Consider the following 122483-nt stretch of genomic DNA (forward strand, 5'->3'; position numbering starts at 1 on the left):
TGTAATGCTTTCATAATCACAGAAGACATCATTATATATAAAATACATAACCTTGCTGTCACTGCTTAGAAAGCAATTTCTTCCCTTTGGGATTGCTATTACTACATTCAGAGCATGTGACTCACTTAAAACGTGGATAAGTGGAATCTTTCATCTTTTTCCCTCTCTCAAAGCTAAAAGGAGCAGTTAGTTTTTATTTATGTGGCCCAAGATCTGGAAATATATATATATATATTTCCTAACTCTTAATAGAAAAATTTCCCAATCTCTTACTTTGTCAGTTACTGCCATAGCCATCACCCTAATATTTTTGCCAACATTATTGTAACAGCCATTGGCTTCTCTCTCTCTCTGTCTCTCTCTCTCTCTCTCTCTCTGTTTCCATTCTCCCCTAAGTCCAGTCCATACTGTAACTAGAACAGATTAGGGATATCTACATGCATGTTGCCGAAAGATTAATCATCTTACAATATGATTTTCCTTTTCATTTTGCTCAAAAGTCTTTAATGGCAGGTGGCACAAGAATATTTACAGCATGATCCCATTTCTGTAATAATTATATAAGCAAGATTACCATATGTACAGAAAAAAAATCTGGAAGAATATATGTCAAGTTGATAGCAAAGCTTTTCTCCAGGAGTAGTGGAATTATAGGGATATGTTTACATTCTAATTTTTATATCTCTGAAATGTTTTAAGAAAAGCCTAGATTACTTTCATACTGCAAAAAGAAATAACAGTGAGGATGCAATTCTTGATGAATTACCACTGCCCAGAGGATGAAATCTAAACTCCTCTCCTTTTGTCCAAATGTCGGCCTTCAAAATCCACCTATTCAATAAAACCCACCCAATTTACTCCATACCCCTCACAGGTTACTCACTTTTCTGAATTTCTACAGCACTTCCTGTCTTTGGTATTTATCTTTGCACTTTAGTGCACATTGGGTAGTAACATTATGTAAACTGTTTCTTAATTAATTTACAGATACTTGAGGGTGGAGTTTATGTTTATTCTTTATGTCCCCCCAAAGTCTCTAAACAATGTTAGAGGCACAGTGGATGGTCCCTAAATGTTTATTGAATTGTTTTGAAACCCAACATCTAAGTAATTGAAAAGGGTATGAAAAGTTGTTTTCTTAGGGACACCCACAGGAACAAATCTATCAGGAAGAAAAGAAAACAAAATGGGATATATACATACATATAGGCTAAAGAAGGGGAGCAGTAAAAAGAAAATATAGAAACATTTGAGATATAGGATACTGTATTAGTTTCCTGTAACTACTGTAACAAATTACCACACAGCCTGATGGCTTAAAACAACAGAAATTTATTCTTTCACATTCCTGGAGGCCAGAAGTTCATCAGTTTCACTGGGTTGAATAAAGATGCCAGCAGGGCTGTGCTCCCTCCAGAGACAGTAGGACAACCTGTTTCTTGACTCTTGCAGCTTCTAGTGGCTGCTGGCACCTCTTGGCTTGTGGCCACATCACTCCAGTCTCTGCCTCCATAGTCATATTGCCTTCTCTCCTATGTGTCACATCTCCTGTCATCCTATTCTAAGGATGCATGGAATTGCATTTAGGTCCCACTCAGATAATCCAGAATAATCTCCCCATTTTAAAATCCTCAATCACACCTGCAAAGTCTTGGAATTTTTTGGTTGTTTGTTTGTTTGCCATACAAGGTAATATCCACAGAGTCCGGGGATTAGGACATGGACATTTTTGGGGAGCCATAACTCAGCCTACCACAGATACCTGTCAGAAGGAGTTCTCTTACTAAGCAGGAAAGATCTTCATGGTCCCCAACCCTTCTTTCTCTACTCAGTTCTTCCAATTTCAAGGCATGACATAGAAAGAGAAGCTTAAAATTCATTAAACTTCCAATTCTAAAAACTTGGTGCAATAGCTAGCAGGCCACTAGGGATAAATAGAGGTCTAAAAGCAGTAAGAACTTGCAGGAGAAGAACACTAAAAGTCCGTATTTTTGGCTTCTGAACACAACAAGCTTAGTAGTGACGGCCCAGTGAAGTGAAGCACTCTAAGACTAATTTGGTGAAATCATTCATTGCACATCTACAGTATGCTATCATCACCTACAAAAGAAGGATACAAAAGACTTGGAAGACACCTCCAAGTCAAAGAGTTTACAATCTAATGATTGCCCTTGCAATAAACAGTTAAATGGAGAAAAAAATATGACAAAGCAGCCTAGATTTTTGATACTGCCCTACTTTGGAACAGATTATGAGAATCCAGGCTAAGACCAACACAAAAGAAGCAGGTCGGTCTCCTACTGTAGTTACATAATTCCTGTGAGGAGTGAGGAATTGGGGCCATCTCCCTGCAGGTGAAAATATGATTTTATTCACTATGCAAAGTAATGCATATGTTCTAGGCCAATGTCAATATTTAATAATTTCAAAAGTCAAAATGGTGTACCATTTGGGCAGGATAAAAACATAGGCTTGCATAGGCAGATATGAGTTTGCTTTGAGATTAGATTGTACCTCCTGGTATACTAATACAACCTATTGCATCATGTTGGAAAAAAGATAAACACATTAACTTTCTTGTCCTTTGATGGTAAAACTAAACATCATTCTCTTCTATGAGGGAAAAAATTTAGGTCTCATGCCAGAAAATACTACTAAGGGAGTTTAATTGTTTTGAAGAGTATGCTATGTAAAAAGAAAAATTAATATAAAGTATAGAAACCTTGATTATGTTTCAATTCAACAAACATGTGTAGTCTCTACTATGTGCAAGGCCTCCAGGGAGAAAATAAATGAAAAAGAATGGTACCTGTACCTAAGGAACTAGTTTCCTGTCTCCCAGCAATGATAATATGTCAGAACAGGATCTATGTCATAAATACATACAAAGTTCTATTGGGGTCCAGAGTTGGGGATATTTACAAAGACTTTGGTAGGAGGTAGCATATGAAGTGTACTTTGCAGGATGTACGGCTTTGATCTTTGGAGAAGCAATGAGAAGACAGACCAGGCAGAAGCACCAGCATGAATAAAGGCTCACACGTCGAACAGCTTGGGGCATATTTGAAGAATAGAGAATAATCCATTCTTATTGGGATCTGGAGATCCCTTTGAAGTATCTTCCTATGGGAAAAAGTCTAGCAGGAATTTAGAGGCAACTGAGGTTCTATTTAAACTGACCTAGCAAGATTAACAGTTTTGATAGGAAGAGAAAAAAAAGGAAACAGGGAAAAGAAATTGGAAGTATTAAAGCAAGATACCCTTTTTCTAAATATGCACACCCATATGTATATTATCCCGAAAACCCCACTGAAAAGAATGGTGAGCAACCTGTTGTGTATTGACCTGTGTGAGCCATCTTGTTCTGGTAGAGGAGATGGTGGCCATCACAGATAAGGAATGGGCTGAGCGGGCAGCTTTGGCTCTTTTGGCAAACATGAATTTAACAGACATGATGTCAGAAATAAATCTAGTCAAAAAAAAGAAAAAGAAAAAAAGAAATAAATCTAGCCCCAAACCAAAATGGAAGTGAATATCAGAAAAATGATTCTATTAAAATGAACTTTAGGGAATTCCCTGGTGGTCCAGTGGTTAGGACTCCATGTGTTCACTGCTGAGGGCGCGGTTCAATCTCCGGTCGGGGAACTAAGATCCCACAAGCCACGCGACATGGCCAAAAAATAAATAAATAAAATAAAAATAAAACTTAAAAAAAAATGAATTTCAGAGAATGAATTAATGGTCTGCCACTTCTTCCTCTACCTTCCCATTCTCTTCCCTCCCCTTTCTGTACAAATCAGCCCAAAAGCCAGTTCATGGAGCCAAGCAAGGTTGGTGTCCTTGGTGGGGGTGTGGAATTGTGGTGGCTGAAAGGCATGAGGAGGGCATCTGGGTGAGAGGTCAGCCAGGTGCAGGTGTCAAAGCCCAAGACAGGTGAGAAGGGCGTCTGTGTGGACGGCGGCCTGACTGGAATGAGGGGCGTGTTCCCCCCAAGGAGAGGGACCCCGGTGTGGTATCCCGAGCACAGTGGCAATGGAGTCCCTGCAGAGGGTTAGCCTGTGGCTGCCAGGTGCTGGAACCCAGTGAGGGTAAGATAGCTATCCACATGGGGAAGGGGGAAGGGAGAGGAAGAAAGGAGGCCTAGTGTGGGTGCAGAGATCAAGCTGGGTAAGGAGGCCATCCACTGAAGGAAGGCCATCTGGCACAGGGTGTCAGAGTCAGACCAGGGTGAGGAAGGTGACTGTGCAGGGGATGGTCCAGCTTGGAGCACTGGAGCCCAAGCAAGATACAGAAGGTATCCGGGCAGAGCAGCAGCCCAGTGCAGGGTGAGGAGGTGTCCACACAGGGGGAAGGGGTAATCACAGGAGATTATTTATGCACGGAAGGATTGATGAAATACAATAGTCATACTAAGGATAATGGGAGTTACATTTGTCACTGGTAGAGATGGTAGTTACATATATGAATAATGAAAAAACTAGAATGAACTAGTTGGTGTTGGATTGAAATTGGAGGTATCAGTGTGAACTCATGATTTTGAATATATATAGATATAGAAATATAGATGTAAAATGTGTTTGTGTAAACATAAATGTAAATTTACATACATAAATACATATATACATATACATACATATATTTCATATATTCCCTAGATCTGTCTGCTGAAAGGGCCTAAGAACAGTGATACCTCAATAGCAATGAGCACATCTAACGCCAAGATCTTAGTTTCTGAATGCCATTCTCTGCCAAAAGAAACCAGAGCTCCTTGGAGAAATGGCTGATTCCAGGGCTGGGGCAGGAAAAGTACAAAATAAGCTTGGACTATCTCATGCAGCAAGCAAGGAAGTGCAAAAGAATGATGGAGTGATGTTAAAAGGATAAAGAAGCCAACTTGAAGGGGCTTCCACTGACCAAATGTGGAACAGTCTCAGTGTCAAAATAACGACAGTAATGGGCTATTGTCCACTGAATAAAATAGGAATTCCTTGGCTAACACAGATATAAATTTTAAAAAGAATAACTAGGAAGTATGATGAAGAATGGGATATTTACATAGCCTCAAAGTACTTCCCCACAAAATACTTAATTACAAGGCAGATGCCACCTTAATCAAGTTAGCATCACCAGTGACACGACAGATTGAAGTCATGTGCCACCTAATAGGATACAGTGAGAACATGGCATCACTTCTCTGATCGTTCCACCAAAGATAACCTGTATTTAATCATCACAAACCCTCAGACAAACCCAGACTGAGGGACATTCTACAAAAATAAGTGGCCGTAATCTTAAAGAATATCAAGGTCATGAAAGTAAAGCAAAGACTAGGGAACCGTTCAAGATTGAAGACTGAAGAGACAGCTAAATACAACGCATAATTTCTGGGCGGAAGGACATTATTGGGACCACTGACAAAATTTGAATGGGGTATGAGGATTATACAGTAACATATCAATGTTAAATTCCTGATTTTGATATTGTACTGGGGTTATCTAGATGAATATTCACTAGTAAAAAAATACATACTAAAGTATTTGTGATGACAGGGCATTTTCACAGTTCAGGCTCTGCAGGAAGAAGACTCTGAGTCAGAGTTTAGTGTCCAGGATGTTTACCAGGGAGTGCCTTTGGGATCGACACCTGTGGAATAGAAGAGAAGGAAGCAGGCTTAGACGGAAGGAAAAGCAGGCTGCATATAAGGAAAGCTCAGTAGCCTGAACTGACCCCATGAGGAGTTTTGGAGCTGAAACGGTCCTTCAGCGTTGCCCCAAACCAGGCTGAAATGGCTGGGCTTAAAAACCACGCCTTGATCAGTTAATGGATGTAAGCTGTCTCCAAAGGGGTGTGAGCTCTGATAAGGCAGCTCTCTGCTGCCTAAAGCCTAAAGGCTGTCTAATGACAGGGCCCCAAGTAGCTGGGACAATAAGTCCCTCTGCAAAGGGAAATCTCAGTGGGTCATCTCCACGTTCATTCCCTGTGCTGCTCCCGGATCTACTTCGTCATATACATTGAGGAGTAGCTTCTTCAGGTTTCTGATGAGCCTCTCCTCCTGGGGAAACTTAGAAGAGGAAGGCTTGTAGAACAAACAAACGATAGCCCTCTCTGCTGCAGCTGGTCTTGGGGCTGCAATTGAAACTTACAGCCTCCTTTCTCAACCATCCTTTCTAAATTCCTCTCATTCTCAGCTACCACTTCTCTTGGCCTTAGTGACTTACCTGGGGTCACGATCTAGATTCACATCCCAGAGAGGTCTGGGTTCCTGGTCACCATGTCCTTGCTGCATTATCCATTTACTATTGCAACTGGGCAAGAGAATAACAAGAAGCACACAAGTAGATCATCCAAGTGCTAAAACAGTCTTCCCTACCCTTATTGTATAACAACAGACCTAAGTCCTTCTGATAATCAGGGTTAATACCCCTGTTAAGATGATTCCTCTACTTCCAGCCCACTCATCCCTGGATACTAGGAGCCCAAAGTGCCCAGCGGAAGTTTAAGCTAGTAGTTCAAAGGGACTTTTGCTGTATCCTTGGGTGGAAATATTCCCCTTTTAGAAACAAGGTCCTCTGACCCTGCAGAGTTCTGAATCGCAGGAACAGGAAGCATAAATTTCCCATTGGGTCATTGGGAATAATGATAAGCAGGTCTATTTGTACTTCCATAGTTTGCTTCTCAGACCCATGTATTCTTCCTGTTGGGGACATAGCACCAAATAAAGATCTTTGATTCAATGTGTTTAATGTATCCAGGGGGATGGCACTTACAGAGCATTGCATCTCAGCTGACATGTCAGCCATACCTTCAGCATGGCACCCCAATACTCTGTCAGGCCAGGCGCTTCAGGGTGTTGCAGTAAGTGATACAACCAGCAGATACCATTGTCATGGGTCCACTCTCACATCTTTTTTACTGTAAATTGGGTCCCCTGGTCTGATGCAATGTTATGAGAAGTCCCCTGCTGGTGGATCAAATATTGTTTAAGCCCAGAGTGAGGCCTGAAGACAAGACTTTTAAATCCTTACCCAGAATATGTGTCCATTCCTGTCAGAATGAAACATTCTACCTTTCAGTCAACTTGCCACCAACTTGTTGGTTGGGCTCCTTGAGGAACGGTGCCATACCAGGAGCTCAGCATTGATCTCTTTTGCTGTCAAGATGGACATTTGGCAGAGGCAATAACTAGATCAGCTCTGATAAGTGGGAACCCATGCTAATGGGCCCAGGATAACCTCAATCTCTGCCACATGGCCACTTTATTCAAGTATCCATTGTGCCAGAAAGGGTGTGGTCAGTGACCAAGGGGGAGTCAACTGGCTGAGTCATTTTATATTGAAGGATTTACAACTGCCATTTTGCCTTCTTTTCCATATGCCATGGCTTTTTTGTTCCTCTACTCCTATATTTTGCCATCTTTTGTGTTAAAAAGATATTTTCCAATGTAACATTTTAATTCCCCTATCATATATATATTTGAGTTATTAGTGGTTGCTGGGATTATGATTAACATCTTAATTTATAACAATGTTGTTCAGATTAATACCAACTTAATTTCAACAGTATTCAAAAACTTTGCTCCCAAATAGTTCCATTCCCTACACCCTCTTTGTTTTCTTTTGCTTGTACAAACCAAGTAGTACCCTTATTGGCTGTCCATCTATTTTTCAGCAAGTGACACCATGTTTTATTAATTATCTCCCTAACTCTCTGCAGGTCAGGGGCCCCTGGTTGCCACTTTGATCTTGCTGCTTATTATCATAATTGCGTCCACATGGTTTCTGACACGTGTGTGATGCCATCTGGTTCAATTATTTCTGGGTTGTATTAACTCCATTGCTAATAAGGAAGTCAGTTTTATAACAGCGTCGCCTACCATCATCAGTCCAGCCTGCAAAAGAGAGCCGCTACTGAACTTCATAGTGATTCTGGTGCCCTTTCACCAGCACATTCTATATTGCTTTGGTAGATGGTGTATCCTCCAGGTCCTCCTATGGAAGAGTCATCTGGTGGGTTTTCTGGACTGACATAGCATAGCTATACCAGCATGCCCACTTCCCTGTGTCCTTTTTCAAAAATTGAGATAGCATTACATACATAAAATTCACCATTTTGAAGTGCACAACTTATTGGTTTTTAGTATGTTCACAAGGTTGGGCAACCATCATCACAATCAATTTTATAGTAGTTTCATTACCCCAAAATGTAACCCTGTGCCAGTTAGCAGTCATTCCTTATTCTCCCTACTGACAGCCCCTGGAAACCACCAATTTACTTTATGTCTCTATGAATTTGCCTACTCTGGACATGTCATTAAATGGAAGCACACAATATGTGTGGCACTGTATGTCTGCCTTCTTTCACTTAGCATAATGTTTTCAAGGTTCACCCATGTTGTAGCATATATCAGTCTCATTACTTTTTATGACTGAACAGTATTCCATTGTATGGATATAGCAAATTTCATTTACCCATTCATCAGTTGATGAACATTTGGGTTGTTTCCCCCTTTTGGTTATTATGAATAATGCTGCCTTAAACGTTTGTGTACAAATTTTTGTGTAGACATTATGTTTTCATTTCTTTGGGGAATATACTTAGGAGTGGAATTGCTGGGTCAAATGGTAACTTTATGTTTAACTTTTTCAGCAGTTGTCACACCATTTTCCAAATTGGCTGCACCATTTTACCTTCCCAGCAGCAATGTATGAGGGTTCCAGTTTCCCCACAACCTCACCAACACTTCTTTTTCTTTCTTTTAAAAAATTTTTTATTATAGTCATTCTATTGGTGTGAAGTGGTATCATTGTGGTTTTGATTTACATTTCTGTAATGACTACTGATATTGAACATATTTTCATATGCTTGTTACCCATTTGTGTATCTTTTTTAAAGAAATTACTATTCAAATCTTTTGTCTATTTAAAAATTGGGTTATTTGTCATTACTGTTGAGTAAAGTTTACATATATATATATATATAAATTCTGGATACTAGATTGTTATCGGAATATGATTTGCAAATACTTTCTCCTATTCTGTAGGTTGTCTTTGACTTTCTTGGTGGTGTCCTTTGAAGCACAAAAGCTTTTAATTTTGATGAAGTGCAACTTTGGTTGACTATGTTTTGTGTCATGTCTAAGAAACCATTGCCTGATACAAGGTCACAAAAATTCACACTTACTTTTTTCTTAGAGTTTTATAGTGTTAGCTCTTACATTTAAGACTATGATTCATTTTAAGTTAATTTTTGTGTATTTTGGGAGATAAGGGTCCAAACTTTTTCTTTTGCTTGTGGATAGCACCATTTGCTGGAAAAAACTATTCTTTCTTCATAGTATTTTTTTGGCATTCTTGTTGAAAATCCACTGCCCATAAATGTGTAGGTTTACTTCTGGACCCTCAATTCTATTCCCTTGATCTACATGTCTATCCTTATACCAGTACCACACTGTTTTTGTAGCTTTGTAGTCAGTTTTGAAAATGGGAATTGAACCCTCCACCTTTGTTCTTTCTCAAAATTGTTTTGGCTATTCGAGGTCCCTTACATTTCCATATGAATTTTAGGATCAGTTTGTTAATTTCTGCAAAAGAGCCAGCTGGGATTTTGATAGGGACTACCTTGAATCTGCACATCAATTTGGAGATTAATGCCATCTTAACAACATTAATTTTCCAATAAATGAACATGGAATATCTTTCCATTAATTTAGGTCTTCTTTCATTTCCTTCAACAAAGTTTTGTAGTCTTCAGTGTATACGTCTTATTAAATTTACTCCTAGGTATTTTATTATTTTTGATTTCCCTTAGTGTTTTAATCCTTTCCTCTACCATCTGCCAAGACATTTATGGCATTTTCATATCTCTTAGCATGGGCCATCACTTTTTCCATGCTTCATAGGAGCCATCTTACCAGTAAGTTTGCACCAATTCCTGGGGTCTTTTGACAGAGTATAATCTTATATTTTGGGAGAATGTACTCAAATTGTTTTTGAATCTTATGTTCTATCCCCCTTGATCAAGTACCCTCAGAATCTAGTCCCATGTGTATTCCCCCACCTCCTGCAATCCACGCTGGTTAAATCTTTTTACTCCTTTGGGATATGGTTTCTTTCCTCCCTTCTCAGGCCTAGCATGTCCCCAGCTGGATTATGCTGCCACTTAACCCTAGTTATAGATTTAGTGGACAGGAGGGTTGGTGGGGGAAGATCCTGACGAGACACATGTTGTATTGCAGGAAGAGGCCCTGGCATTGTCTCAAGCTAGGGGAGTGTATGGCTCTTAGTAGAAAAGGGTGGCTCACTTCTGCAGGCTCAGAGGATCAAAAGGAACCTGGGAATATAAGATATTGGGGGGCATCAATTCAAAGGTCCCCATCCCATGTGTCAGGGTCTCATTCTTTCCCAACAACAGCCCTGTCCTTGGATTAGGAGACCTAGTTTATTAGTAGTTTAACCTTCTTTGGAGCTTGGCCACATTGATGATTGAGTGTGGTCCGGTCCTCAGCCTTCTCTACGCTTCCTCTGCAGGTTATGAAAGCCTCTTTACCAAAGAGACCCTCTGGCTTTCATACTTGGCTTTCAGTTGCCTGCTAGCCACTCTCTTAGCTTTTTGTTTTCTTCTCCTAGAGCTTTAATAGAGCTAAGCAATAACCATCCAATCCCACTGTCCTTATAGTTACTATTTCCTCCATATATTGTACCAACTAATACATTCTCTTTCACTAGTATGCTATCCCAATTCACCACTGGTGAAAGTGTTAGTAACTGTACTGTTACCTTATGCCAGGGGCTATCTGTGCTCCATCCATCACCAGTGATGAGGACCTCATACCAGCCGGGTAGTGATCCAGCTTCAAAACCCCATCTTATCATCTGCTTTCTCCATCTCTCCTGGCTCCAACTTGGCAGTTTGGGTTTTCCAGGAAGCAGACTCTGAGACAGACTTTAGTGTTCAGGATAATTATGAAGGCGAGCTCTTGAGATCCATGTCTGTGGGTTGGAGGAAAGAAAACAGGATTGGGCAGAGGGAGATGTTGATCTGAGATACAGGCTGATAAACTCAACTAACCCCATTGGGAGCGCTTGAGCAGAAATGGCCCATTGAAGTTGCCCTGCACAGGGCCAAAACAGCCAGGCCGCTCTATCCTTCCCTTGATCAGTCCTTGGATTTGGGCCACCTGGGAAAGGGGCATCTTCTTGGGCAAGGTAGCTCTCTGCAGATGAGGCCAACCCTGAAGGGAATGACAGTAGACAGATGCTTGTTGACCCCACAGCTGAGCAACAAGTCCTTCCTTGAAGGGTATCTGGTCAATGCATCTCAATGTCCACCACAGGTGTCATGCCAGCAACTTACTCTCAAATTAGTCAGTTAAAAAAAAGTTCATTATGCTATGTGTGCAACTTTTCTGTAAGTTTTAATACTTTCAAAATTAAAAAAAAACTTTAAAAGAATGAACATGCTTACATAAATTGTGACTTAGGAAACACCTAGAAGAAAGCCTTCTGTTGCTGATACAAAGAAAGAGGAATGGTGTTGAAAGATGAAAATTCATTTGAATGAGTAAAATATGGATCACCAGAAGAGTTAGTGGGAGGTAAGAATGAAAAGGCAAGTTGAGGCTTCATCCTTGCTGATACAACACACTTCAGAATAGGGCGATAACAGAAAATGCCTATTTCATCACAGCTAGACCTGCCTTTAATTTCATCTCACCTCTTCTGAGTAGGTAAAGTCTTTTCCAGATTATCTTTAATAGTTACTGTTTCCTAGCTCCCTCTTCCTTTTGTTCCTTTCCTCTCCAAGGCCATCATGGAACTTGGAATGTGAAGATGTTGAGTCTTTGCTCAGCTTCCCATACTGGGATGAAGATTATTTTTAAAATTAATCTCTGAGTCACAGAGGGAGGAGGGAAAGAATCATTTTAATCTCTTCCTTTTCCCTCCTTCATAACCTGCTGTACAGCTAAATCATTTTTAAAAATCTTTTTTCCTCTTCCCCAAGAATCACTTGCCTTTTATTTTTCCTTTGGAAACAGTATTTATAAACCTTCAGAAGCTTCTAAAACTGGAAGAAATTTTTCTTTGCTGAATGGGCCACCAGCTAAAGGAGATTTCCGTAAGCTGCTTTCATGTAAGTAAATCTATTTCTTATAATACTGATTGTTGGGATCTGAGAAGTTATATACAGTTCCTCCTCCTCCCCTTCTCACTGTGCCATCAGCTGTACCCTGTCTGAACTTTCCCTTCGTCTCTCCTGGGCTGCACAGAAGACACTCCTGTTTTCTGTGGGAGATGCAGGCAGAGACTCTTCTGGCCTTCTACCTTTGCAGCATGCTATGGCATGTCTCATGTTTCACTATTTGACCTCAATTCTTTGAGGGATAAATAAGCATACAAACAGTGAAAGCTGCATTTTTTAAAAAGTGTTTACCAATTTACATACTAAACGTTGAAGAAAAGCCCTACCTAACTAAGTTACTCAGAAAATGGGGACAAAGTTCTATGTTGGGTAAAGTAGGCACTTAAAGAATATCTGTGGAATGAACTGAATGAAAGAGAGAGCTGCCTTAACTTCAGGAAACCGTGGTTTAAACAGGCAAGCTTCTGGGTGGAGATATTAATAGCACCACTTATTTATACAGTCGTTTAACATTTTCAGAGTGCTTTCACACACATTATCTCATGAAATCCTTGGAACAAACCTGCAAGGGAGGAGAGGCATTTTTATGATAAGATTAAATGACTTGCCTGTGGCAGAACTGGTGCCAGTACGCAGGTCTGCTGACTACTGTTGGTGCCCGGATACCAGATGGATTTTTCTGATTTCAGAGTGGAGTCCTCAAGGATTACTGCTAGGGGACTTACTTAAAACTTTCATAGACTGTTTGAAAGTGGGCTCATATAAGAACAGTCACTAGGCTGAGGTGTCCTTAAGCTCTCCAGAGTAGTAAACACCAAGCAGATCAATCTAAATTGAAGTAAAGATAAATAAACAAGGCTATGTGAGTGGACAGAAGTATGGCAAATGAGTTTCACTCTGTACTGATTTTGAATAATGCATTTAGGTTGTTAGTCTGAAGGACACTTGAAAGAAGATGAGCTTGGAGCTATGTTTTATTTCAAGAAAGAGAACCGTGAGTTATTGTTGACTGTTTCCTAAAGTCATGTAGCAATAATTTCCAAGTTCTTAGCCTCCTTGCTAAAAACATGGAAAACAAAACTGAAAGCACTGTTTTGTCCTATATTCGACAAAATGGTAATGAAGCTATACCTCTGGTCAAGCATCTAATTCTGCCCCAAAACCTTAAAAAAGAGCCTAGTCAGTATACCAGGTCAGACAAAAGAGCAACTAAAATAATCAGATTCCCTAAGAAGAAAGTTGCTTTAAAAATAGGAGTAAATAAGTGGATATTTGGAGGAAATTCTTATTTACCTTTCTGAAGTTTATGTCATAGAGGGCAATTATAATATTCAAAAACACTTCATTTTCAACAAACATTTTATTGGGAGGACACTATATTCAGATACTATGCCCCACACTAGAGTTTACAGTGAGTAACACATAGCATTCACAGTCATTGTCAGAGAATACCACACCAGATGAATCTTTTGTCCAACTCAGCACAGCTTTTCTTGTGTTCTTTATGAATTGGCATCTGGTTTATAGTGCAGTCTCTTGGGTTTGGTTGGTATGTGTTGGTTGCTAGAGACCAATCAACCATGGTGAACCTGCAATCAAGTTCTTCAAGCTGCAAATCTTTAGGACTGGACTCTTCATACCACCCAGAGGATAAAGTGAAGTTATTACTATTAATAACCTTCTCATTCATGTTGAGTTGTTTATCTGGGTCTTACAGACACCATCCTTCTCTGTGTTCTCAGCATTTCTTCTGAGCTAGGAAAATAAAGATAGTCCCTGTATGACTGAGTTATGTCCCCAAAAGTTGACTTCTAACTTAGTTGTTTGAAACTGAAAATGCATTTTCCCCAGAGAAACAATGTGACAAATACTGGCTGGGTCCTCAGGCCAACTGTTAGAAGCCCATTTAGCCCACAAGCAGCTCGACTATGAGAGGATGAGAACTGTGACCTACAGCATTGTTTCCATGGGAAAATGTGCCCCAGCAGCAGAATAAGGACTTCCTTCCTCCCCCACTTCCTACCTCCATGAGCAGAAGCCAGTGTGTTTACTACAGGAAATGCAGCTCCTGCCTGCGGGCAGCTGGGCACTGCAGCAGCCTTGGATGCCTGATCCACGGGGCAGAGATACTCTCTCACCTCTCCTGCCCTAACCCTGTCAGTGAAGAGAGTGGGGGCAGGTGTGGAGTCTTTCCCTGATCCACCGTCTCCGGAGCAGGGCTGTTGGGATTCTTTTGGGGGGGGGGTGGGGGGTTCAAAGCTGGCTACATAATTTCTGGGGCCTCGTATTCAAAAAGTAGAAAAAAAATGGATGGAGCTAAAGGTACCAAAATATAAAGCCTTTTCCCTTTCTTCTGGTCTCTCTCTCTTGACTTACGGTGTTTAATTTAGACAGTCAATAATCATAACTAATATTCTAAGTAAGGAAAAATTAAAAATTTAAGTTGTCAGCATGACTTTTATAATTAATTTTTATATTGTAAGATGCAAATATAGTTTGAAATACAAATATGAGTATTTAACTCCTATGTGAAATCACCAAAATGACACAATTTCTATGTTGCAGCTCCTACATGCATATATATTTTGTTCTCACCAGAGCAGTGGAAAACACTGCAGAAAACGAACTTAACCATTATTATTTCATTTCTTGATACACACATTGGAGCAACACTCTCTACCTTTGACTTATTGAGGAGTAAGTAAGGGCTGAAAGGACAAAAGAAATGTTTTGGCCTAGGCTGTTGGCTAATATGGGGAAGTAACGCAAGAAAGGATACGACAGGGTTCCTTGATCTTTTCTGCTTCCTAGAACGCCATTGCCTTCTTTCTGCGTTTGAAGCAAGTTCTGGTTCCAATGGAAAGCATGGCCTCTCAGAGCTATCAGCACCCCCAGTTACTCAGTTGTAGATGTAACACACCTTATACTCACTTGCTTTGTTTCACTGAACTCCAATGCCTTGTGGGTCCACCAGAATTCTGTGCTTATCGGGCCCTAAGAAAGCTATATGTGAATGGGGTGGCAAGGAACAGTGATCACCCATTGCGCCTCTCTTCTGTTCACATGCAAACTCTATTGTCCCATCCAAATGCACTACAAAACATGAGTTCAAAGATAAACTTATTAGGAATTTCAAGATGGCAATAGGAGAGTATAAAACCAAGCATGGGGTCTTTCTGAGCGTGTGATCCTGCATAATGCCCTGGATATGGGGTGGGGTGGAGGCCAAAGGTGGGGGAAGTCTGTGGTAGCCTGGGGTAGGAATTCACAGGGATAGAGCTACCCAGGATGGGCAGATGGATCTTAAGCCTCCAGAGGGCCTGGCCATTTTCCTTTGAGAACACCACTCCTAGGGTATTGCTAGAAACAGTGAAGGCTTCAGTCAAGACTCCAGAGGTGGGACTTCCCTGGTGGCGCAGTGGTTAAGAATCCGCCTGCCAATGCAGGGGGCACGGGTTCGATCCCTGGTCTGGGAAGATCCCATATGCCGTGGAGCAACTAAGCCCGTGCACTACAACTACGGAGCCTGCTCTCTAGAGCCCACGAGCCACAACTACTGAGCCCATGTGCTGAAACTACTGAAGCCCGTGTGCCTAGAGCCTGTGCCCTGCAACAAGAGAAGTCACCGCAATGAGAAGCCCGTGCACCACAATGAATAGCCTGCTCGCAGCAACTAAGACCCAGTGCAGCCATAAATAAACAAACAAACAAACAAACAAAAGACTCGAGGTGGGTACTGGTCTCTAGGGATGACATCTTCAGGGAAGGTTCTTCCAGTGGTGGTAACTGCCAGCTGGCAAAATATGTCACACAGAAGGAGATCATATTGTGGAAGGTAGACCTACTGCACCATATTATATACTGGTTGATAACCTGAGCACTCAGAATAACCAATGTAAACACACCTTCAGCATGTTTACTTAGAGTTACAGATAGTGATTACCTTCTTCCCCAAATGACAGATAGCTTGACTATTTTGGAGTACAAAAAGGAGAAAAATGACCTTGTGTACTGAAAGCTGCTTTGCCCCCACAACTCAAAATATTTATCACTCTGTGGATGGGCTGAGGAACACCTTGTCTGATCTTTTATTTGCATTGGTCATGTGCTGGAGGCCCAGGTTGTTCTCAAAAACCTAGGATGTTTATAGAAGACTGTGGTCTCAAGAGTTCAAGTTTCAAAATTATGGACTATCTCCAGGACTCAGGAGCATCTGTTCTCACGCTAATGGGGCTCTCAAGATAGGAGGAGGATGGACAAAGTGTAAATAAGAAAGCCTTTGGACCATATTTCCCTAAAGCCAAGAGTGTCACCATCTCTCTGCTCCTCTTAAAAAGTGTGCGTGTGGGGGTGTGTGTGTGGCAGGCGGGAGCTACAACTATTGTATTAGTCGTTTAATTCTACCATTTCTACAAATTTATCCGACTTCCACAAAATACTGACTTTCAAGGCAGATAAATTACAGGGAGGATCCTTTGATTACTTGCTGTTTTTGTAAAATTACCCCAATAGGTATTTCCCAGTACATTTATGTATTTAGTTATATAACCATTATTCAAAAAGTAAGTGTAGGGACTTCCCTGGTGGCGAGGTGGTTAAGAATCCGCCTGCCAATGCAGGAGACACGGGAAGATCCTGTCCGGGAAGACCCCACATGCCTCGGAGCAACTAAGCCTGTGCGCCACAACTACTGAGCCTGCGCTCTAGAGCCCACGCGCCTAGAGCCCGTGCTCCGCAACAATAGAAGCCACGGCAATGAGAAGCACATGTGCCGCAATGAACAGTTGCCCCTGCTCGCCGCAACTAGAGAAAGCTCGTGCGCAGCAACGAAGACCCACGCAGCCAAAAATAAATTAAATAAATAAATAAAAAGTACGTGTACAGATTGTTTCAGAGATTTTGTTACAAGGAAAGCCAGGTTTTGTCTAAAAAATTTGAGTAGTTGATTGCAGCTTTCCTACGAAATCCTATTTACCATAGCCTAAGAGAATGAAATAATGTTTACAAAGTGTTTACCTGAAACAGGTTACTTGATAAATGCTATTACCATTCTCCCAAGGAGTAAGCTCTTTGCTGCCCCATCACGTTAAATGTAGGACCCTTGATCTTCATTTACAGGTGTCTCTCGCTTCAAAAAACCTTCATGTGATCTGCCTCTCATTGAACTTTACATACAGCTTCAATGGATCTTGGCTGAAAACATTCTCTTCATAATCTTTAACTACAGTCAATCCTCATTATTCGCAGATTGCTTGCGAATTTGCCTACTTGCTAAAATTTATTTGTAACCCCTAAATCAATACTCACAGCATTTCTGACATGCAGAGTGGTGAAAAAATTGTTACCCTGTGTGTATATTCCCATTGAGGTTGAACGAGGCAACACTCTGCCTTCTTGTTTCAACTCTCACATTATAAACAAAAGTCCTTTCTGTGGTCTAGTTAGCACCATGTTTTTTGCATTTTTTGCTTTTTTGTTGGTGATTTAGCTGTTTAAAATGGTCCCCAAGCATAGTACTGATGTGCTGGCTATAAATGTAAGAAAGCTGTGATATGCCTTTTGGAGAAAATATGTGTTAGATAAGCTTCATTCAGCATGAGTTACAGTGCTATTGGTCAGAGTTCAATGTTAATGAATCAACAACATATATTAAATGTCTTTAAATAGAAACACACATAAAACAAGGTTATGTATTGACTGGTTGGTGAAAACATGACCAGAGATTTGCAGGAAACTAATCCTGTATTTCCCTTAGAAGCAATGGTTCAGCAGTTACTAATTCAGTGTTCAAAGTGACCTTACAGAACATAACTACCACAAACAACAAGAATTAACTGTACTTGGCAACCAATTTCTTCAGTGGAAAGTTCTTTTGTTTACAAATCAAATTACAATGTGTTCTTTTAGAAACCATGTCTAGGAAAGCAATCATTTTAAATTAAGAGTATAAACATCGACACATAGAAGCTTCTATCAATAGTTAGAGAAGACCTTGGATGGTATCACCTCTTTGCAGGTTCCTCCTCCCCCCAGCAATTTCTCTTATAGCATCCCTGACAGGTGGCCATTGTTTTCTGACTGAATGCTTCCAGTGATGTAGCGCTCACTTCACCAGGAGGTCCTGTCCACTGTAGCTCAGTTCCAATATCCAAAACTGTCCTTTCTTACACTGAGTCAAAATCTTTCTCTCTGTAATAGCCCTCCTGGTGGTCTTAGATTTGAACTCCAGTACAACATGGAATAAATCTACTCTCTTCTCTGCATAACAACCCTTTAGCAAATTGCTTTTCTGCAGGTTAAGCAGACCCAATTCCCTCATCTTTTCTTCAGAGAAAAAATGGTTTCCACACTCTTCCTAGATGTCTCTTCCTAATGAATTCTGATTTGTTATGCAAGGTAGCTCTTTTTATGTGGTATCTATATTTGAACACATGAGTTCAGAAATCCTGAGCTGAATAGCATAGGTCTGGTGTCCCTGTGACTTGAACACTGTTTTGCATTAACACAGTCTACATTTTGTTAGTTGTTTGGTGACAGCTCACACTGCATGAATATCTGTAACTTATAGTTACATCATCAGGTCAAGCTGTTCCCCAAATCCTGGCCCCTTTCAAATGATTTTTCTGAACAAAGATACTATACTTTATATTTATTGCAGCCAAATGTCATCTTCTTTAAAAGAAAAATCATGATATTGAATAACTATTCTGTCATCATATTCTGATCTGAGTTCTATATCTTCCTCAAATTTGATATCTTAACTCAAAACATTGATAAAAATATTGCTCAGGTCTGGACAAAGGAGGACAAATCTGCATTGCTCTTCTTGAGAACTTGAGGCCTCAAGATTAATGTCACTCCAATAATTAGCACTCTTTGAATCAATTCTCTGCAATTATCTAAACCCATATTTCTCAATCTTATCCACAAAAGTGTCTTGACTTTTTGAAATGACCAACATCTTTGTTTAGTAATGTAATAATCCTATCAAGAAAGGAAGTGGTATTTCTTTGTCATGATTTACTTGACAAGAATCCATGACGACTCCTATTAACTGTTACATTTTCCCTAACACATCGTGTTCAATGATTTACATTAGAAAATTTCCAGGAATTGGCATCAAGCTTAGTGGTCTTATTTCTAAAATCCGCTTTTCCCTTCATCTTGAAAATCAAGATATTGACAGTTTATTTTCATGGGAAGATGGTCATCAGAATGGTAAAAGATAAAACAAGTTGTCTAATGAGGGAATTTAAACTCAAATAGGCAAAATGGGAGCAACTGGGTAACCCAAGACTTTCCCCTCATGGAGTCCAGTTGATCTGGCTCCAAGAATATCACTTGCATTGTCATCCCCTTTCTGTGCCCAATAGAGACACATTCTCTCTCTTTCTCTCATGCTTAAACCAGAGATTGGATTGGGTTTTCTGTCACCGTAACAAAAAGAATTCTGACTTATACAGGAAAGGGCTCCTTAAAGGACATTAGAGTATTGTTACCAGTGTAAAGCAGACTGGATACAGAGCAGAAAACAACAATGATCCTCCTGCCCTCTTCCTGTTGCCAACCTCTTGCTCATCTAATCTACCCTTCCCATTCATAGAAGAATTATCATTCTAAAATACTAGTTGAATCATCTAAATTCCTCTCCTTCTGCCTTTAGCATAAATCCAAAAGTTCTGGCATCCAAATAAGGCCTTCTCAACTGGTGCTAACTTGCCTTCATTCCCCCAGGCCTGTCAGACTTTTTACCAAAGTGTGCCCAGCACATTCATATCTTTGTACACTCTGCCCTCTCATCCTGAAATTTCTTTTTTCCTCATACTTCCTGATGGAATCAAGCCCGGCTCAAATACTCTGTCTTCTTGTTGGAACTTTCCTGATGTTTCCAGTCCTTCATCAATTGTTCCTTCCAACAAGAGCAGGTAATTTGCATCTCTGCTCAGGACGCACTAATCTCAAGCTGCCTTATGGTGTACTTTACCTGTTCCTTTCCTTCATTCTTCCACTACAACGGTGGCTTTCAAACTCTTTTTAACAATAACATAGCTCATAGCAATAATGAGCAATAAATAGTGCCATTGTAATCCAACTGGCACATTTATAGATACCTTATAGTTCAACAATTTTAAGAAGTACTTCCTCCACTTTAATATCTCTGAGATCAGGATGTAGCAATAGGGTACCATTATTTTGATAGTTTTTGCTTTCTTCATAGTACATAAAATAATGGTCTGTCATAATTGATGACATTTTAGATTTGTTTGAATATGATACATAACCAAAACAAAAGTTTCACAAAACAGTGTTTACCCTTTGTTATAGGCTATGGTCTCTAGTTTGGGTTTTTTTTTCTCTATTTCATTAAGAAAAAAATGCAGACCATAATCCACCAAAATGATTTCACTGTGTATGGCAGTTTGAAAAACTACTGAGAACTTAGACTATTTACAGCCGCACAATAGGATTAAGAACGAAAACCGACTACCTCAACATGACTTTACAATCCTAACACCTGCATAAACATGACTTCAATTCCAAGAAATTCTTGCCCGAAAAAATGAAGTTGCAAGTAACTTTATTGCAGTTTCAAGAACTTCCTCAAAGTCCATTTAACTCAACAACAGACTACAACCGACCTAGCCTTCATCAGGGTAAACAGTCCCTCCTCAACGAAATTACTCTTGGGTTTATCAAACCATTGTTGACTTTTCTAGGTTTGCTTCAAAACTCTCCCCCTCCCTGTGTCTACTAATCCTAAAAGATTACATAACAAATTTAGTCCCATCTCAATCATGCTTTCATTGAAAGACCTGTCTTAAATTAATCCTGACCCTCTGAAACCATCCCACTCTTGACCTCCCTCTTTGAGATGCTATTAAGACTGTCAACACAGTGGTTTCGCTTACCTCCTGTAAGGAATACATTTGGCTTTGCTCGATCAACAGGTTATTTTGGTGGTCTCTGACGGAAGTTAGGAGCTGACACATTATAACCTCCTTGAGGGAAGGCACAGTTCTTATCCTCTACCCCCTCCTCCTAGTGATCAAACATTGATGGATGGGGGAGGAAAGGTGTCTTAGGAATCTCAGGGGAGCCTAGAGCAGGGGCAGCAGGGATGTACAATGGTCACAGGGAAGGAGCTCTTGTTGCAGAAAGGCTGCAGCCAGAAATAAGAAATCCTGTGGTTAGGTCAACCTTCCCCTTTCTCTTGGTTTTATCTACTCACTGTGCCCTCCACACCTGGTATTCAGATGGTATTGTTTTAAATATAAAAAATATAAAACATTCAAACTCCATCCCAACCACTTAATTTCAAGCCACTCTGTTACCTTTGAAGTGGTCTTTGCCTCGTGCTTGAAGCTTGAGGATGCACATAATAATGGATAAAGGGCTGCCAAACGTTTGGTTCTCATCAGGAATGGTGAATAAGTCATTGAAAAAATATGTTGACCTGCGTCTCTAATTTCATAAATACCTACATACAATTCACATAAACACTAGAAGGCTTCTTGGATTCAGTAAGCCATGATGGATAAAATAAGCTTGCTTTTCGTCCAAGTGGGCCCAAGAAGGCACCAATCTAGGTTTCCCACTTATCTCACAGTACATTCCTGCTCAAATTCTACACTTCCCTCAAACTGGCCTAGTCCCAGTTCCTGCAACAAGCCAGGTGCTCTCCTCTTCCCTGTCTTTGCTCATTCTGTTCCCTCCGCAGGCACAGCCATCCCCTCACCTCCTCTGGTTTCAGGGGCTCCTTCTCATTTAGCTGAAAGGTCACCAGTGGCAACCTCATTTAGAAGCCTTCCTTAGCACTTGACCTTTAACGCGTTTGTCTTGTTCGATGGCTGCTGCTTTCTAGCCCATGTATCTTCAGGTCCAGCCTCCTAGTTCCTCGGAGGCGGGGACAAAGGCCTATTCCTCTAGGTTGTCCAGTACCTTGCACGTAGTAGGTGCGCAGTAAACACTCACAAAGAGTTTGGTCACTTCGCCCTCTAATGCTGGGGCACGTAGAGCGAAGACGGCCCGTCTGTTTACCTCCGCGCCAGCAGCCCGGCCTGGCCCAGTCCAGCCCACCCCACCCCACCCCACGCGAGACGCCTGACGAGCCCGCGTGCCTCGCCTGCAGCCCCTGCGCCGCGCAGAGCCCAGGCACGGATGTTGGAAATTCCGGCGCCTGCCGGCGCGCGGGGCTGGACTGGGGCAGGGGCGGGGGAACCCGTGGAGTGAGCCTGTGACGTGAGGGGGCGTGGCTCCGGGAAAACCCGCCCCCTCTTCCTCGCCCTCTCTCGCGGGTCGGGGTTACATGGCGGCGACTGCGGCAAAGCGAGAGCCTCGGAGACGCTGCTGCCGCCAGCACAGCCGGAGACCTGAGCCGACACTGGGGGCTGTCCGTGGGCCCCGCACTCCCTCGATGAGTCGGAGAAGTCCCGTGAGTATGTGTGTGTACGTGTGCAGGGCGCGCCGGCGGGGCTGCTCGGGAGGGCGCCGCGGCGGGCCCGGCGGCGGCGGCGGAGCCGGCTCCCTCCATTGTGTGTGACCCTCCGGCTGCAGCCGCTCAACAAAGGCGCTTTTGTTCCGTCTCCCGCCCGCCCCCGGCCCGCCCGCCGGCTCCCTAGCTCGGGCCTGGCCGGCGCGGCCCCTCGCGGGCCGGCGGGCGGCGGGCCGGGGTCCCCGCGTGGGGCCGGCAGAGCGACCGGCGCGCCCCTCCCACCCGGCACGCCCCTCGCCGGCCGCGGTTCCGGGCCCGGCCGCGGCTGCCCGCCTCAGGGCCCCGCTTTCCGGCTGCCGCACCGCCGCCCGCGCCCGGGTCCGCGGGTTCGAAGCCCGGCCCAGCTCCGCCGGCGGGCCCGGGGCGGCGGCCGGGAGGGGCGGCCCGCCCCGGGAGCGTGAGGTGGCGCGGAGTCTCGCCTTCCTGGCACGCTGCCTTTCGAAACGCTCCCGCGTCTCCTCCCCCATCCCACTCGGGTGACTCGGCCTCAGCTGACTCCGGCCGGGCAAAGTCTCCAGTACACTCGGCAAATTGCGTAGCGCGCCGCTCACCCGGCTCGGCTCAGAGCCCTGTAGTCCTCTGCCCGAGTTGAGTGTGGCCGTAAAGGAGGTACAGGAAAAGTCGTCTGAATCGGAATTCCTAATTTCCTCCTCCTCTACTACAGCCTTGCCTGAGCTGCGTTCGGGACGTGGAGCGGTGGTAGTCCATGAAGGTCCCCAAATGAAAACTTGTTTTGTCAGTTCACTGAAAAGGGGCCTCCTCGCTCCGCTGTGCATTTTTCCCTGACTTGGTGAGGTGCGTTGAAAAGTAAGGGCGTTTTGGCCACCTTTTGTTCCTTGGCTTAGTAAGACGGGTTCAGGTGTTATGTGGAAGCGCCCCGAAGCAGGATATTTTTGATTCCTTTCCTGTTTTATTTTTTCCTTTGCTCGCTCATTGGAAAAGGTCCAGTAAAGGGAAACTGGTGAGGTGGAATTAGAAGTCTACTGCATTTGCAGCAAAATTCATGTTCTTTCTTTCCTTCAATGCTAAAAATGCTCCCCAAAGTCAGTCTGAGTGTTAACTTTTTTACAGGTACAAGATGGTTTGTCAAGGGAAACAAAAATTAACAGGGGACAAAATGGAGCGAAAACAGCTTCAGAGTAGTTTTCTGATTGTTTGATTTGTCTAGCCGTGTCATTTTTTAAAGTTCTGATTGGACACATTCTCTCTAACGTTGGGAAACTGAGATGGTCTGACTAGAAGAATGAGTAGTCTGAGCTAGAAGAATGAAGGGACCAAACAGGACTGGGCCCTGAAAAGGAACTGCCTCTAGAGTTTCTTCTTAGCAGTGTCAGATATTTATGTTTGAAATATAATTTCTAATTGGGTGGCGGAGACTTTACACTTCTTTAACGGGTAGTTGTTCAAACATGTTTACAAAGGGCTTGCTATGTGCCAAGGAACGTGGAGTCCTTTTATATATATGTGTTACTTAATAAGAATTGCCTTGTGAAACTTGGTAAAATTGCTTATTGGTGTCCTAATTTCAGTAATTGCAGTCATCTAGGAAATATGCCAGATTTGAGGAGGATACGTTTTAATCACCTAGGTATTACTGTTCAGAAAAAAAACTCTGGGAAATGAAGAATTATTTAGAAAAACCATTATATATCACCATATTTTGCAGTTCAGTTATTTGCAAAAGAGGATTAAAAGTGTTTGCTACTTTCTGTGATTAAGAAAGAATCCAGAAAAGATTGAAGATCAGTTAATTTTGCAATAGGAAAAGCACATGTTCTAATGACAAATGTTAGTACTAAAAGTGTTGCAGCATTTTGCATAAGTTCATTTAAGCATCGTGAGAATTCATAACTGACAAAATAGTAAGGTTTGCTGACTCAGGGTACATTGCTGAAGGGGATGGGGTCGAGTAGGAGGAAGCTTAGAAGTGCTGCAAGTTTTGAGTTGGGTGATGACTCATCCTGCCCACGGACTGCTACGTGGCCTTTTTTTTACACACTGTATTTTTTTAAATGATAGGCTAAAATGCTCCTGTACACATTATAATTGTCTCTCTCATAGAGGAGCCACAGTTTCTGTAAAAATGTAATGGCTTCTTAAATTGCGTTTTAAAAGGATTATCATATATCCTGCAGGTGGAATTTTGTAATATTTGTTGAGAGGAAAGGTAAAATTAATTGCTGGTCAGTTGCTGCAATTAAATATTTGATACTAACAGTTCTTTGGTTATTATTGAGAGAGATTTCTTATGGATTATTTACAAAGGACAGATAATACTTTTATGGTGTGGATAGAAATTAACCTTTTGTTTTCATTGGTAATGTAAAAGTTATGTTTATAATATCTAGAAATTATTATAGTTTAAATAAATGTTGTAAAAGCACAGCAGTAAAGCTCTTAATATGAACATTTCACTCTGATGGAATTATATTTAGTGCTTTCTTCTGATCTACGTGAATTTGCTGTTTTAATAAAGACAACTTAGAATAGGTATTGTTATAAGCACTATTTTTTCATCAGTCTTTTTCTAAGATAAGCTGAATGTACAGCTCCAAATTTAGGACTTACATTGAAATTTGGTGATAAAATATTTTGACTATTGTAGAAAGCCATTGTTTAGCAGGTTGGCTTAAAGTAAGATTGAGGGGAAAAAAAAGATTGAGATAGCAGTTTGTTTTAAAAGTGAGAAAAAACTCCCCACTCCCAAGTTTTTCTTTGTATATATGATTTATCTTCTCAGTGATTTATTTGAAGGGTTTTGTGGGCAGTAAAGTGTATTAATGAGAATCAAATCTTTGGAGAGATTTTGGAAGAACGTTGTATGATTTATATAGGGGAACTTTAGTAAAGTTTAATTCAAACTTTAAACTGTATTTCCTACTAAAGGAAATCTAAAAATACAAATTTTAAAGTATTATAGATTTTCAAAGCAGCCTGTCATTTAGAGGTTGAACATGTATTTCCAGTGTGTGTGTGTTTTGAGAATATAGGTAATTACCTGTCATGCTTCATTCAGAATTTATAAACAAACTGGGTGTGTTAGCCTATCTCCTTTCTATGAGGTATTGCCTTATGAAACTATGAGCCTCACCACTGCTATCCAGTTCCTTGTTTGCATTGCCTACTCTATGGCCCGTGTTAAAAAAGAAGATGCCTCGAAAGTAAATTCTTTGTAGCATTGTTGGCTTCCCACTGTCAGCTCCTTCAGCCTGTTTTGTGGGCTGTTACATTACTCCACTGCCTTCTAGGGGTATGGGGATTTTGGTCGGTTTTATTGCTCAGAACCCTGACTGAGACTTGATAAAAACAGTAATGTAATTGCAGTTACTTTTTTTTCTTCGGAGTTGCTTGTTATGTGGAGGTGATGCATTTAGAAAGGTTTGTCTTATATACATGTCAGCCTTTTAAATCCATTTCTGAAAAGTGGTACCGAGATTGTCTGTAGCAAATCACATTTTCCCATTGATATTCATTTAAATTTGATAATTTTTTATGGGGGAAAGATGGTGTCACAAAAATTGTTTGTTAGAAACCTAGCGTTTACTTCAGGGAAGAGACTGCCTCTTCAAGAGTATGAGAAATCTGTGTGCATTTAATTCTATACCACCATAAAACTATAAAATGTTAGTTTTTACGGAGGGGTCATGGGTATTATCTTCCCCCAGGTACATCATTTGACAGCTAAAGAAACTGAGGCCCAGAGAAATCTAAGACCTTGTTACTCACAGGGTGATTTCTGGACAAGCAGTATTAGCAGCACCTGGGAATTTGTTGGAAGTGCAGAATCTCGACCCCATCTCAAGACTTACTGTGTTAGAACCTGCAGTTTAACTAGATTCTCAGGTGATTCAAATGCACATTCATTTCTGGAAGCACTGCTAAGTGACCATACATAAGTTGCTCAGCTGGTTAGTGACTGATGTGGAAAACTCAGGTCTTCTGAGTTGTTCTTTCCATTGGCCCACCTGAAAAAAAGTCAAAAGGAAGATTGAGGATCTAATGACTGTCCAATAGAACTTTCTGTGATGATAGAAATGTTTTATTCTGTGCTGTCCAATGAGATAACCACTAGCCACATGTGACTGTTGAGCATTTGACAGGTGGCTAGTGCACCTGAGGAACTGAATATTTAATTATATGTAATTTTAATTAATTTATACTTAAATAGCTGCATGAAGTTAGTGGCTACCATATTGGACAGCACAGATTTAGATGATCTTTGCCCACACTAAATTTAAAATAGTCTAAGCTGTAATTTAATAACTGATTAGGCTTTTAACGTATAATTTTTTTCTAACAAGTTTTTTTGAAGGAAAAAAATTTAATCTTTCTCCTTGATTCTTGAGAAAAGTATTAGGTACTTATTAAATAGATATGTTATAAAAGCAATTGATAACTTATGAAAAATATGCAATTTATTTTAAAACTATGATATGTATGAATTTATGGCATGGTGAGTGTGATCCTAAGATGTACAGTTTGATAAGTTTTGACAAATGTGTCGAGTTGAGAGTTCATATAACATTAAAATGTAAAATATTTTTATCACCCCTAAAAAAAAAATAACCGATTAGGCTTAATTTAATAATTTCCCTCTTCATTTTCAAATTGGAGAGATGGTAGGTTTCTAACTACCTGCTTCTCTAATATGCCCAGATATTATTTTAGTAGTTATTATAAAACAATGCCAATTTTCTGATTGATACTCCTGTGTTCAGTAATGTAGACACTCAAAGTTGCAAGTATATGCATTTTCCCATTTGTCTCAATAAAGATATTTTCACTTGGATTTAAAAATATTAAAAATAACCTGTTAAGTAAATGTTCCTTAATTATCTTGCAGATAACATTGAGGGGGCAGTTTTGCCTCTGGCCTAGTACCTCCAGTCTTTTTTCCACTTGTTGATAAGCTGCCAGATTGATCTGCCATTTGTTATGTTATTTCCAGGCATAGAAACATTGAGTGGTTCTTTACCTCCCACCTTATGCAGTGGTAAGATTCTAACCCTAGAGTAAGTCAGAGTGGCCTGTGTCCAGATCTTGACATTTACTATATGTGCGATTTCAGTGAACTTGATTTACCTCTCGGAGCAAAAGTGTTCTTATTTGTAAAATGAGACTTAACAAGGTGTTGGTTCTGAGTAACAGAAGTAGTTCGTTTTAGAAAGTGCCTGTCACTTAATAGATAGTAAATTTGAATTACCTTCCCTTCCCCTTGTGCTTAGCTTTTTATAGCCTTCTGTATTTAGTCTTATGTTTAAGATTCCAACCAAACTTAAGGGATATTCTGATTTTAAGTCGTGTTGGTTCCCACCGATTACATGGCTTCATGCCTTGCTTCATTCATGTTATATCCCTTGTACATTCCTCTACTTGTGCTCTAGATTCCTTCTCTTGACTTCTTAAGGGCTCATTTCTTGCCTGCATCATGAATTTTGCCCTTTCTGTTGGGCCATCTTTATTGGTATACAAATGTGCTCTAGAGCTATGCTGTCCGATATAGCCACTAGCCACATGTGGCTATTTAAACAAAAATTAATTTAAAAAAATTCAGTTCCTTAGTCATGCTAGCTACATTTCAGTCGCTTGGTAGCCATGTGTAGCTATTGACTTCTGTATTGGACAGTGCAGATATAGAATAGAAGTCTGTTATAAACCCTCTCCTGATTCCACATTCTTCTCATTACTACTGCCTCATTTCTCTGATCCTCTTTCAAGCAGATTTTCAAGAACTGTCTTTGTGTGCTCTCTCCACTTTCATTTGCTCTTCAACTCCAGGCTGGTTTCTATCACCATCTCACCACTGAAAGTACTCTAGTCAAGGTTACCAGTGATATCCGTTTACCAATTTTATCTTAAAGGATCTTGCAGCAGCATTCAGTATTATTGACCACAGTTTTCTGCCCGCTTCTCTTAGTTTATGGGACGCATATTCCTGTTTTCCTCCTACCTCACACTTTGTAATACTTTTTTTTTGTACAGGTTTCTCTCTCCTCTCCTGCCTCTAAGTATTGGCATATCCCAGAGGTTAGTCCTGGACTTTTTTCCCCCCTTCTCTTGATTCTTTCCATAGGAGGTCTCATTCAATTTAGTTTTTTAAATACTATCTATATGTGAATAATTCTCAAGTGTATGTTTCTGGTTTAGACTTCTCACCTAAATAGACTTAATATGTCCAAAATAGACCTCTTTCTCCCATATTGTTCTCCAAGTCTTCCCCATCTCAGTAATTGTCACCTAGGAGTTATCCTTAAAACCTGTTTTTCCCTTTATCCACCATATCTAATCCATCGTCAAGTTTTCTTGGTCTCCAAAATATCATTTGGATTTGTCTCCTGTTTTACATCTTCATTTCTACCAGCCTATCTCAGTCGCCATCATCTTATGTGGCCTACTGAAATAGCTTTTAACTGGTCTCTGCTTTCACTTGACCATCTTCTTCAGTGCATTCTCCTCCCGGTAACCAGAATCATCTTTTAAAAATGGAGATGAAACCATGCCAGTTGTCTGCTTAAAATCCTTCAGTAGCTTTCTTAGTTATAAAATTCAGAATCCTGCCTCATGTGTTTGCCATCAGTCCCTGCTCCCTTTGCTCAGGACGCTGTCACATCTTTTCTTTTCCTCCAAAATACCAAGTTATGTCCTGCTCTAGGTTGTATTTGCTTTTTCCTCTGTTTGGAACAGTCTTTTCCCATCTCTTAGCAACACTGGTTCTGTCTTACTATTCAGGCTTCAGTTCCTTAGATGGCCATTTCCAAGCCACCCAGTCATAGCACTTGGCCAAATCTGAAGTTAGGTTTACTTGTTAGTCTTTCCTCATTAGAATGTAAAGTGTTTGGAAGCAGAAGAACCTTAACTGTCTTATTCTCCACTGTACCAGGAAACAGTGCTTGACACGTGCCAAGTGCTCAGTAAATTTTTGTGCACTGTATAAAATGTTTGTTTGACTCCCTTAAACTTCTAAAGGGAAAAAGTACATTAAAGATTGCATTGTAGTCATTGTAACATGTGATTCTGAACTGGGTTTATTTAGCTCTCAAGTACATTATTGGTACAATTGTAAAAACTTAAATGGGATCTGAGTACTAGATAGTAGTGCTATGCCAGTGTTAATTTCCTGACTTTGATGACTATATTTTGGTTATGCAGAAGAATGTTCTGTCTATAAGAAATATACTCTACTATTAAAGGGTTGGGAGGGAATGTGTAGTGTACTTGTCAGTAAATTACATTATTATTTGAGAGACGGTCATGGGCTTTGCTTTTGAAACCTGAGGTTCAAATTCTGACTCTCACTGATATGTGATTTTTAATGCATTATTTAAATTCTCTAAAGATCTTAGGACCCATTTTGCAGTGTTGTTAGGAGGATTTAGTGTAAGAGTAGTATGCTTCACACATACTATGTTCTTAAGCTTGCTATTGTTTATTCTATTCTTTTAAAATTCAACTATTAAAAAATTCTCATGTTCAGTGCTATGACTTCCTTTATAATACAAATGTTTTTCATTAATTGCTTTTATAAAAGCTGATAATGTAGGATAAATATGTACCAGATAATGTTATTTATATTGTCAACTTAGAACTTTTGAGCTGTACTCCATAATGTAGTTTTTAAAATTCTCTCCCTCTCTTTTTTTTTTTTTTTAATTTTTGGCCACACCACGTGGCATGTGGAATCTTAGTCCCTGACCAGGGATCGAACCGGTTCCCCCTGCGTTGGGAGTGCGGAGTCTTAACCACTGGACTGCCAGGGAAGTCCTTAAATTCTTAAAAACTATATATTTTTTAAGTAGAAAGTAGAGCCCCTCAAAATTATTTCAATTAAAATATTTGGGAAAAAATAATAAAATATGTGTATTTATCTTGAGTAACATGGTTAATTTCTATCTTCTTTGGAAGTGTCAGTGAATCTGTGGTATGTATATATGTATGTATGTACGTATGTGTGTATGTATTTATGGCCATGCCGTGTGGCACCTGGGATCTTAGTTCCCAGGCCAGGGATTGAACCCATGCCCCCTGCAGTGGAAGCTCCGAGTGTTAACCACCCAACCGCCAGGGAAGTCCCGAATCTGTGGTATTTAAATGTTAATGTATTAGTTTGTATTATTATTGATGTAAAAGTACACAACTGCTTGGCAAAATAAATCATTACTTATAATTGTTGATTTACTTAGTTTTCTTTTTCCTTCCCTTTACTCCCCATTGATGGGCATGTTAGTAAGTATACATAATGACCAAAAAGGGAGAAGGTGTTTAAAGATGACCCATGAGCCTTTTATTATTTATCGCAGTCTGTTTTGAATAATATAAACTACTTCACTAACACTGCAAACCTTACGATTGCATGATTCAGTTTACCCCCTTCTAGCCCATTGTAGTCATTGTAACATGTGATTCTGAACTGGGTTTATTTAGCTCTCAAGTACATTATTGGTACAATTGTAAAAACTTAAATGGGATCTGGGTACTAGATAGTAGTACTCTTATGTTTTACTTCTACATGTGCTATAACCGCCACAGTACATTATTATTTTTGCTCTAAACAATCAATAGTCTCTTAAAGACATTTAAACATGTGTTCTGTTTTGTTTTTAAGGCTTTTTGTGTTTTCCAATTATTTACCCTTTCTGGGGATTTTGTTCCTTTCTGCAGATCTGGGGTTCCATTTGGTGTCATTTTCCTTCACCGTAACCAACTTCTTTTAGCATTTCTTGTAGTGAAAGTCTGTTGGAGACAAGTTCTTTTCCCTTTTGTCTCTTTGAAATGTTTTTATTTCATCATTTTTGAAGTATGTTTTCCTAGATGTAGAATTCTGGGTTGATAGTTTCTTTTGGAACTTGAAAGGTGGTGTTCTGTTGTCTTCTGACTTTCATTGTTTCTAATGATAAATCAGCCATTGTTTCTATTGTTTTTCCCTAGTATATACTTTTTCTCTTTTCCATAGTTGCTCTTAAGAGTTGCTCTTCCACCCTTCCCACCCCCCAGTTTTCAATAGTTTATGATGTGCTTAAGTATGGGTTTCTTTGTATTTATCCTGCTTGCTGTTCATTGAGCTTCCAGGTTTGTGAGTTGATGTCTTTTATCAGTTTTGGAAAGTTTTTGTCCATTTTCTCATCACATACTTCTGCCCTGTCAGCTTTCTGAACCTTGGGGCTCTCTACTTTTCAGCCTAGCTGCCAGCTCTTTGGATTGCTTGGACATTTTCTTCTCTTTTCAGTAGCACCTCAGGTTTTCTTTAACTCATGTTTTTGCCCATTTTCTTATGAAGAATATCTGCCTTACATTCAGAGTGACTTGGAGCGGTTTATCTCATATTCCTGTCTTGGCCTCCACCTTAAAAGGGCATCTGTCTTGTACACAGTGGAGACCTATATGCTTCATGAGATTTTCTCTCAGCTTTCCGGCCTTGGCTTCAGACTTGTGCACTTAGCGAGGACCCGTGGGGAAGAATTGGCAGGTGGGGCTTGTAACTGGGCTTCCTCTGAATTCTAATCTGTTACCTGAATCCACATTCAGCCAGTAAAATTTGTTTATAAATTTGGCTGGTTTCTTCTTAGTCCTGTTAGTGGAAAATTTCTTGTTTTCTTGCCACTTTGCCAGGAATGAGAATAGCCATGGTCTCTTGTCTTATGAAGAGCTTGACATTTTCTGGAACTTAATTTATTTAGAGTTCTTTACATCCTTAACTTTCTGGTGTTTTTTAAAAATTTATTTGTTTATTTTTGGCTGCATTGGGTCTTTGTTGCTGTGCCCGAGCTTTCTCTAATTGTGGTGAGCGGGGGCTTCTCATTGTGGTGGCTCCTCTTGTTGAGGAGCATGGGCTCTAGGTGCACAGGCTCCAGTAGTTGTGGCACGTGGGCTCAGTAGTTGTGGCTCAAGGACTTGAGAGCACAGGCTCAGTAGTTGTGGCGCACAGGCTTAGTTGCTCCGCAGCATGTGGGATCTTCCCGGACCAGGGCTCGAACCTGTGTCCCCTGCATTGGCAGGTGGATTCTTAACCACTGCGCCACCAGGGAAGTCCCCTTATGTTTAAAAACAAAACAAAACAAAAAAACTACAATTTTGTAGCTTATTCAGCTTATCATTGTTTATAGGGTGAGAGTAATGGTGTCTTGCAACTTTCTGCATTCTAATCAGGAGTGGAAATCCTAACCCTTTCACTAAACTTAAAACATTTTGGAGCTGGAAGAGACCATAGAAATCACGTAGTTTAGCTCCATCATTTTCCTGATGAGGAACTAAGATGTAGAAATCTGAGATGCTTTGATTACAAAGCTAATTTAGCCACAGATCCTGGACTAGACTTCAGATCTCTTCATGTTTCTTTGGTTTTTTTTTTTTTTTTTTTAGTATGGGGTTAGTGAAATCAGACAGGAATTTTTCAGCAGTGCCAAACCATAGTGTGAATCTGAAAGGAAACTTAACACTATTTTTTATTTTGCAAGCTTTGTTCAGGTCCGGAGAAAATGAGAAACAAAGGAAGAGAGATATTCCAGAAAAGTTGTATGCCATTCTGAATCATTTTTTAAAAATTGGGGAGGGCTTTCCTGGTGGCACAGTGGTTAAGAATCCTCCTGCCAATTCAGGGGACATGGGTTCAAGCCCTGGTCTGGGAAGATCCCACGTGCCACGGAGCAACTAAGCCTGTGTGCCACAACTACTGAGCCCACGTGCTATAACTACTGAAGCCCGCGTGCCTAGAGTCCATGCTCTGCAACAAGAGAAGCCACTGCAATAAGCCTGCGCACCGCAACCAAGAGTAGCCCCTGCTTGCCACAACTAGAGAAAGTCCACGCACAGCAACAAAGACCCAACACAGCCAAAAATAAATAAATAAAATAAATAAAATTTAAAAAAAAGGATATCCCTTAAAAAAAAAAAAATGTTGGGGACTCTCTAACCAAGCACATGGTTGTCTCCATTTGATGAGGGTCCAGAAATGTTTTGTGTGGACTTGCACAATGTGGCCTTCTTCAGACCCTCACCAGGGTTAGCTCAAAAGTGACAGCTGTTGTATTTGATGTATAGTTTGGAAAGCTGTGGTGCTAGATGCCATAGACCCTACTAGGATGGAGTAAAGAACAGTAAAATCAGAGTAATGTCAGGGTCTTGCATATCTTCATGATACCTACGTGCTATCATATAGGCTAGTAGGACTTTTTACAGAATCCTACTCATCTGGTTACATAGGATACTATTTCAGTGGCACAGTCCGTCTCCACTACCTCAGCAGAACAAACCAGGAGCTGTAACAAAGCTGAAGTGTTTTTGTTTCTTCAGTCTGAGTGGGTTGAAATCAGTTGCTTTCTTCAGATGTTGGCAGACCTATGTGTTCACCATAGGGTGAGGCTCTTGCGGGAATGCACAGAAAGGAAAGTACCATATTTAGGAGTCATCACTGATGTCCCCACTTGGTAGGTCAGAATGTAATCAGATTTTGAAAAATCAAGGGTAGAGCTTGTCTTCTCCAAAACTTTCTACTACCAAGCAGAATATGTTATTTACATTAATTCATTCAGTAGTTTTTAAGGTGCTTACTAACTACCAGGAACTATGATCAGAAAATGTCAGTAAAGCTACTTAGTCCCAAACCTTTTATTTTAAAATAGAGCTACAACAAAGGGGGAGGGAGTGGTGCCCTAGAAAATGAAGATTATAGGATTTGAAGATTAGAGATTAGATGAGATTGGGGGTGGATGGCCAAAGACAAAGGAAGGAAAATGCTATTAGAAAAGAGAAGAGAAAAGCAGGCCTAGTGGGACAGGGAGGAATGTACTACAATGGAGTCTGTTGATACTGTGATGCTCTAGGAGTGAATATGTGCTCCCTGAGGTTTTTTTTGTTTTGTTTTTTTTACTATTTTGACCCCTTCTGTACCTTAATGCCTAAAAGAATGCCTGGCATTTGGTAAGCACTCAAGGTTTTGTTGAATAAAAATGTAGTGGATGGATGGAAGAATTGAAGCTGTTTTAGTGAAAGCTGTTCAAAACAATCTAGGTTCTCTCTGCTTCTGGGCCATGTTGGGATTGCATTTCCCTACTGCCTTGAAGTAGGTGGGACAATGTGACCTGCTTTGGTCAGTAAAATGTGAGTAGAAGTGAAGTGTATCATTTTTGGACGAAGGTTTAGGCACCAGTGAGATATTCCTTCTTCTTTCCCTCTGGCACATTGAGTGGCAATGATAGAGATGGTAGGTAATTCAAGAGTTTAGATAACAGCTATGTTGGTCTTGTTGCATGAGCTGGACTTAAAAAGTTTAAGTCACTGAGATTTTAGGGTTATAGGTTACTGTAACACTGCATAACCTATCTTGACTACTAAAGAAATTTATATTCATTTTTGTTTGGTTGGAATCCTCAGATTTCCAAAGGTACTTGAAGAAGGAGGCTGCCTACTTGTCTCCTGCTTATATATTTGCCTCAAGTGTTTCCTTACCATTAGTTAGGAGAGGAGTCTTAGAAATGAGGGCGTAGGCAGGAAGAGGATAGGAGTGGGATGAAGGGTTATTACAGTAATTTTAAATTTTCCAGCCATAAATTTGTAGAAGGGATCATGTTTGTTTAATGTTAGGTTTATAGTAATTTCAATCACATTTCCACCATTCTGGGCATCCCACCATAATAAGTGGAAGCAAAAACTACTGAAGTGAAAGACTTATATGGTGCTTTCATAAATCGTAGACTTTTAGAATTGGAAGGGTCTTTAGAGATTCTTTGACTTGTTTATCTGGTCTGTGAAGTTCAAATATTCCAATATAGGTACTTAGAGTAAATTAAATAGCAACTAGAATTGAGCATCAAAGTAAACATAATGATATTTATTTTAAATGGTTGAAGTGTCCCTAATGTTAAAGTGTTATTTAGGCAAAGTTTCAGACAATTTAAGAACAGAAGTTAGGAGTAGAAGAGGAGTTTTTAAAAAACTGGATATTTTATTAGAAGCTATGTAATCATGTTTGAGAGGTTTTTTGTGTAGCTTACAGTAGTTACTGATAGCAGGCAAAGCCTGTTAGTCTTCAGGGCTCAAGTGTTAAGGTCCTCCCTCCCACACCAGCCAGGTTCCTAAGAAGATTCACTGACACTGGTTTGCACTTTGGACCTCCTTTAGGTCTAAATCCTGAGAGGGGTCCCTGGTAACTCTGAGGGCTACCCTACATTAGGAGTGAGGGCTTTGTCAAGAATGCATATAAGCAAGCAGTTAAGCTGTAGCCTTTGGCCTTCTCTGCCCTAGAAACTTAGTATCTTTGATGAGAGCTTGAGAACATGATCTTAGGGAAGGGTGAATTTGCTATAACAACACCTCTCTGTGCCAGGGTTAGGAGACAGTCCTAGGTGAATGTAAGTAGAGCTCAACCTTTCCCTTCTCTCCAAAAGCAGCTGGGTTTTGGCTGAGGAGATGTGAGGCTGGCTGAATGCCAGTTAACTCAAATTACTCACTTGACCCTGGAAAAGAGCTAAATAGGCAAGAGCTGGGGGGGTAGGGGGGTGGGTGGTGGTGGTGGTGGTGGTGTTTAAGTGAGTGAGTATGATCAGGCCAGATGACCCAAGTCAGCATTTAACCTGAGAAGCAGCAGAATAGAAGATGGAAGAGAAAACCAGACAAATAACCTTTATGTTTAAGGCCCTCACCTCAAACTTTGTACTTTCTGAAACTGACCAAGTTGTTCCCGGATAAGAAAGGAAAGAAAATCCAGTTTCTGTAGAATGTGGAGATGGGGCAGAGTGAAGTTATTCTACTGTCTTTTCTTTCTTTTGCATTTTATAACTTTACTTCATACACTTAAGGCTTGACTCAGAGTACCTGCTTTTCTCTTGGTGTGGGGTTAGGCTAACTGACAGAAAGCTGGAGGCAGTTTAGGGAAGAAAGGAGAGCTTGAGGCAACATTTGTGGCTAATGCAGCTTCAGGAAGTTACATGTAAGTGTTGGAAGCTGGTACCCAGCCTGGGCTACATAGAGAGCTTTTACTTCCATGTTATGGTGAATCACTGAAAGAAAACCAAAGAGCCAACTTCATCCTTATAAATCATTCTCTGTACTTCATTTTATTTACCAAATTGTTAAAAACAAAACAACATTGATTCAGCTAATTAAGACTTAACCAGTGACCTCCCTCCAAGCAACACAGTGTCAGCCCTGATGGTAGGAACGGGTAACATTTGGAGGCAGAAATTGCAAAGGTGGTGGGAAGGGTCATTTTTAAGTTACTGTCCTGTCATAGTTTTCCCTTTCCTCCCTTGAAGTGTGTGGAAAGTGCAGAAGGAATATAGAACCGCAGATCTTTCCAGAGTCTAAGCCTTGAACTTTGCTTTTATGAGGTTAAACGTGATAGATGGTGGAGAAAATGGTATAAATGAGACATTTCTAGAGGTTGGTGATGAGGATGGAGAAAGCACTGACAAGTAATCTGCTGATCCAGTTGAGCTGCATGTGCATGCCCATGGAGCTCCCTGATGGATATGAAAAATGGAGGTGATTGGAGAGATCAGGATTTGGAATATAACTGCCATAAGGGTCAAGGCGATAAGGAAGAAGCTGTCTTCATGGTCACTAAGGAGGAGCATGGGAGACCTCTGGCTTTTTAGGGCTTCCAGAGGCATATATCCTGACCTCTCTAATTAGGTCAGATCCCCCAGTGTCTAGGCTCTCATACCATCCTGTACCATCCGGTACCATTTTTCCCTTCTGCATTCTCCTTTTTCATATTGTTAGTTTATTGTTTGTCTCCAACCATACCATAAACTCCATGAGGGCAGGGCCCAAGCCTATGTTTACTTACCATTTTATCCCCAGTGCTTAGTATATTGACAAGTACATAACATATAATTAGCAAATACTTGCTGAATGGAGTGGGACTGAATTGGAAACATTTACTGGATCCACTTTATCATGCAGAGGTATAACATTACCTTCAACTTACTGTTTAAGGTGAGCTTATTCTTCAAGCTCCTGGATAAAAAAGTGCTAAATAAGTAGCTTTTGGTCTAATAGATACTGAAGGACTTCAAAGAGTACTACTCACAGACAGTGACACAACTCACTGGGCAAGCACTATGTAAATAATGGGATATTCTCCTTCACCCCCCCCCCCCAATTTTTTATTGGTACAGTCCTCACTGTCTAGTGGAATTACAGTTTTGTTGATAAATATTACCTTCTTTCTTTACATTGGTCTCATTTCTGTAAAGTCTGCTTAAGGCTTTCAATATAGTCATCATGTGAATCTATAATGAGAACTCTGCAGTTCTCAGCGTAGGTAAAACTCCTACCTTCCCCAAGATGAATCTTTACCCACTCTTTACCCCTGTAAATGCTGACCAGTCATTGAGATTTCTGAAGAGGCATTCTCATCCTTCCACTTGTTTCTGCTCTGTAATGCTTCTTGGTCTCACTGAAATTGAAAGGGGGCAGTTGTGGTTGGAGGTCTTGAGCAGAGATCTCTCTCATAATCTGAGTAAAGATGTCTCTCTCGTAATCTGGCTGCAATTCCTACTGTCGTGCTCTTGGATGATAGTGGTGTTTTTTCTGGGGGGGGGGAGTCCGCGTCGGGTCTTCGTTGCGGCACATGGGATCTTTGTTGAGGCATGCGGGATCTCTTCGTTCCGGCGCTTGGGTTTCTCTCTAGTTGTGGTGCTCAGACTTCTCTCTAATTGTGGTGTGCGGGTTTTCTCTCTCTAGTTGTGGTGCACGGGCTCCAGAGTGCGGGGGCTCTGTAGGTTGCAGCGCGTGGGCTGTCTTGTTGAGGCTCGCACGCTCAATAGTTGTGGCACCACGGGCTTAGTTGCCCCACAGCACGCAGGATCTTAGTTCCCCAACCAGAGATCGAACCCGCGCCCCCTGCATTGGAAGGTGGATTCTTTACCATTGGACTACCAGGGAAGTCCCAGTGGTGTTGTTTTTAGCAAAGCCTTATTTCTGCTTGCCCATGATTGCTGTTATTAGTAAACTAGAAGCTTAAGAGAGTACCTAGAGGTTTTACTGTTCTTATGTCAAGTCTGTTAAACTGACATAAAAATGTACATTTATCAAAAACTTAAAACTTGACTGAGCTTTAAGGAATTGTCTGCGTTGGGCAAGAAGGTAGGTGTGAACAAACATTCTGTTTCACGTGCAGACTAGAAATGTAAATTTCAGAAACACTGGACAGCCTTTGAAAAATACTGATTTTTTTTTTAAATGAACAATTATTTCTTTTATTTTTTTTAAGAATCATTGTTATTTTGTTTATTTATTTATTTATTTAGGCTGCACTGGGTCTTAGTTGTGGCACGCAGGATCTTTCAGTTGCCGCATGCAGACTCTTAGTAGCGGCATGCATGCAGGATCTAGTTCCCTGACCAGGGATTGAATCCCGGCCCCCGGCATTGGGATCGTGGAGTCTTACCCACTGGACCACCGGGGAAGTCCCGACAAATACTGATTTTTTTTCTAAGATATTTGGTAGGGAACGGGAAGAATCAAGATGTATACAAATAGAAAAAATTGGAGTGGGGGGAGGCACACAGTATTAATTAAAGCCCTTTAAAAATCTGAAGTATTTTTTTTATTTAAAAGTTTATTTGTAAACCTTAATTTAACTTTTAAATGTTTTACTACAAATAGACTGATAAGTTACAGAATTTTTAGGAGTCTGCAGAGTCTGTTTGTTTGTGTTTATTTTTTTTTGATTTCTGAGAAGCAGACAAAATACTTGCATACAGAAGAAACCATCTCTGTCATAGTGAAACAAAGAAAGCTATTATGCTATTAACGTCTTTCACAATATTAAGTAGATGTAAGAAACACTCATATTTATTAAAATAACTCAGGGATAGTAAATAATCAGTTTTCATTAAATAAGCTATTGCCATTAGGATCATTTATCTACTTTAGTCCCTGAGTTATTAGTATCATCAGTTTCTCTTTCACCCATTATTTTTGATGTTTGTGGATTTCTCAAAATTGAAGATTTGCTCAGATTGAGGCAAATGCTGTTACCTTATTTTATTTTTCAGAATCTTGTGTTTCCACATGTGAAGTATATAGGAATGTGAACGAAGCAGGCAGAAAATAAAGGCTTCCTCTGTTGTATGAAAGCTTCACCACTGTGAAATAGCTGATGTGTTTGGGTCCTAGCAGTTCTTAGGCCACACCTGAAGGTGATTGTAAGTTGTTACATGTTCAGGTTCAGAATGGACTGCTTTATTTCATACAATGATAAATTTTCTCCTTGCCTTTAAATGATTAGCTCTTTGAACAAAGGACTATTACAGCTGTCCTATTTCCAATCTCTTCAGACCCATTCAGAAAATAGCACTGTATATGCCCCTATACCAGCTTTAAGATCAGAAGTCAGCAACAGGAAACCTGGGCTTCCCTGGTGGCGCAGTGGTTAAGAATCTGCCTGCCAATGCAGGGGGACATGGGTTCGAGCCCTGGTCTGGGAAGATCCCACATGCCGTGGAGCACCTAAGCCAGTGTGCCACAACTACTAAGCCTGCTCTCTAGAGCCCGCGAGCCACAACTACTGAGCCCGTGCACCTAGAGCCCGTGCTCCGCAACAAGAGAAGCCACCGCAATGAGAAGCCCGTGCACCGCCGCAACTAGAGGAATCCTGCACGCAGCAACGAAGACCCAACACAGCCAAAAATAAAAAAATTTTTAAAAAAACAACAGGAAGCCTTTCCATTTAAGGGTTAGTTAGGCTGTATTACATGCTCATAGGCATGTACATGTAAATGAGCTACGACATTGGCCTCCTAGTTGCTTCTGGGACTTGAGACACTCACCTTAGTGGCTTTCTGGTCCTAGCCCCTCTGTCTACAACAGTTTCTCCCACATAGCATCCCTAAGGCATACCCACTTCCCTTACTTCCTCCTTTAGAGCTTTGCTCCAATAACACTTTATCAGAGGCATTTCCTAACTACCCTCCCTGTCCTCTTTCTCTGTTTTATTTTTCCACAACACTTATTGCCATCTAATATCAGTGTTTTACTTTTTTGTCTGCCTGTATTCCCCCACTATAATGTGAGCTCTTCATTTACATACCACCTAACTCTGTAACAGTCTAATAATTTGTCACACTTCAGTTTTCTTTTTAAAGAACTAACACATTAAAGATACAGTTGAAGCGTGCTGTGTAATCCTACCCTGATTCTTATCCCTTCCTTCATTCCTCAAGGTAATCATTATCATGAATTTGTTATTTATCAGTCTTACGTCTTTTATACTTTGCTACATCTGTATGCACCCTAAAAGCATCACTTTGCACTCGATATAACTGGTTTCAGCATGCACATTTCTCTCTGCAGTTTGCTTTTTAAATTTAGTGTGTATTTGGTGATTTCAACCATCTCTATTCATTTTTTTTTTTTAAATTTTATTTACTTATTTATGGCTGTGTTGGGTCTTCGTTTCTGTGCGAGGGCTTTCTCTAATTGCGGCAAGCGGGGGCCACTCCTCATCGCGGTGCGCGGGCCTCTCACTATCGCGGCCTCTCTTGTTGCGGAGCACAGGCTCCAGACGCGCAGGCTCAGTAATTGTGGCTCACGGGCCCAGCTGCTCCGCGGCATGTGGGATCTTCCCAGACCAGGGCTCGAACCCGTGTCCCCTGCATTGGCAGGCGGACTCTCAACCACTGCACCACTAGGGAAGCCCTCTATTCATTTTTTACTATTATATAGTAGTTAACTATATGAGTATAACTCATTTAATCTCTTACTGTTGAAAGTTTAGGCTTTTTTTTGATATTTTGCCATTTCAAAAGAAATGAACATTTGCATGTTCATTTGCAAGCATTTCTCTAGGGACCTGTCCGTGAAGAAAAACTGCCAAGTCATAAGTATGATCCTTATTTTTTGCTTATGCCAAATTGCTCTTTGATGTTTTTACTGATTTAAACTCTCACCAATATTGTATGAAAGTTCCTGTTTTTCCACATTCCTCTCCAGACTTGATATTAACAACTGACTCTTAAAAATGTTTTTCAATCTGAAATGTTATGTTCATGAAGTAATTTGATTTTTCTGATTACCAGTGAAGTTAAACATCATTTCATGGGTTTTATTCATAGGTTTATTCACTGTTTAAGTTCACTCCCATGTTTAAGAACATGCTCGGCAAATTTCTTATTTGTACTGCTACACTTTTGTTCATTAGATATTGTTAGGCAGAGTTAATAAGTAAACATGTTCTTTAATGAACTAACACATTGTAGGCTATTATATATATATTTTTAGAAAAATGTTACTAATGCTTTACCCCTCAGAAATTCTAAAGAATTCTTTAAAAATATTATGAGCCTTCCTTTGCTCATTGACATTTAAGAAATTATACAAGCTAATGACCTAAATAATATAAAGAATCTAGTATGGTGGGATCTGGCGTCTGAGCCAACACATGTGAATTGCTTACAACATGGATAGCTGTTTTTGATTGAGGGTAATCTTTCCATTTAGTGACTAAATACGTATGTTTAATGTACCAGTAGTAGCCTATAGCTAAATGCCCAATTTGTGTCATTTTACAGAGTTGAATAAAAGAGCATTTCCTGGGCTTCCCTGGTGGTCCAGTGGTTAAGACTCCTCGCTTACACTGCAGGCGGTATGGGTTTGATCCCTGGTCGGGAAAGTTCCGCCTGTCACAAGGTGCAGCCAAAAAAAAAAGAGCATTTCCTACAGTGGTGACTCTTTTCCTTCTTTTTTCTCATCCTCCAGGTTGTATCAGAGTAAGATGGACGGTAGCTTTGATTGTGATTGTGGTGAGCTGGAGCCACCTGATCACTAACAAAAGACATCTTCTGTTAACCAACAGCCACCAGGGCTTCCTGTTGAAATATACAGCAACAAAGGAAGAAAAGAAGCAAAACGGAAATAGTGCTTACCAGCACCTTAGAATGATGCTGCTCAGGACCAGTCCAACACTGAATGTATCTGCACTGTGAGGAGAATGTTCATAGAAGCCTGTTGTGTGCATATTTATTCACATTTCTGTTAAATGTTAAACCCTTCAGCACAGTAAATTTGAGTGCATAGTATGTCATTTCATTCCGTTTGAGTTTCTTGAGTGTTTTCTTTAAATGTCTGCAGAGTTGCTGCCCCTTTCTTGAACTATGAGTACTGCAATCTTTTTAATTCTCAGTATGAGTAGAGCTTTTTGAGCTTTAAATCTAAGGGGAACTCAACGGGCCTGGTTGGCATATGCAATGAAACCATCTTGCTGTGGAAGCAAAATTATTTTTTTTCTACCTTTTTGAAAGATCTTTCCTTTTGATGCCAGCTTTCTTCCTTATTTACACAAGTTCAACAATTCGAAAGGAAAAGGCAATAGTAAGGGTTTCAGAATGGCAGAGAAATTTGAAAGTCTCATGAACATTCATGGTTTTGATCTGGGCTCTAGGTATATGGACTTAAAACCATTGGGTTGTGGAGGCAATGGCTTGGTTTTTTCTGCTGTAGACAATGACTGTGACAAAAGAGTAGCCATCAAGAAAATTGTCCTTACTGATCCCCAGAGTGTCAAACATGCTCTACGTGAAATCAAAATTATTAGAAGACTTGACCATGATAACATTGTGAAGGTGTTTGAAATTCTTGGTCCTAGTGGAAGCCAGTTAACAGATGATGTGGGCTCTCTTACTGAACTGAACAGTGTTTACATTGTTCAGGAGTACATGGAGACAGACTTGGCTAATGTCCTGGAGCAGGGCCCGTTACTGGAAGAGCATGCCAGGCTTTTCATGTATCAGCTGCTACGTGGGCTCAAATATATTCACTCAGCAAATGTACTGCACAGAGATCTCAAACCAGCTAATCTTTTCATTAATACTGAAGACTTGGTGCTGAAGATAGGCGACTTTGGTCTTGCACGGATCATGGATCCTCATTATTCCCATAAGGTATGTGGAAAGTCAGCTGAGACAGACCTTTAAACTGATATACATCATCAGATGTAAGTGCTTATGTTTCCTTTGTGTGTTGTGGCAGAATTTTTAGTTAATTGTATTAAACTTTACATAGTACCTTTTTTCCATTCACAGTCTCCCTGTGTTTGAAATGAAGGTTGGAGTAGAATCCTGATTAAATACAAATTCTTAAAAGTGTATCGTTATTTATTTTATTGATTTATATATCTATATTTATTATATAACTGAAATTCTCCCTTATTTGAAAGTAGGATATATCCTTATGTGTTTAAGGCAGAAGGTGGTCCTGTCTGAAGGTAATAGGGGTTGCTATTTCAACTTTTATGCCTTTTTTGGTCCATTCGAGCATACTATTCTGTTTTGCCTTGTTTAGTAAACTTAGTTTAGTTTGAAATCTAAATTCGCATAAAGATAAAGTAGGCAATAAGAATAGCCAAAAGGATTCATAGTAACTTTGCCTTAAATAAAAGCTTGCTTTAATTTTCTGAGCCGAACTCTGGTCTTTTAGTTTTCAAATGAAATCATATGTGGGATCCTGATGTTCAAAATATAAAAACGGAGCTGCTTTGGTTATAAAGCATCCCTGGGAGGCCTGCTTGCTTGGCTTCCCATAGCACATGTCTAAGACAGATCTTTTCATTTTCATGTATCATCTCACACTGAGTATAACTTAATTAAAAAAAAAAAACTTTAACATAGAAATTGAGTACCAAAATGAAATGGATGACCACATCCTCTTTATGGATAACAGTGCAGTATTGTAGATAGAACACTGAACTAGAAGTTACACTATCTAAAATCGAGTTAATTTCTACATCCAACTAAGCTATATGACCTTAAGCAGATTCTTTAATCTGAGTGTTAATATCTACCTTCACATTTTCTCAGGGTTGTTTTGAAGATGAAATAAGGCAATATATGTGTAACTGTTTTTGTCAAACAATTCATAAATGTAAAAGTAGTAAAAATTGATTAGGAATGGGGTATGCAGTAAAGCCAGGCCTGCTGGATTGTCAGTAAGGAGGTTGGCAATGCATTTTTATTTTATTTATTTTTAAAGTTAATTAATTTATTTTTGGCTGCGTTGGGTCTTCGTTGCTGTGCACGGGCTTTCTCTAGTTGCAGCAAGCGGAAGCTACTCGTTGTGGTGCGTGGGCTTCTCATTGTGGTGGCTTCTTTTGTTGCGGAGCATGGGTTCTAGGTGCACAGGCTTCAGTAGTTGCGGCACAAGGGCTCAGTAGTTGTGGTGCATGGGCTTAGTTGCTCTGCAGCATGTGGGATCTTCCCGGACCAGGGCTCGAACCTGTGTCCCCTGCATTGGCAGGCGGATTCCGCGCCACCAGGGAAGCCTCAGCAGTGCATTTTTAAATAGCACCTCTGGTCCTCTTTCCTGCCTTTCTCTCATTGATTTAAAGCATACCTGCTCCTTCATTAACTTGAGACTTGAAGTGAAAAATAGCTCCTCCTCTGAAACCTGTTTTGAATATGTGGCCTAGAGTTAACACTAAATTCTTCTAGCATACTTCGGTTAGCAGACTTCACGTGAACATAATTTTATAGATGGTATATTACAGGGGGAGTTTAACCTCCATTCAGGCTCACAAGTGCAAGAGACTTGAAAATAGGCATAGAGATCAACAGTATTGTTTTAGGATTTTACAATTACAGTTTGTTTTTAGATTAAGGATTCTTCAGTGAATCGTGTTTTTTATGTACTGTTATTCAGCTAAAGTAAAAAGTATATTTTTGTTTCTTTTTCAGGGTCATCTTTCTGAAGGATTGGTTACTAAATGGTACAGATCTCCACGTCTTTTACTTTCTCCTAATAATTATACTAAAGCCATTGACATGTGGGCTGCAGGCTGCATCTTTGCTGAAATGCTGACTGGTAAAACCCTCTTTGCAGGTTAGAAATTTTAAAATACAGTGGAAAAAATTATCCCAAAGAGAAATAATTTTGCATATATCTATGAAGCAAGATTTATGTAAGATTTAAAACAATTTATTGTAGTTTAGAATATTAAAATGAAAAGATAAATGGTTTTAATATCTAAAAAATTAAGAAAACTTACATATTCACTGAATTGTTCACTCAGTAAATTTAGTCAGAATTCTAGTGTTCTTTAGCATATATCTTCTTAAACATAATTTCATATTTTGTAGATCCATAGTATTTATTGGTTATCTGTTAAATGATACCTGAGTTGCCTGAGTTGTCTGTCAGTGTTTGTCACTTCCTGGTAAAATTTTTTAGCAGTTGTTGAAAATTCAGTAATTCTTTCTGTGTCCCCTATCAACCCTGTTGCTTGATTTGCCATATCGTGTTGCCTGACTGCTGTGATATTTCAGAAACAACCAATTTTTGCAGAGTTTGGTGCTATGAAGGAGTCTAAAAAAGTGCGTGAGAGAGTTTTTAGTTAAGGTGGATTAAAAAAAAAAATCTCTAAATAACATAATTTTCGATCTTACACTCTTTTAAACTTTAAACATTTAATTAAAGAGAATTGTTTGTGAAATGATTTGAAAGATTCAGTGATAGTTCCCTTCTAAAGCCTCTTCGGTAGGTTTGTGAACCATCCAGTAAAAGCGACATGAGGGAGATCTAAGTGTTGATTAGTATAGACCTCAATATATTAACAGAGCAATAAAGGCAAGGACTAAGCATTCATTGGAAATCTGTGTATTTTTAACCTATGGTAAGTGTCCTAGCCTTATTTTTCGGTCTTACTCAATATCTCCGCTTGGATGGCTAATGGCATCTCAAATTTAACCTACCCAAAACTGACCTCCTGATATTTCTCCCTCATACTTTCTCTTTCTGCTCTCTTCCTCATCTTAGTAAACCAGACCCACTTCTTAGTTGCTCAGGCCAAAATCTTGGCATCATCCTTCACTTCTCTCAGCACAGATCTTGCAGGCTCTTCCTTCAAAATATGTCTTGAATCTAACTGCTTGTTAGTATCTCTATCACTACCCACCTCCTGCCAGTTCAGTAAACCATTATGCCTCTCCTGGTCTAATGCATGACCTCCTGACTGGCTTTCCTGCTTTGACCTTTGCTGTCTGTGGTCTAGTTATCACAGAGCAATGTAGTAGTTCTCTGAAAACATAGCTCATGTCATTTCTCTGTTCAAAACTCTATAATGGCTTCTTATCAAATTCAGGATAAAGTAAACTCTTTGTGTTCTGGTACCACTGACCTCATCTCCTATCACTTCCCCCCGAGCCACTCTACTTCAGCTACACTTGCCTAATTGTTGTTTCTTGGACATCCCAAGGCCACTGTCTCCTGTAGGCCTTTGGGCCTTTTCTCATCTTCCTGGAACTCCTTTCCTCCATATGAATGTATGGTGTGTTCCCTAACTTCCTTAATTTTCAGCTTCTCAGTGAGACCTTCCTTGGTCATCCTTGGTTGTTAATATAAATTAACCCTACCTCCAACAGTGCTCCTGTCCCCCTTAGCTTACTCTATTTTTCTTCATAGCATTTGTCACCGTTTGATGTGAATGTTTACAGAGTTATTATGTCTTCCTCCATTAGATTGTGAGCTCCATGAAAGCAGGAACTTGCTCAGTTTTGTTTCACAGATGTATTCTAAAGTGCCTTGCTCATTGTAGGCACTCAAGAAAAATTTTGGATGTTGAATGAATTTCTAGAAATAAGTGGAAAAGCAAATGAATGGTTTTTTAAAAAATTTTAGTTGCCCATTTAGCCTGAAGTGTTTCCCCTTTTATTTCTTTAATAGTGGCCCTGAAATGTTAACTGAGCCTAATATATAACTATAAAACTTTTTGTTTCACAAATCTAGTGCAGGCCTCTGTTTTATTGATAGTGAAATTAAGTCATTACAGTTTTAAGTATTCTCAGAGTTACAGTGAGTTAATTAGTGGTACAGTTAAGACTAGAATCTAGGTCTTTAAATCTCAATTCATTGCTTTTTTCGCTACTTTATGATACCTTAATATGAGGCCAGACTTCAAGTCAGTTTCTTATGGAAACAAAGCAGCTAAAACTAAATGTATCAGTGAGCAGTAATTGAAATAGATAGGCTTTTTGAGCAGGTTGATGATGATATTCAGTGCAGTGAAATCTGCTGATTAATGATTCAGTTAAAACCATTCCCCCCCCCAGTGTTCATTACAATATTTAAGTTACTTGCCTATAGCTTTAGAACGTTTATTGCCAATAAGTAAACAGTGTGTTTATTCCTGTTGTATTTGGTGTTTTTTTGATCTCAGGTGCACATGAACTTGAACAGATGCAGCTGATTTTAGAATCTATTCCTGTCGTACATGAGGAAGATCGTCAGGAGCTTCTCAGCGTAATTCCAGTTTACATTAGAAATGACATGACTGAGCCACACAGACCTTTAACTCAGCTGCTTCCGGGAATTAGTCGAGAAGGTATTGTGACTGAAGAGTAGGCATCATGTAATGGTGTGTTTGTGTGTAAGCAGGATTTGTGTAGGGAAGCTTTATTTAGCTTTTTATCCTTAGATATGTAGCATTCTCTCAAATAGTCTTTAGACACTTTAAGGTATACCTAAAACTTCAGCTCTGGTTTTCCCTTTTTTTGGCCTGGCACTTAGGCTGGGATCTGTTTCTTTGCTCTGAATAATTTTCTAGATTCCAGAAAGTAACCCCTCTCTCCTGGTTCTAACTCCATCTACTTTTCCAGCTTATACCTCTCATTGTCTACGCTAGGTGAACCTATTAATTACTGACTCTCACTAAGCTGGAATGGGGTTCTGTGAGGGTTATATGATACATAAGTGTGGGTATGAATATAAATGTGATTTAGGTATGAAAGAGGGAATTGAGTCAGGGAAAGCAAAGGTTTCAGAGCAAGGAAGAGAAGGAGGAAAGATCAAAACTCCATATGAGCAAACTTCCTACATAAAAGTTGGCGGATCACTGTTAGTAATATTAGGTGCTAAATGTGAGAGTTTGTGCAAACTTGAAAGTAGTGGGAACTGGGGGAGAATCAAAACTGTTGACCACTAAAGTAATTAATTTCATATCTCAAAATAAGACATATCTTTAGGGTTTGTTGATATAAATAAGATACAAAAGTCTAACTCCTGTAATAGTTATCTGTAATAAGATAACATTCTTTAAAAGAAGAGCATTAGACATGAAAAACATCTTTCTTAAAAGTGGATTGTGTCTTACATCTTTAAGAATTATCATACTGTATTTAGCTACATCAATGCCAGGATTGTAATAGTTCTTTCATGAATCATAAAGATAGGGATATATAGTTTCCTAAACATCTTAAGCTTTTCTCGTGTTCTGTTCATGATCATCAGAAGGAAAAAGCAAATAAGATTAAGTACATGTGAATTAACACATTAAGACTACTAGGAACCCTGTTCCCATTAGTGTCTTTAGATGAATACCCAATCTTTTAAATTTCCCTCCATTCTTACCTTTCATCCTCCCTTTCTCTATAGTTTACCACTTATTTCTTTTTTTTTTAATAGATCTTTATTGGAGTATAATTGCTTCATAATACTGTGTTAGTTTCTGTTGCACAACAAAGCGAATCAACCATATGCATAACACATGTCCCCATATCCCCTCCCTCTTGAACCTCCCTCCCATCCTCTCTATCCCACCCCTCTAGGTCATCGCAAAGCACCGAGCTGATCTCCCATGCTATGCTGCTGCTTCCCACCAGCCAACCATTTTATATTTGGTAGTGTATATATTGTCAGTGCTACTCTCACTTTAACCAGCTTTGCCCTCCCACCCCATGTCCTCAAGTCCATTCTCTATATCTACCTCTTTATTCCTGCCCTGCAACTAGGTTTATCAGTACCATTTTTTTTTTCTTTTTTAGATTCCACATATATGCGTTAGCATACGGTATTTGTTTTTCTCTTTCTGACTTACTTCACTCTGTATGACAGACTCTGGGTCCATCCACCTCACTACAAATAACTCAATTTCATTTCCTTTGATGGCTGAGTAATATTCCACTGGATATATGTGCCACATCTTCTTTATCCATTCATCTGTCTATGGACATTTAGGTTGTTTCCATGTCCTGGCTATTGTAAATAGTGCTGCAGTGAACATTGTGGTACATGTCTCTTTTTGAATTATGGTTTTCTTGGTATATGCCCAGTAGTCGGATTGTTGGGTCATATGGTAGTTCTATTTTTAGTTTTTTAAGGAACCTCCATACTGTTTTCCATAGTGGTTGTATCAATTTATATTCCCACCAACAGTGCAGGAGGGTTCCCTTTTCACCACACCCTTTCCAGCATTTATTGTTTCTAGCTTTTTTGATAATGGCCGTTCTGACCAGCGTGAGGTGATACCTCATTGTAGTTTTGATTTGCATTTTTCTAATAATTAGTGATGTTGAGCATCTTTTCATGTGTCTCTTGGCCATTTGTATGTCTTCCTTGGTGAAATGTCTATTTAGGCCTTCCATCCATTTTTTAACTGGATTGTTTGTTTTTTTGATATTGAGCTCCATGAGCTGTTTTTATATTTTGGAGATTAATCCTTTGTCTGTTGTTTCATTTGCAAATATTTTCTCCCATTCTGAGGGTTGTCTTTTTGTCTTCTTTATGGTTTCCTTTGCTGTGCAAAAGCATTTAAGTTTAATTAGGTCCCATTTGTTTTTTTATGTTTTTATTTCCGTTACTCTAGGAGGTGGGTCTAAAAAGATCTTGCTGTGGTTTATGTCAAAGAGTGTTTTTCCTATGTTTTCCTCTAAGAGTTTTATAGTGTCTGGTCTTACATTTAAGTCTTTAATCCATTTGGAGTTTATTTTTGTGTATGGTGTTAGGTAGTGGTCAAATTTCATTCTTTTACATGTAGCTGTCCAGTTTTCCCAGCACCACTTATTGAAGAGGCTGTCTTTTCTCCATTGTATGTTCTTGCCTCCTTTGTCGTAAATTAGGTGCCCATATGTGCATGGGTTTATCTCTGGGCATTCTATCCTGTACCATTGATCTGTATTTCTGTTTTTGTGCCAGTACCATACTGTCTTGATTACTGTAGCTTTGTGGTATAGTTTGAAGTTGGGGAGCCTGATTCCTCCAACTCCATTTTTCTTTCTCAAGATTGCTTTCGCTGTTTGGGGTCTTTTGTGTTTCCATATGAATTGTAAAATTTTTTGTTCTAATTCTGTGAAGAATGCCACTGCATTGAATCTGTAGATTGCTTTGAGTAGTATAGTCATTTTCACATTATTGATTCTTCCAATCCAAGAACATGGTATATTTCTCCATCTGTTTATGTCATCTTTGATTTCTTTCATCAGTGTTTTATAGTTTTCTGAGTACAAGTCTTTCTCCTCCTTAGACAGGTTTATTCCTAGGTATTTTATTCTTTTTGTTACAATGGTAAATGGGAGTGTTTCTTTAGTTTCTCTTTCTGATTTTTCCTTGTTGGTGTATAGGAATGCCAGAGATTTCTGTGCATTAATTTTGTATCTGCAACCTTACCAAATTCATTGATTAGTTCTAGTAGTTTTCTGGTGGCATCTTTAGGATTTTCTACATATAGTATCATGTTATTGGCAAACAGTGACAGTTTTACTTCTTTTCCATTTTGTATTCCTTTTATTTCTTTTTCTTCTCTGATTGCTATGGCTAGGACTTCCAAAACTATGTTGAATAAGAGTGGGAAAGATTTACCACTTATTTCTATATCTTAGCCTATACTTCAACACCATTATAGTAAATAGACCGATTTCCTCTAGAGCAGTGCTATCCAATAGCATTTCCAACGATGATGGAAATGTTTTTTATTTGCATACATTTGGGAGCTCAGCCTGACTACTTTCTTTTTTTTTTTCCTGCGTTGAGTCTTTGTTGCTGCGCCCAGGCTTTCTCTAGTTGCGGTGAGCAGGGGCTACTCTTCCTTGCGGTGTGTGGGCTTCTCATTGCGATGGCTTCTCTTGTTGCATGTGGGCTCTAGGCACGTGGGCTTCAGTAGTCGTGGCATGCGGGCTCAGTAGTTGTGGCTTGTGGGCTCTAGAGCACAGGCTCAGTAGTTGTGGCGCACGGGCTTAGTTGCTCCGCGGCATGTGGGATCTTCCCGGACCAGGGATCAAACCCATCCCCTGTATTGGTAGGCGGATTATTAACCACTGCGCCACCAGGGAAGTCCATCAGCCTGACTACTTTCTTTGTTACCTCTGCCTCTTTCTACCTGCTATCTACTGTTCCCAAATGCTAGGGATTTTAGAGTATATTCCTCTTGTGTAGCTGGGTATGTTTCCTTCTGAGGATGGTAATTATGCTGAGTCAACCATCCATAACTCGATGCCTCAGATTGTCTCTTGCCTTGAGACACATGGGCCCTGGCCTAAGACTGACTCTTGCAGGAGAACAAAGAACAACAGCTTGTTGTATCATGAAATGACTTCCTAGATTAGGGTAATATAATAGAGAGGAGTGGAGAAAAGGTGAAAATATAAATGGCTATATAAATGTCAGCTATTTTTCATGTTAATGAGAGATTGGAAATTGAGAATAGCATCCTTTCTAGAGTGCAGCTTAGTTTTAGAGAGAAGGTCTAGCTAGCTTTTCCTTTGAGACAGAAGGTATGGTTAAGTAGATGTGTGATAGACCATAGTGAAGAAGTAGGGATTGAGATAAATGTGAAGTTTATCTGTTGAGAATAATGGGAAGATAGATAGCATAAAGAGATAGTGAGGAACATTGCTAAGCAATAGCAAAGGCCAAATTGAAATTCCACAGTATGTATGAATTTGTAGAAAGCTAGATATATATGTGATTTTGCATCTAGTTTTTATCAGCACTGTATGGCTAGGAAATGGAGAAAGTGGAAGGTAGGAATGATTCAGAATCGAAGATTGGTGTCAGTCCTAAGGCGTACAAGTGTGTGGTGGTGGAGGGCTGGTGACAGAGTGGTTCAGGCTGGGTAAGGAGCTTAGTTAGGAAGGCCTAAAAGACTGAGTGGGAAGAATTGGGTTTGTGGTAGCTCCACCATAGCCCTAAAATGATCAAGTGCATTGTGTGATATGCTGTAGTGTGATTGATGTGAAACAGAAATCAACAAATTAGTACAACAGCTAGTCAGTGAGATAAGGGGAGGAAAGGGCTTTATATTAAGTACTAGACACTATACATTTAATTTTTACACCTTGTAAGACATCTGTCTATATATCCATTCTACACATGAAGAAACTGAAGTTCAGCAAGTTTAAATAACCTGTCCAGTCCCACATAGCTAGTAATTCAGCTTAGCTAGTAATTCAGCTAAGCTTGTGAGTTGCAGAGCTGAAATTAGGACCTATGTATTAGGTTGAGCCGTATGAAATTGCTGTTATTTGACAGTTTTTGACTGACAAAAATGAAAGTTTCACATGGTTCAACTTAATATATTCCTTTTTCTTTATAACTGGCCATAATATGAGATTGGGGTATATTTCAAATATTTACTTTGTTTCTTGGGCACGTGTCTTTTCAATCAGTGAATCAGGAAAGTTAGTTTTATTTCTCTGACAAAACTTAAATTAACTTACCTTTTAATTTTATAATCCCTTTTTGTCCTTTATGGGTTGGCGGACCTCCAGTATAGTTAAGGTGTTTTATTCCTTTCTTTTGCAGCACTGGATTTCCTGGAACAAATTTTGACATTTAGCCCCATGGATCGGTTGACAGCAGAAGAAGCGCTTTCCCATCCTTACATGAGCATTTATTCTTTTCCAATGGATGAGCCAATTTCAAGTCATCCTTTTCATATTGAAGATGAAGTTGATGATATTTTGCTTATGGATGAAACTCATAGTCACATTTATAACTGGGAAAGGTAAATTGACTCTAAATTAGAAAAAGATTTTTTTTTTTAAAAGATTTTATTTTCAATGAACCATAATATAGTGAGTTTTAATTTTAAATTATATATGATAAGACAATGTAAAAGTCTTAAAAATTTAGAATTGGTCTTGGGTTTCTGCTGAACTTACTGCTGTCTTTGAATAGCCTTTATGTGATTTAAATATTTAATAATTACTGCTTAGAATATACATAATGAGAAAAATTAAATGCTACTTTGGAACAAGAAGTAGTTAATGTTGAAATTAGTTCACTTGTTGCATTTTTTTTACTCCTAAAATGTTGAGGTGTTTGAGAGTATGTTTACACACATCTGCCAACCATTTTCTTTCTCCACATGAACATTTCTACCATCTGTGTAGTTTTTTCCTCACATACCCAAATGTTTTCCAGTCTCCACGTTTTCTATCATACTTATTAGTTATCTAATCTCTTTTCTATTCCCTCCTCCTCAAACCCCCATGTTTTCATGTGTGTCTCAGTTTGCCTCTACTTGAGCATGGTGTGGTCACCTTACTGTAATGTGTTAGTAAGAGGATACCACATTCAGTAAAACATATACATGGATACTTGTTGGGTTTTTTTGTTTTTTGTTTTTTCTGTTCATGGTGATGATTTCCATCAAGTCCTCTTCTTATCTGCCTTATTACCAGTAGAGTGAAAATCTGTATGACACCTGATTGAGATTAGAGATCTACATTTTGTGGCCATAAAGTATTTTTTTCTGTGTGTGAAACAGTGTTAGAATTGAACTGTAGATCAGCCACTCAGATGTTTGTATACATTTTATATAATTATATACTTTATTGGTAATTACCAAATATTGCCTCATATTGCTTTATATAGTAACAGAGCTTACCTATCCGTTAAGATTATAAATTATAAATTCCTGGAGGAAGACTCATGACTTAACACTCCTATTATCCCCTCATAGACCTAGCAAGCACAGTGTTTTGATCTAAAAGGCACGCAGTGCATTTGAAAATGAAATCATACACCTGGACTAAGACTAATGTATTAATTTTTTTCAGGTACCATGATTGTCAGTTTTCAGAGCATGATTGGCCTATACATAACAACTTTGATATTGATGAAGTTCAGCTTGACCCAAGAGCTCTGTCCGACGTCACTGATGAAGAAGAAGTACAAGTCGATCCTCGAAAATATTTGGATGGAGATCGTGAAAAGTATTTGGAGGATCCTGCTTTTGACACCAGTTACTCTACTGAGCCTTGTTGGCAATACTCAGATCATCATGAAAACAAATATTGTGATCTGGAGTGTAGCCATACTTGTAACTACAAAACGAGGTCATCATCATACTTAGATAACTTAGTTTGGAGAGAGAGTGAAGTTAATCATTACTATGAACCCAAGCTTATTATAGATCTTTCCAATTGGAAAGAACAAAGCAAAGAAAAATCTGATAAGAAAGGCAAGTCAAAATGTGAAAGGAATGGATTGGTTAAAGCCCAGATAGCTCTAGAGGAAGCATCACAGCAACTGGCTGAAAAAGAAAGGGAAAAGAATCAGGGATTTGACTTTGATTCCTTTATTGCAGGAACTATTCAACTTAGTTCACAACATGAGCCTACTGATGTAGTTGACAAATTAAATGACTTGAATAGCTCAGTGTCCCAACTAGAATTGAAAAGTTTGATATCCAAGTCAGTAAGCCGAGAAAAACAGGAGAAAGGAATGGCCAATTTGGCTCAATTAGAAGCCTTGTACCAGTCTTCTTGGGATAGCCAGTTTGTGGGAGGTGGGGAGGACTGTTTTCTCATAAATCAGTTTTGTTGTGAGGTAAGGAAGGATGAGCAAATTGAAAAGGAAAACACTTACACCAGTTACCTGGACAAGTTCTTTAGCAGGAAAGAGGATGCTGAAATGGTAGAAACTGAGCCGGTAGAGGATGGGAAGCTTGGGGAGAGAGGAAATGAGGAAGGATTTCTGAACAACAGTGGAGAGTTCCTCTTTAACAAGCAGCTTGAATCCATAGGCATCCCACAGTTTCACAGTCCAGTTGGGTCACCACTTAAGTCAATACAGGCCACATTAACACCTTCTGCTATGAAATCTTCCCCTCAGATTCCTCATAAAACATACAGCAGCATTCTGAAACATCTGAACTAAAACACTCAGCAGACATTTCTTTTTGTATTCTTCATGAAATGTGTTTTGTCTTCTTTATTACTAGTGTTTAAGTCATTTTTTTACTTGAATCAGATGGTGTCATTTAGAAAGGATATTTTCTTGGTTTTTAAAATCCAGACTTTTTTTCTACATGTGAGATGGTTTTCGTTTTAACTGGCATGTCGTTTGCACACAAAAATAAAGAATAGAGCAAAATAATGCAATGCAGGAGGAGACAAAAGAAATGCACTAAGACAAGTAAAAAACATTCTCTCATAGAACAATGATCTGTTTTACAGGAAACAAAAATCTTGCCTTGAAATTTACACAGTGAGACTGTACATAATTGCATGAAAATATCTATTTTTTTCCTAAAACATTTTTCATTCATGAGTATTTTCAAGTTTTACATACTGTACACATTTCTTAAAAACACATGATACCAGCAGCAACTGAAAATGAATGCCGAATTTGGTACACATGTGTTATCTACCTCAAGGTAACAAAAGTATGTGGCAAAACATATACCACCCATAGTGCTTCACAATATGCACTTCTATTTAGCCAGCGTTTATTGTAGTAAACTATTCTTAATAAGATTCACTCACTGTTTATAAATGTTCTGGTATGCATTCTTTATAGTGAAGTGTTGCTACATCACATCTTATTTATTTTAGCAAATCAGTATATTTTCTGTATTTAATTATAAAAAGTTAACTTAGTTTTTGAAATTTATTTGCAAATACACTTTTTCCATTTGGCACTATGGTTTGTTGCCTATTTAGCTGAATATATAATGTCAGCTTATCCTAAGGCTGTCCATGTACTTAATTTACTTAAGTATTCATTTTAAGTAAAGCGCTCACTGTGTATAGGAATTTGTATTTTGGAGGTGCTTGATCTATCTACAAAGAAAAATTAGGAATTACTTTATTATAAAATGCTCCTAGAAGTCTTAATTGTGTTTATTTTAAAAAAAAAAGAACTGTAATGTTAGACTTGTGTGCATGGAAGTAATTAAGGTACATCATTATTGTAGTTTAAAAGTTGTACATGATAAGACATATTTTGTTTTTACTGTATGTTTTTACTGAATGATCTATTCCCCATCCCAAGGCAAGCATGAATAAAATTAGGTTAAATGTAGCATGTGGCATCACAGTCTCTTAGAATTTGTTTCATCTATTTTATTTTATTGAATACTGTCTGTATCTTTGGTTATCCTGTTTGAAGGAAAAGGACAAATAAATCATGGCCGGCAAATATGGCTCTTGTTTAACTCTAGGTAATGAAAATAATTACCTGCTAGAATGAAAACCACTAGCAGAATCTTATCTAGTTCCACTTTTCAGCATCTTTGAATCTTGGCTACAGTTTAAACTATGTTAGGCTAAAAGACTTAAAAGAAAACAATTCTTCGTCTCCACACAAAAATCTCTTGTTGACTTAACCTCACACATTAAAATGGAATAAGGCCTTCATAGATTTCAAAACTTATTATGTAAGATGTGTGTGGAAGCTTTGAACTATGCAGTTGGAGGAACCTCCTTTAAATGTATTTGCTCTACAATACACCATCTTTCCTTTGCTCAAGAACTTACCCATTTACCTATCCAAATATAACCGTTCTTCCTTTAACCTCACTTTTCTGTTTTGTCTTCCATTCCTGTTTTGTACAAAGCCAGTTCTCTTAATATCTGGACTTCTACCTTTCCACTGACCTATTTATTAATTTCATCTGGATTCACAAAGGTTTTAAAAATGCATATATTTTCAGTGAATTCAGTGATTTCAGTGTATATCATTGTGAATTTAAATGTATATTCAAGTTACCTTAAAAAGGCAAGCTCTTAGAGGAAAAGCTTTCAGTTTTTCACCCTTAGATATGTTAGCTGTGGATTTTCATATGTAGCCTTTATTATGTTGAAGTAATTTCCCTCTGTTCCTATTTTGTTGAGTGTTTTTTTTAATCATGAAAAGGTGTTGAATTTTTGTCAAATGCTTTTTCCATATTAATTGAGATAGTCATGTGGGTTTTGTCATTCATCCTAAAAATGTGCTATATTACATTGATTTCCATATGTTGGTTGATTCTTATATTCCAGGAATCCCACCTGTTTATAATGTTAATTCTTTGTGCTGTTGAATTCAGTTTGCTAGTATTTTTTTTTTTTGAGCATTTTTATATCAGTATTCATCAGGTATATTGGTCTGTAGTTCTATTTTCTTAGATCTTTGTCTGATTTTGGCATCAGGATAATGCTGGCCTCATAGAATGAGTTTGGAAGTATTCCCGCTTCAGTTGTTTGGAAGAGTTTGAGAAGGATTGATATGCTTCTTTAAATGTTAGGTAGACTTCTCTAGTCAAGCCATGTGGTCCTGGGCTTTTCTTTGTTGGGAGGTTTTTGATGATTGAGTCAATCTCCATTTCTTCACAGTTCACTCTTACAGGTTGCATGTTTCTAGAGATTTATCCATTTCTTCTAGGTTATCCAATTTGTTGGCATACAGTTGTTCATTATAGTCTCATATGATCCCTTTTTAATTTCTGTCTCTTTCATTTCTGATTTATGTTGACTCCTTTCTCTTTCTCTTACTCTAGCTAAGCATTTGTTAAATTTATCTTTTCTCTATTTCATTTATTTCTGTTCTAATTTTCCTTCTGATAACTTTGGGTTTAGTTTTGTTTTTTTTTCCTAGCTCCTTGAGGTGTAAAGTTAGACTGTTGATTTGAAGCCTTTTTTTGTTTGTTTGTTTTTAATGGACTTTATTTTTTAGGGAAATTTTTTTTTTAAGCTTTTTTTTTTAAATTTTTATTTATATTTATTTTTTTTGGCTGTGTTGGGTCTTCGTTTCTGTGCGAGGGCTTTCTCTAGTTGCGGCAAGCGGGGGCCACTCTTCATCGCGGTGCGCGGGCCTCTCACCGTCGCGGCCTCTCTCGTTGCGGAGCACAAGCTCCAAACGCGCAGGCTCAGTAACTGTGGCTCACGGACCTAGTTGCTCTAGCGGCATGTGGGATCTTCCCAGACCAGGGCTCGAACCCGTGTCCCCTGCATTGGCAGGCAGACTCTCAACCGCTGCGCCACCAGGGAAGCCCTAGGGAAATTTTAGGTTCACAGCAAAATTACGCATAAGGTACAGAGATTTCTGGTATACCTACTGTCCCCACACATGCACAGCTCCCCCATTGTCAATATCCCCCACCAGAGTGGTACATTTGTTATAACTGATGAACATAACGTTGACACAACAGTATCAGCCTAAGTCCATAGTTCATATTAATTAGGGTTTACTCTTGATACTGTACATACTGTAGGTTTGGACAAATGTATAATGATGTGTCCACCATTGTATCATACAGAGTAGTTTCACTGTCCTAAAACTCCTCTGTGTTTTGCCTACTCATTCTTCCCTCTGCTCCCACCCCACCCCAAAACCGATGCAACCACTGATCTTTTTACTCTCCATACATAGTCTTGCCTTTTCCAGGATGTTATATATTGAAATCATATAGTATGTAGCCTTTTCAGACTGGCTTCTTTTACTAAGTAATATGCATTTGTCCACTTGATCTTGTCTCATAAGTCCTTTAGGCTTTCTTCTTTTGTTCTTTTTGTTTGTTTCTCTGACTTGATAATGTCAAATGAACTGTCTTCGAGTTCACTGATTCTTCTGCTTGATCAAGTCTGTTGTTGAGCCCCCCTTGTGAATTTATAGTTTCTAAATCTTTGTTGTATCCTTACTTTGTTCATGCATTGTTTTCCTGATTTTGTGTGTTGTTTATCTATGTTCTCTTGTAGCACATTGAGCTTCTTTAAGATGATTATTTTGAACTATTTGTCAGGTAACTCATAGATCTCCGTTTCATTTTCTTTCAGTATATGGAGATTTATTTCTTTGGGCCATGTTTCCGTGTTCCTTCATGTGTCTTGTTATTTTTTGTTCTGATATTTGCATCTGAAAAAACAGGTGCTTCTACCTATCTTTACAGACTGGCTTGTACTGGGGAGTAATCTCACCAATAGTCCCAGCTAGAGATTCTCAAACCTTTTGTGGGATTGTGTAATCTCGGTACTTGTGTGTGTTGCCACCACCACCCCAATCCCCCCAACCCCTCATCCCCCAACCAAGTTTCTTTTCCAGGAGGTTGTCGTCTCTTGCTTTGTCCAATGTCTGTCCCAGGTACTGCAGGTTCTCTGGTGCTGCAACAATTCCCTGAGCTCTCTTTTGTTCTCAGTGGCCCCCAGGCAGCCAAAGTGGTGCTTTGAGTCAGGCCAGACTGCAATCAATCTCTGGGGCAGCCCCCGAAAACCTGGAACATTGGTTGATTGTTCTATTCCTCCCTGTCCCTCCCAAAGGAGAAGCTTCAAGGTGGGCTTTCCCTCCCAAGCATGAGCCATGCTGGCTTGAGGAAGGGGCTGACATGGTTGAAACAAAACTGCTTTTCAAATTGCTCATTTCAGTGCTTCTGTTCTTGGCTTTGAGATTGTCTGGGGGTTCTGTGACTTCTTAACTGGGATCTGGCGTATTCATAAAGGCTTTTTGGACCATGTATTGTTAAAGTCGGCTTTTCTGTGGGGCAGTGAGGTCTAGAGGTTTCTATTCTGCCATTTTGTGTATGTCCAAAAATAATTTACTTTTTAAACGACTAATTCTAACTTAGAGGAATGTTCCAGCTGTTGGTTTGGCATCACAATTTTTAGAGCTATTTCTGAATCTTAGATATTAGGTTTAATTTGGAAACAACAACACCCCCCCCACACACACACATACACACTTTTTTGGTTATTATTTAAATAAGATTTCAAGCACGTGGGAAAACTGGTGTAGAATTTTTTTTAAAAACGTATAGAGGGCTTCCCTGGTGGCACAGTGGTTGAGATTCTGCCTGCCAATGCAGGGGACACGGGTTCCAGCCCTGGTCTGGGAAGATCCCACATGCCGCGGAGCAACTAGGCCCGTGAGCCACAATTACTGAGCCTGCACGTCTGGAGGCTGTGCTCTGCAACAAGAGAGGCCGCGACAATGAGAGGCCCGCACACCACGATGAAGAGTGGCCCCCACTCGCCTCAACTAGAGAAAGCCCTCGCGCAGAAACGAGACCCAGCACAGCCAAAAATAAAATAAATAAATAAATAAATGAATAAAAATTTAAAAAAAAAATGTATAGATACTGAAGCTGTGCACCTCAGATTGGGACTTGAACCCATGCTGCCGGGACTTGAACCCAGCCAAAACCCTGATTGGGACTTGAACCCGGCCAAAACCCACAGTCTTCCAACTGACATCACACACCTGGTTTTAGGACTTAAGGAAACTCAGGTTCTTGATGTCTCATTGCAGAAAGAATTCAGTGAGAGACAAAGTGATAGGTAAGAAGTGGATTTATTTAGAGAGAAACACTCCACAGACACAGTGTGGGCCATCTCAGAAGGTGAGAAAGGCACCAGGGTATGGGGTTGTCAGTTTTTATAGGAGTGGGCAATTTCATAGGCTAATGAATGGGAGGAGTATTCCAGCTATTTCAGGAAAGGGTGGGGATTTCCAGGAATTGGGCCACCACCCACTTTTTGATCCTTATGGTCAGTCTTGGAACTGTCATGGAGCCTGTGGGTGTGTCATTTAGCTTGCTGATGTGTTACAGTTAGTGTATACCGAGGCTCAAGGTCTAGTGGAAGTTGACTTGCCATCTTGGACCCATTTGGTTCTAATCAGTTTATGTCATGTCCTTGGGCTATGTCATTCTTTCAAAGGTTGTGCCTTGCCTCCTTCCCTCCTGTTTCAATACCACTTGCTTTATCAGTTCATCTAATGTGCATTTGCATCAGATAAACACCTACAGATACAATTGAATCCCTCTCTTTAACCCTCCCACATCTCATTTCCCTACCTCCCTCCTCAGAGGTAGACAACTTTTCTGAATTTTGTTTATCATTCTCATGCACAGTTTTATACTTTTGACACAGGAGGGAAGGGGGCAGGGCACAACCTTTGAAAGAATGACATAGCCCAAGGACATGACATAAACTGATTAGAACCAAATGGGTCCAAGATGGCAAGTCAACTTCCACTAGACCTTGAGCCTCGGTATACACTAACTGTAACACATCAGCAAGCTAAATGATACACCCACAGGCACCATGACAGTTCCAAGACTGACCATAAGGATCAAAAAGTGGGTGGTGGCCCAATTCCTAGAAATCCCCACCCCTTCCTGAAATAGCTGGAATACTCCTCCCACTCATTAGCCTATGAAATTACCCACTCCTATAAAAACTGACAACCCCATACCCCGGTGCCTTTCTCACCTTCTGAGATGGCCCACACTGTGTCTGTGGAGTGTTTCTCTCTAAATAAATCCACTTCTTACCTATCACTTTGTCTCTCACTGAATTCTTTCTGCAATGAGACATCAAGAACCTGAGTTTCCTTAAGTCCTAAAACCAGGTGTGTGATGTCAGTTGGAAGACTGTGGGTTTTGGCCAGGTTCAAGTCCCAGCTGCGTGGGTTCAAGTCCCAGTCAGAGTTTTGGCTGGGCTCCAGTCCCAGCACGTGGGTTCAAGTCCCAATCTGAGGTGCATGGTTTCACTTTTACTAATGATTTTGTAAGCATGTAATATTGCATGTTTTAAAATCTCATGGCATATTCCTATTTTTTCAACTTATGTTTTTCACTCAACATGTCTCTGAAATTTATGTTGATATATGTAGCTCTAATTCCATTTTAATTGCTGTGTTGCAGTGTATCCATTTTTTTTCTTCTTTTGGGGTCGGGGGCTCAGTAGTTGCAGCATGCGGGCTCTAGAGCATGTGGGCTTAGTTGCCCCGCAGCATGTGGGAATCTTAGTTCCCCAACCAAGGATCAAACCCACGTCCCCTGCATTGGAAGGTGGATTCTTAACCACTGGACCATCAGGGAAGTCCTATCCACTTTTTAAATGACACTTGTTTTTAAAATTTTGCTGCTACAAACACATTTGCAGTGAGAATTCTTGTAAACACGTATAACAGTGTCTTTAGGGTATATATCTAGAAGTAAAATTGCTGGGTCACAGAGAATGCATATCTTCAAGTCTATGAGATGCTATATTGCTGTCCAAAAGTGAGCATATTGATTTACATTCCTGCAAGCATATGAGAGTTCCTATTCATCCACATCTTCCCAAATAAGAAACCAGGTATTTTCTATTCAATTAACCTTACCAGGCTTGCTGTGTTTAGTTTACTTTAACTACAGTAGGAATTGGAATTTCTAATGCCAAACAACTTCATGACAGTCATGACTACACCTTAGGGATCCTTATGCAGCCACTTCAGTGATGATGATGATGAGATAGTCTTGTTTCTTATTTCCTGCTGCAGTTGCTGCAGCTTGGGAACAGGTGGTTTGTATCATAAAGACTGAGCCAGTTATATAAATTTATACTGGGGTCTACATCTAAGGAGTAAAAAGAGCATTATGAATCAAACTATTTTTAAAATAAAATTCAATATGGTATCACCTTTGCTTCTAGGTTAAAATAGTGTAGGTTCTGCATAGTATTCCTTACAAAATTATTTTAAAGTACTGTTTTCCATCATATGCTATGGTGTGTAGCACATTTAGTTAGTGGGCTGGTTGTCATGTTCTCTGACTGAATTGCTCACCTAATCTTGGCCTTTTCAGTTCCCATTTACTGTTGAATTCAGAACAAGTAGATGCTCTACCCTAAAAGGATTTATCATGTATCTAGTATTAGTAATTGTAGTTTTACCATATGCCTGTTCATATTAGGATTGCTTACTATTCAAATCTAATATCTCATTAAAATCTAGATAGAGAAGAAAGAGGACAAATTGGGAATTGGGAGATCAGAGTTCTGGATCCACTTTTACCACTAACTCACTCTCTGTCACTGGGTGGCACTTATCTCTATGGACCTAAGGTCCTTGTTAACTTAGAAGATGCAAATTACTTGAGCCTAACAATACAGCCTACCTGGGACAACTCTGAACGGGACAGCACCTTGTTGAATTCTAACCCACTATAATAGCCACGATGAATAGCCTTTACCAGTATATACTGCTTATAGCTCTTATTTCTATAATAGCTGCATTGGATTGAGTGCATTAATGTGCCTTTTAAGCAGATTAAGAATGGAATTTGTGTTCAGTGTGTTCAGTTCCTGCATTTGGTGGAGGAAAAGAAACAGAAGTATTGGAAGCCCAAAGTTGTTTACCTTTGAAAGAGCATTGTGAACTCACCAAGCTCTTTCCTTGTAGTGCCTCAGCCAGGCTCCTTAAATAAACCAGGTAAAGAAAAGGATATTTATGAGCTCTTCCAATGCTTAGTATGTAACAAGTATCTTACACAAAAGACGTTTGATTACCCATGTTGGAACACTCTCAGTTCCAGTGCAGAGGTCTAACAATCAAATTCCATTGGATTTGCATGTTACCCTTGATGCCTTGGTATAATAAGGTGGCAGTGTTACAAATCTAACAAATCTAGCTAAGCAGAATACTTACCTTGCATTACAACCGTCTGCATCTGCAATGCCTTGCTTAGCTCTTGGTGCTGCTGCAGTAGGGTGTGTTGCTCTGCCAGATCCTGGGTTCCTGATTTCAAACTCCAACTTGGATCCAAATTTGTCTGTATACTTGGACTCTGCTTCCACTTGTGCTTACTACTCCCACACCCACCTAACTTGAACCTCTGAGATGACTTCAGCTGCCTACTGAGACATTGAAACTTGCAGTATTGCTCAGTCTTTAAGCTTAAACTCATGCTGCAGAGTCAGATCCAAACTAAGCTTAAAACCGTGTTCTACTGCTTACCAGCCACGTGTAGGTTATTCACCCTTTTGATTTTCCTCATTTGTAAAATAGGGCTAATGACACCTAATTCTTGGGGTTGTTGTAAAGATTAAATGAGATGTACTCAAAGCCTTCTCATATTTCATAAATTATCCTTGCTCTTTTCCCATTTGAATTACTGCCTTTGCCTCCCAAACTGGACTGAAACTCTGAACTCTGACCTTGACTTTGCTTTCAGTATTGCATCCCCTTATCTAAGTATCTTAACATCCGGCCTTGACCTACAGATGGCATTCTGTTCTAGTCATACTGCTCGTCAGCTCTGCCCAACTCTTGGCTCCATTTTTTGATCCTTCCTCATCAGCCCAGACCTTGGCCTGAAGTACTTCAGCACAGGCAGCTCTCAGATCCGTAACGACTAGACTGAGTTCATGTCCACTTTCTGTGTTTGACGTAAATAGTCTGCATTGCCTCCCCGCTCCGCATCCCCCCGGAGGACAAGCATCTTCATTTGGAAGCCAAAAGCCTAGGAGTCATTTTGTACTCCTTTCTCTGAAAACCCACATCCAATCCCTCAGTGAGCCTCATGGCGATATCCAAAATCTGACCACTTCTCACCATCGTCATTGTTGCTACATGATCTAATGCACCATCTGTCTGCTGGACTACAGCCATAGTCTCTTTACTGGTCTCCCTGGATCCCCTACAGTTTATTCTCCATACAGCAGCCAGAGTGATCCTTTTAAACCAAGAGTCAGACCATGTCACTCCTCTAGTTACTCAAAATCTCAATGACTCCCCTCCTCAGAGTAAATGTGAGTTTTTACCAAGGCCTACGAGGCACCCCTCCACCACTCCTTCTCAAGTTCACGTGGCTCCAGCCACATGGGCTCCCACTGGCTCCCACCTTAGGCTGTTTACTAGCTCTTCCTTCTGCCTGGAAAGCTCTTGGCCCAGAGAGCTGCATCCCTTTCTCCTTCCCTTCTCAGAAATTTCTGTTCGAATGTCACCTTATCACAGAGGCTGTGCCTGACCACTGTACGCAAAATAACACACATCCATTACTCCTATATGCCTGCCATGCTTAATTTTTCTTTCCAGCGCATACAACAACATGTTACATCCCGATTTTGTATGGTCTCTCTCCCTCCACTTAGACCATAAGCTCCTTGAGGCAAGGACTTCATCGTTTTTTTTCACAGCTGTATCCCCAGCCCCTAACACAGTACTTGGCATGTAATAAGCTTTCAATATTTGTTGAATGAATGAAGGCATGAAGGAAATGAATGATGACTGCTGTTTTCTAAATTCTTCTGTATTGATAGGACTCAGGGGCAGTGAGGCTCTATTGATATTTCTGGGGTTCACTTAATAGTTCTGAGGTTAAGTTATAGTGTTCATGGTTCTCCAACTTTTCTGTGATTTGCAGCGGGGAGTGTGTAACTTTGGGGTTCCTTCAGTATGACTCTCCAGAACCAGCAAGCTCTAAGCCGCAGTCCCAAGAGCAGTTAGAAATTCTCAAAAAATGTTGTCAGGTCCAGCATGTTCATTTTCCTGAACTGCATTTTCAAATGTGGGTGCAGTTTAGGTTAATGACTGTATTACTCCTGAGTCAGCTGCTTTCCTATTATCCTGTTCTCTTTGTTGGAATGACTATACCTGTCAGGGTTGCACAATATGTTCATGACCCAGTTAAGCCAGTGCAAGGTGGTTTATTTTTTAACTGCCTCTGTGCTATTCCTGTTAATCGTAACCCTGCCAAGTGAGCCAGATGTAGATTATATGTTTAGTTAAGGATCTTTGGCAACAGAAAACATGCTAACCTTTGAAAAATTTTCAGGATTCAAGGGTGACTCATGGAGCCCAAGAAGTGGGCCTCAGGAAGAACTGGAACCAGGCCGGGGCACCAGCAGCCCGAGGAGGGTTAGGCTGTTTCTCAACTCTGCCTCATTCTAGGCCAACCGGGCTTCCTGGCCCAAAGATAGCTGCTCATAGCTCCAACTTCAAATGTAACTGTTCCGGCTGTACAGAATTCTTCTGTCTGGCTGTCCATCCCTCTATCTATTTCCCTCTCCTAAGTCAAAGTTTCTCTGGAAAAAAATCATATTGCCCCACCTCTACATAACTATGACCAGCTGGCAGTGTCATGTTGAGGAAACAGTGCTGCCGGAAGTCAATCCTAGTTAATGGAGAGTGGCAGGCAGGTGGGGGATTGTTTTTAGCTGGCTGTCCCCAGTGTGCCTGCAACACATGGTAATAAACTACCTCTTTCCTCTTATATTTTAGTCACCTTTCTATCATTCTGAAGGACAATGCTTTTCCAACTGGACCCACTGGGGTCCTCCAGGCATTGATTCCACTGGCTTGTCTCTTGTTGGGTTCATCAGAACAATCTATAGCTTTATCAGTCTCAATTCTTTGACTTGTGTAAAGTGTTTGATGATTTTTAGAGTGTACTTCTGTACTTATGTGAGTTTCACAATAACCCAATGAAGTCAAGCAGACCAGGTATTATTATCCCCAGTTGCAAGTTAAGGATACAGAAAGAGAAATTAAGTAACTAGCCGAGCTTTGGACAGTGGTGGAATCAGGACTAGATTCAGGCCACCTAATTCTTAGGTGTTTTTTCAGTTTTTTTTTTATTAGAATAAAAATTTCCTTAAATCCTCTGCTAACTGTCACACCATTCAATATATTTCTTTTTTGTTGGTGGTATTAATTACTAAATTACTGATAAAGCAATTTCTTATTTTTAATTTTAAAATATGTGTATATGTTCTTTTAATTTTCATACATCTATCACTTAATTATCATTAATTATAATTCTTAAAATTATATTTATTCATTGTGAGATAATAGAAATATATATGTTGGTCTCTGCTCCTGGTTCCTGGCACAGAGTTTTAAAAATCCTTGTAATTTCCTAAGTGATAGACCATTAGGAGCATCTTTTGTTCTAATATTTGGTCTTTGACCCCAGTTCTGCCACAGAGTTCCTAAATCCCTTGGAATTTCCTGGGTGATAGCAGTGTCTTTTGTTCTAATGAAGTGACCCTTGGTGGGCTCCTAGATGGGGGCTGGTCACCAGAAAGACCAAGCCATGATTAGAAGCTTAAAGTTTTCAGCCCCACTCTCCATTCTTCAGAGATGGGGGAAGGGCTGGAAATGCAGTTAATGATAGATCGTATTTATGTGATGAAGCCTCCATAAAAATCCTAAAAGTATGGGATTCAGAGAACTTCCAGGTTGATGAACATCTCTACATACTGGGAAGGTGACTCACCCAGCTTCACGGGGAAGAAACTCCTGTGCTCAGGATCCTCTCAGACTTCACCTTATGTATCTCTTCATTTGGCTGTTTATCTGCATCCTTCATCACATCCTTTATTATATAATAAACTTGTAAGCATAAGTAGGTGTTTCCATGAGTTCCATGAGCTGTTCCAGCAAATAATTAAATCCAAAGGGGAGAAAGTCATGGGAACCCCCAATTTGTAGCCAAGTCAGACAGAAGTTGCAGGTAACCTGGGGCTGACTGCTTGTGAGTGGCATCTGAAGAGGAGGGCAGTCTCAGATCCCCTTAACCTATGGGATCTGATGCTATCTCTGGGAAGACAGTGTCAGAATTGAGTTAAATTATGCGATACCCGGCTGGCGTTGCAGAATTGGAAATCCCCCCAACATGTGGTGTCAGACTGTTGTGAGTGTGGTAGTAGTGTGAGGGTAAGGAAAGGCATACATGAGAAGTGTAGGTTTTCTACTCATTCATTTAATATTTTAATTTATCTTATTTCCTTATATATCACCACAGTTGTGTAAGTTATGATTTACCAACACATTATGTCTATGGCTTATTATCTTCTGGAATATACGCTTCATGAGGGTAGGGATCTTTGTCAGAGTTGTTCACTGATGTACCTCAACACCCAAAACAGGGCCTGCTTATAGTAAATCCTCAAATATTTGTTGAATCTATTTTTGTTTTAACACAAATACATAAATGTAATTTCACACATTTTGAGTACATTTTATTTTCTTTGCTTGGTTCTCCCCAGTTGTCTACTCCCTCTCCCTCTCAGAAAGCCCCACCATACATGCCTGGTAATCGTATGTATCCTTACAGAGTATACCCGTAGTATATACAGACAGACAGATAGATATAGATATACAAACAAATGCAAATATACTTTTAGAGTTTAAAAAATGATTGTTTTTCAAAAATGTCATATTGTTGGAATAAACTTCCTTGTCCATATTGCTTTAAGACAGGGAACCTACCTGACTCAATTATTTAGCTACCTTCATGCACAATGGGAGAAAAGACAAAGGAGTTCTAAGACTTCTAACAAATTAAAATGTTACTTTATATACCATCTGGACTCACAGATGTCATTTGAGTTCTGTTGTCCATAACGATCAATTAGCATAATAGAACTTTCAAGGTTCAAGTGCATGTTTCACAAAGAATACGTTAAAATTTTGAAGTCCTGATGTCTCAAAGAGACACATTCATGATTACTAAGTATATGACTGTTAGGAGTTCATTCTTATATATGTTTCCATCACCAACTCTCTTAACATTATCTTCTAAATGGCTTCATTGTTTAGAAACTATCTCCTTTTGCACCCACATCACCAGTCTGTTCAACTGGTGAGCAGAAAGGCATGAGGATGTTCTTTTATTCCTGTTTTTTTAAACAACTAATAAAAACTCATTGAAAAATTAGAAAATGCAGATAAGCAAATGGGGAGAATTCCCCAAAACTCCATCACCTAGGCATAACCACTGTTAATTACTATTCATATATTGTACCTTCCCTCTCACCTTCTGCTTCCTTCCTTATTTTCTCCTAAGGTAATTGCTTTATTTTTCCATATTTACCAAAGTATAAAAATAATTCAAAGGTATATAAAATAATTTCCTTCCCCCCCCCAATATTCAATCCTCACAGGTAACTACCATTAACAGTTCATTGTGCATTTATCCAGAATTTTTTCTATGCATATACAAACATCTATACCATTATTTTTTCAAAATTGGGATCACGTTATACATACTGTTCTGTAACTTACTTTTCTTCTCTAGCAATGCATTTCAAGCATCTTTCTATGTCAGCAGTGATTGAGTTATGTTATTTTTTTAATGGCTGCATAGTACCTGATGGTGAGGATACATCATTTATATAACCAATTTCCTATGAATGGACATTAATTGTTTACTACTACAGATGTAGCTGTAGTAAACATTCTTTGTGTGCCTTTGAAGCATTTCTGAGGATACAATCCTAGAAGTAGAAATGCTGGGACAAAATTCTGCTTACGCTGAACATTTCAAAAATTCCCCAGGGCTGACTTTCAGCCTGTCTGCCTCAGTGTGGGAGGCTGGTTATTCTCAGCTGGTGCTTCTCATTTAGACTGTGCCGTACCCATTGAAAAGGTTTTGCAGGTCACTCCGGGACACCAAATTGCCCTCCAATTGGCTGCACTAATTTACACTCACTGTTTCTCCACATGAGTGCCCCTTTCCCCACACTCTGGCCGGCACTGCATGTTACTGGGGAGTTCATCTTTTTCCTAATGATTTTAAAGACTATTCTCTAAATATATTTGTTACTCATGTTGCAAAAGTCATTCATATATATATATATATATATATTTAAATTTTATAGTGTTTTTCTACATTGAAGATTGTTTATTCCAATGTACTCAATCTGTCAATATTGTCCTTTATGTATTCCTAGTTCTGTATCATACTTAGAATGGCCTTCCCCACACCAAAATTATTGATCCAGTCTTCTATATTTTCTTTTATTTTTAAGGGTTATTTTACATTTATATATTTAATACACCTCAGATTTTTTATCAGCTTAATTTTGATATAATTTGCATAACATACAATTCACCTTCTTTTAAAGTGCACAATGCTTTTTACTATATTCACAGGGTTGTGCAACCATCACCACACTCTAATTTCAGAACATTTTATCTCTCCTAAAGAAACCGTGTCCCATTAGCAGTCACTCCCCAGTCTCCACCCCCTCTCCATTCCCCTGCAACCACTGATAATGTTTCAATGCATAATGTTTTCAAGGTTCATCCATATTGTAGCATGTATCAGTACTTCATTTCTTTTTTTTGCCAAATAACGTTCCATTGTATAGATACACCACAATTTGTTTATCCATTCGTCATTTGGTAGACATTTAGTTTGCTTTCACTTTTGCTATTACGAATGATGCTGCAACATACATTATTAACATGTGATCTTTGTGTGGAGGTATGTTTTTGGTTCTCTTGGGTATATACCTAGGAGTGGAATTGCTGGGTGATATGGTAACTCAATGTTTAATTTTTTGAGAAACTGCCAAATTCTTTTCCACAGTGGCTGTACTATTTTATATTACCACCAACAGTGTATGAGGGTTCCAATTTTTCCACATCTTTGCCAATACTTGTTATTGCCTGTTTTTTTTTCCCCCATTATAGTCATCCTAAGTATGAACTGGTGTCTCATTGTGATTTTGATTTCCATTTCCCTAATGACTAATGATGTTGAGATATTTTCATGTATATATTGTATATCTTCACTGAAGAAATGTCTACCCAGATCTTTTGCCCATCTTTAAATTGGATTGTCTTTTTGTTATTGAGTTGTGAGAGTTCTTTATGTATTCTAGGTACAAATCCCTTATCAGATATATGATTTGCAAATATTTTCTCCCATTCTGTGGGTTGTCTTTTCATAGAATGAGAAAATATTCCTTCTTCTATTTTTGGGGAGAGTTTGTGAAAGATTAGTATTAGTTCTTCTTTGAATGTTTGGTAGAATTCATCAGTAAAGTCATCGGGGCCTAGGCTACTCTTTGTGGGAAGTTTTAAAATTAATTACTAATTATTAGATTTATTTTTGTGCGTGATTTTAAGGTGGGACTCTAACTTAATTTTTTTCTAAATAGATAGTCAATTGCTCTAACATCATTTACTGAATGATCTACCTATTCCTACTAATTGTAAATGCCACAGAAACTTCTTTAGACCATTTTGGATCTTGATTGCAACCTTACTCCTGATGAGGCACAAAACGAATTTGCTTTAGCAGTGGCTGTAATGTTGGAGCCTTGAGAAATTCTTTGTCCTGTCAGCATGTGAGGCTGGAAAACAGAAGGGACCAGGAATGGCTCATGGTTTCCCTGCCTCACCGTGAATGTGTCAGTGCGGTCTGGACTGCACACAGAGCCCACCAACACCTGCAAGCCTTTGTCCCCAGGCTGGGAGCACACCTGTGGATGCCTGCCTGCCCACACCACAGCAGAGGTCCAAGCCAGGCCAGGGGCCACCAGTCTGCTGGCCTTGCTCTTGTGGTCTGGATTCCTGCCTTTGGTGATTTCCTGGACTTTGGAGTCAGTTGGGCCTACCCATCTTTCCTGCACCTCCCTGCAATCACATTCTTCTCAGACCTTGGACTTGGTCTTTTAATGCACCTCATTGTCCACCACTCCCTCCACACTTGGGAACGATGAGCTGTGTTCTCTGCTTTCTTCCTGATCCAGGACATTGACTATACTAATCAGCATCTCTCCTCTCCACCCCCCGCCCCAGCCCCCATTACATTCTGACCCTTTCCACCCTGACTCATCCCACAGTTGCTCATGGTTCAGTATGAACATGCAGACTCAGCCATGGCACCCAGGAAACTGGACCATATACTTGATTTGACTTGATTCTGGACCCTCCTCTCTCCCCTGATACTACTATGTATAATAGATGCATGTGAAGCCATGGGAATAAACGAGGTGGTTGAGAGCAAGAGTGAACAGTGAGAAGGGACCAAGACAAGGCCCTACGGAACACCAACATTCAGAGTCCAGAGAGGCAAGGAGCTGTCAAAGTGGAAGCTGAGAAAAAGTGACCAGAGAGGTAGAGAGAAAACCGGGAGAAAAAAAAAAAAAAGAAAACCAGGAGAATGTGGTGCCTGAGAAGTCAAGGCATGAGAATGCTCCAGGATGGAGGGAGAGAGCAGCAGGACCAAATACTACCACAAGAATTTACATTAGATGCAGATTGAAAGTACCCAATGGATTTGGCAACACAAAAGTCATTGGTGACTTTAGCAAACTTCCATGTCAATGATCATCTAACTCCACTGTTGAAAACCCTCAAAGCTTCCCGTTGCCCTCCAGAGAAGGTGGCCTCCACTCCAGCATCGCCTCTCACCACATTCATGCACACACTCCAGTCTCAGCCAGGCTGAGCTGCTTGCATGGACAGATGCCACATTCTCTCTCCTGTGCTGCTCCCTCTGCCTGAAACCCTCTCCTTCTCTCAGACTCCCGTATGTCCTTCCCAAATAGCTCAAGTACCATTTCCTTCAGGAAGCCTTCCCTGACCCCCAGGTTGGGTAGGGTGGTCCTCTTCTCTCTTCCCATCACATCGTGTATTAGGATGAGAAAGGTATGTTTTCCCCCAGGGACATTTCCCCCCTGGTCAGGACCTGCCCCACTATGTTCCCGAGCATGCAGGGAAGCAAGCCTTGTTGATGGAAGTGGGACTGCACCCAGCTTCCCTCTGACCAGGTAAGTAAACACTTGCGAGCCAGACTGGCTGGCAGCGGTGGAATGGCTGCATCAGCACCACGAGCCGCCGTCGTTTCTTTGCTCTTTTGTTTCACGTAGGTCAGGTTTGCTAAGAGACCCGTGGCCAGGAGTGCAATTCCTGGTAACCCCTTCCTCGGGGTCATTAAGTTGCAAAATCTCCAGTACCAGTTCAGGTCAGAGGCTTTTCACAGCACTATCTGTGCCTCCTGTATGTACTTGCTGGCCTCTGCCTCTGTCTGCTTCTCCACCTGACCTGCCCTCCTCCCCCAGAGCTCTTCCCTCCTCTAGGTACCCATCTTTCAAGCATCTGATAACATCATGCTTATTCACATTTGCTTCTGCATTGATGAGTCTCTGCCAGATCTTCCCTTGCCCTGCAGGTCTCTTCCTCCTCCCAGGGGAAGTGTAACTGTGAGTTTGGCCTCTTTGGTTGAGTCATTAACTCCCCAAGGGCAAGGAGCATGTTCCTCCTCCTTGTATTTGCTGAGTCCAAACCTTCCTAAAATGTACTTGCTAACTGATTTCAAGGACAATGGACTTTTATATTATTACTGACCAGGGAGGCAGGTGTTCTAATCCTTCGAGCCACTCTGAGCATGGTTCTTAGGTGTGGAGGTGGAATTTCGAAAAATTTACCCTTTACACCTCGCTCCCTTGAAATCCGACTCCTAACTCAGGGCTCAGCTGCCTCATTACTTGAAGGCAAAACTCCCCCTTGAGGAAGAACACAGTCTCCTCAGAAAGGTCAGACCCCTCATGCCTTTAAATCACACCTCCTTGCTCCTTTCAGAAAACCCTTCCTGGGGTTGAAAGGTAGAAGAGCTCTACTTTTTAAAACATGTCATGTTATATATTGTTTTATTCCTGATAATAAACTAGGCCTATTCATGTTATAAAATGTAGCAAACACAGCAAACTATAAAAAAGATAAAGTAAAAAATCACGATAATCCCCACCTTCCACAGATAGCCACTGCTGACATTTTGGAGTATATTTTTTTTTCTATGAAAATATGAGATATGTAAAGAAACTACATAAGGATATATATGTAGTATAGAAGTTAAAATATAAATTTAACAGGTGAGGTCATAGATGTACTTTTGAACATAGATGTACTCCTCTTGAGAGCAGCGTGGCTAAGCCCTATGTCTTCAAGTCTTTGTGCCCCTGTTTAGCCCTGCAACCAGGCCTTGCCCCACCTCTCAGCACTCTGGCTCCCCATCCTGCTCTACTTTTGCTTTCTTCAACACTTATCACCTTTAACCTATTACACAATTTTCTTATTTCTTATGTTTATTGGTGTTGTGTGTCTCTCCCTCACCCCCTCAATGTAAGCTCCAAGAAGGCAGGACGTTGTCAGTTTTATTCAATGATGTATCCCAAATGCCTAGAGCAGTGCCACGCACATAGTAGGTGCTCAATAACTCCTTGTGGAAGGATGCCTTAAGATTATATGCCTTCTGTTTTTTTATTACTAAAAATTATAAGCATATGTAATAAACAAAAAAGGATACTGTTACTGAACTCAGGTCTGGCTGCTCACCACTTGAAAGCCAATACTCTAGAGATGAGTGTTGACTGGAAAGGAAAAATTGCTTTATTCAGAAGGCTGGCAACCTGGGGAGAAGGCAGACTTGTGTCCAAAAACCATCTCCAGGGACTTCCCTGGAGGTCCAGTGGTTAAGACTCGGCCACTTCCACTATAGGGGGCATGGGTTCAATCCCTGGCGGGGGGAAGTAAGATCCCACATGCCGCGTGGCGTGCCCAGAAAAAAACCAAAAACCAACTCTGAAGATTCTGCTCAACCATGAAAGTTTTTAAAGGGAGAAGCATTTGGGAAGGGTGTCTTTGTTATCCTCCACTGTGTGCAGACTTTCTTCTGATTGGTTGGTGATGAGGTAACAGGGCGGAGCTCCAGCAGTCTTGTGCTCAGCCTAAAGTTAACATCCTCCATCTGGGTGGAGACCTTAGTTCCCAACAGAACTCAAAGGTATTTTGTTATGTATATTCTTTGAGGAGGAACCAGGACCCTGCCCCACAACTGCATTATTGTTTATTGATTGCGCCTCCCTTGTCTCTGCATCCGCTCCCTTCCCTGATAAGCAACTGTCTGAATCTGACCTTTGGAACTCAGGGAAGGTCTAAGAGGCTGAAGTCTTTTTCTTACAAACAAGAAATGGGGGACATGGAAGGGCTTTTGTACCTGGAAGGGCCCCACAGGGTACTGCTCGTTTTTAGGATCTGACACTATCTTCAGGTACATAGTGTCAGAATTAAGTTGAATTGTAGGACATTCAGCTGGTGTCATAGAGAATTGCTTGGAGTGGGGAAAAACCTCCACACATTTGGGGACCAGAAGTGTCAGAAGTGAAGTGTTTTGTGTGAGTAGTAAAGAAGGCACACAGGAAAGAAGGACTAGTAGGGAAGTACTGGGTTTTTCCCTACTCAGGTGGACAACTGAGTTTTTCCTTTATCATCTATCATCTGTCTATCTCTATTTTGTTCTAGCTCTGACTAAGGAAGAGGCCTATATATGTAAAGGGCTAAAAAAAAAAATCATTTCTCATTCTCTATGGAGTTTACTTTTTATAGCTCTCTTCTCCTGAAAATCTGATGAAGGTAGAATGTCAGCTATGTTACTAGGCAACATTGCTTGTGGTAAAAATGACACACTGCATCTGGACAGTGAGGACTGTGAATGAATTAGAAAGGCCTGGTGGAAAGCTGTGGCTTTGAAGTTTCCTGAGAATTATGACTCTTGGAACTGGACATGTCCCTTGAGGGAACATGGAAGCAAGCTAGTCCCATAAAAATATTGCTAATATTAGGATATTGGTTTCTAACTGGAATATGAGGCTTATCTTCATTGTTTGTCTGAAATTCAAGTTTAATTGGGCATCCTGTACTTTATCTGACAACCTATGCGGGGAGGTGGTGTTGGTCTGCAAACTGGCCCCCATACATGGAAGGCCAGGAGAGACAGAAGAAAGAGGCAGACTACTCCAGATTGGTAGGTGGCAGGTTTTAATAAAAAAGATAACTTACATACCAGGCTTGTCTTAGGATGCTGAAAGATGAGTAGATCTCTGCACCTGCCTGCCAGAAATTTAAAAGTTCATACAGTTTTTCCTCGGTATCCTCAGGGGATTGGTTCCAGGACCTGCGTGGATACCAAAATCCATGGATGCTCAAGTCCCTTATATAAAATGGCATAGTATTTGCATATAATGTATGTGCATATCCTCCCTTATCTTTAAATCAGCTTTAGATTACTTATAATACCTAATATAATGTAAACGCTATGTAATTAGTTATGAATACAATGTAAATGCTATGTATTCAATAAATAGTTACCAGTCCACTGGCAAATTCAAGTTTTGCTTTTTGGAACTTTCTAGAATTTTTTTTTCTGACTATTTTCAATCTGAGGTTGATTGAATCCAAGGATGTGGAACCTGTGGATACAGAGGGCTGACTGCCTTAACTGGGTTCAGTCATGTATACAGTTCAGCTGGTCTCAACAACACCTTACTCTCTCAAGGCTGCATCCTTGGAACAGCTCCCACTGTGGAAACGGTTGGCAAAACATACATTCTAAGGACAGGGGAGGCAGTGAGGAACCTCTGATTGCCTGGGTCCGGCTCAAGGGTCAACTGGCAGTCATGTTCTTTCGATGACGTCCTCGAAGGGCCAGGGGCTGGCAGTACCTAGAGAAATGCCTGCCACTGCCCTGCTGGTGGGCTATGTTTCTTGTCCTGTATCCTTATTCTAAGTGAAGTCAATGCCAAGTGTGGCCTGTTGCAGTGATGTGAGTATAAATGTTTACTGTTATGTGAGTCTGAAAAGAACGCCAAAGTGGGCATTGTATCCTAGAAAGAATGATCAGCTCAGATGCAACAGTACCCTGAGGACCCAGACTGTGGTCTCAAAATACTATTTATTTAAAGGAAATGGCTGTTTCCACTGGGACAGCAAAAGTACAGGATGAACCTGGAGCAGCTTATCACACCAGAAAGCAGGACCACTTGAAGACCACTATGTGCAGGTCAGAGAACTCAGAAGCTTGCAATGGAGTGGCTGGGATTTGCTTTTTGAAGCGATAGATTGTAAGGGAAGGTATAAATGAAAAAGGATTGGTTGTGAGCTGATAATAGTTCAAGCTGGATTTGGGGTATGTGAAGACTCATTATGTCATTTCCTCTAAATTTGTATTTTTGAAATTGTCCATAATAGAAATTTAAAAATAATAAAAAGCGGCTGTGCCACATAAAAAGGACCAAGTTGTAAAAAAAAATTGCAGGGATTTAATTGTACATAAAATTGAATAAGTAATTTAAAAATCTAGCTTCAGCAGGTAAACAGCTAAGGTTGAAAGAGAATTTCAATTCTCTTCAAAAGAAGATAAGCCAAATGAACCACACTGGCAATTCTGGGATGCATGTTCCTCTGTGCTCATTTATTCTCTCCTCTGGGAGCAGAAAAGAGGCAAACCTAGTACCTTGGGTCCCCAGAAGACCCAAGCCTTCCCCATGAGCCTACAGGCGAAGGCAACCTTCCTGCCTCGGCACACCCAGGGCCCACCTCCCTCTGCCTCACCACCAGGGGACCCTCAGAAACCCCCCACGAAGAGAGAGCCAGGATTACTAAGAATTACTGTCCGAGAGCCTCTTCTCATCTCCTCAGTGCCCGTGAAAGGAGGTCATGTTGGGAGACCAGCAGAGAGCAGGGCTGTATCCGCGTGCCCTGCTCAGGCAGCATAGATGCCAGCTCACCCCACACAGTGGGGCAGTCAGCACGAGGTCACCCGCTGCCCTTAGCCCACCAGGTGCCTTCTCCCTACTTCACTACAGTGCCACTCACTGTCTTTTGGCCCCTTCTTTTATTCAGTCCCCACACCCCTTGACCCCCACCCCCACCCCCCCATCTCTTTATGGAGCAGGCCCTGGTCACTAGGACAGCTGCCAACCTTGAGGGCTGCTCACAGTTACTGGAAAGCAGCTTTAAAAATATAAATAGCTGCAGTAAAGACCGGTCAGAGCTGTCAAACCACAGTAAACCCAACTTCTCTTTCCTGAAAACTGATTTCTGAGAAATAGTCTTCTCCCATTGAATAGATACTGTGGTCTCCAGCTGTGGGAGAAACTTCAGTTCCCAAAGGTACAGAAGATCCTGTGGTGGATGATGGCCCTGAACCCCCTTTATCTGACCCTGCCTGATTTTACAGCAGGAAATCAATTTCATAGCCAAATTGAGCCTTTTCTGGATGTACAATTGGTGCTTAATACATGTCTTTTAAATAAAATTTACTCTTGCTTTAGCTGCTTGATTTTTTTAGGGTGATGCAAACATACAATTACAATCATGTCAAAATGCATTTGTTTCTAGAAAGCTTCAATGTCTGGTTTTTAGAATGAAACAAGCTTTATTTCTTATGCCATTCTTTTGCTCCCTGTTAAAACTCTGATTCAAGGATGGTCTACCTTGGGAGCACAGATTACGGTGTAATTATTATTTGGGTTCAATATATATCACAGGCAAGAAGCACAAATGGATATGCCAGTATTTTAGATAAAACCAAGTGTTCCTCTGCCAGAGCTTTTAGGTCTTTTTCCTCTCTTGCTACTTTAAGAAATGCCACCCTACTGTCCAAATACTATAATTCTCTAAGCTTGTAAAGTGTGTGCAGTGGAGTTTTACATGCTTTCTCAGAGCCATGACACTGATCTCTTCTCACTTCCCCCAAGCACCTTTTGTATCTCTGCCTACTTTGATTGAGTTCCTCTTTTTTACAGAGGTTTTGAAGACACCAAGAGAGACCTGGGCACTTTTCTTTCTCAGTTTTCTCCCTTGGAGAAGACACAGTTTCACATATGACATCTATGAGCTCAAATCTTTCATCCCCTATGTAGAATTCAGCCAAACAAATGTTTATCAAAAATCTACTGTCAGCAGGAACCTATCAGTTAGGAATAAATTTGGCTGCATGTAACAGAAAAACCAACCTACAGAGTTTTTAAAAAATAGAGATTCATTTTTCCCATATTAAAAAAATTCAGGAGACATGCAGCTTCTGGTATTGGTTCAGCGATAAAAAAATATCAGAGATATATTTTGCCTTTCCCTCATGGGTTCAAGATAACTGCTACAGATCCTTTTTTTTTATTGGCTGCACTGCATGGCTTGTAGGATTTTAGTTCCCTGACCAGGAACTGAACCTGGGCCATGGCAGTGAAAGCACCAAGTCCTAACCACTGGACCGCCAGGAGTTCCCTACAGCTCCATTTTTATCCATATGAATCCATATTCAAGGCAAGGAGAAAGAAGAAGGGGCCATGCTAGTACTGTCTGTTAGGGAAGCAAAAGATTTCCCAGAACTCCCGACAGACTTTTGCTAACACTTCCTTGGCCAGACCATGTCACATAGACACTTCTAGCTGCAAAGGCAGCTGGGAAAGCAACTTCCACAACTGGAGGACACATGTTTCCAGATTGAAAGGACTCATCTAAGTGCCCAGTACAATGGATGAAAATATACCCATATATCATTGTGAAATTTCAGGACCCTAGGGTCATAGAGAAGATCCTTCAGGTTTCTGGAGAGAAGAAAATGGGCCACCAAAAAAGGATCAGGAATCAACACTGCAAGCTAAAAGAACATGGAAGATTGCCTTTAACACTGGGAGCTAGAAGAAAATGGAGAAATGCCTCTAAAATTCTGAAGGAAAATAATTTACAATCTAGAATTTTATACCCAAACTATTAATCAACTGTGAGGGTGGAACTAAGACATTTTCAGACATGAAAGGCTTCAAATTTTTTACTTCCCACATACTCTTTCTCAAGAAGTTACTGGAGGATGTACTTCAGCAAAATGAGGAAGTAAACCAAGGAAGAAAAAAGGCAGAGAGGGCTACAGAAACAGGGGATCTAACAGGCAATAAAAGCTAAGGGAATCCCAGGATGATGATACTGAAGGGATACTGCAGGATGACAATTGTATACCAGGTACAGAGGGCAACCAGACCAGATTTGAGCAGGTCAGAAAGCTCTGGGAGACAATTCTTCAGGAAGATGAAATTTATAAAATACCTGATGTGAATAAATGTCTTGAGAAGAGATTTAAACAACTGGTGGAGAATTTAAGGATGGATTAATGAAAAGTTCATAGAAAGCTAATAAAAAACTAATCAAGTGAAAAATTGAGATGAATATTAACTCAAGGAAATAAAAGAAATGTACAAGAAAGGAGAAGTAATCATAGTTTGTTACATGGCTCAGCTCTGAATGGCATACAAAATCATAAAAATGTAAAAAATGAATATTTATTTAAGCAAAATTATGATATAATTATATTGGGTGGGGGTAGGGGGACAGAAATCTATGTGTGGCAGGAGATGGGGGGGATGAAAGAGATAAATCTTCACTATCATGGTGTGAAGACAATAGATAATATCCCAAACTGAAAATCAAGAAATAGCAATCCAAGCATTCTGCTTAAAGATATAGAGGCAAATACCAAAAGAACCAGTTAAAAGAGTTAAAAGGAGTTGTCTCTGGGGCTGGGAAATGGCAGGAGGGGAACTAGGAACTGTTGTTTTTCCGAACAGAACTTACTGAACTATTAGACTCTTTAAATTATGATTATATATAACTTCAAAAGAAGTAAAAAAAGAAAAAAAGAAATTTGACACTCATCAGATTCAAATGGACATCTTTAAGTATCTTAAGATTTAATTGAAATCATAACTGGATCAATTAACTTGATTGAGCTCAAATGGAACTGTATTATCATGAAAGGTTAACTATCAGGTACTCACTCACTTAATGTATCGGTTCTCAACTCTGGTTGCACAACTCTGGCTGCACATTAGAATCACCTGGGAAACTTAGAAACTGCTCATGCTGTGCCTCACCTAAGCCAATCAAATTGAGTCTCCAGACTGGCAGAGGCACCCCTAGTTTTAAAAGTACTTGAGGTGATTCTGATGTGTATCAAGATTGAGACCCACCAGTCTAATGACAACCTGAGAAACATATTTTAAAATTTACCCTATTTCCTTTAAATGCAGCTCATAGGATACTTGATCAGTGACCCCATTTCCAGAAGAAGGAGGTGAGGTGGAAGATATAAGTGAAGGCTGATGTGCAGACCCAGCATGGAGGCGGGCCCAAGCCAGGGTATCTAGGCTGTATGGAGAAGTCAAGGTCAGTGTCACTACAGTCCTAAGGTCAGGAGACCAGTGGCCTCCATGGTCTCAACACAGGATAAGGGTGCAGGGTGAAGATCACAGATTTCTTTACTTTTTCCTTTCTTTTTGCATTTTCAGTTCCTGAAAGCCAAGAGATTTAAACAACTGGTGGAGAATTTCCACCAGCTGGGAGGTTTCCTCTTCATCAGGTGATCAGAGCACAAGCTAGCCAGTGACCCCTGCAAACACAAAACACATAAAATCAAGCTCTCAAAATGATTATGTTTAGCAGATGATTAGTGCAAAATGATGACCCCTTTATGATCCTGTACCTCCCTTTAGGCTGCCAGACCATGTTTTATTAGTCTTGAGGCAGGATGACTTCATGATTCATTAGGTCTGCATCCTATTTTTAAAAACACGTTTTATGGACAAGCATTAGGTCAGCAGAAATGTCCTCCCCACTTGGCATTCTTCATAAATTGAATGTAGAAAACACTTGGAGGCAAGACTGTGCCAGGATATCCAGGACCCTATCAGGAAATCAAGGTCACTATCATTATAATCTAAGTCAAGAGCAATGGCCTCATTGTGTCTTACCTCTTAGGATATAGTTTCGGCAGTTATGGGGTCCCCTTATCTGAGGCATAGGGTGGAAACTGGCTTGTAAGCAAAATGGAGAGTCCCACCCCCCTGAAACATAACCTCCCCCCCAACCCCGCCCTTCCCTCTAGGCTTTGCTAGATCTCTCTGAGGCTGGCCCTGGGATCAGGAATGGAGATGTAATAGCAATGCTCTAAGTGCTTTGTGTGTACTGTCATCACTGAGGTGTTTGTATGAAGGGCTTCTGGTAGTTACAAATAAGAGTCAGAATTCAAGGTAGAAGGCACAAGTTTGGGACAGGACTGGGTTCAATATCCACAGGGCAAATGGGACTCCAGAAAAGAAGCCAGGAGGGCTGCTGGGAGGCGGCAGAAGGTGGAGGTGGCCCCTCCTTCATGGCTTCTCTTTCCTCCTCATTCAACCCTCCCATCCCAGCTCATCTTTGCTGCTCGCCCCCTCATCCTCACCTTGGAAAAAACACGGGGGGCCAGGTAAGGCCTGCAGTACTCCAGCGTTAGCACACACCTCTGGCCTGAAGCGTATGCCTGTCTCAGTGTGTAGTGGGAGGCACCTGGCTTCCCACCTGGCCCCGAGGTCCACGAGGCAGCCAACTGGGAAAAGGAGCGCACCTGGGTGGCGTGCAAAGCGCTTGCGTGAGAGGTGCGCTCTCGGTGGCTGCTTTACGGAGCCTTGGGCCTCTGTGGGAGCTTGGGAAGGACGTTGAAATGGGTGAGCGTTGCAGAGGAAGGCGCTGCCTGGATCTGTGTGTTCAAACTCGGGGTGCCTTATTAAATTGGCGACCAAACTCGGAGAGCTGTAGCAGGTAAGTCATAAGCATAACCCCGAGGGTGTGCCTAACCAAATGGGGACAGCAGTGCGTTGTCTCAGGGTTTTTATTAACTGTGGTCACCTGAATTGTCAATTCCTTTGAATTTTAAATGATATTAGAAGAGGTTTGGCTGAGAAATGTAAACTGACACACTTTGTTAGCTCCGTGAGCAGAACTTGTAACAGCAGCTGAATGGCAGACAAACCAGCATGGAGGCCTTGGGGCAGAAGTGGCGGAGCGTTGTGGGTTAACAGAAGCACCTTTGGCTCTGTACGGGGCACGGGGAGGATCCAGCGGCTGACCTCCGACCTTGTCTAGGAGAGGTGCCCTGCCCGTCAGCTGTGGGGTCGGTAAGTCAGGATGGGTGGCCGTGTGGCGTTGGAAAAGTCGGGGGCAGGGGGCACGAGTCATCGGGGTCCTCTCTGCATTTTAAAGGCACAGGGTGTAGTTTCCTCAGATTGTTCCCAGGCAGCTCTTTCCCTTTCCCCTTCAAAACCCTGAGGTTTAAAAGCTGAAGAAGTTGAAACTCTCCTATGCTGCTGATGGGAATGTTAAATAGTACGATTGCTTTGGAAAACAGTTTGGCAGTTCCTCAAAATATTAAATGTAGAACTACCATATGACCCAGTAATTCCACACCTAGGAATATACCTTGAAAATATATGTCCACACAAACACCTTGCAAAAGAATCTTCATAGCAACATTATTCATAATATCCAAGAACTGCAAACAACCCAAATGTCCATCAACAGATGAATGGATAAACAAAGTGTAGTATAGCCATACAATGGGGTATTACTCAGCCATAAACAGGAATGAAGTACTGATACATGCTACAACATGGATAAACCTTGAAAATAGCAGGCTGAATGAAAGAAGTCAGACTCTAAAAGCCACTTGTATAATTCCATTTATATGAAATGTGCAGAATAGGCAAATCCAGAGATAGAAATTAGACTACTAGTTGCCAGGGGCTGGCGGAGGGAGAATTGGGAGTGACTGCCTAACGGATGTGGGGTTTCTTTTTGAGGAGATGGAAATGTCTGGAATTGGATAATGGTGATGGTTGCATAACATTGTAAATACACTGAATTGTGTACTTTACAGTGGTTAAAATGGTGAATTTTATATAAAAATTGCAAAAATTAGTGGAAGAAATGCCCAGCAAATTCATTTCAGTAATATTTTTAATTTCCAAGAAGTTTATCCTAGGAAGATTTTTATATGGCTTCCAAATTGAGGCATTAATGTTGTATTCTGGTTTCTTCTTTACTACTCCTTCTCCCTTGGAAATATTCTTTCTTCCATGTTTGTTACCTCTGCTGTGCTGTTGGAGTTTTCTTTCAACGTTTGGTGAATCTTGGGGGTTAAGTAATAGTTAACGATGAAGGTCTAGATCTCATCTAATTCTGACTGCTGATTAGAATCACTTGGGAATGCTGTAGTTGGCATGTAGAGCAACTACGTCAGAATTTTGGGGGAGGTGGGAGAGGCCCTGGGCATTGGTGTAAAGCTCCCCCCGGTGCTTCTATGTGTGCCTGGAGTTGAGAGCTACTAATCTAGATTAACTGATGTGCCGGCTCCGTCCAACTCTGATCCCGTTTCCTGGTAGGAACTTTTAGCTTAGGTGATAGTGAGGGCCCAGGGAACTCTGCTATAGGTGATTGTGTGCCCAGGAATCCCTAATTTAGGTGATTGTAGGGGGCTGGGAATCTGTCTAGATGATTGTGAGGTTAGGTAACTCTAGATAGGTGATTGTGAGGGCCCGGGAAATTCTACTTTAGGTGATTATGGTCCCAGGAAACTCTACCTTAGCTAATTGTACCTTAGGTGATTGTGGGTGCCCTAGGAAATCTACCATAAGTGATTGTGGGGTGCCCAGGAATCTCTACTTTAGGTGATTGTGGGGCTCTGGGGGACTGTACCTTAAATGACTGTGGGTGCTTAGGAAAATCTACTTAATTTGCTGTAGGGGCCAATAATTCTATTTTAGTGATGGCAGGGGTCCAGAAAAATTGTATGTTAGGTTATTGCAGGGGCCCAGGAAACCCTGAAGTAGGTGATTGTGGCCCAAAGTCTACCTAGATGGATGTGGTGGGCCATGGACTCTACCTTAGATGATTGCTGGGGGCTCATGAAACTCAACCTTAAGTGATTGTGGGCCCAGGAAACCCTGCCTTAGGTGATTTGGGGCCTGTGACCTCTACCTCAGGTGATTTTGATATCCAGAACACCTCCCTCAGAATATTTTGGGGGCCCAGGAAAGTCTACCTAAAGGGACTGTGGAATCTCTAGCTTAGGCCATTGTTGGGGCCCAGGAAATTCTACGTTAAGCAATTGTAGGCGGACAGGAAAATGTAGCTTATGTTATTATGCAGGCAAGGAAAATCTACCTTAGGTGATTTGATTCTAGGAACCTCTGTCTTGAGTGATTGTGTAACCAGAAAACTTGAAGTTAGGAGATTGTGGGCACCCAGGAATCTACCTTAGTTCATTGTGGGGGAGAAGATACTAAACTTTAGAGATTAGGGGGCCCCAGGAAATTCTACCTTAGGTAATATTGATGACCCTGAAAACTCTACCTTAGGTGATTTGGGACTCAGGAATCTTAGGTGATTTGGGGAAGCCAAGAAACTCTAAGGGATTTCGGGGGGCCAGGACACTATACCTTAGTGCACTGTATAGGCCAGAAAAGTATATGCTAGTGGTCTGGGGGCCCCAGAAACGGCCTTATATGATTTTTCGAGAAAAGGAAACCCTAAACCTTAGTCATTTTGGGGGGCTACGAGAATTCTACACAGGAAACCCTACAGTAGGTGATCATGGCCCTAAACTCTATGTTATGTGATTGTAGTGGGCCATAAATCTCAAACTTAGGCGATTGTAAGTCCAGGAAATGCTGCGTTAGGTGATTAGGGGGTCTTAAACACTCGAGCTTAGGAGGTTGTGGACACCCAGTAAACTACCTTAGGTAATTGTGGGCCCAGGAAACTCGACCTTAGGGGATTATAGGAGCAGGACATTCTACCTTAGTTCCCCGTGGGGGCCATGGAAGTATACAGGTGACTTTGTGCCCTAGGAAGCCTAAACTTAGGTGAGTTAAGAGGCCCAGAAACCTAGCTTATGTGGATCTTGGGGGCTCAGGTTACCCTAAATTGGGTGATTAGGAGGGCTAGGATTTCTACCTTAGTTGATTGTGGGGCTCAGAAACCCTAGCACAGGTGATTCTGGGACCCTGGAAATTCTAGCTTAGGTGATTGTGGGTGAACTGCCTGGAAGGTCTACCTTAAGTGATTGGGGGGAAAACATATCTACCTTAGTTGATTTGGGCCCAGGAAAATCTACTTAAGGTGATTGTGAGGGAACAACAATCTCTAACCGTAGGTGAGTTAAGAGGCCCAGAAACCTAGCTTTTGTGAATCTTGGGGGCTCAGGTTACCCTAAATTGGGTGATTAGGAGGGCTAGGATTTCTACCTTAGTTGATTTTGGGGCTCAGAAACCCTAGCACAGGTGATTGTGGGACCCTGTAAATTCTACCTTAGGTGATTGTGGGTGAACTGCCTGGAAGGTCTACCTTAAGTGATTGTGGGGAAAGCACATCTACCTTAGTTGATTTGGGCCCAGGAAAATCTACTTAAGGTGATTGTGAGGGAACAACAATCTCTAACCGTAGGTGAGTTAAGAGGCCCAGAAACCTAGCATTTGTGAATCTTGGGGGCTCAGGTTACCCTAAATAGGGTGATTGGGAGGGCTAGGATTTCTACCTTAGTTGATTGTGGGGCTCAGAAACCCTAGCACAGGTGATTGTGGGACCCTGTAAATTCTACCTTAGGTGATTGTGGGTTAACTGCCTGGAAGGTCTACCTTAAGCAATTGTGGGGAAAGGATATCTACCTTAGTTGATTTGGGCCAAGGAAAATCTACTTCAGGTGTTTGTGAAGGACCAGCAATCGCTACCTTAGGTGATTTGGGGGTCCGAGGAGTCTCTATGTTCGGTGCTTTTGGTCTCAGGCAAGTCTAGCTTTGGTGATTGTGGAGGCAAAGGTAGTAGTTTATGTGATTGTGGGGGACCAGGAAAGTCTAGCTTAAGTGATTTTGATGGCCCGGGAACTTCTACCATAAGTGATTGTGGGCCGAGAAGTCTCTCCCTTAGGTAATTGTGGGGCCCAAAACTATTAGGGGACTGTGGGCCCAGGAAAGACAGCTTTAGGTGAGTGTGGGGCTCCAGGGGGTGGTACCTTAGGTGAGTGTAGTCCAACCAAATTATACCATAATTGATGGTGGGGACCCAGGAAACGCCACCTTAGGTGATTTTGAGGGTCCAGATAAAATCTAACTTAAGTGATGCTTACCTTCCTTGATTGTGGGTGCCCAGGAACTCTCCGTTGGTGGGGGGGCCAGGAAATTCTAGTTTAAGTGATTGTGGGTACTCCGGAAAATCTATTTTAGTTCATTGTGGGGGTCCCAAATTTCTACCTTAGAATTGATGGTAGGGAGTGCAGAACATTCTGCCGTAGGGGATTGTGGGAGCCCAGGAAACTCTAAAGTAGGTGATTGTGGCCCAAACTTTACCGAGGAGGACGTGGTGGGCCAAAAAGGCTAACTTAGGTGTCTGTGAGCCTAGGAATGTCTAACTGAAAGGAATCTTTAGCTAGCCAATTGGGCCAGGTAAGTACCACAGGTAATAGTGAGGGCGCAGGAAATTCTCCCTTAGGTGTTGGGGGCCCGGGAAACTCTACCTCGGGTGGAAGTGGTCCCAGGAAACTTGACCTTCGGTGATTGTGGGCTCAGGAGACTCTTACCTTAGGTGATTTTGGTGGGACTAGGAATATTTACCTTCAGTGAGTGTGGGCCTAAGAAACTCTAGTTCCGGTGATCAGTGGTTGTGGACCAAGGAAATTCTACCTTGGGTGATCGGTTGGCCAGAGGTAATTGTACCTTAGGTGACTGTGGGGACCATAGAAAATCTACTGTGACTGTGGTGCCAACGAATCTCTACTGAAGAGATTGTTGGCCAGAGAAACTCTATCTTATTTGTTTGTGGAGTCGACCAAAACTTGACCTCAGGTGATTGTGAGCCAGGGAAACTCTACCTTACGAGACGATGGTGGCCCAAGAACCGCGACACTAGGAGATTGTGGAGGCCCAGAAAACTCCTTCTTGGTGACTGTGGGGACCCTGGAAGCTCGAGCTCTGGAGCTCGTGGAGCTCGTGGAGGTGCTGGAAACTTGACTTCGGTGATACTGGGGCCCCCAGAGACTTGACCTTAGGTGATTGTAGGGGAGCATATATCTATCTTTGGTTATTGTGGCAGGACAGGAAACTTGACCTTAGTTGATTGTGGGGCCAAAGGACAGGAAAATTCTGCCAAAGGTGATACTGGGATCCATGAATCTTGACCTTAGACATTGTTGGGGCCCAGGACACTCGACCTTAGATGACTGGGGGGACTGGGAGGTTGTAACATAGTTGATTTTGGGAGGGCATCAAATTCTACCTTAGTCGACTTTGGGGGCCCAGGAAACTCTAGGTGTTTGGGAGCCCAGAAAACTCTTAAGTTATTGTGGGGGCCCAAGAAACACTAGCTCAGGTGATTGTGCTTCTTAGCTTGCCCTGTCTTCATTCATTGTGGGGTGCCTCGAAATTGTTCCCTATGTGATTGTGGGGGCAAAAACCAATTATTTAGGTGATAGTAAACCCAAGAATACCCATCTTAGGTGATTGTGGCCTCTTGAAACTCTGCCTTATGAGACTGTGTGGGCCAAGGAAGGCTACCTTAGATGATTGTTACAAGAAATTCTACCCAGGAAAGGCTATACTAGTGGCCCCAAACTGTACGTTGTGTGATTGAAGTGGGCCATAAATCTCTTCCTTAGGTGATTGTATCCCTAGGATACCCTGCCTTAGGTGATTTGGGGGTCTTAAACAGTTGAGCGTAGCAGGGTGTGGACACCCAGGAAAGTATCTTAGGTTATTGTGGGCCCAGGAAACTCGAGCTTAGGTGATTAAAGGAGCAGGACATTCTACCTTAGTTCCCCGTGGGGGCATTGGAAGTATAAGAGTGATTTTGTGCCCTAGGAAATCTTACTTTACGTTATTTAGGAGTCCCAGAAACCTAGCTTATGTGATTCTTGGGGGCTCGTGATACCCTACGTTAGGTGATTTTGGGGGTCTCTGGAATTGTACCTTAGGTGATGGTGGGGGATCAGAAAATCCTTGTGGATGCGACTGTGGCACCCTGGAAACTCTATCTTAGGTGATTCGGGGGACCCAGGAGTCTCTATGTTCGGTGCTGTCGGTCTCAGGCAAGTCTAGCTTTGGTGATTGTGGAGGCAAAGGTAGTAGCTTATGTGATTGTGGGGGACCAGGAAAGTCTAGCTTAAGTGATTTTGATGGCCCGGGAACTTCTACCATAAGTGATTGTGGGCCGAGAAGTCTCTCCCTTAGGTAATTGTGGGGCCCAAAACTATTAGTTAGGGGACTGTGGGCCCAGGAAAGACGGCTTTAGGTGAGTGTGGGGCTCCAGGGGGTGGTACCTTAGGTGAGTGTAGTCCAAGCAAACTATACCATAATTGATGGTGGGGACCCAGGAAACTCCACCTTAGGTGATTTTGAGGGTCCAGATAAAATCTAACTTAAGTGATGCTTCCCTTTCTTGATTGTGGGTGCCCAGGAACTCTCCGTTGGCGGGGGTACCAGGAAATTCTAGTTTAGGTGATTGTGGGTACACCGAAAAATCTATTTTAGTTCATTTTGGGGTCCCAAAATTCGACCTTAGGATTGATGGTAGGGAGTGCAGAACATTCTGCCCTAGGGCATTGTGGGAGCCAAGGAAACTCTAAAGTAGGTGATTGTGGCCCAAACTTTACCGAGGTGGACGTGGTGGGCCAAAAAGTCTAGCGTAGGTGCCTGTGAGCCTAGGAATGTCTAACTGAAAGGAATCTCTAGCTAGCCAATTGGGCCAGGTAAGTACCACAGGTGATAGTGACGGCCCAGGAAACTCTCTCTTAGGTGTTGGGGGCCCGGGAAACTCTACCTCGGGTGGAAGTGGTCCCAGGAAACTTGACCTTAGGTGATTGTGGGCTCAGGAGATTCTTACCTTAGGTGATTTTGGTGGGACTAGGAATATTTACCTTCAGTGAGTGTGGGCCTAAAAAACTCTAGTTCCGGTGATCGGTGGTTGTGGACCAAGGAAATTCTACCTTGGGTGATCGTATGGCCAAAGGTAATTGTACCTTAGGTGACTGTGGAGACCCTAGAAAATCTACTGTGATTGTGGTGCCCAGGAAGCTCTAGTGTACGTGATTATGTGGGCCCTAAAAACTCGACCATAGGTGATCATGGTGGTTTGGGTAACTCTAACTTAGGTTATTTTGGTGTCCCAGGAACCCTATCTGAGTCGACTGAGGGGAACTGGGAATTTACCTTAGTTGATTGGGGGAGGGGGTGTACCAAGAAAGGTCTAACTTAGGTGATTGTAGGGCCAGAAAACTCTAGCTTAGGTGATTGTTGGTGCCCAAGAAACTCTACCCTATGGGAGTGTGGAGGGCCAGGAAATTGTGTGTTAAGTGATTGTGGGGGACCAGGATAGTCTTCCTTAAGTAATTCTGTGGGGTTGAAAGCTTATTACGTTAGGTGATTGTGACATCAGGAAAATCTAACTATGGTGATGGTGGGGGCCCAGGAAGCTCTACCTAGGTGATGTGGGTGCCTGGAACTTCTGTGCAAGCAATGGTGGGGGCCTAATCAAATCTACCTTTAAGGCATTATGAGGCCCTGGAAACTCGACCTAGGTGTTGGGGCGTTCAGGAGACTCTACCTTACGTGATGACGGTAGCTGAGGCAATTCTATGTAGGTGACTGTGGGTGCACAAGGAAAGTCGAGCTGAGTTGATTATGGGGACAGGATACTCAACCCTAGGTGATTGCGGGGGCTTGGAAAACCCTACCTGAGGTGTTGTGGGCTTCAGAAGTTCTCTAGTGGGTGAACATGGCCTAAAGTCTACCTGAGGTGATTGTGGGGTTTCAGGAAACCCAGCCTTAGGGGATTGTGTGGTCCCAAGGAACTCTATATTAGGTAATGGTGGGAGCCCAGGAAACTCTAACTTAGGTGATCTGGGGAGTCAGAAACTCGATCTTAGGTCACTGAGGGGAGCCGGGAAATAATACCTTAGGTGATGGTCGGAGCCCAGGAAACTAGTATGTGTTTGTGGGGGGCCAGGAAACTCTCCATTAGGTGATTTTTCGAGACCCTTATCTCTAACTTAGGGGATTTTGGAGGCCCAGGAAAGAAATCCTAGGTGATTGTGGGTGCCCAAGAAACTATACCTTAGGTAATTATGAGGGGGCCTGGACGTTCTACCTTATGTGTTTGTAGAGGCTCAGGAAATGATCTTAGTTGATTTTGGGGGCCTAGGAGTCTCTAGTTTAGATGATTGTGGGGTCGCAGAACACTCTGCCTTAGGGGATTTGGGGACCCATGAAATGCTGGCTGAGGTGATTGTGGGGGCCTAGAAACCTCTAGCTTAGGTGATTGTGGCTCCAGTACACTCTACCTTAGGCGAATGTTGGGTCCCGGGATGCTCTAGCTTAGGTGATTGTAGGGGGTCAGGAATCGACCCTCAGGTGATTATGGGGTCCCAGAGAACTCTAGGTGAGTTGTTTGTGAAGGTCCATGAAACTACCTTAGGTGATTACGGGGGCCAGGGAACGCTATCTTGCATGCCTGTGGGTGCCCAAGAAACTATACCTTACTGCTTCTAGGGGCCCAGGGAACTAGCTTAGGTGATTGTGAGGCCAGGATCCGCTATGTCGGTGATTGTGGTTGCCCCGTAAACTCTACCTTAGGTGGTTGTGGGGTCCCAGGAAACTGTACGTTAGTTGATGTGGGCCAGGGACCTCTGCCTATTAGTTGACTGTGGGGTCCCAGGAAACTAGACCTTAGGTGATTGAGGTGGCCCAGGAAACTGGAGTGTAGGTGAGTGTGAGACCCAAGAAACTTGACCTTACTTGACTGTGGGCGCCCAGATTATTGAACCTTAGGTATTTTTGGACCTGAGGTGTTCTACCTCAGGTGATCCCAGGGGCCTTAGGAAAGTCCATGTTAGGTGATTGTGAGGGCTCAGGAAACTCTACCTTAGGTGTTTGTGGGGAACCATGCATATGGACCTTAGGTGACTGTGTGAGGCCAGGACGTCCGCCTCAGTTAATTTTGAGGGGGCCAGGACAATCTACCATAGGTGATTACGGGGGCCCAGGAATCTCTACCTTATGTGAATGTGGGGTACAGGAAGTTCACCCTTAGTTAATCACCTCATCCTGAAGTGACTTTGGGAGCCACGATAATCTACGATAGTCGGTCGTGTGGGGCCTGGATTGTGTACCTTAGTGGACGAGGACCCCCAGGAAACTTGCCTTAGGTGATTGTGGGGGCTTAGGGAACTCCCCCTTAGGAGATTGGAAGGCCCTATGAATATCAACCTTACGTGATGTGTCCCAACTCACCTGGAAACTCAGCCTTAGGTGATCTTGGGGGGTGGGTGGTGGTGAGGCTAGGAATCTCTACCTTTGGTGATTGTGTGGGCCCAGAAAATTCAACCTTAGGTGATTGTGGGGGGCCAGAATGGTTTACCTTAGTTGACTGGATCATGGAGGGGCTAGGAAATTCTACCCTGTTATTTGTGAGGACACTAGCTTAAGTGATTGTGGGGGTCCATGAAATCACCCTCAGAGGATAGTGGGGGCCTGGGAAAATCTACCTTATTTGATGATGGGGGCCTAGGAAACTATACCTTAAGTGATTGTGGGCACCTGGGAGATTCAACCTTAAGTGATTGTGGGACCCATAAACTCAACCTGAGGTGGCAGTGGGGTCCCAGGAAGCTCTTCCATGGTGATTGTGGGGACGCTGAAAATTGGAAGTTAGGTGATTGTGGGAATCCAGAAATCTCTACTGAGGAGATTGTTGGCCAGAAAAACTCTCTCTTATGTGTTTGTGGGGTCCCCCAAAACTTGACCTCAGGTGATTGTGAGCCAGGGAAACGCTACCTTACGAGACGATGGTGGCCCAAGAACCTCGACACTAGGAGATTGTGGAGGCCCAGAAAACTCCTTCTTGGTGACTGTGGGGACCCTGGAAGCTCGAGCTCTGGAGCTCGTGGAGCTCGTGGAGGTGCTGGAAACTTGACTTCGGTGATACTGGGGCCCCCAGAGACTCGACCTTAGGTGATTGTAGGGGAACATATATCTATCTTTGGTTATCGTGGCAGGACAGGAAACTTGATCTTAGTTGATTGTGGGGCCAAAGGACAGGAAAATTCTGCCAAAGGTGATACTGGGATCCATGAATCTTGACCTTAGACATTGTTGGGGCCCAGGACACTCGACCTTAGATGATTGGGGGGACCAGGAGGGTGTAACATAGTTGATTTTGGGAGGGCATCAAATTCTACCTTAGTCGACTTTGGGGGCCCAGGAAACTCTAGGTGTTTGGGAGCCCAGAAAACTCTGAAGTTATTGTGGGGGCCCAAGAAACACTAGCTCAGGTGATTGTGCTTCTTAGCTTGCCCTGTCTTCATTCATTGTGGGGTGCCTCGAAATTGTTCCCTATGTGATTGTGGGGGCAAAAACCAATTATTTAGGTGATAGTAAACCCAAGAATACCCATCTTAGGTGATTGTGGCCTCTTGAAACTCTGCTTATGTGACTGTGTGGGCCCAGGAAGGCTACCTTAGATGATTGTTACAAGAAATTCTACCCAGGAAAGGCTATACTAGTGGCCCCAAACTGTACGTTGTGTGATTGTAGTGGGCCATAAATCTCTTCCTTAGGTGATTGTATCCCTAGGATACCCTGCCTTAGGTGATTTGGGGGTCTTAAACAGTTGAGCGTAGCAGGGTGTGGACACCCAGGAAAGTATCTTAGGTTATTGTGGGCCCAGGAAACTCGAGCTTAGGTGATTAAAGGAGCAGGACATTCTACCTTAGTTCCCCGTGGGGGCATTGGAAGTATAAGAGTGATTTTGTGCCCTAGGAAATCTTACTTTACGTTATTTAGGAGTCCCAGAAACCTAGCTTATGTGATTCTTGGGGGCTCGTGATACCCTACGTTAGGTGATTTTGGGGGTCTCTGGAATTGTACCTTAGGTGATGGTGGGGGCTCAGAAAATCCTTGTGGATGTGACTGTGGCACCCTGGAAACTCCATCTTAGGTGATTCGGGGGGCCCAGGAGTCTCTATGTTCGGTGCTTTCAGTCTCAGGCACGTCTAGCTTTGGTGATTGTGGAGGCAAAGGTCGTAGCTTATGTGATTGTGGGGGACCAGGAAAGTCTAGCTTAAGTGATTTTGATGGCCCGGGAACTTCTACCATAAGTGATTGTGGGCCGAGGAGTCTCTCCCTTAGGTAATTGTGGGGCCCAAAACTATTAGTTAGGGGACTGTGGGCCCAGGAAAGACGGCTTTAGGTGAGTGTGGGGCTCCAGGGGGTGGTACCTTAGGTGAGTGTAGTCCAAGCAAACTATACCATAATTGATGGTGGGGACCCAGGAAACTCCACCTTAGGTGATTTTGAGGGTCCAGATAAAATCTGACTTAAGTGATGCTTCCCTTTCTTGATTGTGGGGGCCCAGGAACTCTCCGTTGGCGGGGGCACCAGAAAATTCTAGTTTAGGTGATTGTGGGTACTCCGGAAAAATCTATTTTAGTTCATTGTGGGGGTCCCAAAATTCTACCTTAGAATTGATGGTAGGGAGTGCAGAACATTCTGCCGTAGGGGATTGTGGGAGCCAAGGAAACTCTAAAGTAGGTGATTGTGGCCCTAACTTTACCGAGGAGGACGTGGTGGGCCAAAACGTCTAGCTTAGGTGCCTGTGAGCCTAGGAATGTCTAACTGAAAGGAATCTCTAGCTAGGCAATTGGGCCAGGTAAGTACCACAGGTGATAGTGAGGGCCCGGGAAACTCTCCCTTAGGTGTTGGGGGCCCGGGAAACTCTACCTCGGGTGGAAGTGGTCCCAGGAAACTTGACCTTAGGTGATTGTGGGCTCAGGAGACTCTTACCTTAGGTGATTTTGGTGGGACTAGGAATATTTACCTTCAGTGAGTGTGGGCCTAAGAAACTCTAGTTCCGGTGATCGGTGGTTGTGGACCAAGGAAATTCTACCTTGGGTGATCGTTTGGCCAAAGGTAATTGTACCTTAGGTGACTGTGGGGACCCTAGAAAATCTACTGTGATTGTGGTGCCCAGGAAGCTCTAGTGTACGTGATTATGTGGGCCCTAAAAACTCGACCATAGGTGATCATGGTGGTTTGGGTAACTCTAACTTAGGTTATTTTGGTGGCCCAGGAACCCTATCTGAGTCAACTGAGGGGAACAGGGAATTTACCTTAGTTGATTGGGGGGGGTGTACCAAGAAAGGTCTAACTTAGGTGATTGTAGGGCCAGAAAACTCTAGCTTAGGTGATTGTTGGTGCCCAAGAAACTCTACCCTATGGGAGTGTGGAGGGCCAGGAAATTGTGTGTTAAGTGATTGTGGGGGACCAGGATAGTCTTCCTTAAGTAATTCTGTGGGGTTGAAAGCTTATTACGTTAGGTGATTGTGACATCAGGAAAATCTAACTATGGTGATGGTGGGGGCCCAGGAAGCTCTACCTAGGTGATGTGGGTGCCTGGAACTTCTGTGCAAGCAATGGTGGGGGCCTAATCAAATCTACCTTTAAGGCATTATGAGGCCCTGGAAACTCGACCTAGGTGTTGGGGCGTTCAGGAGACTCTACCTTACGTGATGACGGTAGCTGAGGCAATTCTATGTAGGTGACTGTGGGTGCACAAGGAAAGTCGAGCTGAGTTGATTATGGGGACAGGATACTCCACCCTAGGTGATTGCGGGGGCTTGGAAAACGCTACCTGAGGTGTTGTGGGCTTCAGAAGTTCTCTAGTGGGTGAACATGGCCTAAAGTCTACCTGAGGTGATTGTGGGGTTTCAGGAAACCCAGCCTTAGGGGATTGTGTGGTCCCAAGGAACTCTATATTAGGTAATGGTGGGAGCCCAGGAAACTCTAACTTAGGTGATCTGGGGAGTCAGAAACTCGATCTTAGGTCACTGAGGGGAGCCGGGAAATAATACCTTAGGTGATGGTCGGAGCCCAGGAAACTAGTATGTGTTTGTGGGGGGCCAGGAAACTCTCCATTAGGTGATTTTTCGAGACCCTTATCTCTAACTTAGGGGATTTTGGAGGCCCAGGAAAGAAATCCTAGGTGATTGTGGGTGCCCAAGAAACTATACCTTAGGTAATTATGAGGGGGCCTGGACGTTCTACCTTATGTGTTTGTAGAGGCTCAGGAAATGATCTTAGTTGATTTTGGGGGCCTAGGAGTCTCTAGTTTAGATGATTGTGGGGTCGCAGAACACTCTGCCTTAGGGGATTTGGGGACCCATGAAATGCTGGCTGAGGTGATTGTGGGGGCCTAGAAACCTCTAGCTTAGGTGATTGTGGCTCCAGTACACTCTACCTTAGGCGAATGTTGGGTCCCGGGATGCTCTAGCTTAGGTGATTGTAGGGGGTCAGGAATCGACCCTCAGGTGATTATGGGGTCCCAGAGAACTCTAGGTGAGTTGTCTGTGAAGGTCCATGAAACTACCTTAGGTGATTACGGGGGCTAGGGAACGCTATCTTGCATGCCTGTGGGTGCCCAAGAAACTATACCTTACTGCTTCTAGGGGCCCAGGGAACTAGCTTAGGTGATTGTGAGGCCAGGATCCGCTATGTCAGTGATTGTGGTTGCCCCGTAAACTCTACCTTAGGTGGTTGTGGGGTCCCAGGAAACTGTACGTTAGTTGATGTGGGCCAGGGACCTCTGCCTATTAGTTGACTGTGGGGCCCCAGGAAACTAGACCTTAGGTGATTGAGGTGGCCCAGGAAACTGGAGTGTAGGTGAGTGTGAGACCCAAGAAACTTGACCTTACTTGACTGTGGGCGCCCAGATTATTGAACCTTAGGTATTTTTGGACCTGAGGTGTTCTACCTCAGGTGATCCCAGGGGCCTTAGGAAAGTCCATGTTAGGTGACTGTGAGGGCTCAGGAAACTCTACCTTAGGTGTTTGTGGGGAACCATGCATATGGACCTTAGGTGATTGTGTGAGGCCAGGACGTCCGCCTCAGTTAATTTTGAGGGGGCCAGGACAATCTACCATAGGTGATTACGGGGGCCCAGGAATCTCTACCTTATGTGAATGTGGGGTACAGGAAGTTCACCCTTAGTTAATCACCTCATCCTGAAGTGACTTTGGGAGCCACGATAATCTACGATAGTCGGTCGTGTGGGGCCTGGATTGTGTACCTTAGTGGACGAGGACCCCCAGGAAACTTGCCTTAGGTGATTGTGGGGGCTTAGGGAACTCCCCCTTAGGAGATTGGAAGGCCCTATGAATATCAACCTTACGTGATGTGTCCCAACTCACCTGGAAACTCAGCCTTAGGTGATCTTGGGCGGGGGGTGGTGGTGAGGCTAGGAATCTCTACCTTTGGTGATTGTGTGGGCCCAGAAAATTCAACCTTAGGTGATTGTGGGGGGCCAGAATGGTTTACCTTAGTTGACTGGATCACGGAGGGGCTAGGAAATTCTACCCTGTTATTTGTGAGGACACTAGCTTAAGTGATTGTGGGGGTCCATGAAATCACCCTCAGAGGATAGTGGGGGCCTGGGAAAATCTACCTTATTTGATGATGGGGGCCTAGGAAACTATACCTTAAGTGATTGTGGGCACCTGGGAGATTCAACCTTAAGTGATTGTGGGACCCATAAACTCAACCTGAGGTGGCAGTGGGGTCCCAGGAAGCTCTTCCATGGTGATTGTGGGGACGCTGAAAATTGGAAGTTAGGTGATTGTGGGAATCCAGAAATCTCTACTGAGGAGATTGTTGGCCAGAAAAACTCTCTCTTATGTGTTTGTGGGGTCCCCCAAAACTTGACCTCAGGTGATTGTGAGCCAGGGAAACGCTACCTTACGAGACGATGGTGGCCCAAGAACCTCGACACTAGGAGATTGTGGAGGCCCAGAAAACTCCTTCTTGGTGACTGTGGGGACCCTGGAAGCTCGAGCTCTGGAGCTCGTGGAGCTCGTGGAGGTGCTGGAAACTTGACTTCGGTGATACTGGGGCCCCCAGAGACTCGACCTTAGGTGATTGTAGGGGAACATATATCTATCTTTGGTTATCGTGGCAGGACAGGAAACTTGATCTTAGTTGATTGTGGGGCCAAAGGACAGGAAAATTCTGCCAAAGGTGATACTGGGATCCATGAATCTTGACCTTAGACATTGTTGGGGCCCAGGACACTCGACCTTAGATGATTGGGGGGACCAGGAGGGTGTAACATAGTTGATTTTGGGAGGGCATCAAATTCTACCTTAGTCGACTTTGGGGGCCCAGGAAACTCTAGGTGTTTGGGAGCCCAGAAAACTCTGAAGTTATTGTGGGGGCCCAAGAAACACTAGCTCAGGTGATTGTGCTTCTTAGCTTGCCCTGTCTTCATTCATTGTGGGGTGCCTCGAAATTGTTCCCTATGTGATTGTGGGGGCAAAAACCAATTATTTAGGTGATAGTAAACCCAAGAATACCCATCTTAGGTGATTGTGGCCTCTTGAAACTCTGCTTATGTGACTGTGTGGGCCCAGGAAGGCTACCTTAGATGATTGTTACAAGAAATTCTACCCAGGAAAGGCTATACTAGTGGCCCCAAACTGTACGTTGTGTGATTGTAGTGGGCCATAAATCTCTTCCTTAGGTGATTGTATCCCTAGGATACCCTGCCTTAGGTGATTTGGGGGTCTTAAACAGTTGAGCGTAGCAGGGTGTGGACACCCAGGAAAGTATCTTAGGTTATTGTGGGCCCAGGAAACTCGAGCTTAGGTGATTAAAGGAGCAGGACATTCTACCTTAGTTCCCCGTGGGGGCATTGGAAGTATAAGAGTGATTTTGTGCCCTAGGAAATCTTACTTTACGTTATTTAGGAGTCCCAGAAACCTAGCTTATGTGATTCTTGGGGGCTCGTGATACCCTACGTTAGGTGATTTTGGGGGTCTCTGGAATTGTACCTTAGGTGATGGTGGGGGCTCAGAAAATCCTTGTGGATGTGACTGTGGCACCCTGGAAACTCCATCTTAGGTGATTCGGGGGGCCCAGGAGTCTCTATGTTCGGTGCTTTCGGTCTCAGGCACGTCTAGCTTTGGTGATTGTGGAGGCAAAGGTCGTAGCTTATGTGATTGTGGGGGACCAGGAAAGTCTAGCTTAAGTGATTTTGATGGCCCGGGAACTTCTACCATAAGTGATTGTGGGCCGAGGAGTCTCTCCCTTAGGTAATTGTGGGGCCCAAAACTATTAGTTAGGGGACTGTGGGCCCAGGAAAGACGGCTTTAGGTGAGTGTGGGGCTCCAGGGGGTGGTACCTTAGGTGAGTGTAGTCCAAGCAAACTATACCATAATTGATGGTGGGGACCCAGGAAACTCCACCTTAGGTGATTTTGAGGGTCCAGATAAAATCTGACTTAAGTGATGCTTCCCTTTCTTGATTGTGGGGGCCCAGGAACTCTCCGTTGGCGGGGGCACCAGAAAATTCTAGTTTAGGTGATTGTGGGTACTCCGGAAAAATCTATTTTAGTTCATTGTGGGGGTCCCAAAATTCTACCTTAGAATTGATGGTAGGGAGTGCAGAACATTCTGCCGTAGGGGATTGTGGGAGCCAAGGAAACTCTAAAGTAGGTGATTGTGGCCCTAACTTTACCGAGGAGGACGTGGTGGGCCAAAACGTCTAGCTTAGGTGCCTGTGAGCCTAGGAATGTCTAACTGAAAGGAATCTCTAGCTAGGCAATTGGGCCAGGTAAGTACCACAGGTGATAGTGAGGGCCCGGGAAACTCTCCCTTAGGTGTTGGGGGCCCGGGAAACTCTACCTCGGGTGGAAGTGGTCCCAGGAAACTTGACCTTAGGTGATTGTGGGCTCAGGAGACTCTTACCTTAGGTGATTTTGGTGGGACTAGGAATATTTACCTTCAGTGAGTGTGGGCCTAAGAAACTCTAGTTCCGGTGATCGGTGGTTGTGGACCAAGGAAATTCTACCTTGGGTGATCGTTTGGCCAAAGGTAATTGTACCTTAGGTGACTGTGGGGACCCTAGAAAATCTACTGTGATTGTGGTGCCCAGGAAGCTCTAGTGTACGTGATTATGTGGGCCCTAAAAACTCGACCATAGGTGATCATGGTGGTTTGGGTAACTCTAACTTAGGTTATTTTGGTGGCCCAGGAACCCTATCTGAGTCAACTGAGGGGAACAGGGAATTTACCTTAGTTGATTGGGGGGGGTGTACCAAGAAAGGTCTAACTTAGGTGATTGTAGGGCCAGAAAACTCTAGCTTAGGTGATTGTTGGTGCCCAAGAAACTCTACCCTATGGGAGTGTGGAGGGCCAGGAAATTGTGTGTTAAGTGATTGTGGGGGACCAGGATAGTCTTCCTTAAGTAATTCTGTGGGGTTGAAAGCTTATTACGTTAGGTGATTGTGACATCAGGAAAATCTAACTATGGTGATGGTGGGGGCCCAGGAAGCTCTACCTAGGTGATGTGGGTGCCTGGAACTTCTGTGCAAGCAATGGTGGGGGCCTAATCAAATCTACCTTTAAGGCATTATGAGGCCCTGGAAACTCGACCTAGGTGTTGGGGCGTTCAGGAGACTCTACCTTACGTGATGACGGTAGCTGAGGCAATTCTATGTAGGTGACTGTGGGTGCACAAGGAAAGTCGAGCTGAGTTGATTATGGGGACAGGATACTCCACCCTAGGTGATTGCGGGGGCTTGGAAAACGCTACCTGAGGTGTTGTGGGCTTCAGAAGTTCTCTAGTGGGTGAACATGGCCTAAAGTCTACCTGAGGTGATTGTGGGGTTTCAGGAAACCCAGCCTTAGGGGATTGTGTGGTCCCAAGGAACTCTATATTAGGTAATGGTGGGAGCCCAGGAAACTCTAACTTAGGTGATCTGGGGAGTCAGAAACTCGATCTTAGGTCACTGAGGGGAGCCGGGAAATAATACCTTAGGTGATGGTCGGAGCCCAGGAAACTAGTATGTGTTTGTGGGGGGCCAGGAAACTCTCCATTAGGTGATTTTTCGAGACCCTTATCTCTAACTTAGGGGATTTTGGAGGCCCAGGAAAGAAATCCTAGGTGATTGTGGGTGCCCAAGAAACTATACCTTAGGTAATTATGAGGGGGCCTGGACGTTCTACCTTATGTGTTTGTAGAGGCTCAGGAAATGATCTTAGTTGATTTTGGGGGCCTAGGAGTCTCTAGTTTAGATGATTGTGGGGTCGCAGAACACTCTGCCTTAGGGGATTTGGGGACCCATGAAATGCTGGCTGAGGTGATTGTGGGGGCCTAGAAACCTCTAGCTTAGGTGATTGTGGCTCCAGTACACTCTACCTTAGGCGAATGTTGGGTCCCGGGATGCTCTAGCTTAGGTGATTGTAGGGGGTCAGGAATCGACCCTCAGGTGATTATGGGGTCCCAGAGAACTCTAGGTGAGTTGTCTGTGAAGGTCCATGAAACTACCTTAGGTGATTACGGGGGCTAGGGAACGCTATCTTGCATGCCTGTGGGTGCCCAAGAAACTATACCTTACTGCTTCTAGGGGCCCAGGGAACTAGCTTAGGTGATTGTGAGGCCAGGATCCGCTATGTCAGTGATTGTGGTTGCCCCGTAAACTCTACCTTAGGTGGTTGTGGGGTCCCAGGAAACTGTACGTTAGTTGATGTGGGCCAGGGACCTCTGCCTATTAGTTGACTGTGGGGCCCCAGGAAACTAGACCTTAGGTGATTGAGGTGGCCCAGGAAACTGGAGTGTAGGTGAGTGTGAGACCCAAGAAACTTGACCTTACTTGACTGTGGGCGCCCAGATTATTGAACCTTAGGTATTTTTGGACCTGAGGTGTTCTACCTCAGGTGATCCCAGGGGCCTTAGGAAAGTCCATGTTAGGTGACTGTGAGGGCTCAGGAAACTCTACCTTAGGTGTTTGTGGGGAACCATGCATATGGACCTTAGGTGATTGTGTGAGGCCAGGACGTCCGCCTCAGTTAATTTTGAGGGGGCCAGGACAATCTACCATAGGTGATTACGGGGGCCCAGGAATCTCTACCTTATGTGAATGTGGGGTACAGGAAGTTCACCCTTAGTTAATCACCTCATCCTGAAGTGACTTTGGGAGCCACGATAATCTACGATAGTCGGTCGTGTGGGGCCTGGATTGTGTACCTTAGTGGACGAGGACCCCCAGGAAACTTGCCTTAGGTGATTGTGGGGGCTTAGGGAACTCCCCCTTAGGAGATTGGAAGGCCCTATGAATATCAACCTTACGTGATGTGTCCCAACTCACCTGGAAACTCAGCCTTAGGTGATCTTGGGCGGGGGGTGGTGGTGAGGCTAGGAATCTCTACCTTTGGTGATTGTGTGGGCCCAGAAAATTCAACCTTAGGTGATTGTGGGGGGCCAGAATGGTTTACCTTAGTTGACTGGATCACGGAGGGGCTAGGAAATTCTACCCTGTTATTTGTGAGGACACTAGCTTAAGTGATTGTGGGGGTCCATGAAATCACCCTCAGAGGATAGTGGGGGCCTGGGAAAATCTACCTTATTTGATGATGGGGGCCTAGGAAACTATACCTTAAGTGATTGTGGGCACCTGGGAGATTCAACCTTAAGTGATTGTGGGACCCATAAACTCAACCTGAGGTGGCAGTGGGGTCCCAGGAAGCTCTTCCATGGTGATTGTGGGGACGCTGAAAATTGGAAGTTAGGTGATTGTGGGAATCCAGAAATCTCTACTGAGGAGATTGTTGGCCAGAAAAACTCTCTCTTATGTGTTTGTGGGGTCCCCCAAAACTTGACCTCAGGTGATTGTGAGCCAGGGAAACGCTACCTTACGAGACGATGGTGGCCCAAGAACCTCGACACTAGGAGATTGTGGAGGCCCAGAAAACTCCTTCTTGGTGACTGTGGGGACCCTGGAAGCTCGAGCTCTGGAGCTCGTGGAGCTCGTGGAGGTGCTGGAAACTTGACTTCGGTGATACTGGGGCCCCCAGAGACTCGACCTTAGGTGATTGTAGGGGAACATATATCTATCTTTGGTTATCGTGGCAGGACAGGAAACTTGATCTTAGTTGATTGTGGGGCCAAAGGACAGGAAAATTCTGCCAAAGGTGATACTGGGATCCATGAATCTTGACCTTAGACATTGTTGGGGCCCAGGACACTCGACCTTAGATGATTGGGGGGACCAGGAGGGTGTAACATAGTTGATTTTGGGAGGGCATCAAATTCTACCTTAGTCGACTTTGGGGGCCCAGGAAACTCTAGGTGTTTGGGAGCCCAGAAAACTCTGAAGTTATTGTGGGGGCCCAAGAAACACTAGCTCAGGTGATTGTGCTTCTTAGCTTGCCCTGTCTTCATTCATTGTGGGGTGCCTCGAAATTGTTCCCTATGTGATTGTGGGGGCAAAAACCAATTATTTAGGTGATAGTAAACCCAAGAATACCCATCTTAGGTGATTGTGGCCTCTTGAAACTCTGCTTATGTGACTGTGTGGGCCCAGGAAGGCTACCTTAGATGATTGTTACAAGAAATTCTACCCAGGAAAGGCTATACTAGTGGCCCCAAACTGTACGTTGTGTGATTGTAGTGGGCCATAAATCTCTTCCTTAGGTGATTGTATCCCTAGGATACCCTGCCTTAGGTGATTTGGGGGTCTTAAACAGTTGAGCGTAGCAGGGTGTGGACACCCAGGAAAGTATCTTAGGTTATTGTGGGCCCAGGAAACTCGAGCTTAGGTGATTAAAGGAGCAGGACATTCTACCTTAGTTCCCCGTGGGGGCATTGGAAGTATAAGAGTGATTTTGTGCCCTAGGAAATCTTACTTTACGTTATTTAGGAGTCCCAGAAACCTAGCTTATGTGATTCTTGGGGGCTCGTGATACCCTACGTTAGGTGATTTTGGGGGTCTCTGGAATTGTACCTTAGGTGATGGTGGGGGCTCAGAAAATCCTTGTGGATGTGACTGTGGCACCCTGGAAACTCCATCTTAGGTGATTCGGGGGGCCCAGGAGTCTCTATGTTCGGTGCTTTCGGTCTCAGGCACGTCTAGCTTTGGTGATTGTGGAGGCAAAGGTCGTAGCTTATGTGATTGTGGGGGACCAGGAAAGTCTAGCTTAAGTGATTTTGATGGCCCGGGAACTTCTACCATAAGTGATTGTGGGCCGAGGAGTCTCTCCCTTAGGTAATTGTGGGGCCCAAAACTATTAGTTAGGGGACTGTGGGCCCAGGAAAGACGGCTTTAGGTGAGTGTGGGGCTCCAGGGGGTGGTACCTTAGGTGAGTGTAGTCCAAGCAAACTATACCATAATTGATGGTGGGGACCCAGGAAACTCCACCTTAGGTGATTTTGAGGGTCCAGATAAAATCTGACTTAAGTGATGCTTCCCTTTCTTGATTATGGGGGCCCAGGAACTCTCCGTTGGCGGGGGCACCAGAAAATTCTAGTTTAGGTGATTGTGGGTACTCCGGAAAAATCTATTTTAGTTCATTGTGGGGGTCCCAAAATTCTACCTTAGAATTGATGGTAGGGAGTGCAGAACATTCTGCCGTAGGGGATTGTGGGAGCCAAGGAAACTCTAAAGTAGGTGATTGTGGCCCTAACTTTACCGAGGAGGACGTGGTGGGCCAAAACGTCTAGCTTAGGTGCCTGTGAGCCTAGGAATGTCTAACTGAAAGGAATCTCTAGCTAGGCAATTGGGCCAGGTAAGTACCACAGGTGATAGTGAGGGCCCGGGAAACTCTCCCTTAGGTGTTGGGGGCCCGGGCAACTCTACCTCGGGTGGAAGTGGTCCCAGGAAACTTGACCTTAGGTGATTGTGGGCTCAGGAGACTCTTACCTTAGGTGATTTTGGTGGGACTAGGAATATTTACCTTCAGTGAGTGTGGGCCTAAGAAACTCTAGTTCCGGTGATCGGTGGTTGTGGACCAAGGAAATTCTACCTTGGGTGATCGTTTGGCCAAAGGTAATTGTACCTTAGGTGACTGTGGGGACCCTAGAAAATCTACTGTGATTGTGGTGCCCAGGAAGCTCTAGTGTACGTGATTATGTGGGCCCTAAAAACTCGACCATAGGTGATCATGGTGGTTTGGGTAACTCTAACTTAGGTTATTTTGGTGGCCCAGGAACCCTATCTGAGTCAACTGAGGGGAACAGGGAATTTACCTTAGTTGATTGGGGGGGGTGTACCAAGAAAGGTCTAACTTAGGTGATTGTAGGGCCAGAAAACTCTAGCTTAGGTGATTGTTGGTGCCCAAGAAACTCTACCCTATGGGAGTGTGGAGGGCCAGGAAATTCTGTGTTAAGTGATTGTGGGGGACCAGGATAGTCTTCCTTAAGTAATTCTGTGGGGTTGAAAGCTTATTACGTTAGGTGATTGTGACATCAGGAAAATCTAACTATGGTGATGGTGGGGGCCCAGGAAGCTCTACCTAGGTGATGTGGGTGCCTGGAACTTCTGTGCAAGCAATGGTGGGGGCCTAATCAAATCTACCTTTAAGGCATTATGAGGCCCTGGAAACTCGACCTAGGTGTTGGGGCGTTCAGGAGACTCTACCTTACGTGATGACGGTAGCTGAGGCAATTCTATGTAGGTGACTGTGGGTGCACAAGGAAAGTCGAGCTGAGTTGATTATGGGGACAGGATACTCCACCCTAGGTGATTGCGGGGGCTTGGAAAACGCTACCTGAGGTGTTGTGGGCTTCAGAAGTTCTCTAGTGGGTGAACATGGCCTAAAGTCTACCTGAGGTGATTGTGGGGTTTCAGGAAACCCAGCCTTAGGGGATTGTGTGGTCCCAAGGAACTCTATATTAGGTAATGGTGGGAGCCCAGGAAACTCTAACTTAGGTGATATGGGGAGTCAGAAACTCGATCTTAGGTCACTGAGGGGAGCCGGGAAATAATACCTTAGGTGATGGTCGGAGCCCAGGAAACTAGTATGTGTTTGTGGGGGGCCAGGAAACTCTCCATTAGGTGATTTTTCGAGACCCTTATCTCTAACTTAGGGGATTTTGGAGGCCCAGGAAACAAATCCTAGGTGATTGTGGGTGCCCAAGAAACTATACCTTAGGTAATTATGAGGGGGCCTGGACGTTCTACCTTATGTGTTTGTAGAGGCTCAGGAAATGATCTTAGTTGATTTTGGGGGCCTAGGAGTCTCTAGTTTAGATGATTGTGGGGTCGCAGAACACTCTGCCTTAGGGGATTTGGGGACCCATGAAATGCTGGCTGAGGTGATTGTGGGGGCCTAGAAACCTCTAGCTTAGGTGATTGTGGCTCCAGTACACTCTACCTTAGGCGAATGTTGGGTCCCGGGATGCTCTAGCTTAGGTGATTGTAGGGGGTCAGGAATCGACCCTCAGGTGATTATGGGGTCCCAGAGAACTCTAGGTGAGTTGTTTGTGAAGGTCCATGAAACTACCTTAGGTGATTACGGGGGCCAGGGAACGCTATCTTGCATGCCTGTGGGTGCCCAAGAAACTATACCTTACTGCTTCTAGGGGCCCAGGGAACTAGCTTAGGTGATTGTGAGGCCAGGATCCGCTATGTCAGTGATTGTGGTTGCCCCGTAAACTCTACCTTAGGTGGTTGTGGGGTCCCAGGAAACTGTACGTTAGTTGATGTGGGCCAGGGACCTCTGCCTATTAGTTGACTGTGGGTCCCCAGGAAACTAGACCTTAGGTGATTGAAGTGGCCCAGGAAACTGGACTGTAGGTGACTGTGAGACCCAAGAAACTTGACCTTACTTGACTGTGGGCGCCCAGATTATTGAACCTTAGGTATTTTTGGACCTGAGGTGTTCTACCTCAGGTGATCCCAGGGGCCTTAGGAAAGTCCATGTTAGGTGACTGTGAGGGCTCAGGAAACTCTACCTTAGGTGTTTGTGGGGAACCATGCATATGGACCTTAGGTGATTGTGTGAGGCCAGGACGTCCGCCTCAGTTAATTTTGAGGGGGCCAGGACAATCTACCATAGGTGATTACGGGGGCCCAGGAATCTCTACCTTATGTGAATGTGGGGTACAGGAAGTTCACCCTTAGTTAATCACCTCATCCTGAAGTGACTTTGGGAGCCACGATAATCTACGATAGTCGGTCGTGTGGGGCCTGGATTGTCTACCTTAGTGGACGAGGACCCCCAGGAAACTTGCCTTAGGTGATTGTGGGGGCTTAGGGAACTCCCCCTTAGGAGATTGGAAGGCCCTATGAATATCAACCTTACGTGATGTGTCCCAACTCACCTGGAAACTCAGCCTTAGGTGATCTTGGGGGGTGGGTGGTGGTGAGGCTAGGAATCTCTACCTTTGGTGATTGTGTGGGCCCAGAAAATTCAACCTTAGGTGATTGTGGGGGGCCAGAATGGTTTACCTTAGTTGACTGGATCATGGAGGGGCTAGGAAATTCTACCCTGTTATTTGTGAGGACACTAGCTTAAGTGATTGTGGGGGTCCATGAAATCACCCTCAGAGGATAGTGGGGGCCTGGGAAAATCTACCTTATTTGATGATGGGGGCCTAGGAAACTATACCTTAAGTGATTGTGGGCACCTGGGAGATTCAACCTTAAGTGATTGTGGGACCCATAAACTCAACCTGAGGTGGCAGTGGGGTCCCAGGAAGCTCTTCCATGGTGATTGTGGGGACGCTGAAAATTGGAAGTTAGGTGATTGTGGGAATCCAGAAATCTCTACTGAGGAGATTGTTGGCCAGAAAAACTCTCTCTTATGTGTTTGTGGGGTCCCCCAAAACTTGACCTCAGGTGATTGTGAGCCAGGGAAACGCTACCTTACGAGACGATGGTGGCCCAAGAACCTCGACACTAGGAGATTGTGGAGGCCCAGAAAACTCCTTCTTGGTGACTGTGGGGACTCTGGAAGTTCGAGCTCTGGAGCTCGTGGAGCTCGTGGAGGTGCTGGAAACTTGACTTCGGTGATACTGGGGGCCCCAGAGACTCGACCTTAGGTGATTGTAGGGGAACATATATCTATCTTTGGTTATCGTGGCAGGACAGGAAACTTGATCTTAGTTGATTGTGGGGCCAAAGGACAGGAAAATTCTGCCAAAGGTGATACTGGGATCCATGAATCTTGACCTTAGACATTGTTGGGGCCCAGGACACTCGACCTTAGATGATTGGGGGGACCAGGAGGGTGTAACATAGTTGATTTTGGGAGGGCATCAAATTCTACCTTAGTCGACTTTGGGGGCCCAGGAAACTCTAGGTGTTTGGGAGCCCAGAAAACTCTGAAGTTATTGTGGGGGCCCAAGAAACACTAGCTCAGGTGATTGTGCTTCTTAGCTTGCCCTGTCTTCATTCATTGTGGGGTGCCTCGAAATTGTTCCCTATGTGATTGTGGGGGCAAAAACCAATTATTTAGGTGATAGTAAACCCAAGAATACCCATCTTAGGTGATTGTGGCCTCTTGAAACTCTGCTTATGTGACTGTGTGGGCCCAGGAAGGCTACCTTAGATGATTGTTACAAGAAATTCTACCCAGGAAAGGCTATACTAGTGGCCCCAAACTGTACGTTGTGTGATTGTAGTGGGCCATAAATCTCTTCCTTAGGTGATTGTATCCCTAGGATACCCTGCCTTAGGTGATTTGGGGGTCTTAAACAGTTGAGCGTAGCAGGGTGTGGACACCCAGGAAAGTATCTTAGGTTATTGTGGGCCCAGGAAACTCGAGCTTAGGTGATTAAAGGAGCAGGACATTCTACCTTAGTTCCCCGTGGGGGCATTGGAAGTATAAGAGTGATTTTGTGCCCTAGGAAATCTTACTTTACGTTATTTAGGAGTCCCAGAAACCTAGCTTATGTGATTCTTGGGGGCTCGTGATACCCTACGTTAGGTGATTTTGGGGGTCTCTGGAATTGTACCTTAGGTGATGGTGGGGGCTCAGAAAATCCTTGTGGATGTGACTGTGGCACCCTGGAAACTCCATCTTAGGTGATTCGGGGGGCCCAGGAGTCTCTATGTTCGGTGCTTTCGGTCTCAGGCACGTCTAGCTTTGGTGATTGTGGAGGCAAAGGTCGTAGCTTATGTGATTGTGGGGCACCAGGAAAGTCTAGCTTAAGTGATTTTGATGGCCCGGGAACTTCTACCATAAGTGATTGTGGGCCGAGGAGTCTCTCCCTTAGGTAATTGTGGGGCCCAAAACTATTAGTTAGGGGACTGTGGGCCCAGGAAAGACGGCTTTAGGTGAGTGTGGGGCTCCAGGGGGTGGTACCTTAGGTGAGTGTAGTCCAAGCAAACTATACCATAATTGATGGTGGGGACCCAGGAAACTCCACCTTAGGTGATTTTGAGGGTCCAGATAAAATCTGACTTAAGTGATGCTTCCCTTTCTTGATTATGGGGGCCCAGGAACTCTCCGTTGGCGGGGGCACCAGAAAATTCTAGTTTAGGTGATTGTGGGTACTCCGGAAAAATCTATTTTAGTTCATTGTGGGGGTCCCAAAATTCTACCTTAGAATTGATGGTAGGGAGTGCAGAACATTCTGCCGTAGGGGATTGTGGGAGCCAAGGAAACTCTAAAGTAGGTGATTGTGGCCCTAACTTTACCGAGGAGGACGTGGTGGGCCAAAACGTCTAGCTTAGGTGCCTGTGAGCCTAGGAATGTCTAACTGAAAGGAATCTCTAGCTAGGCAATTGGGCCAGGTAAGTACCACAGGTGATAGTGAGGGCCCGGGAAACTCTCCCTTAGGTGTTGGGGGCCCGGGAAACTCTACCTCGGGTGGAAGTGGTCCCAGGAAACTTGACCTTAGGTGATTGTGGGCTCAGGAGACTCTTACCTTAGGTGATTTTGGTGGGACTAGGAATATTTACCTTCAGTGAGTGTGGGCCTAAGAAACTCTAGTTCCGGTGATCGGTGGTTGTGGACCAAGGAAATTCTACCTTGGGTGATCGTTTGGCCAAAGGTAATTGTACCTTAGGTGACTGTGGGGACCCTAGAAAATCTACTGTGATTGTGGTGCCCAGGAAGCTCTAGTGTACGTGATTATGTGGGCCCTAAAAACTCGACCATAGGTGATCATGGTGGTTTGGGTAACTCTAACTTAGGTTATTTTGGTGGCCCGGGAACCCTATCTGAGTCAACTGAGGGGAACAGGGAATTTACCTTAGTTGATTGGGGGGGGTGTACCAAGAAAGGTCTAACTTAGGTGATTGTAGGGCCAGAAAACTCTAGCTTAGGTGATTGTTGGTGCCCAAGAAACTCTACCCTATGGGAGTGTGGAGGGCCAGGAAATTGTGTGTTAAGTGATTGTGGGGGACCAGGATAGTCTTCCTTAAGTAATTCTGTGGGGTTGAAAGCTTATTACGTTAGGTGATTGTGACATCAGGAAAATCTAACTATGGTGATGGTGGGGGCCCAGGAAGCTCTACCTAGGTGATGTGGGTGCCTGGAACTTCTGTGCAAGCAATGGTGGGGGCCTAATCAAATCTACCTTTAAGGCATTATGAGGCCCTGGAAACTCGACCTAGGTGTTGGGGCGTTCAGGAGACTCTACCTTACGTGATGACGGTAGCTGAGGCAATTCTATGTAGGTGACTGTGGGTGCACAAGGAAAGTCGAGCTGAGTTGATTATGGGGACAGGATACTCCACCCTAGGTGATTGCGGGGGCTTGGAAAACGCTACCTGAGGTGTTGTGGGCTTCAGAAGTTCTCTAGTGGGTGAACATGGCCTAAAGTCTACCTGAGGTGATTGTGGGGTTTCAGGAAACCCAGCCTTAGGGGATTGTGTGGTCCCAAGGAACTCTATATTAGGTAATGGTGGGAGCCCAGGAAACTCTAACTTAGGTGATATGGGGAGTCAGAAACTCGATCTTAGGTCACTGAGGGGAGCCGGGAAATAATACCTTAGGTGATGGTCGGAGCCCAGGAAACTAGTATGTGTTTGTGGGGGGCCAGGAAACTCTCCATTAGGTGATTTTTCGAGACCCTTATCTCTAACTTAGGGGATTTTGGAGGCCCAGGAAAGAAATCCTAGGTGATTGTGGGTGCCCAAGAAACTATACCTTAGGTAATTATGAGGGGGCCTGGACGTTCTACCTTATGTGTTTGTAGAGGCTCAGGAAATGATCTTAGTTGATTTTGGGGGCCTAGGAGTCTCTAGTTTAGATGATTGTGGGGTCGCAGAACACTCTGCCTTAGGGGATTTGGGGACCCATGAAATGCTGGCTGAGGTGATTGTGGGGGCCTAGAAACCTCTAGCTTAGGTGATTGTGGCTCCAGTACACTCTACCTTAGGCGAATGTTGGGTCCCGGGATGCTCTAGCTTAGGTGATTGTAGGGGGTCAGGAATCGACCCTCAGGTGATTATGGGGTCCCAGAGAACTCTAGGTGAGTTGTTTGTGAAGGTCCATGAAACTACCTTAGGTGATTACGGGGGCCAGGGAACGCTATCTTGCATGCCTGTGGGTGCCCAAGAAACTATACCTTACTGCTTCTAGGGGCCCAGGGAACTAGCTTAGGTGATTGTGAGGCCAGGATCCGCTATGTCAGTGATTGTGGTTGCCCCGTAAACTCTACCTTAGGTGGTTGTGGGGTCCCAGGAAACTGTACGTTAGTTGATGTGGGCCAGGGACCTCTGCCTATTAGTTGACTGTGGGTCCCCAGGAAACTAGACCTTAGGTGATTGAAGTGGCCCAGGAAACTGGACTGTAGGTGACTGTGAGACCCAAGAAACTTGACCTTACTTGACTGTGGGCGCCCAGATTATTGAACCTTAGGTATTTTTGGACCTGAGGTGTTCTACCTCAGGTGATCCCAGGGGCCTTAGGAAAGTCCATGTTAGGTGACTGTGAGGGCTCAGGAAACTCTACCTTAGGTGTTTGTGGGGAACCATGCATATGGACCTTAGGTGATTGTGTGAGGCCAGGACGTCCGCCTCAGTTAATTTTGAGGGGGCCAGGACAATCTACCATAGGTGATTACGGGGGCCCAGGAATCTCTACCTTATGTGAATGTGGGGTACAGGAAGTTCACCCTTAGTTAATCACCTCATCCTGAAGTGACTTTGGGAGCCACGATAATCTACGATAGTCGGTCGTGTGGGGCCTGGATTGTCTACCTTAGTGGACGAGGACCCCCAGGAAACTTGCCTTAGGTGATTGTGGGGGCTTAGGGAACTCCCCCTTAGGAGATTGGAAGGCCCTATGAATATCAACCTTACGTGATGTGTCCCAACTCACCTGGAAACTCAGCCTTAGGTGATCTTGGCGGGTGGGTGGTGGTGAGGCTAGGAATCTCTACCTTTGGTGATTGTGTGGGCCCAGAAAATTCAACCTTAGGTGATTGTGGGGGGCCAGAATGGTTTACCTTAGTTGACTGGATCATGGAGGGGCTAGGAAATTCTACCCTGTTATTTGTGAGGACACTAGCTTAAGTGATTGTGGGGGTCCATGAAATCACCCTCAGAGGATAGTGGGGGCCTGGGAAAATCTACCTTATTTGATGATGGGGGCCTAGGAAACTATACCTTAAGTGATTGTGGGCACCTGGGAGATTCAACCTTAAGTGATTGTGGGACCCATAAACTCAACCTGAGGTGGCAGTGGGGTCCCAGGAAGCTCTTCCATGGTGATTGTGGGGACGCTGAAAATTGGAAGTTAGGTGATTGTGGGAATCCAGAAATCTCTACTGAGGAGATTGTTGGCCAGAAAAACTCTCTCTTATGTGTTTGTGGGGTCCCCCAAAACTTGACCTCAGGTGATTGTGAGCCAGGGAAACGCTACCTTACGAGACGATGGTGGCCCAAGAACCTCGACACTAGGAGATTGTGGAGGCCCAGAAAACTCCTTCTTGGTGACTGTGGGGACCCTGGAAGCTCGAGCTCTGGAGCTCGTGGAGCTCGTGGAGGTGCTGGAAACTTGACTTCGGTGATACTGGGGCCCCCAGAGACTCGACCTTAGGTGATTGTAGGGGAACATATATCTATCTTTGGTTATCGTGGCAGGACAGGAAACTTGATCTTAGTTGATTGTGGGGCCAAAGGACAGGAAAATTCTGCCAAAGGTGATACTGGGATCCATGAATCTTGACCTTAGACATTGTTGGGGCCCAGGACACTCGACCTTAGATGATTGGGGGGACCAGGAGGGTGTAACATAGTTGATTTTGGGAGGGCATCAAATTCTACCTTAGTCGACTTTGGGGGCCCAGGAAACTCTAGGTGTTTGGGAGCCCAGAAAACTCTGAAGTTATTGTGGGGGCCCAAGAAACACTAGCTCAGGTGATTGTGCTTCTTAGCTTGCCCTGTCTTCATTCATTGTGGGGTGCCTCGAAATTGTTCCCTATGTGATTGTGGGGGCAAAAACCAATTATTTAGGTGATAGTAAACCCAAGAATACCCATCTTAGGTGATTGTGGCCTCTTGAAACTCTGCTTATGTGACTGTGTGGGCCCAGGAAGGCTACCTTAGATGATTGTTACAAGAAATTCTACCCAGGAAAGGCTATACTAGTGGCCCCAAACTGTACGTTGTGTGATTGTAGTGGGCCATAAATCTCTTCCTTAGGTGATTGTATCCCTAGGATACCCTGCCTTAGGTGATTTGGGGGTCTTAAACAGTTGAGCGTAGCAGGGTGTGGACACCCAGGAAAGTATCTTAGGTTATTGTGGGCCCAGGAAACTCGAGCTTAGGTGATTAAAGGAGCAGGACATTCTACCTTAGTTCCCCGTGGGAGCATTGGAAGTATAAGAGTGATTTTGTGCCCTAGGAAATCTTACTTTACGTTATTTAGGAGTCCCAGAAACCTAGCTTATGTGATTCTTGGGGGCTCGTGATACCCTACGTTAGGTGATTTTGGGGGTCTCTGGAATTGTACCTTAGGTGATGGTGGGGGCTCAGAAAATCCTTGTGGATGTGACTGTGGCACCCTGGAAACTCCATCTTAGGTGATTCGGGGGGCCCAGGAGTCTCTATGTTCGGTGCTTTCGGTCTCAGGCACGTCTAGCTTTGGTGATTGTGGAGGCAAAGGTCGTAGCTTATGTGATTGTGGGGCACCAGGAAAGTCTAGCTTAAGTGATTTTGATGGCCCGGGAACTTCTACCATAAGTGATTGTGGGCCGAGGAGTCTCTCCCTTAGGTAATTGTGGGGCCCAAAACTATTAGTTAGGGGACTGTGGGCCCAGGAAAGACGGCTTTAGGTGAGTGTGGGGCTCCAGGGGGTGGTACCTTAGGTGAGTGTAGTCCAAGCAAACTATACCATAATTGATGGTGGGGACCCAGGAAACTCCACCTTAGGTGATTTTGAGGGTCCAGATAAAATCTGACTTAAGTGATGCTTCCCTTTCTTGATTATGGGGGCCCAGGAACTCTCCGTTGGCGGGGGCACCAGAAAATTCTAGTTTAGGTGATTGTGGGTACTCCGGAAAAATCTATTTTAGTTCATTGTGGGGGTCCCAAAATTCTACCTTAGAATTGATGGTAGGGAGTGCAGAACATTCTGCCGTAGGGTATTATGGGAGCCAAGGAAACTCTAAAGTAGGTGATTGTGGCCCTAACTTTACCGAGGAGGACGTGGTGGGCCAAAACGTCTAGCTTAGGTGCCTGTGAGCCTAGGAATGTCTAACTGAAAGGAATCTCTAGCTAGGCAATTGGGCCAGGTAAGTACCACAGGTGATAGTGAGGGCCCGGGAAACTCTCCCTTAGGTGTTGGGGGCCCGGGCAACTCTACCTCGGGTGGAAGTGGTCCCAGGAAACTTGACCTTAGGTGATTGTGGGCTCAGGAGACTCTTACCTTAGGTGATTTTGGTGGGACTAGGAATATTTACCTTCAGTGAGTGTGGGCCTAAGAAACTCTAGTTCCGGTGATCGGTGGTTGTGGACCAAGGAAATTCTACCTTGGGTGATCGTTTGGCCAAAGGTAATTGTACCTTAGGTGACTGTGGGGACCCTAGAAAATCTACTGTGATTGTGGTGCCCAGGAAGCTCTAGTGTACGTGATTATGTGGGCCCTAAAAACTCGACCATAGGTGATCATGGTGGTTTGGGTAACTCTAACTTAGGTTATTTTGGTGGCCCAGGAACCCTATCTGAGTCAACTGAGGGGAACAGGGAATTTACCTTAGTTGATTGGGGGGGGTGTACCAAGAAAGGTCTAACTTAGGTGATTGTAGGGCCAGAAAACTCTAGCTTAGGTGATTGTTGGTGCCCAAGAAACTCTACCCTATGGGAGTGTGGAGGGCCAGGAAATTCTGTGTTAAGTGATTGTGGGGGACCAGGATAGTCTTCCTTAAGTAATTCTGTGGGGTTGAAAGCTTATTACGTTAGGTGATTGTGACATCAGGAAAATCTAACTATGGTGATGGTGGGGGCCCAGGAAGCTCTACCTAGGTGATGTGGGTGCCTGGAACTTCTGTGCAAGCAATGGTGGGGGCCTAATCAAATCTACCTTTAAGGCATTATGAGGCCCTGGAAACTCGACCTAGGTGTTGGGGCGTTCAGGAGACTCTACCTTACGTGATGACGGTAGCTGAGGCAATTCTATGTAGGTGACTGTGGGTGCACAAGGAAAGTCGAGCTGAGTTGATTATGGGGACAGGATACTCCACCCTAGGTGATTGCGGGGGCTTGGAAAACGCTACCTGAGGTGTTGTGGGCTTCAGAAGTTCTCTAGTGGGTGAACATGGCCTAAAGTCTACCTGAGGTGATTGTGGGGTTTCAGGAAACCCAGCCTTAGGGGATTGTGTGGTCCCAAGGAACTCTATATTAGGTAATGGTGGGAGCCCAGGAAACTCTAACTTAGGTGATATGGGGAGTCAGAAACTCGATCTTAGGTCACTGAGGGGAGCCGGGAAATAATACCTTAGGTGATGGTCGGAGCCCAGGAAACTAGTATGTGTTTGTGGGGGGCCAGGAAACTCTCCATTAGGTGATTTTTCGAGACCCTTATCTCTAACTTAGGGGATTTTGGAGGCCCAGGAAAGAAATCCTAGGTGATTGTGGGTGCCCAAGAAACTATACCTTAGGTAATTATGAGGGGGCCTGGACGTTCTACCTTATGTGTTTGTAGAGGCTCAGGAAATGATCTTAGTTGATTTTGGGGGCCTAGGAGTCTCTAGTTTAGATGATTGTGGGGTCGCAGAACACTCTGCCTTAGGGGATTTGGGGACCCATGAAATGCTGGCTGAGGTGATTGTGGGGGCCTAGAAACCTCTAGCTTAGGTGATTGTGGCTCCAGTACACTCTACCTTAGGCGAATGTTGGGTCCCGGGATGCTCTAGCTTAGGTGATTGTAGGGGGTCAGGAATCGACCCTCAGGTGATTATGGGGTCCCAGAGAACTCTAGGTGAGTTGTTTGTGAAGGTCCATGAAACTACCTTAGGTGATTACGGGGGCCAGGGAACGCTATCTTGCATGCCTGTGGGTGCCCAAGAAACTATACCTTACTGCTTCTAGGGGCCCAGGGAACTAGCTTAGGTGATTGTGAGGCCAGGATCCGCTATGTCAGTGATTGTGGTTGCCCCGTAAACTCTACCTTAGGTGGTTGTGGGGTCCCAGGAAACTGTACGTTAGTTGATGTGGGCCAGGGACCTCTGCCTATTAGTTGACTGTGGGTCCCCAGGAAACTAGACCTTAGGTGATTGAAGTGGCCCAGGAAACTGGACTGTAGGTGACTGTGAGACCCAAGAAACTTGACCTTACTTGACTGTGGGCGCCCAGATTATTGAACCTTAGGTATTTTTGGACCTGAGGTGTTCTACCTCAGGTGATCCCAGGGGCCTTAGGAAAGTCCATGTTAGGTGACTGTGAGGGCTCAGGAAACTCTACCTTAGGTGTTTGTGGGGAACCATGCATATGGACCTTAGGTGATTGTGTGAGGCCAGGACGTCCGCCTCAGTTAATTTTGAGGGGGCCAGGACAATCTACCATAGGTGATTACGGGGGCCCAGGAATCTCTACCTTATGTGAATGTGGGGTACAGGAAGTTCACCCTTAGTTAATCACCTCATCCTGAAGTGACTTTGGGAGCCACGATAATCTACGATAGTCGGTCGTGTGGGGCCTGGATTGTCTACCTTAGTGGACGAGGACCCCCAGGAAACTTGCCTTAGGTGATTGTGGGGGCTTAGGGAACTCCCCCTTAGGAGATTGGAAGGCCCTATGAATATCAACCTTACGTGATGTGTCCCAACTCACCTGGAAACTCAGCCTTAGGTGATCTTGGGGGGTGGGTGGTGGTGAGGCTAGGAATCTCTACCTTTGGTGATTGTGTGGGCCCAGAAAATTCAACCTTAGGTGATTGTGGGGGGCCAGAATGGTTTACCTTAGTTGACTGGATCATGGAGGGGCTAGGAAATTCTACCCTGTTATTTGTGAGGACACTAGCTTAAGTGATTGTGGGGGTCCATGAAATCACCCTCAGAGGATAGTGGGGGCCTGGGAAAATCTACCTTATTTGATGATGGGGGCCTAGGAAACTATACCTTAAGTGATTGTGGGCACCTGGGAGATTCAACCTTAAGTGATTGTGGGACCCATAAACTCAACCTGAGGTGGCAGTGGGGTCCCAGGAAGCTCTTCCATGGTGATTGTGGGGACGCTGAAAATTGGAAGTTAGGTGATTGTGGGAATCCAGAAATCTCTACTGAGGAGATTGTTGGCCAGAAAAACTCTCTCTTATGTGTTTGTGGGGTCCCCCAAAACTTGACCTCAGGTGATTGTGAGCCAGGGAAACGCTACCTTACGAGACGATGGTGGCCCAAGAACCTCGACACTAGGAGATTGTGGAGGCCCAGAAAACTCCTTCTTGGTGACTGTGGGGACCCTGGAAGCTCGAGCTCTGGAGCTCGTGGAGCTCGTGGAGGTGCTGGAAACTTGACTTCGGTGATACTGGGGCCCCCAGAGACTCGACCTTAGGTGATTGTAGGGGAACATATATCTATCTTTGGTTATCGTGGCAGGACAGGAAACTTGATCTTAGTTGATTGTGGGGCCAAAGGACAGGAAAATTCTGCCAAAGGTGATACTGGGATCCATGAATCTTGACCTTAGACATTGTTGGGGCCCAGGACACTCGACCTTAGATGATTGGGGGGACCAGGAGGGTGTAACATAGTTGATTTTGGGAGGGCATCAAATTCTACCTTAGTCGACTTTGGGGGCCCAGGAAACTCTAGGTGTTTGGGAGCCCAGAAAACTCTGAAGTTATTGTGGGGGCCCAAGAAACACTAGCTCAGGTGATTGTGCTTCTTAGCTTGCCCTGTCTTCATTCATTGTGGGGTGCCTCGAAATTGTTCCCTATGTGATTGTGGGGGCAAAAACCAATTATTTAGGTGATAGTAAACCCAAGAATACCCATCTTAGGTGATTGTGGCCTCTTGAAACTCTGCTTATGTGACTGTGTGGGCCCAGGAAGGCTACCTTAGATGATTGTTACAAGAAATTCTACCCAGGAAAGGCTATACTAGTGGCCCCAAACTGTACGTTGTGTGATTGTAGTGGGCCATAAATCTCTTCCTTAGGTGATTGTATCCCTAGGATACCCTGCCTTAGGTGATTTGGGGGTCTTAAACAGTTGAGCGTAGCAGGGTGTGGACACCCAGGAAAGTATCTTAGGTTATTGTGGGCCCAGGAAACTCGAGCTTAGGTGATTAAAGGAGCAGGACATTCTACCTTAGTTCCCCGTGGGAGCATTGGAAGTATAAGAGTGATTTTGTGCCCTAGGAAATCTTACTTTACGTTATTTAGGAGTCCCAGAAACCTAGCTTATGTGATTCTTGGGGGCTCGTGATACCCTACGTTAGGTGATTTTGGGGGTCTCTGGAATTGTACCTTAGGTGATGGTGGGGGCTCAGAAAATCCTTGTGGATGTGACTGTGGCACCCTGGAAACTCCATCTTAGGTGATTCGGGGGGCCCAGGAGTCTCTATGTTCGGTGCTTTCGGTCTCAGGCACGTCTAGCTTTGGTGATTGTGGAGGCAAAGGTCGTAGCTTATGTGATTGTGGGGCACCAGGAAAGTCTAGCTTAAGTGATTTTGATGGCCCGGGAACTTCTACCATAAGTGATTGTGGGCCGAGGAGTCTCTCCCTTAGGTAATTGTGGGGCCCAAAACTATTAGTTAGGGGACTGTGGGCCCAGGAAAGACGGCTTTAGGTGAGTGTGGGGCTCCAGGGGGTGGTACCTTAGGTGAGTGTAGTCCAAGCAAACTATACCATAATTGATGGTGGGGACCCAGGAAACTCCACCTTAGGTGATTTTGAGGGTCCAGATAAAATCTGACTTAAGTGATGCTTCCCTTTCTTGATTATGGGGGCCCAGGAACTCTCCGTTGGCGGGGGCACCAGAAAATTCTAGTTTAGGTGATTGTGGGTACTCCGGAAAAATCTATTTTAGTTCATTGTGGGGGTCCCAAAATTCTACCTTAGAATTGATGGTAGGGAGTGCAGAACATTCTGCCGTAGGGGATTATGGGAGCCAAGGAAACTCTAAAGTAGGTGATTGTGGCCCTAACTTTACCGAGGAGGACGTGGTGGGCCAAAACGTCTAGCTTAGGTGCCTGTGAGCCTAGGAATGTCTAACTGAAAGGAATCTCTAGCTAGGCAATTGGGCCAGGTAAGTACCACAGGTGATAGTGAGGGCCCGGGAAACTCTCCCTTAGGTGTTGGGGGCCCGGGCAACTCTACCTCGGGTGGAAGTGGTCCCAGGAAACTTGACCTTAGGTGATTGTGGGCTCAGGAGACTCTTACCTTAGGTGATTTTGGTGGGACTAGGAATATTTACCTTCAGTGAGTGTGGGCCTAAGAAACTCTAGTTCCGGTGATCGGTGGTTGTGGACCAAGGAAATTCTACCTTGGGTGATCGTTTGGCCAAAGGTAATTGTACCTTAGGTGACTGTGGGGACCCTAGAAAATCTACTGTGATTGTGGTGCCCAGGAAGCTCTAGTGTACGTGATTATGTGGGCCCTAAAAACTCGACCATAGGTGATCATGGTGGTTTGGGTAACTCTAACTTAGGTTATTTTGGTGGCCCAGGAACCCTATCTGAGTCAACTGAGGGGAACAGGGAATTTACCTTAGTTGATTGGGGGGGGTGTACCAAGAAAGGTCTAACTTAGGTGATTGTAGGGCCAGAAAACTCTAGCTTAGGTGATTGTTGGTGCCCAAGAAACTCTACCCTATGGGAGTGTGGAGGGCCAGGAAATTGTGTGTTAAGTGATTGTGGGGGACCAGGATAGTCTTCCTTAAGTAATTCTGTGGGGTTGAAAGCTTATTACGTTAGGTGATTGTGACATCAGGAAAATCTAACTATGGTGATGGTGGGGGCCCAGGAAGCTCTACCTAGGTGATGTGGGTGCCTGGAACTTCTGTGCAAGCAATGGTGGGGGCCTAATCAAATCTACCTTTAAGGCATTATGAGGCCCTGGAAACTCGACCTAGGTGTTGGGGCGTTCAGGAGACTCTACCTTACGTGATGACGGTAGCTGAGGCAATTCTATGTAGGTGACTGTGGGTGCACAAGGAAAGTCGAGCTGAGTTGATTATGGGGACAGGATACTCCACCCTAGGTGATTGCGGGGGCTTGGAAAACGCTACCTGAGGTGTTGTGGGCTTCAGAAGTTCTCTAGTGGGTGAACATGGCCTAAAGTCTACCTGAGGTGATTGTGGGGTTTCAGGAAACCCAGCCTTAGGGGATTGTGTGGTCCCAAGGAACTCTATATTAGGTAATGGTGGGAGCCCAGGAAACTCTAACTTAGGTGATATGGGGAGTCAGAAACTCGATCTTAGGTCACTGAGGGGAGCCGGGAAATAATACCTTAGGTGATGGTCAGAGCCCAGGAAACTAGTATGTGTTTGTGGGGGGCCAGGAAACTCTCCATTAGGTGATTTTTCGAGACCCTTATCTCTAACTTAGGGGATTTTGGAGGCCCAGGAAAGAAATCCTAGGTGATTGTGGGTGCCCAAGAAACTATACCTTAGGTAATTATGAGGGGGCCTGGACGTTCTACCTTATGTGTTTGTAGAGGCTCAGGAAATGATCTTAGTTGATTTTGGGGGCCTAGGAGTCTCTAGTTTAGATGATTGTGGGGTCGCAGAACACTCTGCCTTAGGGGATTTGGGGACCCATGAAATGCTGGCTGAGGTGATTGTGGGGGCCTAGAAACCTCTAGCTTAGGTGATTGTGGCTCCAGTACACTCTACCTTAGGCGAATGTTGGGTCCCGGGATGCTCTAGCTTAGGTGATTGTAGGGGGTCAGGAATCGACCCTCAGGTGATTATGGGGTCCCAGAGAACTCTAGGTGAGTTGTTTGTGAAGGTCCATGAAACTACCTTAGGTGATTACGGGGGCCAGGGAACGCTATCTTGCATGCCTGTGGGTGCCCAAGAAACTATACCTTACTGCTTCTAGGGGCCCAGGGAACTAGCTTAGGTGATTGTGAGGCCAGGATCCGCTATGTCAGTGATTGTGGTTGCCCCGTAAACTCTACCTTAGGTGGTTGTGGGGTCCCAGGAAACTGTACGTTAGTTGATGTGGGCCAGGGACCTCTGCCTATTAGTTGACTGTGGGTCCCCAGGAAACTAGACCTTAGGTGATTGAAGTGGCCCAGGAAACTGGACTGTAGGTGACTGTGAGACCCAAGAAACTTGACCTTACTTGACTGTGGGCGCCCAGATTATTGAACCTTAGGTATTTTTGGACCTGAGGTGTTCTACCTCAGGTGATCCCAGGGGCCTTAGGAAAGTCCATGTTAGGTGACTGTGAGGGCTCAGGAAACTCTACCTTAGGTGTTTGTGGGGAACCATGCATATGGACCTTAGGTGATTGTGTGAGGCCAGGACGTCCGCCTCAGTTAATTTTGAGGGGGCCAGGACAATCTACCATAGGTGATTACGGGGGCCCAGGAATCTCTACCTTATGTGAATGTGGGGTACAGGAAGTTCACCCTTAGTTAATCACCTCATCCTGAAGTGACTTTGGGAGCCACGATAATCTACGATAGTCGGTCGTGTGGGGCCTGGATTGTCTACCTTAGTGGACGAGGACCCCCAGGAAACTTGCCTTAGGTGATTGTGGGGGCTTAGGGAACTCCCCCTTAGGAGATTGGAAGGCCCTATGAATATCAACCTTACGTGATGTGTCCCAACTCACCTGGAAACTCAGCCTTAGGTGATCTTGGGGGGTGGGTGGTGGTGAGGCTAGGAATCTCTACCTTTGGTGATTGTGTGGGCCCAGAAAATTCAACCTTAGGTGATTGTGGGGGGCCAGAATGGTTTACCTTAGTTGACTGGATCATGGAGGGGCTAGGAAATTCTACCCTGTTATTTGTGAGGACACTAGCTTAAGTGATTGTGGGGGTCCATGAAATCACCCTCAGAGGATAGTGGGGGCCTGGGAAAATCTACCTTATTTGATGATGGGGGCCTAGGAAACTATACCTTAAGTGATTGTGGGCACCTGGGAGATTCAACCTTAAGTGATTGTGGGACCCATAAACTCAACCTGAGGTGGCAGTGGGGTCCCAGGAAGCTCTTCCATGGTGATTGTGGGGACGCTGAAAATTGGAAGTTAGGTGATTGTGGGAATCCAGAAATCTCTACTGAGGAGATTGTTGGCCAGAAAAACTCTCTCTTATGTGTTTGTGGGGTCCCCCAAAACTTGACCTCAGGTGATTGTGAGCCAGGGAAACGCTACCTTACGAGACGATGGTGGCCCAAGAACCTCGACACTAGGAGATTGTGGAGGCCCAGAAAACTCCTTCTTGGTGACTGTGGGGACCCTGGAAGCTCGAGCTCTGGAGCTCGTGGAGCTCGTGGAGGTGCTGGAAACTTGACTTCGGTGATACTGGGGCCCCCAGAGACTCGACCTTAGGTGATTGTAGGGGAACATATATCTATCTTTGGTTATCGTGG

At 43.1% G+C, this 122483-nt stretch overlaps 1 protein-coding gene and 1 long non-coding RNA gene across 6 annotated transcripts; one reads left to right on the forward strand and one right to left on the reverse strand.

Moving 5' to 3' along the window:
• Positions 1 to 12023: 12023 nt before the first annotated feature.
• MAPK6 (mitogen-activated protein kinase 6) lies at positions 12024 to 56638 on the forward strand. Of its 5 annotated transcripts, XM_082446314.1 has the most exons (7): positions 22404 to 22570; positions 28613 to 28657; positions 42329 to 43509; positions 45298 to 45442; positions 47775 to 47939; positions 53132 to 53333; positions 54391 to 56638. In XM_082446314.1, the coding sequence occupies exons 3-7, from the start codon at positions 42955 to 42957 to the stop codon at positions 55490 to 55492; spliced, it is 2169 nt and encodes a 722-aa protein (XP_082302440.1). In that variant the 5' UTR covers positions 22404 to 22570; positions 28613 to 28657; positions 42329 to 42954; the 3' UTR covers positions 55493 to 56638. The 5 variants fall into 5 exon arrangements, with proteins under 5 accessions (XP_082302442.1, XP_082302440.1, XP_082302438.1 ...); XM_082446316.1 differs by lacking the exons at positions 22404 to 22570; positions 28613 to 28657 and adding an exon at positions 12024 to 12129; XM_082446312.1 differs by lacking the exon at positions 28613 to 28657.
• Positions 56639 to 58589: 1951 nt separating this feature from the next.
• On the reverse strand, positions 58590 to 63799 carry LOC309654374. The gene is made up of 2 exons (XR_014260200.1): positions 60667 to 63799; positions 58590 to 60348 (listed from the first exon to the last, which is right to left on the reverse strand). It is a non-coding gene; the product is annotated as an uncharacterized lncRNA (long non-coding RNA).
• Between the last annotated feature and the right edge of the window lie 58684 nt (positions 63800 to 122483).

This window comes from Balaenoptera physalus (assembly GCF_965194825.1).
Source record: "Balaenoptera physalus genome assembly, chromosome: 2".
Lineage (NCBI taxonomy): Eukaryota > Metazoa > Chordata > Mammalia > Artiodactyla > Balaenopteridae > Balaenoptera > Balaenoptera physalus.

Coding starts and splice junctions, on each gene's coding strand:
- MAPK6 (XM_082446316.1), top strand. CDS start 42,955: ATGGCAGAGAAATTTGAAAGTCTCATGAACATTCATGGTTTTGATCTG. Junction 47,940..53,131: donor TCCGGGAATTAGTCGAGAAG/GTATTGTGACTG, acceptor TTTCTTTTGCAG/CACTGGATTTCCTGGAACAA. Junction 53,334..54,390: donor CACATTTATAACTGGGAAAG/GTAAATTGACTC, acceptor AATTTTTTTCAG/GTACCATGATTGTCAGTTTT.